Genomic DNA, 143,686 nt, shown 5'->3' on the forward strand with positions numbered 1-143,686 from the left:
AGAGGGTCAGAGAACTTGTTTTTATTCCAATTCTACTACCAGTGTGACTCCATTCTGGAGCAGTTGCCTGTAGGGATGGACACACAAGTACATGCAAGGGTCCTCTGCCATTTCATATAAGGAAGAGATGGTTGTCTCTTTAAAATAAAATCTACTTTCAAAAACACAAAATGGGTACCTCTTCAAAAAGGGAAGCCATGAATAATTGCACATTAACATCTGCTTATATTGGTGTACCGTGTTTCTCATATTATAAGACACGTCTTATATTTATTTTTTCCTCCTCCTCCTGCGGCCGGCATTGCTGCTGCGCCTATCACTATGTCTTATTTTCGGGGTATGCCTTATATGCCTTGAATGCTTAAAAATCCTGCTATGGCTTATTTTATGGGTATGTCTTAAAATATGAGAAACAGGGTATTTGCAAGTACAGTTGTACCTTGGTTCACAAATGCCTTGCAAGTCGAACGTTTTGGCTCCCGAATGCCACAAATTTGGAAGTGAGTGTTCCAGTTTGCGAATGTTATTTGGAACCCTAACGTCAGACACCGCTTCTAATTGGCTGCATGAGCTTCCTGCAGCCAAGCCATGCATTGGTTTCTGAATGTTTTGGAAGTCAAACAGACTTCCGGAACAGATTCCGTCTGACTTCTGAGGTACCACTGTAGTCTGCTGCTATATTAGCATGCACCCTCAATTAGAATTAGTCATAATTTACCCAGTCTTGGACTTTCTGGAATGACACTTTACTAAAATCAGTAACCTCAGTAAATGTATAGCTGTGCCCTGTGGTGGTAATCTTGTAATATCATTGTATAATATAAGAAAAGTTAGAACACTAAAAAACTTAACCAAATGAAGCAGTCCATGAAAAGTGCTGCAGTACTAAATGTAAAAATGGAGAGGAAATCCTGATCTGAGTATTTACACACAAAGAGAAAAGGGGGGCAGTACCAAACACAGGCAAAGCCTCAAAATGGTACTGAAAATATGATTTTTATAAAATATGTTCAACACATTTTGGTGATGTCAAGAGTACTTACTGAAAGAACCATATAAATAAAACCATAATACAAATTATATACATCACACTTAAAAAACAAGATTATGCCTTATTAGTACAAACCTCAAATACAAATCAACATCAGTCACATCTTGACATACTTTTCAGTATAAAACTTCCTAATGTCATAGACAATGCTTTTACAGTGGAACCTCGGTTTACGAACACCTGGGTTTACGAACACCGCGGACCCATCTGGAACGGATTAATTCACTTTCCATTACTTTCAATGGGAAAGTTCGCTTCAGTTTATGAACAGACTTCCGGAATGAATTGCACCCATGCTTCGGGTTAAGTACGCTTCAGGTTGAGTACTCCGCGGACCCGTCTGGAACGGATTAATCCACTTTCCATTACTTTCAATGGGAAAGTTCACTTCAGTTTATGAACGCTTCAGTTTAAGTACTCCGCGGACCGTCTGGAACAGATTAATCCACTTTCCATTACTTTCAATGGGAAAGTTCGCTTCAGTTTATGAACGCTTCAGTTTATGAACAGACTTCCAGAACCAATTGTGTTCGTAAACCGAGGTACCACTGTATATGCATAAAATCTCTAAAAATTGGAATTGCAAACAAATATAATCTATTGATTTTCTTGGTAAATATACAAAAGTGAGGAAATTTGAAAGTCGAAGGAATAGCTTTTTTTTAAATTGTAGTTTAATTTCAGTACCTTAAGTGTTACTGGTAGGTTGCTTTCAGGTTGCTGGCCTAAAACTAGTCTTAGTAACTATAAAATATTTTAGTTTTTGACTAGTTGTTTATATATACTAAAATGGCTAGTCTTAGTTGTAGTAAACTTTTTGTTCCTTCCTCTTCTTCAGCACCCCTTTTTATAAACCTAAAAGGTCAACAGATTATTAGAAGAGTGTGCAAGACAATAAATCAATAGCTAATACTTGGAGCTGGTACACCACCACCAGTGGGTGGGGAGCTTTGGTGTTGTGAGACAAAAGGCAAGGAGAAAGAAGCTCACTGTCTAGATCTCTGGTTTCTTGGGGTGGGGAGTGAGAAAGGAAGCAGCCGCTTGGTGACAGTCCCACAACATGAAAACTTGTGGGGTGGGAAGAAGAGATGAGAGTGCTGCAAATGGGTTAAGAAGAAAATGGTCAGGAATGGGAAGCACCAGTTGTCAGGGTGGAGCTGTCCCCCTTAATTCATGGGTTTGGAGATAAATTATGTTTTTAAAAATCCAGCATGTCTTAAGTGGAGGCCCAATACTAGAATGGCAAGTATGAGGAAAGCGGAGATTCCTAGCAGGAGGAAAAAGGAGTTGCCACAGATGCACAGAGAAGATGGGGTAAGCTACTGCAAAACAACCTCCAATTTATGCCCCCCTCCCATTCTGGCAGGGAGTGAGCAGTGGGGCACAGTCACCCTACTCAATTATACTTTTAAAGGGAGTTATTCATATGAACTATAAAATAGATTGACAATTTAACATGGATGGTCTTGTGACGAGTAAGTTGGAGTTTGGTAGTGAAAAGTGTTTAGATGTGATGTTGTGGTTTGTATGGTTATTAGCTTGAGTTGGATATTCAATATCTGCCTCTTTAGGAATATAGCCAATCTTGGCTTGTTCAGCTACCTTTCCTTTGTTACCTTTAAGCTTCTCAAAGGCGTATCAAATGAGGGGCTTTCAGTCACAGCTGAACAGCAGAACACTTTATTAACAGGTGCTGGTAATGCTTGCACCCACACCCTCAGCCCCCCTCAGCTCCCAGCTCCCTTTGGAAATATTATAGATCTGAAGAAGGAATTAAAAGAAGAGGGAAGTTTGTGGTCACTGTAGAATAACCTTAAAGGATGCATGAACATATAAATAACAGTTTGTAGCTGAACTGTGATATTAATCTGAGCACAGGTGCTCTTCAATAGTCTTCTAAAAGTGTCCTGAAACAGGTAAAAAAAAGCTGAAGGGTCACAAACAAAATACTACATCTTAAGGAGACTGTTGGTTCATTTATAACACAAATCTTCAAATAGGACCATTTTTGCAGAGGTTACTTTATGTGCTTTCTTCAGCAAAGTCACCATCAGCTCCTACCTGAGACTCGTCAGAAGCCTGCAAAGAGCCCTCGGATTGCCCTCCCATATATGTGGGTGTACTGTACTTCACAAGGATAGATTTCAACTGCACCAGGGGGGCATTAGTTCGAACACCCATCGGATCAAAGTGAGTCCGGCTTACTCGATAGCCAGCTTGAGAGAGATAATGCAAGAACTTATTTAACCTGGGGAGAAAAATGAATGCACAAAATCAATGCCTTTTTCCTCCTTTCAATCGGTTACATTTAAAACACAACAGGTTGCTTACTTTGGCATGTTCATTCCTTTAATGCTGTGCCTGTGAATATTGTAATAAAAGGCAGGATGCTCAGCACTGCTTTCTAATTTCTGGCGCTTTGTTCCATTTTGGGTGTTTTCATTATTTTTTCTTTTTCCTGGAATATAAGAGTAACTTAAGGATAAGAAACACACACAAAAGCCTCTAAAATCCAGCTAATCTGAACAGTGTGACTTAGCTTTATCTTACAGTGGAAAATCTTCACATTTCATAAATTTACATTTAAGAACTAGTTTGCTGCATGAATGACTATAGTAATAACTCCTGCCCACCTCTCTTTGGTTCCACATACTATGCTAGATTGACAGGGACCTACCATGTACAACGTAGTAATCTGCTGCGGTATCTGGTGTCTTAATAATCACACCACATTCTTCTAAAACGAAAAGAAATCAGATTTACACTGAAGTCATTAAAGGAAAAAAGTTGATTTGTGAGCAAATGGCTATCAAAGGGGAAATGAGTGGAATTTTACTGCTGTAGCAAAAAGGTTTATTTTATATTACTGATGGTTACCATGGCTTTGATGCCTTCATCTGAGTAGTATGGCACATGTTGAAATCTCAAGGTCATATCTGTTTTTTGATGGCTTTCACACTTTTCTGACACTGAGTTAGCAATCCCATTTTAAATTTACTTACTAAAAAAGTAAGTCACCACTACAATTCACAATTGCTGCCTGGAGTGCCCCTTTTACCTAGCAAGGTTTGTAAAACCTTTCATTGTCTTCTTACCTTGTTTGGTCTGGCTGGTAGGACCATGAATTGAAAACTGCTTGAGAATTGTGCACTCTGCTTCACATATTAGTGTTTTTAGAAGAGGCTGGATGTCTTCCAAACCATACTGAACTGCTTCAAACAACATTCTTCTGAGAAATCCAGTGTTGAAGAGGGATCCTGACCTGCAGGATAACAGAATTACAATATCTACCTAGATGAATTTATTTGAAAAGTAGAACTTCTGTTCCTTTAAATGTAGGAGAGCAACATCACAGTGGAAGAAAAACACAGCCCTGTTAGCTGATTTTGTTCCTGTTTTAAAATCTGTTCCATGTCTGCATAGCCACTAGCCCAGAGCCCCAGTAGGGCAGGATTCAGGCCGAAGATCAGCTGTACTTTTGGGACTTCTGGTGCCATTCCATTAATAATAAAATATTGAGAAAGCATTTAAATCAGTACAGAATTTACTTAAGTATGTGTGTCATGTGCACAAGTCTTTTCTCCAGGCTGCAAATGGGCCTGTGGGGCCCCAAGAGGCTGGCAACTCTTCAGCTCAAATAATAACTGGCAGTAACTTGCCCAATGCTTTTGGTGAAAACCTGCTTTCGGGCGCTGAAAGAATAACCACCTATAATTCAAACAATGTAATTCCTAATGCAAATTGAATGTAAGAGTTCTGTCTCATTAAAACTACTATGTCTATTTCATATACAGTGGTACCTTGGTACTTGAACAGCTTGGCTCCCGAGCAAATCGGCTTCCGAACGCTGCAAACCTGGGAGTGTGTGTTCCGGTTTGCGAACGTTTTTCGGAAGCTGAACATCCAACACGGCTTCCGCGGCTTCCAATTGAGTGCAGGAAGCTCCTGCAGCCAATCAGAAGCCGCACCTTGGTTTTCAAACCGTTTCGGGAGTCGAACGGACTCCCGGAACGGATTAAGTTCAAGAACCAAGGTACCATTGTAATTAGTTCTGAATGTTTTTATATTGTTTGAATAATAAAGTTGTCAAATTTCAGTGTCCTCAGAGAAGATTTCTGCAAATACATTGGGCAGTTAATTTTATTAAATGTTTCCTATTATACATCAGTACCACTGAGTTTCGCCTTTCTCCTTCTTTTGTATTTGGTGCTGCCATTCCCCCTCCCCTTAGCCTTTTCTAAAAGTGCTTTGGTGAATCACATCTAGATAGTGGCAAGCATGTGTTAGTCATAACATATTACATGGGCTCCCTCCCCTCAAGATTCCATCCCATACCTGCCTATTCAGAAGTAAGCCCTACTAAATTCAGTGAGATTTACTCCCAGATCGGTGGGAATAGGAATGCAAGCCAAGTTGCAATAAACACAGAAATTAGATGGTTTGTTCATTTCCTACCCTTCTCAATATTTGTCACAGTGAACTGTCCTAAAAGTGAAGAAAGAACAGTATGTCCCTGGTCTGTCATTAGGGGAGAGGTCCTGTAGCCACATCACTGCTATCACAGCCACCTGCTCTGCACTGATTTTTGAGAGTGTCTTCCCCCTGCCAAGACATGGGCGGCCAGAGAGTGTGTCATAGCTGTTGATGCTTCCGTAGGAATGCCACCACCCAAATGAGGATCTAGGAAAATACATACCACAAAGGACCAAGTTCCACTGCTGTCTTGCCAGTCATGCGGCTGTGGCAGTCACATGGGAGCTGCCGGTAAGGGTTCTCTGTATAAAACAATATTGGCATTTATTATCTAAACAAATGTTGGGAGACTTGTATGTATAGAAAACAATGAACACGGTGGAAACCTGGTAATAGGGTATGTCCATTAAAAAATAAAGCTTGAAAACTGTTTTTCACAGTGATTTAAATATAGCTCACATGGTAGCTATTATTAGGCCCAGGAGGAGTCAGGACACTGTGCAATGAAAATGCAATTTCAGAACTGTGTGGAGTGGCTCAGAATATGGGGTTAATTTTTTTGGGGAGGGGGATAATTATGTGTTACACCTCACAAAATTTAATAAGTTCAGGAAGTTGATTTCTAGGCAGAGTGTGAGTGTAATGTGGTGGATAGTTTTGGACTTGAACAGAGATTTTGGCTTGACTCCCAAAAAAGCTCAGTGGATTATTTAGGCTAGATGAGAATGATAAATCACACAGGCTATTTTGGAGGGTAAAATTGTCCCAAATGAGCCTCCCAGTGCATTAAGATCATTCACAGAAGCCCTCTGGCCAGTTTTGAATACACATTTAGTTGTTTGTTTTTACTCAGAGCAGCCCCACTGAAATTAATAGACACACCACACTTAGGATCATTGATTTCAGAAAGTCTACTCTCTACAAAACTCTTTATTGGTGGCCTTGGACTGTAGAAGCAAAGGCAGGGTAAAAATATTTGAAATAAATTAAGCTTATGCTGGACCAATTATCTTTTTTAAAAAAATTCACAGCAAAGAAATTAAGCAGAGAAAAGTTTAGCTTTTTAAAAAATAACCACTGGGTTGTGTAGGTTTTGTTTTCACCAGCTGAACAGCACCGGTACATGAAGTTACAGCATATATGATTACCTTCTATCATGTTGCCATCTTTCTTGAATACCCTTTCCTCACACCACTGACAGTGGAGCAGGTACCGGATTTTCTTCACAGTATCATCTGCAGGAGACGGCCCCCTCAATATTCTCACCTCCACTAGGACAAAGTGTTCGAGAGCCACAGCGAGCAAAACTTCAATGCCTTTGTTGCATCGAGCAGCAGCTCTGCAAAAAAAGACTCACCATAACTAACACAGTTCATGAAAGACTAAAGCAGTGTTCAGGCAGGTGCCCCAACATCCCTGGCCATGCAGGCTGCTCTTCAGACCCTTGTGGAATTAGTGTGAAGGTCTGAATAGAAGGGTTTTTAAGCGTGTTCGATTAGCCACACTTGGGGATCTCACTCACGAAAGGGTATCTATCTTACATCAAGTAAGTTTGTTATTGGTATGAGCTTTCGTGTGCATGCACACTTCTTCAGATACCTTTCAGATAGGTGTTACTGGAAGGATTTTTTAAATTTTGTTTAGACTACAGCAGACCAACACGGAACTATCTTATCAAGATTCCTGTCACACAGAGAGATTAAGTACATTCACTTGGGCACAATTAAAACCACCTTCAGATCTCTGGGGTTGGGAGGGTAGGGACTTCCATGTCCCCAACCCCATTTTACAACTCACATTCTCACACACTCACACTCACACACATATATGAATGATTGAATGTATCAAGTCTTCCTACTTAACACACAAGTTTGATATCACTGGAAGGTCTTCTAACTTCTGAGTACCTCCTGCACCCTGTGAAATTTTACAGTCCCAGCACAGTGGGATTTCCAGACATGGCTTCTACCCTTCAATGTCTTATTTCAATGCCAATAGACTTTGCTAACAAAATGCTATGGATATACACAAAACAAACACGCTAAAGTGTTCACGTTCCTTTTAAATCATGCAATGACCTTCATGGAATTGCACACATGACTAAAAATCTATCATAACGATGTAGTTCTAGGACCCGCTTCTGAAGAATTTAAGATTTCCAAATTAGTTCCAGTCAGAGGTGATTGCAGTTACTTGCTTCAGTTCCTGCTTAGCAGTGGAATAAATCCCCTAATGAGGTTTATTTTTACTAACACTTTTGAGTAAGACGTGTTCTGGAAGATGTGCACACAAATCATCCTAAGGAAGTCAAGTCAAAGGAGATATATTGTGCACAGTTGTACTCTAGGTCGACACAACTTGCAATTCACTGCTCAGGTCAAGAGCCATTTATGGTGGTTATGAGGAGTTCAATGTACCTCTTTTTCTTGCGCATTGGGGAGTGTAAAAACAAGGAGACCACAAAACATCTGGCAGACCACAATATAAGGCATTCAGCAGGGTGAGTTACAAGGCTTGCAATTCTGCTTTGGGCCGTTTATAATCTGCTTTACAGTATTCATCCTTCCACATATAATTTCTGAAGGCTGTCAGAAAGCAAGATGCAGAGAACCAATTTTCCCCAGCTGCTACTAAAAGTTTCAATTAGCAACTTTAGGTGGGAGAGAATACAGCCCCCTTATACTTAAATGTGAGATGACCACAATTCAGAAACTAATTGTACCTTGCCACAGCAGCAACTACCATCCTAGCAGCCAGTTCCTTGAAATACTCCGTCCTGACAATGTTGCAGCCATAGTGACGCTGGGCCACATGCTGTGCCTTTGAATAGAGAGAACTGATATCTGTTGATGTCACTGACACTATTCCAAGGTTTCTTACATTTCTGAAAGCTGCATCTAGATAGTTCACTGATGACCCAAATGGGTCCAGATGTCTGTAGAGTGGAGTAGGAGAGAGATAAAAACAAATTAAAGAGAGATTCCTAATCTTGTTTACTCAGAAAAAGGGTTTCACTGTGTTCAGTAGAACTAGTTTCCAAGTAAGCCTGCTTAGGGCTGCAACTTAGCTACTACACTTTAAATATTTCTGATTTTCAAAAGCCATATCCATGCTCAAGTCAGAAATAAAACAGAATATAGGTTATGCTTTGACCACGTTTTACATATGTAGTTTCAGTCAAGACTATAAATCTAAAGAAATACTAATACCTTAATAAGGTTTGTTAGTGAATAGCATATTTGCCCAGTGATGCACTTTATTATCATTATTTATTTGTAAGACTTAGGAACTAGCCATATCTTCTGGGAAAGGAGGAAAGGATAGAGGTCAAAGAGCACTGTTGAAAAGAGGAATAACAGTGTCTCTGGCTTCTTGCCTGCCTGCCTATCTCACCTTCCCTCTAGGACCAGGGATGGAGAATTTGTGGCCCTCCAGATGTTGCTGAACTCCAATTCGTATCAGCCACAGCCAGCATGACTAATATTCTGGAATGAGGGGAGTTGGAGTCCACGTTCCCCATCCATATCTAGACAAGGCTTTAACTAAAAGGTGCCAGAGTTGGAGTCTACCAGGCAGTTGTAGCACCAGCTTGGAATCCTTTCTCTTATGAGTGGCTGTTGATTGCAGTTATTCAGTAGTGAGGGAGGCACTCTGTGTGTGCTCAAGGTTGCTCTTTCTTCTCCCTATCTCCTGACCTCTTCAGCAGTCCAGATGCCTATTTTTAAGGTGCAAGTGGCTTCTGGGCACTGGAATTATTGCAACCGTGTTCATGCCTGATAAGCAAGGGAGATGGGAGTTTTATAGGAAAGTTGCAATAATGTATGTTACAAGACTGGCACGTGAACCTTGCTAAATATTCTACATAATAGTCTCCAGCACAAGGGTGTAGCTTTGGTGACTTAGAACACTCTGCTGAAGCATTGGTACGATTTTACTCACCACTTTGTGTTATCCAGTGATAACAGGATTGGAAAGGGTAGAGTTTCTTGAGAAAAACATATGAACATGGAGCTGAGCAAAAACCACTCTGCAAATGGCTCACAAATAGAAACTGAAAGGCTGAGGATGGTTCTGCAAGCCTAAAGTTGCAAGTAAACATTAATATATCTTAAGCAAAGGAATGACAGCTGCTCAGCACTGTGAACTAATATTTCCTAGCCAGTAGCTCTTGTAAGAATCCCCCCTTATTTTGACTAAAACCACAGGTGTGTATGGACAGGCAGAAGGTAGACTGGGATAAATAATAATGGTATAAATGAAACAAAACCCTAGTTGCACTAGAATTCTATTAGGGATTAGGCCCAGCTTTAATAGTTTGGACAACAAAGTTGCTTTCATTTTTAAATATTAAGAAGGCTCATAAAGTTTTGCTTAATTAATTTTACAATGCTTAAAATATATCTGAATACTCCATTACATGGAGCAACATGGTGTTGAAGCTGCTACAGCTGAGATTATTTCATTGGTCTGGAAGCAGCTGAGGCCACCACCTTATGGAAGCTAAGCAGGTCGGGGTCAGTGCTTTGACTTCCATGAGGAAAGAAAAGCGGAATGTAAATATTTGAAAATATATAATGGCATATACAAAGTTTCATCAGGGCTGAAGAGTAAAAAGGAGATGCCATGAAACATCAATTTAGGTTGATTTTATATTGAAAAGTCTTGTACTTTGCACAGCGTTATTGTTTTGATTGTGCCACACTTGATCTCGTCTCCACCTACCAAACCCTAGGTGTTAGGGGTGGGTTCTGATCCAACAGCAAATGCCACTTACATAAAATCAAATGCTCTCAAGTGCATGATGACATTGGCATCCATTTTTGTCACCTCAATGGCAGGCAAGTTTTCCTCCCCTTCTTCTATTGTTTCATCACAGTCTTCCTCCTCTTTGAAGTTCATCACCACTTTCATTTTATTTAAGTGACAGTTCTCCTGTATCATTCTTACAGAATTTTCATTGTAGTCATTAATTGTGACCTTCACGGAATTTCCAAGGTGCTTTGCCCACTGTAATCCCATTATACCTGGAAGCAAGAGATGTACAGGCAATGACTGATTTACATCTGTCTAATTGACTCACGACCATGACCATGCACATCATGGCAACCCAGAAGTGGCCAGAAAAGGGGGATAATGGGGGAGGGGGAGTAATGGGCTTATGCACGCTCTACTGTCATGCATGATGACCTGGAACACAACCCCTGTGTAGATGGGCGGTTGCCTGTGTACAGTTAGATGCATGCAATAAAGTAAGACTTTGCTCCTGTGGAGCATGCTGCATAGAAACATGCTAATGTTCTCAATACACACAATGCACATTAAATTATCATCCCTAACTGAAAAATATGTATATAATTGCCTTCACTAAGGCTATCAAATCAACAGGATTGTTTGCTAATTCTATTCCAAAAAAGTATTTATTTCTAAAATTGACAACCTCCCTTTTCTTTTCCTGGAATGCCAGAGCAACTAACAGAACAAATGGTGTAATCCTAAACATGTTTTTCGCATAGTATATCCCAGACCTCAGTAGGATTTACTCTCCAGCAATTTCCCTTTACAAGGAACACAAAGTGAACCAAAGCACAGAACAGCACCCTACCAGTGGCTCCAAATGCATCCAGACATTCCAAAGGTTTCCGTTCCTCTGCTAGAACAGCTAGAGCACAGACTACGAGTTGCCTAAAAGAATAAAAAGTCATCTTAATAAAAAAAAAGTAAACTCCAACTTGCATAATAATAATAATAATAATAATAATAATAATAATAAGTAGTAGTAATAATGTTTATACCCTGCCCATCTGGCGAGGTTTCTCCAGCCACTCTGGACGGCTTCCAGCAAAATTTTAAAAATTATAAAATGTCAGACATAAAAAACTTCCCTGATGTTTTAGAAAACTTCAGATGTTTTCTAAAGGTTGTGTAATACTTTATCTCCCCGACATCTGATGGGAGGGCATTCCGCGGGGAGGGTGCCACTGCTGAGAAGGACCTCTGCCTGGTTCCCTGTAACTTTACTTCTCACATTGAGGGAACTGTCAGAAGACCCCTGGAAGTGGACCTCAGTGTCCAGGCTGAATGATGGAGGTGGTGACGCTCCTCCAGGTATACTGGGCTGAGGCCAGAAACATACTGGGAGCCAGTGAAGATCCTTTAGGACTGGTGCTATATGGCAGGCACGTCCAACAGGTCCAGGTAGATTACTAGTAGATCATGGTCTCCCCCCCAAAGAAGCCCAACAACTTTGGCTCCCCTAAAAAAAGGTCAACATTTTTGCCCTGCACTCCCCAAAATTGGGGCTTTCCCCCTTCCTAAAAAAAAGCTCAACAGCTTAGACCTGAACCCCCAAAAACAGGTTTTAACTCTGACAGTAGATCACAGTCTCTTGGGAGTTGGCCACCCCTGCTATATGGTCTCAATAGCTGCTCCTAGTCACCAGTCTAGCTGCAGCAATTTGGATTAGTTGTAGTTTCCGAGTCACCTTCAAGGATAGCCCCATGTAGAGCACATTGCAGTAATCCAAGTAGGAGATATGCAGAGCATGTACTACTCCGGCGAGACAAGTCTGCAGGCAGGTAGAGTCTCAGCTGGTGTACCAGATGGAGCTGGTAGACAGCTGCTCTGGACACAGAAATTGACCTGTGCCTCCATGGACAGCTGCGAGTCCAAAATGACTCCCAGGCTCCACACCTGGTCCTTCAGGGGCACAGTTACCCCATTCAGGACCAGGGAGTCCCTCACACCCGCCTGCCCCCTGTCCCCCAAGAAAAGTACTTCTGTCTTGTCCGGATTCAACCTCAACCTGTTAGCCACCATCCATTCTCCAACCACCTCCAGACACTCACACAGGACATTCACTGCCTTCACTGGTTCCAATCTAGAGGAGAGGTAGAGCTGGGTATCATCCGCAATACTGGTGGACACCCAGCTCAAACAATAGGTAAGATCAAACTATTACCCACCCCCCTGAAATTTACATTCTTATTGACAAATTTGGAAACTGCACAATCATGATATTTTGGGTAGGACTTCTCAGTCCTACCCAAGTCCAATGAATCACACTCAATTTCTGTCTTTGTTCAAATCACATCACAGCCATGGGCTTCACTTACTTGGCTTGGCTAATCCAAATATTTCACCTGTACAACAGAAATATCCACCATGTACTTGTTTCTGTTAATATGAAAAAATATAAATGAAAATATTTTAAAATCCCTTCCATAATAACCCTCAAAATTCTTACCTGTTAAGTTTCATTTTAGGATTAAAATAAGAATCAGTTTTCTGTGGTGTGGAATAATTAGGAAGGACTTGCACATCTGTATCGGCTTCTTTTAGTATTTTATATGTAGATTTGGGAGCAGGGGCTAAAAATAATTTTCAGAATGAAAGAGAGTGTTAGAGAGACTATAGCTTAATTTAGACCATCACTCAAGGCTTCATAAACTATGGATCAGATGCTGGTTTATTAACTTGACATTAAGTAAGTTTTCCCATTTGGATGTAAAGGGGAGCTCTGACTTAATAACAAGCCAGAATCTAGGCTTTAAACCAGAACCCAAAGAGAGGAATGTTTTTCTCAGCTTCGTAAGGTTTGTGAAGCCTCAAACAATGTTTGAACTGCGCCTCTATATGTCTGCCTGGTCTGTAATGTTCAGGAAACACCAAAATTAGATCTACAGTACTGTTAACACAAAATATGATAGTTATTGAATAAAATACATCTTAACAATAATAATTAATTTTCAGAACACTTGGGAAGTCTAATTTATGCTGAGAAACTGCCTCAGTGCTGTTGTATTAAAGAGCTCACAAAGCATTTTGTGCAGTATAGTGGTACCTTGGTTCTCGAACAGAATGCGTTCCGGGAGTCCGTTTGACTCTCAGAACCGTTCGAAAACCAAGGCGCAGCTTCCAATTGGCTGCAGAAGCATTCAGGCAGCCAATCGGAAGCCGCGTCGGACATTTGGCTTTCGAAAATCATTCGAAAACTCACATCCGGGTTTTGATTGTACGGGAGCCAAGGCGTTTGAGATCCAAGGTCTGACTGTACTTCCCAAGAGCCTGGCAGCCAGTTGTTCCACTAATCTGTTAAAGTTGGCCAGCAGGGTATAAAGTCAGATAAGGATCTGCCTCTCTGGGCCAAAAGGTTCCCCACCACTAACCTAGGGACATAAGCTTTGTCGGCAGACAGGAAATTGGCTATGAACTATGTATAATATTTCTTTTGTCATGACTAATAAAGCCAAATATATGTTTTCTTGTTTTATATTTAGGGGTTTGTTTTGTTTTGTTTTTGCTCTGTTCTACTGTGCCTTACAAATTTTATTGAATACAAACTGTACTACAATAAAATACAATACAAAAGAAACAAAACAAGCAATTTGTGCACCATTTGGAAAAAAATACATGCACCCATGTCAAAGATTCAGGACAGTTTATCCAGTTTAGATTAATACAGGAAGTTCTGTAAAAAAAATAAATCCCTTTAAATGGTACTGGCAATAAATCTGGGTTCTTTAAAGTAGCTTTAATTCCTTGTGGGATAGAAAGGAACACAAATTCAAACAAATACACTGTCACCTATTCTAATTTCAGCATTTATTCCATCTATAATATCCAATGATAAAAATACAATATCTTCATGCAGCGAAAACAAAGATGTTTAAATACTTACCTGGCATAAATCTTGATTCAGTTTCTCCTTTATTCACATGACGTTTAATATGCCCTATCATATCTGTCCTTCGGGTAATAGTTGCCGAACAGATAATGCAGTGATAATGGGCTTCCATTTTTATCTATAACACACATTGCATGCATAGTTAAAGTAGATTAGAAAAACCATTTTAATATTAATTATTATACCATATCTTATAATACTTAAGACAACAATAGTAAAAACCCATATAAACAAATTATAGTTGATACCACGAAGGATGCAGTTTACAATTCAGCAACAAAGCTTAATGTTCAAATGCAGCCTTTATGTAACGTATTAAATTTTAGCTTCCTCTTATAAAATCATTTATGTATAATAAATAATAAATAAGCATGCTACCAGACCAAAAAGAAATACACTATAAATATTATATTTAAGATTGCGCAGATTCAGTGCATTCTTTCCCTACCCCATTTCCTAGCTAAGAATGGATGGGAAGATGGGTAAGAAAGGTCTGAAATGAGATATCACAACTGTTGGTTTACTACTAAGTTTAAAAATCAAAAAGAGTAAAATGCATCATATAGAAGACAAAAAGGATGATTGGTCTTACCTAAAGCGTAGTTTTGATAGGTCCAGAGGACACAAATGGGTTGGGTTATACATCCTTTCATTCAGCAGGTATTGGGGGAGAAGTATCTTCCTCCATCTATGCAAGGTGGATTGGGTCGGCATTTCTCGGATGCTTGATACCCTCAAAGGGGCCAAGCCAACAAAAATATTGGCTCACTCCATTATGTCACCATCGACAGCTGTTATTGTGCCTAATGCTCCTTTACCAAGTATATACACCAGGGACTACAGAATGGCCGTTGGCTTCACCTGATACTGACCTTGGATGCATAGTTCGTAAACAGGTATTTTAGTCTCAATAAATGCAGTTGGAACCCCCCAGGTTGGGAATGCTGTGCTATGTCCCAATTCGGGTCCTCAATAACCATATCAAATAGGACAATTGGTCTTACCTGAAGTGTAGATTTGATAGGTTCTGAGGACACGAATGGGGCTCATCCCTAGTACTGGGGTCTGCAGTTCCTTCTCTGCTTCAGTTCTATGATGAGTTATTATTGTTAATTCTTCCTTTGGGGTAGTTGCGTAGAGTTTTTATTTACAGATATGTTCAATGTCTGATGCTGCTTGGTGAATCCAAAAGAACTGAAGGGAACTGTGCCTGCCTCCCATAGTTCTTTGCTCTCCTGCATCCGTCATGTGACAAGGGTTATAACTCAACCCATTTGGATCCTCAGTAACCGTATCAGATATGGAACAATTGATAACTTTTTCTGCTTTTCAAAATAATAGCCATTTTATATAGCAATTACCTGGTCTGCAGGAACATTTAGTTTCACGGGGCGGCAAGGTAAGTGACAGATGCACATTCTGTAGCCTAGAATACAGAGAGGGCATTGGTAGTCTCACAATTTGATATATAAACCAAACAAGTAAGCCAAAGACAGCCAGTTCTACTGGTGCACCCTCATTGTAAACTATCCACAGCTACTTCTGCAAACAAGTATTTTTTGCAACATCAATCAGATTGATCCGTTAAGCTTGAACTTTAAATATGGCATAATTTATAATGAATTTCCCTGTGGCTGTAAGCTTTCTCGTAGAACTTGAAGTGCTGGGCAAGGCCTAAATGAAGAACTAAAAGACACTGAATTGTGTTGGCATCAACAATGGCATTTTAGCCATTTTTACCTTCAAATTCAACAGACACTTTCCAGTGGAGATTCTGTAGGTGGCGATGGAGCTTGTGACTATAACAAGCTTTGAACTTCTCTTCAGGGCACAGTGGACAGGACTTCTTGCCAGCTCCTAATTCAAATTAGAACAAAATAAATAGAGACACAATAACCCACCCATTGATTTAAAAACATGATAGCAAATAGACACCACTATTGACCATTCAAAGACACTGCCAAGTAACTGCCTGGAATAAAAGGATTTACTCTACCACACCGCTCAGCACTGTTGCAAACAATTTAAGACTACAAAGGAACTGAAATTAGTTGGGGACTCCTGCACTACTGTCACTTGCTTCCCTCCCACTTTCCTTTGTGAAGTTAGCTGGAGTGCATCTCTTGGCTTGGATAGCCAATAGCAAGGATAGAGCTACAGATGTAATCCCACCCCCAAGTTCATTGGTTGGTTGGCATCCCTCTCTCTTGGGAGACAATGCCCATTATCTTTAAGTCATGCAATGCCTAGTTCTGGAGTTAGTTTAAATACCTGCCACAGAGTGATCTGCATTCTGGGTAGCAGCTGAGATTAGACAACCTTCCTGCAGGTCAGCCAGTTTCTCTAAATCGGCAAGTGTTCTTTGAATTGAAATATGCTTCTCTGGAACAAAACAAGTACATGGATTTGTCAGCAAATATCCTTTGTTGTATAGAAATTTACAACCAAATGCCACCATAAAAGTTCTTTCTCAAAACTTTGTGTCCCACATCACTATAGCCAGCACTTTTTTTCTGGGGGACACACAGTGGTACGCATACCCCTAAACTTTTTGTGAATCTTTGTGCTTTTGTCCATTTACTGTATTTATTTTCCCTGATTTGAACTATAAAATGGTGATTTTTGAGAGTCAAAATGAGAGTACCCCCAAACATTTTTTAAAGAAAAAAAGCACTGACTACCTCCATCCTCTGCGTTGGGAGTGCGGGGCAGATTTTGGCATTGCATGGGGTGCCACAGAAATATGAAAGCCCAAAGTGTATTTCTTATAGAAAGAAAAACACTCAGAAACGCCAAAAACAAATAATTAGCCTCTTTTTGCACTGAACTATGCTGTCCTTTCTTAGGGAATCCGGAATCTTTGGTACTGAACACATCACTTCTACTGTGGAATCCTATACATGTTTAGTTGGGGGAAAGTCCCACAGTGTTCATAACCGAACCCCTCTTTGATGCTTTGGCTTTAAGTCTTGAAAGTGACGTAAAAAAAAACTTGCAAAAGAGAACGTGGCACTTTTGATTAGAAGTATAACATCTCTGACTATTCCCATCTGGAGGGTGTACCCAAAGAATCCAAGGAGAGAAGGAATAGCTATTTATTTTTATTTAGTTGCAGGGAGGTAGCTGTGTTCGTCTGACGTAGTCAAAACAAAATAAAAAAAATCCTTCCAGCAGCACCTTAGAGACCAACTAAGTTTGTCATTGATATGAGCTTTCGTGTGCATGCATGTATCTGAAGAAGTGTGCATTCACACGAAAGCTCATACCAATGACAAACTTAGTTGGTCTCTAAGGTGCTGCTGGAAGGAATTTATTTATTTATCTTTGAGGGAATTATTGGAAGGATGGAGCTGCAGACTGATTTTCTAGAGCATGTACACATCCCCTACATACCACAGTCATACCTTGGATCTCAAACGCTTTGGCTCCTCAACAAATCGGCTCCTGAACGATCGAAACCTGAGAGTGAGTGTTCCAGTTTTCGAACAATTTTCAGAAGCCGAACATCTGGCACGGCTTCCGATTGGCTGCAGGACGCTTCTGCAGCCAATCAGAAACTGCGCCTTGGTTTTCGAACAGTTCCGGGAGTCCATTTGACTCCCAGAACGCATTCTGTTCGAGAACCACAGTACGACTCTACAAGGATTCCAGTATTATGTTAGCAAACCTCTTGGAGAGTCAGATGATGCATCCAATAGGTTACTGTTGTTAGGGTCTTTTATAGACGCTTGCTCTGTTTCTTCCTTTTTGCCTTTTACTTCTTCCTCAGATATTTCCACATGTGCCCTGAGGCTTTCCATTTCAATGCTATCTAGAGAAAGGCGAAAAACTATAGTTACAATGCATTTTAATTAGCGGCATTAATAGCTGTTTCAAAGGCATTATTAAAGGTATATACAATGAAAAAACTAATCTTTGACAAAATAAAGTAGGATTTTCTACGCCAGGCCTATGGGAACTCAACAGATTTGTGCTGACATTACACTTTATGCTTCTAACCAAATTTAAGAAAGCAGGAAGAGGAAAATGTACTTCTACCTCCTACCCCAGCTTCTCCCTACTTGGATGCAAATGTCCCCCACTATTACATTAGCACTGACTAGTAGCAAAGTTACCATTAAGCAGGGTTCTATTTGCCATTGTAACTGCAGTGTGAAACTGGTTGCAAAACCTATTCTGTTTAGACCAGGCATGGCCAAATTTGGCCCTCCAAATGTTTGGGGACTACAATTCCCATCATCCCTGACCAGTGGTTCTGTTAGTTAGGGATGATGGGAGTTGTAGTCCCAAAACATCTGGAGGGCCCAGTTTGGCCATGCCTGGGTTAGACTAATGAAGTCATAAAAGAAGTTCTGTAAAAAATAATCCATTTTAAATGGGATTACAATACAATACAAAAGAAACAAAACAAGCAACCTGGGCACCATTTGGAAAAGAAGATTGTTTCCAACCCTGGAGGATGCCTTCTGCTCGGAAGTAAATCCCAACCAGGTTCAAATGGGCTTCCTCCCATGTAAAAAATTGCATGGATCAGGGACCTGAATGGCTAAAGTCATGTGTGTGTGATTATGGCAAGCGAACTTCTAGGCTATTGCTATAAAAGTTAGTATTTTTTATATTAAAAAGTGTCTCCCCCCCTCACTCAAGAACCAGGAAGGTGACCAGTTTTGCTCCCTCCTCCTCCTCCTCTCAGTTTTGCCCCCTCCCAAGTACTACACTTGGGCAAAAAAAATGAAAGGCACAAATACAGGATGGGTGACACCTGACTTGAGAGCAGTACATGTGAAAAGGATCTAGGAGTCTTGGTAGACCACAAACTTGACATGAGTCAGCAGTGTGATGCAGCAGCTAAAAAAGCCAATGCAATTCTGGGCTGCATCAATAGGAGTATAGCATCTAGATCAAGGGAAGTAATAGTACCACTGTATTCTGTTCTGGTCAGACCTCACCTGGAGTACTGTGTCCAGTTCTGGGCACCACAGTTCAAGAAGGATACTGACAAGCTGGAACGTGTCCAGAAGAGGGCAACCAAAATGGTCAAAGGCCTGGAAATGATGCCTTATGAGGAACGGCTTAGGGAGCTGGGTATGTTTAGCCTGGAGAAGAGAAGGTTAAGGGGTGATATGATAGCCATGTTCAAATATATGAAAGGATGTCATATGGAGGAGGGAGAAAGATTGTTTTCTGCTGCTCCAGAGAAGCGGACACGGAGCAATGGATTCAAACTACAAGAAAGAAGATTCCACCTAAACATTAGGAAGAACTTCCTGACAGTAAGAGCTGTTCGGCAGTGGAATTTGCTACCAAGGAGTGTGGTGGAGTCTCCTTCTTTGGAGGTCTTTAAGCAGAGGCTTGACAGGCATGTCAAGAATGCTTTGATGGTGTTTCCTGCTTGGCAGGGGTTTGGACTGGATGGCCCTTGTGGTCTCTTCCAACTCTACGATTCTATGATTCTATGACTCTGTCATGCATGGAAGGTCTCCTGCAAAGCGGAGATTTTCTCTCTCTCTTTTAAATGTGTTCCACTATTGTGTGTGTTAGCACACGTGGATATGCTGAAGGAGCATTTGGCGAGCGGCTGATGAATATTGGGAGTTTCTAACACCAGGCGTCACCTCAGGCGTGAGGGTGAAACGCCGACCAAAGCACGTAACGTCTGAACGCGCCCCTTTGAGATGAGAAGCTTCTCTCAAAACGGGCCGGAGGAGGGAGAACCCACCACAAGTACAATCCGCCTCCCGCAGGCCCAACTTCAAGACGACGACAACAACCACCACCACAACCCCTCGCACATCTGACAGTTACGAACCGTCCCCTTCCTTACTGAGCGCCTCTGGTTCTCCCTCCTTGGCGGGCGGCGGAGGCAACACCGCTCCCTCGGCCGCCATTTTCCACACAGCAGCGATGAGGGGGTGTGTGGAGAGCAAACCCACTTCACTCGGCGGCTCCCTCGGCGTTTTCCTCTGGCAAGCACGGGCCGCGCCTTAGTCACGGGACGTCTCCCCTCAGCTGACTCTTATTTTCGGGTCAGCATGCTGTGCACAAGCTCGTCTCCCCCAAGGGCCTTCAGGTACTAAGAACTACGTTACCCAAGAGGCCCCGCGGCTAATCCCGCGCCTCAGAGCTTCGTTACCCAAGATGCACAACGGGCAGCAATAGACCCGAAGTAAATACAGTACAGCATGTGTAAACCGATACGCGCTCTCTCTCTCTCTTTCTCTCTTTCTTTCTCTCTCTCTCTCTCTCTCTTCAGGTGCCTACCGTAAGAACTACGTTACCCAAGTTGCCCCGCGGCTAATCCTATGCCTCAAGCGCCTCAGAAATACGTTTACCTAAGAAGCACCGCGGCAACGCTATACCCGAAATAAATATGTAAATACTTGCGCGCCCTCTCTCGCGCGTACTCCTCAGATCATACGAACTACGTTACCCGAGATGCCCTGCGGCAGGACTTTACAGTACAGTACTGTACTTACATTTTTCTTGAGAAGGAAGGACTCCATAGGGGCGTGGACCGGATACCGCGGCTAAAAAGCTGGGTGGGGCTGACTGACGTCTGTGCTTACAAACTCCCTGTTAATACCGGCGTCGCGTTTCGAAAGGGAGGCCCTTTTGCTGTGGGATTCCGTTTCCAAGTAATCCCCCCTCGGGTTCAACGGGGTTTATTTGCTCCCAGGTAATCGGGAGGTGCCGCTTCGGAGCGAGGTCGGTGCAACCTAGGCAGGGAAAGATGACTTCCTCGTGTCTGAAAACACGCACAGACGTTTTAATTAGCTAAAGCAATAAGCTTTGCCCACCTGCAGGTCAAGACTTCCTGCCTGGCTATTATTTCTCTCTCTCCGGTTAGAGGGCCAAAGGAGACAATTGCCAACAGGGAAAGCCACGACTTCACCAAACTGTGAGTTGGCAAGGAGCGCGTTGTCGCCTTTCCCACCCCCCACCCCCCCAAAAAAGTCGAAGCAAAGAGGGGAATTTAGGCTCTAACTCAGCTTTTCTCAACGTTGGGGAACCTTAGAGGTTGCTGGACTACAACTCCCATCAACACTAGTGAGGAGGGCCGACAGTCAGGGATGATGGGAGCTGTAGTCCCAACAGTGTGGCGACCCAGTGACGACTAGCTGTATCGTGTGTAGGAAAGGTGGCAGTTCTCTCTCTAATTAATGCCTTCCTAATGGTCTCTGTTCTAGGAAAAGAGAAATACGGTAAGCCGACTGCTGTCATTGCAGATGCGAGGGAGGAGGTTGGGGTGTTCGGGTATATTCGGAGCATGCCAAGTCTTTTACAGCCTTTCTCAAATTTAAGTCCCCCGATATTAGTGGCTGGGGAAACCTAGCCAGATGAGCGGGGTATAAATAATCAGCATTAGTATTGAACTACAGCTCCCATCGTCCCTAACTACTGGTCTTGTAGCTAGGAATGATGGGAGTTGTAGTCCAACGACAACTGGGGGCCTAAGCTTAAGAGAGGCAGGACTACATCTCTATGGCGCAAGCGAAACGGGAAAACTACAGTACCCAACATGCTTCGCAGCAAATTGCCCCCTAGTTTTGTTTGGTTTTAAAAGCAAAAGCAACAAGAACGCCGCGCTGTTCATTGTGATGCTGTTCATTGTGATGCGACGAAAGGAACATCCCAAGAGGGGGTAGATCACTGCCAGTTTTTAACTCTGTGAGTAGATCGCAGTCTCTTGGAAGTTGGCTACCCCTGCTCTTGAGGAAGTGCCGTTTGGAGTTCACAGTTGGTCATTAAGCCCATAAAAGTACTGGCCGGCTGTGGATTTGGGTGTTTTCTTTACTTGTCTCACATTCATAGATCAGTAGTTCTCAAACGGTGTGGTGCGTGGGAAAGATTCAAGGGCAATCAAATTTTTAAACATTTCAGTGATGTATAGTGTATGCAGTGCTTTTTTTCTTTAAAAAATGTTTAGGGGTACTCTCATTTTGACTCAAGAAAATCACCATTTTATAGTTCAAATCGGGAAAAATAAATACATTAAATGGACAAAAGTACAAAGATTCACAAAATATTTAGGGGTATGCATACACCCTGCTGAGTGTATGTATGTGTGTGTGTGCATACACTATACATCAGTGAAATCATCACTGATATACTGTATATATGTTATTTGCAGAACAGGGATAGATAGCTTTTCAAAATGTGTTGATGAGATGAGAGTTTGCTTGCTTCAAATTAGTCCCAATATAAATGAGATTACACGCCAAAAGCCTCTCATAGAGTTTGTGTTCATACTTAAAGTACTGTATATACGGAAGAGGCTTGTTTATAATTAGGGAATGATTCATGTTCTTACGTGGCTGCATTGTTTTATACTTTCTGGATGCCCCATGATCATGCTATAAAGTAGTTGTGTTCTGTGTTATAAATCAAGCACTGCCAGGAATTACTTCTTTTTGTTTTCCAACGTATTTCTTATCAATAAAAAATCCAATGTGGCACAAGCAATTTTTTATTCTGAAAGTATGGCCCAGAGAAAACCCCAGACTCCAGAAACAAGGGGAAGTAAAACCCAGGCCTCATCTACTAGCCAAAGCAACAAGAGGGAGAACTATAAAATGCATTTGGAAATAAGATAATACTGCCTTTCTCTCTTTTTAGATTTTGAAACTTGAACATTTGAAACTTGAACATGTACATAAAACGCAAAAAGGAATCTAGCAAAAAGGAGGATATTTCAGATACCAAGGTAGGAAAATCTGTGGAGGCGCAAATGTGGAGTGGAAATAAGTTTGTATTCACATAATGGCCTTTTTTGCACAAAATGGTAAGCTAGAGCAGCGTTTCTCAACCGCTGTTCCGCGGCACACTAGTGTGCCGCGAGACGCTGGCTGGTGTGCTGCGACGTGCACACCACGTTGTTAAGGTTTGTATGGCTGGGTGTGAGAGACAGGAAAGGAAAGGAAGCACTGTATGTCCTAGCGGAACTTAAATTTTTTTATATATATAAAATAATTTTTATTAATTTTACATAATAAAGAAAGACATACAGAACATATTCTACCTTCTTCTCTCCCTCCCTCCATGAGCCCCCTTCTGCCACAAGAGAGACTCATGCACAGTGAACAGTCGAAGGCAGTCCATTTTGTAGTTGAGTTTCTCCCCACCTCACTCCTCCCCCCCAGAGCTCCCCCTGCCACCAGAGGCTCCAGGATGGTAAGGAAAGGTAAAGGCGGGTATCCACCCAGCTAGTTTTCCATAATTACATTAAAAACTAAAAAGAAAGAAAGAAAAAGAAGGAAAGAAAAAGAGAAAAAGAAAGAAAAAGAAAATAAAGAAAAAACCAAACATCTTATTTTATATCCCTTAACATTGTCTTAGTGACTTCCTCATATCTCCTCTTCCTGGTTTTCATAATTTCTATTTACTAATCATAGCAGATTTCTTCATTCCACTTTCAATTCTTATTCTTAGAGCACACATTCCAATATCTATATCTAATACCAAAACTTATCTCTTTCCTTTCTTAACATATTTCCCACTTTCCTCCTGTCCACTCCCCACAGGCCCCCTCCTGCCACGAGAGAGTCCCATGAGAGGTGGACAGCCAGAAGCGGTCCATTTTATAGTTGAGTTTCTCTCCACCCCACCCTCCCCCCCAGAGCCCCCCCTGCCACAGGAGGCTCCAGGATGACAAGGGGAGGCGGAGGTGGTTGTCCACCCAACCAGCTATCTAAACATACAATTTCTATTTTATTAACCTAAAAACAATTTTTTTTGCACTTCATAAATCTAATTCCACACAATAATCATATTTTGTATTCCCAAACCATTTCCCCCCCCCACCCCAACAAGAAATATCAAATACTTATTCAAATCTCTGAACTCAAATATCTTCACCTTATTTTTCTAAATACCTCCTCCTCTCCCCTGGATTCTTTCCCCCATTCGGTACAGCAATTCCATTATCCAGCCAAGATTTCAAAACCGTTTTTCAACCTACTTTTAATACATTTAACATTTTTCTCATCCCACCCCCATTCTTTCCCATTTTAAAAACCAAGCCTTTGTCCTCCCCTCCTTCTGCCTCTCCCACCCCTCCATCTCACTCCCTTGCCCAATTGCATTTTCCCAATCTTTCCAGCTTCCTTCTAGAGTCAGTTCCCTTTCTTGATGATCCATTTCCACAGTAATCAGTTTCCAAAATGTTTCTTGATAGTTCTTTTCTTCATGATGAGGTCTTTCTTCATGTTGAAATCTTTCTTCTTCTTTTTCTTTATTTTGTTGGACCTCATCTGAAGCTTGTTTTTCAGATTCATTTTCATTTGGAAAAGTGTCATTTGTTTCCTGTACTTGGTCCAAAGTGCTTGCAAACAGTCTATTGATCTGTTGCTGCCCCTTTAAAAGATCTTCCAGTAAATTCAACACCGTCTGTTGGAAAGCAGATGTTCCGGATGTTGACATTCTTTCCAAGTCAAGGGCCGAGTTGAGATTAGAGGACAAAGAACAATGGAGTTTCAATCCTCAAAAACAGTAGAATCCATCTTGGCTAAAACCATTCTATAGTCCTTAACCAATTCAGTTTTAGCGGAACTTAAATTTTTTGGCTCAGATTCTTCTCCACCCTACATGTTCCCAGGAGTTGGGTGGTGGAAAAACAAGACCTGTAGGATGATGTGCCCTCTTGATGCGCATAATTAATTCAGTATGTGTGTTTATGGGGTTTCTAAAAGAAGTGTCCTTTCAAAACCTCATTAATTCAGTGTATGTGTGATTTAGAAGAGATTTTAAAAAAATCAAAAAGAAAATGTTAAATCATAAATAGTTACATAAAACAACACAAATTTGTCACGGCATCTTTCTGTTTGTTCGCGTAGACAAGGTAGATTTCCAGGGGGCCTCAGTATTATTTTTTCCCTATTTCATTTCTTATTCCAAGGCTTCCAGTGAAAAGCGATCGCACCACCCATCTAGCTCATCTTCGCATAGAAGTGAAAAGGTGAGACGTGTGTTCAGTTCGTAAGAACAAACAGCAAGTAAAATAGCATATGGAGAAGAAAGCATTTATTAGAGTGGTGTACTAGAAGTTTGTCTGTTGCCTTTAGATTTGCTTAAATCAGGGGTCCCCAAACTACGGCCCCCGGGCCGGATGCGGCCCAATCGGCCTTCCAATCCGGCCCGCGACGACCCCCGCCGCCCGCTGCCGCCGCCCGCTCTCACGGCGCACGGCGCAGCGACGATCTAAAAAATCGGCAAAAAAAATCGCCGAAAATCCTTTGTGCGCATGCGTATGGGCCTCTCCCGACCCGGAAGAGTTCATTTCTGGTGCACTTCCGGGTCGGGGGAGGCCCATACGCATGCGCACAAGCGATTTTCGGTGATTTTTTTCCTGTGCGTGTGCGCATGCGCACGGGCGCGCACTCCCCCGCCCTCCGGCCCGCTGCGCGCGCACTCCCCTGCCCTCTGGCCCACCGTGCGGTCGGCGCGGCGGGCACCGGCCCGCCGCGCGGTAAGTCTGGGGACCCCTGGCTTAAATTATCCTTGGCTTAAGTATTTCAATTGCTTTATGACTATAGACTCTGTTCAGCTGTATTTATAATGTTAAATATAAGCTGGGTTGATGCATGCTTTAATTCAACCCTGATAGTTTAATAAATTTCTTTAATCAGAAAATGCTCATGCATTGTAGCTGCTCTGCTGCCTTGTGAAAGTCTGGGACACTACTCTGTATTTAATTGGAGGCTAATTACCAACCTGAGCTTCTCTTGGAGGAAGGGTGGGATATCAATTTAATGTATGAATAATAATGCAGATTTTTAAAAAAACTTTCAGAGTCACGAAAAGACAGAAATTAGGAGTCATCATGCAAAAGAGCAGCCAACGAGTAAAGGGTAAATTGTTACTTGGAATTAAAGGCACTCATTTAAAAATATTTATGCTTATTCTGACAAAATAATTGCCATTTCTTGTGGATTCATAGTGCAATCCTATAATGTACTCAGAAGAAAGCCCCATTAAGTTCAGTGGGACTTATTTCCAGATACGTTTGTATTGAACTGCAGATTCAGAAAGTAAAATAGTCTGTGTGGGTGGTGGGGAACAACACTCTGTGAAATCTGTTCATTTATTTGAGGTCTCAGTAAATTAAAAATGAAAGCGTATTGTCTGGCTTTTCACCAATTAAATTTATACCCTTATTGCTAAAGGTAGCTTTTAAAAAAGATAAAACATATGAACATCAAATTTAAAGATTATTTTAAAAGCTGCCACTCAGTCTAGAGAATGGAAAACATTGCTGTTCGTTTTGCTCAAGGTGGAGAAGGATCAGCTTCTCTATTTTAACCTGGTGTAAAAATAAGTTTATATTGTCTGCCACATTTTCTAGTACACAAGTAATAATCTAATTCTCTTTCAACATTTTTCCATTGAGTTTAACCCTAAGTTAGTTCTGTAAGAAACTGCACTGTTTCTGTACGAAACTTCCACTGTCAAATTTCTTTGTAATAGTTTTCTCTTGCTGATCCTTCTGTAGGTCAGATGATAGTGCTGGATACACGAAAAGAAAAAGGAGTCTGGATCTCAAAGATACTACTAAAATTATCCAAAAAGAGGCTTCCAAAGCTATCAATCTTGTCTGTGGTACTCTAAGGCCTATTGAAGAGCGTGAAAAGGTCACTATGCATTTTAAAAAGAAAGCTGAATGTGAAGGAAAGACAAACAGTCTGGATTCTGCAGCAGCCTTTCCTCGGAAGGAGGGCTCCAACAAAGGGATGTGCAGTGATCCTGATGTGAAAAGAGGGAAAAGGGAATTGCAGGATTTGAGGATTCTTAATAGCCAAAAGAAGAAGAAAAAGAAGGTTGAGGCGGAATGTGCCAAATTAAAACAAACTGTAAAACGTGTGCTGGAGTTGAAGGAAACTTCACAGAACACTTCAAAAAAGTCACATCCCATCTTTTCATCCTATAGCTTATCAGGTACTAAACTACCGTCTTGGCAATCCTCTGTGCGCCCTCCTGAAGGAGCTCAACATGCTTCATTAGAACTACCGCGCAAAACTGACAAAGGGATGAAATGTGCACCCTTGCACCACTTGCATGAACTATATCACCAGAGAGAGCATAAACAGAAAGAACAATTTCATCATGAATCTCGCAAGAATATTGGTAATGCAAGGACCCAAGGGGATAGATTTGAGCCCGCAGCATTTCAGATGAGTCAGGTAAAGCTGTTAAAAGTGTGCTATGAGAATTGAGGTGGTAGTTTTGCTTTGTGTAGCAACAATAGCAGTGGCTTTTATAACTTCCCCGTGCTTGTTATGCAGGAATGGTTGCAAATAGCTTATTTAGTTTAGACACTGGAATGATTCTGAGATAACTCTTAAAGACTTAAACCATATTTTAGCATTAGAAGAGTGAGCCACTTGAATTTGCACCTCTCTGCTTCAGAGCAGCCATAAATAAGGGTTCAGATGCTTTTGCTTAATCACAACTTGCTATGCCATCCAAACCTGCACATATGGCCAATCAAACCATAGCTTATGAAATGGCTTTTGCTTTCATGAACTATAATTAATATTATGCGCAGATTAGGGTTTGGACAGAACCCTAAACTCAGATTTAAATCACAACTGAAGCAAAAGCTTTGATTGGATCTGAAAACTGTCATTGCCATCAATGTATGTGGTGTGTTGCTTCACTTCATAAACAGAAAAGGCAGCTCTTGATATAAAGACACTGAAGGATCTTAAATCTTACAGTGTTAAAAACAATAGTGTTAAAGGATGATTGTGGAAATTGCATGTACTTGTGCATTGTTGTAGTCTGGTGATGAGAATTAAATAGTTAACCCAAAGACCTCTCAGAAAAGGTGGACTTTGAGGATATAGACTGTGGGCTACTCCAGATACCAAGAAGTAAGCAGTGTGCAGAACGTGCAATCAAAGTGATGCAGGAACCTTACGATGCTTGCAGCAGAAACAAAGGCAAACTGCAACTTCAATTTATTTTAAGCAATAAGAAGTGATGTACAATGTACAAAACATGATACAGGTATTAGAAAATTTGCAAGCTATTTTCCTGTGTTGTGATACACGCTATGCCTATTACATAATACATTATACAGTTACATATACAAAAATTGGATTTATTGATTTTTGGGGGGACCTTTTTCAAAAGATTTGGAAATGACAGTTCATTCTTTTGCTTTTAGGCAAAAGTTCATCTAAGTAAGCTTCAGGAACATGAGGCTGTAAAATAGTTATAACCCTTGATCTTTACTAGACCATTCCATGAAGATCATTTTGAATTCCAAGGGCCGCCTCATGGCATTTGTTTGCTGGGTTTGCTCTCACCTTACAACCATGCCAACTCCAGCCTCCCTGGAGCCTCTGTGACAAGGACATTGTGCCAGTTCTCATGTGTCAGTGCAGTTTTATGCCCCCATCAAGGGGTCCCAAATTTATAATCTTATGACTGTGGCATCTGTTACCTAACCTTTTGGGGATATGCGCTCTCCCACCTCCTGGTTTGCTGGCTTGTTACTCTCCCGTGTGCGTGACTGTACCATGAAGAAGAGCTGATCGCTCACGTGCAGCCATAGTCCTTCGAGTGGGACATCTGTGCAGCCACAAAACTTGCCCTTCCTCACTGCAGACTAGCTCATAGTTTGCACTTGCAGTGTCTCTAACTGAGGCGAGGGTCTTTGCCTTGACCCTGAGCAAGGGGCAGGGGCCACAGGTTCAGCTAAACCCAAGAAGTTTTCGAAATAGTGTTCTGCATAGGCAAATTCAGTATATGTTGCTGCTCAGATAACCACTCAAAGAACTATGGTTACAAGGAAGTCACCTGCTCATGTCTAAGCCTCATGAAATTTTCCTTAGCCTTTTTTGTGTTCTCTAGAAAGAGTGTGTGTGTGTGTGTGCGCACACATCCGTTGTGGTGAATGGCCGTCTTGCACTCTCCCTCGCTTCTCCTTCCCTCTTGAAATTGCTTCCATCTCCCAATGAACTTCCAACCCTGCAAATAATAGTTACTCAGGCTTTCTCTTTAGCGCAAAGCTTTTGATACAGTACAGATACTTGAAGTGATTAATTTTTGTTACAGAGCTCTGAAGCCTCGTGCCACTCTTCTTCCTGTGAAGCTATTGAAAGTACCGACACAGACCAAGAGGTTAGTGGTTATGTAACCTAGCAGGTGGACTTTAGCATTCCCTAGCTGCAATTCTTGCACCACACACATTGCCTTTCGCTTTACTATTGGCTCCATAGCTTGTCAAGAAGCATAAGCAGGTCTGTGTTATACACTAATCGCAAAACTCAGTTGGTAGAGCATGAGACTCTTAATCCCAGGGTTGTGGGTTTCATGCCCCATGTTGGGCAAAAAGATTCCCGCATTGCAGGGGGTTGGACTACATAACCCTCGTGGTCCCTTCCAACGTTACAGTTCTGTGATTCACTCTCTAAGCACGAATCCTCATGCAGCCAAAATGGCCCCATCCAAAAATGCAGGATCATCAGACTTGGGGAAACCCCATGTTAAAAGAAAGCCCCAGGAACAACAAGAACCAAGAGAAGGAACCCAAACATAGCCCTCAAGGACTGAGCATGCTCAGTGGCCAAGGAATATGCAAGAGGGTATCATTCTGGGAGTGGGGTGTGAGCCTTAGTTGGTGCCCAGTGATGTGAACTCCCAGTGCCAGCCTTGATTTCAAGTTTACATGGCTATTTTCCATAGATGCAGATTGTTGAAGAACTGCATGCTGCTCGCATTGATAAAACAATGGCTTTGCCTGTGGTTCAGACTTGTGGAGAGCTGACCAACATGGAGATAGATCTTCCAGATGATGAATCAAATATGTCTGCTAGTAAGTTTATATGCATCAAGTATTTTTGATTTCTCTTCCGTAACAAGGGAATAAATCAATACAGAATCCAAATAACAGAATTTCTCTCTGTGTGTGTTTCTTCTTTTGTAACAGGAACTCTTTCTGGCCTGAATAGTTTGATTGTGATTGATACTAATATAATGATCAGCCATCTAGAATTCATCAAGTCTTTGAAGAACACAGATATCCCAGGTGTGTGTGGATTTATTAATTCCGTTTTCATTTCCATTTATAAACTGCTTACTATCTGAAGATCTTGACGTGGTTTAGAATACATAAATGTATATAAACATAATAAGTACATGCCAAATGATTCCCACAAAAATGAAACATGCATAAACAAAATCAACATATGAAGCACAATATCCTCATAAAGGCAGAGTGCATTACGAGGCACTATAGTGCAAACTTTCAGCCAAAGTAACACACGTTGTGCCACTCACCCAGACTCACTAACCATCCTTTCTGTATGACCATGACAGTAATCAATTGCCTCAAACATCTCTGTCAACCAACCACTTGCATAAATCACATAAAATTATACACAACAATATTACAGCCCACATGAGGATCACAGCCAAACATACACATGTAAGATACTATTGCCATCTCTGAAGCACTAATGGTATCATGCCCCACACCCACTAGACCACGAGTGGCCAACTTCCAGGAGACTGCGATCTACTCGCAAAGTTATAAACTGGAGGTGATCTACCCCCGTTTTATTGGGGTTCAAGTCAAAGTTGTTGAGCTTTTTTAGAGAGGGGTGCAGGGTAAAAACTTCAGTTGGGGGGGCTGGCTAACTTTCAGGGGCAAGGGGATTACTCGCTCACCAAAATATTGCTGCAAAAACTCCGTTCTTTGTTCCACAGAACAGGATAAAATGCAGGGAGGGGAGAGGGGCCAGGGCCGGGTGCTCTTAGACAAAAACAAAGTAAAAGGAGCCCACGGTCAACAGTGATTGCCTGCAGCCTCCCGGGGATCGACCAGTCGATCCCGATCGACCTGTTGGACATCCCTGCACTAGTCTATCAAATACTCATCTCTCTCACCTGAGAAGGATCTGCTTTTAAATCTGAATAGGCTCTCACCTTGGTGGAGTAGAAAACTTACTTTCGTCCACTCAGTCACAACCACATAAATGTAGCATGCACAGTATTGCACAACCTCAGCTCCTGATAAATGACCAGTTAGCATTGGTGGCAGATACAAACATCAACCACACACTCAAGGTATCTCTGAAGGTCTTCACAGACTCAGGTGCTCTCCTTTTCTACCAGAACATTGGCCCACTCCGTCACACAACAAATTGACACAATATTGGCCAACATCTTGTGCTCTGGCTGTTCATCTTTGACTGAGAGTTACAGGATGAACCTTTTGGCTCATGCCTTTGCCAGGCACAAGATTTATGTACAATACCAGAGGAGGTGGGAAAGAGAAAAAGCAATCTCATCAGGAGCCCCAGCTGTGGAAAATACAGATCACATTTTACCTTGCCCAAAGGCTACATTTTCCCTATCAGATGCTTACGTCCTGATTCTGCTAAATGTGGTCAGTGCTATGCAGATCCAGTGGCAGAATATCCAATAGTGAGCTGAATTAGTTTTTTAATCACAGTGAAAAGATGTACAGCGTTTTGAAGAACTACCATAAATTAATAACACGTAAGCTATGTTTTTCCTGTTTAGGAGTTGGCAGATTTGTGCTTGTCATTCCTTGGGTCGTTTTGCAAGAACTGGATAACTTAAAAAGAGGGAAAATATTGGCAAAGGTTGGGCAAAAAGCAATCCCTGCAGTTCACTTCATCTACACTTGCCTGAAGAACCAAGATCCAAGGTTGTGGGGTCAATCTATGCAACTTGCTTCTCAGCAAACACGTAAGTTGTGACAGAGCTGGTGGATTGTAGTAGAATTTGCCTTGTAGCCTGGTTAAGAAGGCAGTTGACATCTTTTGTGGATGGAAGAACCTTTTAACAAAAAAAAAATTCAGGCCTTTGAAAATACTGTGGTGATACTGTTTGGAACTACTATTTATATGTTGCCTATTTTTTAATCACTTGGTTTTATTTTCTCCTTGAAATCTTTGGGCTGCAAGTTGCTTAATGTGATTGGATGACATAACGGTTTGTGTCCAATGCTCCATGCAAGTAGTTTCACTGGTGCAACGGGACTGTTATTTCCTCCTCTCACAGACCCAATAATCTTCTGTGGAGGGAATTGTGTAGCATTTGAACATAGCCTGCATTTCCAGAGCAAGTTAAATATATTGCCTGTGCTTCAAAAGCAAGTAAGTGAGAGCTGCCAGGTGTCATTTTTGCCTGCTTTAACAATGATGTGTAAACGCTATTCATTCAAGTTCAAGTTATTTGAAAGCATGATATGCTGCTAACTCGCTTTTGCCAAATTTACAGGTAGTTTCTGTGTTGAGAACAATGATGATCGCGTGTTGCAATGCTGCCTGCAATATCAGAACCTCTTTCCTCAAGCTGAAATTGTACTAATGACGTAAGTTCTGTCCAACTAGAGAGCTAAATTTGATAAGAACCATTATGCTGTAGTTTTAAAAACAAAAATGGCAGGAAAGATATTCCCAGCTACATACCATTGTTTTAAAAAAAGTGTTTGTGATTATGTAAATCAGAGCCCTTTAGGTTCTCCCTAAGGCCTCATTTCTTCCTTCTGTCCTATTTAATTTTGTATTCCCTGCTTAACTGAAAATGATGCTTCTTTTCATAACACGAATCCAAGAAGTTTCCATCCTGTTTTTAGAAAGGATTGGTGAGGACATTAGTAATATCAAATGAGGGAAGAAGCAGTCAAGTCATACAAATGAAAGGTATTCAGAACAGAGCCTGGCTATAGCTGAGATCTGCTCATGTATGAATTCTGTGGAATCAGTACAAAAATAGGTGGCCTCTGTCTAGAAAGCCAAGTCTCTCCACTAGAGTGTAAAAAAAATGCCTATCTTTGAAAACAAGATTTTTGCTCTGCTAGTTTTGTAGCAGTTATATTTTAAAATAGCTCTAAACAGACATAGATAAACGAATTGGACCAGATGTTGGCTCTTTTGCCATGGAAGAAGGCATAATAACCCTGTTCTACTTACCACTCAAGTAATGCAAAATGAAAATAATTTTATTTTCACAGGGATGATAAAAACCTGTGCAGCAAAGCCCTTGTCAGTGAAGTTAAGGCACTTAGCAAAGCAGACTTTGTTACTGCGCTCCAGAAGCTGACTATAGACACCATAATGCTGACTCAAGATGCTTCTAGTGGCCAGTCCCAATCGGAAAGAGGTTTGTTTTCCTTAATGCATTAGGATTACCATAGTGGCCACACAAGTTAAATAATGCTGCAACCCTATACATATCTTCTCAGAAACAAGACCCACTGAATTGAACAGAGCTTACTCTCAGAAAACTGGGGTGGTAGTCAACTAGGTTTTACTCACAGTAGACCTGTTGAAATAATTGACCTAACTTGGTTGTGTTCATTTTTTTTCAGTGGGTCTATCCTGAGTAAAACTTAGTTGAATGCCACCCAGCCTAAAGCTGACAAATAGTAGTTTGCAAACATTTTTATTCTCTTTGAGAACCTGACTGACAATGATAAACATTTCCAGTAACTTCCAATATTTCACGTAGTTCTAATAATCTTCTAACAGTTGATATATGAAGGACTGAAATACTGAACTTCATTGGCATAAGATCCTTCCCAGTAGTGGCTCCTACCCTGTGGAATGCCCTCTCATCAGATGTCAAGAAAATAAACATCTATCTGACTTTTGTAAGATATCTGAAGGCAGCCTTGTTTTTAATATTTGAGGGGTTTTTGTGTTTTAATATTTTGTTGGAAGCGGCGCAGAGTGGGTGGGCTGACCCAGACAGATGAGTGGCATATAAATAATAAAATAATAATAATAATTACTGTTATTACTGTGCCACATAGAAACTTTTATAAGATTAAAGGAGAGGATATGTTGGTAGTTCTCAACTATAGAACTACATAGAAAGGAGCCAACAGTTTTTTATCGGGCCAGTTAAAATGAGCAGGTAGATACTGGATGAAATAAGATTCTGATTAAACTCTTCAGGGAACTTGGGGAATTTCCTTTTGAGGTGACTGCCAATAGTCGATTGGGTGAGCATCAGAGATTGCTTAAGTGTAGTGAATTCTAACACTTTCCCAACCTTGAGGCCCCAGGTGTTAGATTATAACTCCCATCATCCCTACCTAGCAGGACCAGTGGGGGATTATGGGAGTTGTAGACCCAATGTTAAGAAAGGCTGCTATAGAGGCTGGACCATGTGACCCTCTCTAGGTGCTCTCCGCGTTGTGGCAGTGCTTCATTTGTAGTAGTAGAAGCCATTTTAATTCCACTAGTGCACTTGAAATACAGCCCCAAGAGAACCGAAAATGAGCCATTTCTCTCAGTGGCAGAGGTTGCCCTGAGATGGGTGATTCCTCCTCCTCCTTGCCTCATGGTCAGGGCCATGATCATCAGTGCAGACTGTTTAGCTTTGGTTGGGGGAGATTCCACCCAGATATGATCCTCCCTTCTTCATAGTAGCAAGACTTGCCCAACACATTAGAAACTGTATGCACCTGCAATTCAAAATACCTGTGCTTAATATGCTATACAGGCGTCGGTGGCACTGTGGTCTAATCCACTGAGCCTAGGGCTTGCCAATCGGAAGGTCGGCGGTTCGAATCCCCGCGACGGGGTGAGCTCCCGTTGCTCGGTCCAGGCTTCTGCCAATCTAGCAGTTCAAAAGCACTCCGGCAGGAAGCTAAATAGCATTTCCGTGCACTGCTCTGGTTTCACCAGAAGCGGCTTAGTCATGCTGACCACATGACCCGGAAAAACTGTCTGAGGACAAACGTCGGCTCCCTCGGCCAGTAAAGCGAGATGAGCGCCACAACCCCAGAGTCTTCTGCAACTAGACTTAATTGTCAGGGGTCCCTTTACCTTTACCTTTAATATGCTATATGTTGAGTGGGATAGAGTTTCATGCATTTGATGAAATGGACCATAGTCCATGAAAACATATGCCATTTTTTTATTAAAAAGTTAGTTTTTAAGATGCCACAATACTCTTCATTGTTTTATTCCTGCAAGAGACTGACATAGCTACCCCTCTGGAAATGGATACAGTTTCTAAAATAGGAAAGGGGGGACTATTAATGGGACTTAATTGTTAATGTTTTGATCTTTTATAGCCTCAAGTGAACAAGGAATTTAAGATCCATTGTGCTTGCTTAACAGATACGATAACCAAGAAGGCTGGGGATAAATTTGCTGATCCTGTTCCAAGGATTATTGTTGACATTAAAGAAAGCTTGCAAGAAGTTTTATCTTGTATACTGGAAACTGAAATGAAGAATGCTTTTGGAGACCTTTGGGAAGAGGTGATTACCTTCAAGTATTCTTTCATGCTTTTAAAGCAGGGATGCGGAGCCTCTAGTCTGTGGGCCAGATTAGGCCTGTCAAATATCTGCTTAAGAAGAAACTTTGCAAATTTGAGCAAGTTTCGGAATACACTCTTCATAAATGTTTGTAGAATGTCTGAGCCCACTTTGAAGTCCGTTGGTTCAGAGTTTGCACAGTCACAGTGAATGTGCTGTTGCTTAAACCTATCCACTTGTCTTATGCTGTAATCTCATTGCTTACTACCATGCCAGTGGCTGCCTCACACAATGAATTTCTTACATAGATTCTACAGTTGTGTCAGAAATTGTACATATTTTATTATTTTTATTATTATTATTAATAATAATAATTTATTATTTATTATTTATACCCCGCCCATCTGGCTGGGCTTCCCCAGCCACTCTGGGTGGCTTCCAACCAAATATTAAAAACGGTACAGCATCAAACATTAAAAACTTCCCTAAACAGGGCTGCCTTCAGTTGTCTTCTAAAAGTAAAATAATTGCTTATTGTCTTGACATTATGTATTTTGACAATTTATTTGCTGCTTAATTAAAATCGTGTCTAAGTGGTGCACAAGTAACTTGGTACAAGAAAGATAAAAATCAGTTAAAACTATAAAACCAGAATTCATTAAAAATGCCCGCAGTAATAAAATAGTATTCCGCCGGTGCTGGACTTCAACCAGAAGGGAGTTCCGTAAAATTGAGACCACAGTACGTACTGAATATTTGGCTCTCTGGAGGACCACTAACGGTGGCTTCCCAGAAGATCTGATTGATCAGGCAGGGATGCAATAAACCAGGCAGTCCTCAAGGTTTGTCGGACGCAAGTTGTTAAAGGCCTTGTAAATTAGTACAAGAACCTTGAACTTGGCCCAGTAGTGCATGGGCAGTCAGTGCCAGTTTTTGATCACTGAAGTTATGTGCTGGTGATAGTCTGCCCCTATCAGCAGTCTAGCCCTAGTATTTGTCGCCAACCAGAGCCTCTGCGTCAGGCCCGAGGATAGTCCCATATAGAGTGCATTGCAGTAATCCAGTCTTGAGGTCACCAGTGCACTGTGGACACACTTTCTAGCCACTGAGGTTACCTGAGCCTCCAGTGACAAAGGTGTACCCAGGAGCACCTACAAACTCCGAACCTGTTATTTCAGAGGGAGTGCAGCCTCATTCAGAACAGGCAACTGGCCAGTCTCCCAGACACAGGAACCACCTACCCACAGCGCCTCTGTTTTCTGATGGTTTAAGCTCAGTTTATTGGCCCTCAGCCAACCTACCACTGCATCCAGACAGCATTCCAGACCATACTCTGCTTTCCCTGACTCTGACGTTATGGAAAAGTAGAGCTGCGTATCATCAGTGAACCGATAACACTTCACCCCCAAAACTAATGAACACTCGCAGTGGTTTCGTATACTGTAGATGTTAAACAGCATTGGTGAGAGGATCATGCCCTGCGACACACTAAACTACAAGGATCGTGGGGCTGAGACCTCATCCCTTAGTTCTTTTTTTCTGGACACAGCCCTATAGGTAGGAGTAGAATCACTGTAAAACAGTGCCCCTAGTACCCATCCCAGAGATCCAGTCCAGCAAGACACATTGATAGTTTCAAAAGCCACCAAGTGATTGAGAAGGAGAAAATACAGGAGACCACATTAATGGGTCATTGTCGGTGAAGCTGAGCAGAAATCAAATATGTATCATCTTGATGCACCAGTTCTCCCATCCTTGCAGAAACTCTGATCAGCAATAAGGTCTGACATAATTCGTACTTCAAGAAATGGAAACCTGACCACTAAATTATCTCAAAAGAGATTAAAATTTAAACTCCCCCCCCCCTTTTTAGATGGTGTATCATCACCCCCCCTGGACATTAGCAAAGGTGTTGGAGTGCTACAAAAGACACTGGATGGCTGTTTTTGGAATGGTTATATCAAGAAACTTTCTTTCAACCATTGAATATCTACATGAACATCTCTGTAAAGGTAAGAAAATGTTAACCCTTGAAACTATTTGAAATCCCAAAACCTACGCCAGAGGGCATATCAGTACTGAAAACCTCAAATGTGTTTATCATGGCTTCCTCCAAGGAAACTTCAGAGCTAGGATACAGGTTTCTAGCAATCCCAAGCTCTCCCAAATTTCTAAAATATAATAGGATTCATTTGTATAAGCTATAGAACAGGAGTATAATCTTAAACATGTTTATTCAAAACTCAAGTCTCTTGAGTTCAGTGTATACAAGAGTTTTTGTGCACCTGTATGATGCCAAAAGTATTTTGAGGTTCCCGAAAGCACCCTGTAGTTGGTCCATTAAAAATATGTACGTATTGACCACCAGCATATTCCCTTCTGTGGTTCTGTGATGCTAGAAGGTTTTTGTGACCTCCCAAGTCATGCAGAATGGTAGTGAGTCTCTGCTACATCCAAGATCTTCAGGAGATGTGGGTCAGTGGTAGATGGTAGCAAGATGATAGCACCTTTTGAATGCACTGCTTATCAGTTGTTTGCCCTGAATAGTTCAAATTGCAAATATACTGGGTTGTATTCGAGGATTACTTATGGTATGGTTGTATTTTGTTTCCTGTTCACTTCTCTTTCAACTTTTTCCTCCTTAACAACTCTCTCTCTCTTTCTCTCTCTCTCTCTCTCTCAGATTCTGTGCTTAAACCCTCAACAGTGAATGAGGTGCTTCAGGTATCTAAAACACTGTTGGAGGAGTTCAGCTCAAGATCAGAATATGATGGTATCCTTCCCAAGGCTTTAGCTCAGGTGAATAAACTGCTCAAGACGCTTGAGAAGGTAAGAGCTGCTTAGTTTTGACAGAAGTCCTTCCTTTTACATGCACATGCATGTATCCCATTGCAATAGCAATTTTGCTGGTGCTCATTTATCATCATCATCATAATCCGGGGTTAAAAGCTACTTGTGTTAGAAAACGTATTTTTAATGGCAACTTGAAATACACTTTCAATGTCATCTGTGGAACAGATGGTCAAAATAAATCCCAGGTGTAACTTTTGAACAAAATGCGTTTGGTTTTATCCTTTTCTTGCAGGGAAATGGATGAGGGTGGGCGAGTTTGCCAGACTCTTGGGTCAGCCCCTGCCTGGGAGGAGTTGAAAGCCAGGAGTGAGGATAGGAGAAAATGCTGCTTGCTTTTTTATTAAGCTTATTATTAACTGCATTGTTATAAACTACTTGAGTTTTTTTACAGGGAAAAGCGAGATTAAAAAGTTTAGATACCGTATTTTCCCATGTATAAGACTAGGTTCCCCCCCACTAATAATGTCAAAAATTAGGGGGCATCTTATACTCTGGGCCATCAACCCCCATTTTCTTAAATCTGAGTCCCTAAAAATAGGGGGCATCTTATACATGGGGGTGTCTTACAGACAGAAAAATACGGTAAATAAAACAACACCCTTGGGTCTTGGTTAGGATTAGGTCTTCCAACACTTTATCTAAAGGAGTAAGGAAAGAGGAACTTTTAGCTATGGGTTCTTTCTGGGCTTCAGCTCCTATCTCCAAGGAGCTCTGATCTGCTCTTCTTTGCATTAGTTAAAGGTGGCATAGAGCCAAACAGCCCCCCCCCCCTGCACTGATGTTCTTGTGAAATATTTTGGGTCAAAGTAGGAAGGGTGGTATATAAATGTCTTTAAGTCAGTAAAATGATTTGAAGTAAATCTCATTTTTACTGTGGTTATATCAATCTTAGTGTGTCATTCCTTTAAAAAACCAGGTAGCTTGCAGCTTTAGCAAATCAGATAGAGTATATTTACTGTTTGCTTGCTATATTTTCATAATATTCAGCCTGGTGCTAGACCAAATCCTCCAGATACCGTCAAATCTACTTCAGGAACTATTGCTTGTGAACAAATGGAAGATGTAGCCTTGACCCAGCGCACTCAGGATGTAGATACGTCCTTGTCGCCTAAGCCTTTAGCCCAAGGAAACAGGCATGTGGAAATCTGGTCTGTCCTTGAAAGCGTCTGGAGCACAATAAACCTATTCAGGTAATAAAAGCTGAAAGAGAATGTTCTTCTTGAAATCAATGTTGTCTTATTTTTAGGCGAAATGTAAAGCATCCTAGGCTTAGTGCAGATGTGCTTGTATGCTGCTTGATGACTGGCAGCCAATTTTCTGAATTTGATCCACTGAATTTGATCCATTATGTTCAGAGAAGAGAAGGGATTATTTGGAAGTTCTGCCTGTACTGGTTCATCAGTGATGGCTCCTTCATATATGCATGTCATCACCTGATGATACAGTCACTGCAAATACATATGTGAACAAGCCCTTAATGAAAACTGTAAAAACATAATTTGTGAAGTGGGCTTCAGTCTACCACAAGGTTTGAGGGCAAAAAGTTTTTTTTTAAAAAAAGTCAGTGCAAACTGGAAGATGGCAATGCATACATTTAAAGGAGAATTTTAAACAGCTCAGTAGTTGTTTAAAAAACTTCTGCAATGGAAACCTAATGCAAAAGGTAATGTTTCTTTAGTCCTATTATCACTGCAGCTATACCCCTTTTCACTATGAATTTATGAATCGGATTAAACAGAATGCCTTTGCTTCAGTGAGTTCCTTTGGATATATACGGATATATACAGTACATGAAATAGGATTTCTTGCCTATGATTCTCCCTTCCTCCCTTCCTCCCTCTCTCTCTCTCTCTCTCTCTCTCCATCCTTGCCTCCCCACCCCATTCCTGTCTAGGACAATAGGTAGTTCATTGCCTGTTTTAAAATTCATTCTTTTATTTTTCTTAGTCTAGAACTTTTCCAGAAGTTGGACCTCAATACGGCTACCACCACTCAGAATATGCACTCATTCAAAGACGCTTTTGTAGGTCTGCAGAAGTTAATGGCGGCAGTGAGCGAAATCCTAGCAGGAATTCGGCAGTAAGTTTATGTGAGCAGAATGGGGTACAGGTGACTCCCACTTACGTGGGGGTTACGTTCCCAGATAACCGTGAAATTGTGTATAGTGGGGAACACCATCTAAAAACCTGTGAACACCCTCTAAACCAGTGTTTCCCAACCTTTGGTCTTCAGCTGTCTTCAGACTACAATTCCCACCATCCATGACCACTGGGCCTCGCTAGCTAGGGATGATGGGAGTTGTAGTCCAAAAACAGCCAGAGACCCAGGGTTGGGAAACACTGCTCTAAACCTTTGCAAACCCTTGAAAAACTTTTAAAAACCAGGAGCACTTACAAGCCATGTCCCCTCCACCCCACTCTTTTTGTATCATTTTTACAGTTTTTGTGCTCTTTTTCAGGTTGTTTTTGCCCTTTGCGCACCTTTTCGCGGTTTAAATCGGAATATTTATTTATTTATTTCCCGGCACTGCAGGTATACACAGTTGCACACGAGTCAAAAGTGCCTAAGTGGGAAATTGCCTGTATGTTACTCTGATGTGTAATCTCATGTCTTCACAGCTGTTTGTAGGAGCCACTGTGTTGAAATAAGTTTCTTGGTACTTTTAGCTTGTGATTATGTATTGATCCCAGGCATCTGAAATAGTACCCATTGGCCTTCATAGTTGCCTGTTAGCAACTACCTGTTAGCTAGTTCCAAAAACTGAACCTCCACTTTCATATATTGGTACTAGTATTTCACAAGGCAATGTGCCTGTATTTCAATTGTTTTATCATGCTCATGGTTTTTATGATTTTAGTGATGTGAACTTTATTGTATTTGAAGTATTTTGTTATGTGTTGTGGCTTTTATGATTTTTTTAAAGCCACATTGAGTTTGTTTTGTAAAGGAAAGCCAAGTATAAAGAAGTTCTAAAGTTAGGTTTATTTTTTTTATTCTAATTTAATACACACACACACACACACACAAGATCTTAGCAGATGACCTGCTAAGAGGTGGGACCAACCAAGGATGGTACGGAAGCACTTCTATTAAAAAACTTTAACTTTATTTTTTTTATTGCATACAAATAGATATAGGATCTCAGTCCTTCCCATTAACTGCTTTGGAAGGTTGGCAATCTAACTCCAATCTTTGGTGTGTGATTTTCCCCCTCAACTTTTTATAAAAAACTAGCTGTACCCAGCCACCCGTTGCTGTGGCTCATCCCTGTGATTCCCCCCATCCCGTCCTGACCCATGACCCGTCCCGAACCCGTCCTGACCCCACCCCCAACCTAGGTGAGTTCCCACCTCCATTCAGCCCAGGCTGCTGTTTCGTTCTTCCCTGCAAATCCGAGCTGAGCTGTTTTGGAGAGGGAAGCCTTTCTAGCTGCAGTAGCAGTGGAGTCGCCACTAGAGGGTAGTGTTTTGCAACCTCTTGTGTTCCTGTTTTTCAAAAAAAAACCATGTTTTTACCTGTCAGAGGTGTGACATGTGTGCAGTCTAAGGTTATGTTGACACTCGCGTATTGGTACTGAACGCTGTGGCCAAATTTGAACACAATCGGTCAAATGGTTTCAGAGAAAAGTGGAAGCCTACAAACATGGACCCTTCACATTTTTATATACAGTCATACCTTGACAACCAAACGCTTCGACTTCCGAATGTTTCGACTTCCAAAGTCGACAACCGGGCATGCGCGTTCTGTGCCTGTGCAGAGCGGCGTGGGTGGTCGGCGCATGCGCCGAAGCAGCGCTTCGACATCCAAAAACCTCGACTTACGAAGACGGCCGCGGAACAGATCGTCTTCATAAGTCGAGGTACCACTGTATATAAATAAACACTAGAAAACTTGGGTCTGCTCCTACGAATTTATGGACATGTATATTTAGGTGCCACAAAACATTCCTCCTCAAAAATGCTACCATTGTCCAACTGGCAGTGACATATATGAAATTCAGTAAATAAGTAAAACTTCGGTAAACAAATCACTATGCATAATATGTTGTTCTTGGGTCAGTACTTAGCACTGTGGTCAGTCTGCTGTGTGGGCCTACTTTTTGCTTCCACAGGGCTTGATGCCATGTATTCCGGTCAGTACTAGGGCTGTGCATTGGTTCTGTGTGCAGTTTGAATTACAAAATGAATATGGGTAATCTGAATGAGGCTTTCACATTCTGGAGTCAGATTGCACCATTGACAAGGCGTTTGTAATAGCTAAAGTCCTGAATCACACACACATTTTGCATTTTAGTGCAGGTGTTCTCAAACATCTCTACTCTCGGAGCCCACTGGAGATGGTTGAAAATTACTGATGCCAATCACCTACCAGAAAAAGTTGATGTAGGGGCAGAATCACAAAATGTAGCAGTTCGAAAGCTCTTCAAGTGCAAGTAGATAAATAGGTACCGCTCCGGTGGGAAGGTAAACGGCGTTTCCATGCGCTGCTCTGGTTCGCCAGAAGCGGCTTTGCTATGCTGGCCGCATGGCCTGGAAGCTGTCTGTGGACAAACGTTGGCTCCCTCGGCCAGTAAAGCGAGATGAGCGCCGCAACCCCAGAGTCGTTCGTGACTGGACTTAACTGTCAGGGGTCCCTTTACCTTTAAGTATGGATGAGACCACAGGGCCCACCTGAAAGTAGCCTGAGGGTTGAACTGATAGAAACTGCTCTAGACTACAGTCGCACTGCAGCTATAAAACCTTCCACGCCTCGAGGCCAGACTGGGCCCAACAGCTGCAACTGCCAACGGAACCGAGCCCCAAGAGGCAGCCCACCCCGGAGGCCAAGTCGGCTTACGGCCCAAAAAATGCGCCGCTGGACCAGCCCACGAACGACTGGGGTTGCGGCACTCATCTCGCTTTACAGGCCGAGGGAGACGGCGTTTGTGTGCAGACAGCTTCCGAGTCATGTGGCCAGCATGACTAAGCCGCTTCTGGCGAACCAGAGCAGTGCACGGAAACGCCGTTTACCTTCCCGCTGGAGCAGTACCTATTTATCTACTTGCACTTGACGAGCTTTCGAACTGCTACATTTTGTGATTCATTCATGATAATCAGTATAAGCAGTGATGTGAACTTCTTGTGTCATTGGGTCATCTATGTTTAAAATCCTTTAATGAGTTTTCCACTGTTCTTATCTTTTTCAGGGTTTTAGTGCCAAACAGTAGCTTTCAAGATGTCTGGGCTCTCTATAGCTTTTTAACTAATAATAAGGTAGGTTTGATTGTATTTTGTAGGTGTTAGAGTACTTTATAAACCCTGAATTTTTGTGTGCAGATAGTCCAAGGGAGACTGATTACTAGGCCAGTCTAATATGGTAATTTCCTCCTCGAAAGGGGAAACATGAAGTGTCCCCCAAATGCTTAAGGTATAGTCACACGATTTGGGAAGCAAAATCCTTGTAAGTTTACCTTGTGACCATAGCTCACATCACATCAACCCGTAGAGCTGTCTAAATCAAGTCAGCTCCTATGGGGATGGCAGGTTAAACTGGCAGCCAAGAAAAATATCCCTCCACATTCTTCAGACAACTTTCACGTCACCTGACAATGACTGCTGCTTATCCAAAGAGGTCCATGTGGGATGGCATGTTGAGCCTGCCGCTGCTTCACATACATTGGTCAGCCGGCCTGGAAGTGGGGTAGATTTGCTCCCTGCAAGTCTAGAAACATGTTTCTGGCTGCCTCTGCATTTCCACATTCTAGTATATATTGTTAGTCCGTAATAACTAAGTCAAGCAACTCATTCTTATTTCTGGATACTCGCAGAGCTTTCTAAAACCAATAATAAACCTGAGAGTTGTTGCTAACCAGGAATGAGAATGCTGCACTGTGGCTCTTTTCTTTGCCACTCTATAATGTTGGAAGATCAAGGTCACATGGGACTTCTTCTTATGTGACCTCATACATCCAGTGTTTACTGAGCAGCATAGGAAGAAACCACCATAGAATCATTGGGCCAGCTCACACAGCCCGCAGTGGCCCAGCACATTCCCAGAAACCATCACTTGCAGCTGCTGGCTGTTTGAACCAGCCTACTATTTTAGCAGCCAATGAACCTAAGATGGAATGTCCTTGGCAGAACAAGCTCAGATTGAGAGCAAAGCGCTCTGTTAGTAGAACGTAATGCCACCTGGATACTATGGCAGCCCGTGAGCTGGTTTGCTAAGGGGAACCAGCAAGTGCCATGGGGACGTGATGAAGGAGACGGGGTATGCTTTCTCACCCTTACCTTTTGCTGTGTGAAGGTGGATGTGGCAACAATTGGCGTCATGCGCAGTTGCTGAGTGTGGGCGATTGTCCTGGCAAAGGTATTGGCTGCTGATGTTGTCGTGGGTGACCCTCCACTCAGCAGCTGGGCTTTTGCTTGGCATCCAATGCTATGCTTACCTCTGCTTTTTATGGTAAGGAGAAATAAGAGTGGAAAGGTTCCTCCATGGCCACTCATGGTTTTGCTTAGCAGACTCTCTCACTGGCATGAACAACCAACGCAACAGATTGCATTTATGTTGCCCGTAACATAGCTTTGTTTTAGAAGTTGTTTCCTTTTTGAGGACTCGTGTAGTTCCATGATTTCAGTGATTCAGTTCACCAAGACAGAAGCACATTTTCATTTGAGTCAAACAAGGGAGACTTCCATTTCCAGGGTGGTTGATATTTCACTGCCTGATTAATCATTGCATGCTGTTCCCCGGAGATCGAACCAGAACTGTAACCATAGAAAAGTGGCTTAGAGCCTCTTAGGAATATGTGAGAACACCACTTCTTTCCTCTTGGCTGGGTTTTCTCTAAACTATCTTCACAGCTTCATTCTAGAGTGAATCTGACACCACCACATTACTGAATACGCAGCTCCATTTGCTGCCTGAGTCCACAGTTATTAAGCCACAGGAATACACCATATATTTTCTTTCTTGTCTCATATTGGTTGATTGGTTAGAGCTAGGATAAAGAGATGTAATTCAGGGCAGCTTCTTATGAGTAAGGTGATCAAAATATTTGCAGGAGAAAACAAATGCAGACTGCCAAGTTATTAGTCGGCCACCAAATTTCAGCTTTGTGGTATTGGATGCAGATAATGCAATTGGGCAAATAACCTCACGAACAGACTTTACTAGCCTTTAAATTATGGGAATATAGACTCTACAGAGACCAATAGAAGTTTGCTTTGGAAGAGTTGCCTTGTGTGTATTGAATTAATGGCTGGCTGTTCTGGTCTGCATCAATAAGTATCTTTCAACTGCCATTTCTTTCACCCATGAGCTTGTTACCCTTTCTCTAGTCAATCATAAATGGTACCATACTGCTCAGTAAGTGCTCTGGAGTGATGGGTTAGTATCTCATACCCTGTAAAGTAGACTGCCAGCAAATTATTTTGCCAAAGATGCCACTTTTTCACACTTGTTTTGCATACCAGGCTGGCAAAGTGCAGGGACTGTGGCTTGACTTGGCAAAGAGGCTAGGTGACAGTTGGCTACATAGACTGATATATATATATATATATATATATATATATATATATATATATATATATGTAGAATCTGTGGTTTTCCCTGTTAACCTGCTCCTTGGAGGACTGCTACCAAAAACTTGGCTACCCCCGCCGTTACCCTTTGGTCAACATCAGATAGGCAGAATCCCACACTTTCACCTTGCTGGGGTTCCAGACCACCCAAAAGAGGGGACAGCACATGTTGACGGAGCGTATTATACAATGGACAATGAAAGAGAATATGCTCTACAGTGTCCGGGACATTCATAGAACATCTGCAGAATCTCTTGTTTCTAGGAATGTTTTGATATCTTCCCCTGACAAATGCCAAGGAAAAAACATTTAGACGGACCAACATAAAAGCCCTACGTTGAGCTGGGATTATTACCTTAGTGATGTAATTGGCTCTGCTATCTAGGATATTTAAATGATAGAATATAGGGGATATATAGGGAATATACAGCTGCCACAATATTTTGTCTCTCGACATCCTTTAGTCTAGTTAGGATATTATGGAAAATGTATTGCTCGCTAGAATTGTACAAGGGCTCCAACTCGATGCCTATAGATTCATTCTTTTTTTCCAAGGTACTGATACCACCTTGATTTATAGGAGTCCTTGAGCAAATCAGCGAGCAGACTTGATGGGGAATAGCGAAAATGGCAGCGTAACCAGTATTTTATTGAGGTGGTCCAAGCCCAATATTCCATTGTGTGTATGCCTATTTCTGCACACATTGTTTCATATTTGATAACAGTTGGGAATCCAGGAATATGTCTCAGAAAGCTGGAGTGAATCTTTTTTAAGTCACTGTTATATGCTTGGACCCATAGCGGGATTCCATAGTTCTTTTACAGCGATGAATAATTTCCAACAGGTAATATCCACATTTCATGATTGGCGAGTCTTCCTAGACATTTCAGTGTGGTTTTTTTCCTCCTTCATAGATGCACAATAATACGAAATTTACTGCTGAGGAACTTTATGACTGCATTTCCCAAGAGGTGTACAGGTAAGCTACTTTTTATATCTGTAATTACTATCCTCAATCCTTTTTCGCTTGTTTTTTCGTTATGTTGAAAGCATATTCTATGTGGCATCGTCCCCTCTTCCTTTCAGAACAGAGTAATTTTAGTTTGCAAAATAGTGATATTGGGATCTCTTGACAGCAGAAGTCTGAATCCTATCTTCAGTATACCCGTGTACTTAATAGAGTAAATGTACAAAATATTGTCTGAAACAGATGTATTATTTTAAGATCTTTCAGTGAAACATACCTTGTGTTGAACCTTGCTTTTTATCCTGTAATCAAGCAGATATTTGAAAGAGGGCATAATTAAGGCATTAAATGCCCATGCCCTAATATGCTGCCTTTATGTTCCCTGAGGTTTTTCAAAGAGACAGTCTTGTTAAGTTTTGTTATCAAACAGTCTTGATTGCTTTCCAAGATCATAATTTACATTAGCATCAAACAAAGAACAGTTTTTTCTTTTCAGCACAGCTGCTGTGGAGTAGAATGTTTCCATGCTAATAAATGCAAAACTGGGGAAAACAATACAATTGTAACCTGAGCAAAACATTGACATTAGGGAGAATGCTTATGTAAACCAAAATGCTTCTGTGTCTCTTCAATTAAATTATTGTATAGAAATAAAATCATGCAGCTTATTAACATGAGCTTGATTGGCAGAATTGCCCTGTTTCATCTAATTCAGGACAATAAAATTTCGTCCTTGTGGGGGTGGGCATGTGTTATTAGTTGCCAGTACTTTCTCCATTACAATTAAAAGAAAACAAAACCCAAGGGATAAAAAGTAGGAACTGAAGTGTAATAAACTGAGTAGCACATTGAAAAGAGAGCACCAAAGCTTGATTAAAATAAAGCCAGTAAGTAAAAGTATCTCCCTTAGAGCCTGGGTGCAGCCACCAGAAAGGCTCTCTCCTTCCTCCTCACCAGCTGTACTGCGGAAATTGAGAATGCAGAGGAGAGACTGACCTGATTTCAATATATGGGGCAGACTTGGGTAGGAGAAGACAGTCTTTATAGTAGTCTGGTCTTCAGCAGTTTTGGGTTTGCAAAGGCATAACCAGCACTCTTATGAATTGGACCCAGAAATGAGCTGGAAGCCAATACTGCTGTTGTAACAAAGCAGTTGAAAGTTTGTTAAAAGGTAATAAATGATCGCATTGGGACAGGTTTTAGTAATTAAATTTATGCATTTTCTTCTCTCATCCCTCATTCCCCTCCCTTCTCCCAGGGACCGTTTATCGGTTGGATGCTGCCAACTAGCTCAACTGGACAACAATATTAAACAGTGCTATGAATCTGTCTGTCTGGAGATAAAGAACAGGGGTTGGCTCTAATTGTGCAATCAGCTGCAGCTTTTGAATTGAACAGTTGGAAGGGACCCTGTGGGTCATCTAGCCCAACCCTCTGCAGTGAAGGAACACGTCAGTTTGATGGCCCAGCCAAAGATGGACCATAGAGCAGTGTTACTAAATGGCATTATTTGTGCTCTCGGCAGCTATGCTTAAGGCCCCAAACTATACATTACATCAATTGCGTAGTTTGGTGCTGTTCTTCCCCACCCACCCCTTATATATATAGCAGCTGCTGAGGGGCAGGGGGTGAGGGTTAGGACTGGGACCCACAGCAGGGGGTGGGGGATTTTTTTAAATCTCCCCAAAGCTCGTATTTGTATTAGGCATGTGTTGCCGTGGTGCCAGCAGAGTGAGGGAGACCGTTTTAGTCAGGATAACTCAGCACGAGACTTTTAAACTCGGGACTGTAGTGTGGGGGTAAAGAGCAAACCCCCTTTCCCCCCCAATCCTGATTTTTCTGTACATTAAAAAATAATAATAACTTGCAAGGCCCAGACGGTTGTTAAGGTAAAACGCAATTTGTCTAAAGAAGTAGTAGTAGAAAAAAAAGAGTCCACATTTCAGTGATGATAGCTTAGCTCAGCGGAGTCCCTGCCAACACAGCGGTCTTCATCAGTCACAACCTTTCTTACAATGAGGCCCCCACATCACTTAGGTATGTAAGGTACCAGTCAGCAACTGTGGAAATCACTTAAAACCCCTCTGAGCTCCCTCTCAAACACAAAGCATAGCCCCATCCCCACAGATGAGTGGGATCCCTCGCCTGTGAATCCCGATTGGTGCTCACAGCAAGCCCCGCTTTGGGCATGGATTGACTGCGCCAGCGAGGCTCACTTGTAAGCACCGATCAGCTGCCATGCGCCGACAACGAGCCTTGCTTACCAAGGAGTAATTGGGAGCGCACACGAAGGCTCCCAGTTGTGCCTTTGCAACCATGTCATTCCTCCGCGGATGCAGCATTTGACATCGGGTGAAGCGTAGGGGGTTGTGGTTAGGGGAAAACAGACTGGTGGGTCAGAGGTCCTAAGCACAGTAGGTGGTTAGGCCAGAAGCCTGCTAGGCCCGCAGGCAGAATTTCAAATCCTCCGGCATCCTGAGCAAGGGCAATAGCACTGCAGCATTTTTGCTAGTGCAAAAGCAAAGGTAGCTCATCGGTGGGGTGGCAGAGGCAGGATCAGGCCCTGGTGGCAGACTCCTAGAAGGCTTGGCAGAAACCACCAAAGACCTCCAGGAAGCACCCATGTGATCAACTTTGGAAAATTTGGCTGGGCCTGATTGGCACTGTAGTCCAAAACATCTAGTGGGCACTAGGTTGGTGAAGAATGCTGTATATCTTCATCCCATTATTGAATTTATGGCATTTTATCCTTTCTAGACTCTCTTAATTAAAACAATATTTTCCCCACTTTATTATTTCCCCCCCTATTGTTTACCTCTTGTCTTCTTCACTCCCTTCTTCCTCGCCCCCTTTCCTGCTCAGCCATGGGTTCTGGCAGGAGAAGCCATTACCTGGGAGACAAAAGTAGAAGCAAGGCTAAAATCCCACTATCTTGTGTGAGGTGTGTATCAATGCCTTGAGCACAGCTGCCGCACCTTGATGACTACAGTGGGTCCGAAAGGAAGCTTGCCCCAGAAGCACTATGCAATGGAATTTGGAGATCCAGCCAACTGTTCCTGCCCCCCCACCCCCACCCCTTGGAGTGGATGCTCCTAGAGGCGCAATTGGTGATGAGAAATGTAGCTTGGGATTTGCTCAAGTAGTACGATAGGCAAACGTATTGCCAAGGTGGAAGGGGGCTCATCGGGGCTTTTTGCCGCCTAAGGCAGGGACCATTTTGCACTGGTTGGATTATTTTCTGACCACTTGCCACTGGACTGTGCTCCACACCTCTGCCTTGAGCTTCTGAAGCAAAATTGAGTGCCTTTATTTAATTTGTATACGCCTCTATACTTTATTCCCGCCCCCCCCAAATATTTACTGATTTTCAAACATTTCAACACAAAAACAAAAAAGCAAAAATAATAAAAAAGAAAGAAAGAAACATATCAATTCTTACATTAACTTGCCATTGTGGACTTCCTCGATTCCCCCCACACTGGGTCCATTTATTAAATCTAAATTAAGCAATTTTCCTTTATCATCTTAAATCATTCTAACACAATTTTTCCATTATTTCACAACCAATTCTGATCTACACAAAGAAAAAAAAAACATTGACTATCAACCTATAATTCATTAATTAATCCAAATCTAAATTTATTTTCCCATCCATCTCTAATTCTTCCTTTAGCCTCACAATTTATACCCCAAAAATTTTCCTTGCATTCAAATATTATTTCTTCTATCATAATAACATTTAACCTTCTTCTATCATAATAACCTTTAACCACATTTATCTAATTCTACCCCCTTCCCCTGGACTCCGGATCTCCCAGATGTATCAACCAGCTCCATAAATCGTTCCAGTTTCAGACCATCTTAATCAGAAAATAACCCATTGTTACTCCTCACCCCACTCCCACTCTTTCGCCACCTATCCACCACTTGCCCTTCTTTCTCCCCTGCTCCCCCCCCCCAATTTTCTAACTGTAGCACAGTACCATCCAGCTATGTTTCCACTTTTCAGCTCTATCTCAATTGCCCCCCCCCCCAGTTAAGCTCAGGCCTCAGCATGGATCCTGCCCTCCCTCTCTCACTGGGAGGACATTATTCCATGCTGGTTCTTCTTTGAGGACTCCTTGAATCGAACATAAGTCATGTTCCCCCTCTCCCACTGGGGGGACAATATTCCATACTTCCTCCTCCTCTTTTTTAAGTTCAGTTATATTGTCCAGGACTGATGAATCTTCCTCTTCTTTAAAGTCATTTACAATGTCCCCGACTGATGCTTGTTTATCTTGCTTCGCTTCATTGTCTACTGAGACCAATCATCGAAAATCAGTTCCAGGCGTTTTTGATAATCCACAAAGTCTAAAGAGCCAGATGATGTTGTGTCTACTAACATCCTGTTTGTCTCAAATTCCATGGGAGCTGCACAGATTACAATGCAGGAAGTGGCACTGTTTGTATTTCCAAACCTCAGAAACAAAGTTTACGTCCAATCTGGTTATCAACTCTCATTTTTAATTCTTGTTCATGTTTTAAAAATCTTATGTCCATTTCTGAAAAGAGCATTATCAAACTTATGTACACAGCCTTATATTTGCTCTCTCTTCAAAGTTAACAGTTCTCAGCCTCAAAGAGGAAAACAAATTCCTTCCTATTGTGATGTCATAATGGCAGCTGGCTGATCCCTCCAGGTACCCGACTCCACTTCCCGGGGGGCTTTCCCCAGTCCAACTTAAATAATTTTGCAGGGATTTTAATGTAGTCAATCCTCCCCTTTATCCTGCCTCAGGGGGAAGGTTTTAAGTCCAATCCTTGGAGGTTATTAAAGTCCTGTCAAACTCTCCGGCTGCAGGCAAGTTAACTGCATCACCATTCTCTCAATGGAGGAGATTGACTTCCTGTTTAAATCTCCCATGGCCAATTCTTTTCAATTGATTTTTTTTTTAAATTCTTTCTGTTACGGTGTCCAATATCTTCAAATCCTTTTTTAAAAAAATCCACCGCTCCTCCGCTGCCAGCACCGAGCTTTGCTCTGTGAGGGTAGCGGTATACTCGAAAATGGCACCCTTGACTCACACCCCGCTCGCTCCAGACCTCTTAAAAAGAGCTTGCCGGGGAGCAGAGGAGTCACTTTGGGGTGCAGCCGAATTCTCACGCCCCCAGAAAGCTCAATCTGGGGTTCTTCTGGGCGGCCGCGTTGCTCTCGCGGCTCCCCCCTCCCTCACAGAGCCAGGAACCTCGGAGCTCGAGGATTCCTCGCCAATCAGCGCTGGTGGTAGACTGGAAGTCACCCCCCTATACTTTATGCCATAGCTTACTCCTGCCCCCTCCAGCCCAGATTCTGCCTGTGGACGCATTCCCCCTAGTTAAGCCAAAGTAGCCAGAAACAAGGACAAAAAAAGGCTAGTCATTCTAAAACCACTGAGCAAGTTTGTGAAAGCAATGTGGACCTCCCACCCCTCTCCTGAAACAGGCACCTTTGACACACTGCGTGCTGCTAACTCCTCCGAGGAATGACTTCCCATCCCCCCAGGACTTTGACAGAAGTTCCAGATAGGATGTCTTTCCTTCTCTCAAAGAAAGAAGATGAGAAGTGGAGAGACGCCATTTGCAGTAAGTAATGAATGTTCCCATTTTTCTGCTTGCTTTTGGCCTAGTCACACAAGACTTGTGAACTGTTAGTGTATTGTGAGTTCCCCATGGTGGCACAATATGGAACTACCTTGGCAAACTTGACTTTCACCCAGTCAATATAACTCAAGGCTATGATTGCAATCCTATGCATATTTGTTTGGGAGTAAGTCAAAGTAAATGGATGATTTACTTTTGAGTGAAGGAACCTGGGATTCATTTGTTTAGAAGGATTCTACAGAAGCATTTTTGCGTCACTGCCTGTTTTGGAAGGCTTGCTTTGGGAAAAATCATGAGGAATTTGCTCAAATAATTTCTGCAAGCAGCTCTTTTGACAAACAAAAGGTGGCACAAGGTGTGTCCAGTCTTTCTCCATACTGGCACATGGAGGAGGACCACAACCCCCAACATGCTCGTGCAAATGCAACTTTGTCATTGCAGCGATGGGCGAAAGATTCCTGAAGTGGGTTCGGCTAGATGACCCTCGTGGGCCCTTCCATCTCTACAAGTCTCTGATTCCAAGTCGATTATGGCTAGATGCAAACAGTAAAAGGCTAATTTTAGGGCCGGTATCTGTGACTTTGCCAGAAGCGGCTGTCATGCTGGCCACATGATCCAGAAACTGTACGCCAGCTCCCTCGGCCAATAAAGTGAGACGAGCACCGCAACCCCAGAGTCGTCCCTGACTGGGTCAGGGGTCCCTTACCTTTTTATCTGTGTCTTTGAGGGGCCGGGAGCAGCAAACCAGAGACTTAGAGAAGTTTCACTAAACTGAAAGGGACGTCACTATATAGATACTGACTGTGGCTATGCACATTTTGGGGTTCAGAAGAATATAGTGTTATCTTGAATGACACATGGAACCACTGCTTTTGTTTTGCTTCTAGCTGATTATGGATAAGCAATGTCTCAGCTGCAGTCAAGAGGAGGGTTGTTGTTTTTTAATTTATTGTCAATAAATACTGTATTTTGTCTTAACTACCTGTGCTGGTCACATGGTTAGTTTCTGCTGAATGTTGGCAAAAAAAGAGGGACTTTGGGGGGGAGGGAATGGAATTGGTGAGAGCCAAAATTAATTGTTTTATATTGATGTCCAAAGCTCATAAATTGGCAATATTCTCCCATACCTAAACCTTATTTTTTCAGCCCAGTTTATAGCTGTTACCTAAACAGCGGCCAACTTTTCATTGTATTAACATGTATTGAAAGACATTTTGATATTATTTTTATAAATAAGACATAAAGACATTTTGATATTATATTTATGTTATTATTTTAAAAATTGTTAAGATCTTAATAATTTGAGCTATTCTTTTATTAAATAGCAGTTCTCTGCTGAATTGTCTTCTCTTTGTTACGTGTACATTTGTCAGTCAACTAAACCTTACCACTGAGCTACACAGCCCTTCTCAAATAAGACTGATGTTTGTAGCTGACACAGAAAGAATTAGCCCAAACACTACTAGCCAACCATTAGGAGAAAACACGATGCAAGGATATTAAACAGCCATTGTTAAACAAATGAAGCACAGTTTTTAATTATAGCATGTTTTTTAGGTTGCAGTAGAAAGATACAAACTTATACAATAATCTTCAGATAGGTAACTTTGCTAACACACCACACAATTTTAGCATTTTGCAGCTTTGCATGTTTATTACCACTGCTTAACCTAACAACCATACAGAAAAGCACCCTCTCTAAATCAGTTGAATTTCAGAGCCAGATTCCCGCCCCCCTTCCCCTTCCTTACACTATGGCCACGTTCAGAAACTCCACTCAAAGGCAATGAAAATCAATATTGCATACTTGGATTTCATACAATGTAGCAGGAAAAACAAAAATGAAAGGCTCTCACACATGAAGAAACGACGTTTCACTTCAGTTTATGAACTTTTTGAGACTTTACTCACTGTTTTTTGTTTCAACACATTATCTCATGTCACTTCAGAATATAGCAACTGGCTATGACTATATTTATATATAAAAAGTTATAAAAGGCAGTCAAATTGGCAGGTGTGTCAGCTTTCTTTTATATAAAGCCAAAATCTATTTAAATAAGGCTTATTAGATTTTTCCAGTTAAGATAAAACAAAAAAAACGAACAAGGCCTAAAAAGCATTGCTCACATTGAAGACTCATTATATTTTCTGCCTGTACCAAAAACAAATTCTAAGGTTAAAGTATCTGTGTGTGCAAATTGGCAAAACAAACATTGGGGGAAGCTCTTGAAATGATATGCCATCAGCTTTCATTCTAATTCTCTCAGAATTATCAACTTCCAGCCTAAAGTAACAAATCCTAAAACACAGAACACCCTGCATGTTTTCTAAAATAAAAATATGTACAGCATATTAATAGTATGCAATATGCAAAAAGCTTTTGTGTTGCTGATGGCAACTTAACTCCCCCCGCCCCCTATTCACATGTGTACCTCTACTGACAATTACATCACTAAGCCTGTTAGTTTTAAAGACACTCCTGTCCGTCAGAATTTGTAGATCTTTGTGTACGGGCTCCACTCATTTGACTCTGGGTTGTAGACTTCGACTGTGTTCAGAAATTCATTGCCATCAAAGCCGCCCACTGCATAGATGGTGTTGGCCACGGTTGCAAAGCCAGCATTGCTTCTTGGAATGGTCATGCTGCCCATCATCTTCCACTCGTTCTTCGCAGGGTCATACATCTCCACGCAGCTGACGGCACGCGAACCATCGAAGCCGCCACCTACGAAGAGTTTCCCTGTGGAGTGAATAGCAGTCATATTCAGTAAAAAAAACAACCACGTTCCGGGTACAAAAGCTATACCGCAACTGAAAGGTTAACTGGGTACAGAGCAGGGTTAAATATACTGCTTGAGCTTTCTTTCAAAAAAATTAATGAATTGAGACGGCAATAACATTCTATCTACTTCAACACTTTACAGCTCTTCTGAATACAGTGGTACACCTCCAGTTACGAAAACTTCAGGATGCGTAACCGGCAAACCCGGAAGTATTTTTCTGGGCGTTTGCCATGCGTATGTGCGCAGAAGCACTCTACTGCTGCGTGCGCTTAAGTGGTCTCTCCGGTTGTGAAAACCTTGGGATCTGGCCAGACCTCTGGAACAGATCCCGTCCGCAATTGGCGGTACCACTGTACCTCCATTCTAGAACTCTCAGACAGGTTTTTTTGTACATACTGGACTTGGTAGTCAACCGAAAAGTTACGTTTTTATTATATTATGTTGATTTTGACCAGGGGTCAGCAAACTTTTTCAGCAGGGGGCCGGTCCACTGTCCCCCAGACCTTGTGGGGGGCCAGACTATATTTTGAAAAAAATGTGAATGAATTCCTATGCCCCACAAATAACCCAGAGATGCATTTTAAATAAAAGGACACATTCTACTCATGTAAAAACATGCTTATTCCTGGACCGTTGGCGGGCCGGATTGAGAAGGCGCTTGGGCCGCATTTGGCCCCCGGGCCTTAGTTTGGGGACCCCTGATTTTGACATTATGAGTAGTATCTAATTTTTGAGAAGTAGTTCTAGTAAATAACTTTGTGATTGTTACCATACGGCCTATTACGTTTACGTGTGTCTTCAATTGGATTTGCGTAATATAGGCATTCTGGTGGTTTACGGTTCACAATCTTTATCTTCAGCCAGTGTGAACTGGGTCTGCAAACATCGAGAGAGCCATTTCCCCAATTGCTCTGTCATGTATTCTGATTTGCTGTGCCCCATTTCTAGGCCACAAGGTCTATATCCTCCCCACCACCACCCCAAAAAGGCATCACTCTGAATTGCAGAGCTCCACTCACACAAACTTACCATCAAGTACGGCAACCCCTGCACCACGCCTAGCCACGTTCATGGGTGCAATCAGGGTCCAGGTATTGTTTTCTGGGTTGTATCGCTCCACGCTGTTAAGGCAGTTCCAAGATTCGGCTCCTCCGATGATGTACAAATGTCCACCGAGCTCACATACAGCAGACTGGTGTCTTCCTATAAATGAAAAGCCAACAGAAGCTTGCAAATTGGGGGGAGTGTTTTAAGCTGCTCTCTAAAAGCAGCAGCATCACAAAAACTGCAGGGGACATTTTTCACGCCAGCCAGGAGTCAACTGCCAATAAGTCAGTCTAAAAGGTCTCAGAAAGCGATTCCACTTGTTGCCACTCTCACTAATGCAGTCTGTGGGGAAAAAACCAACCCTCAATACTAAATACTGCTCCAGCAAAGGATGCAGCTTCTATCTGAGAATCATAGAATTGTAGAGATGGAAGGGACCACAAGGGCCATCTAGGCCAACCCCTTGCAATGCAGGAATCTTTTGCCCAACATGGGACTCAAACCCACAACTCTGAGATTAACGAGTCTCATGCTCTACCAACTATCAGGGAGTTGGTTCTCGCCAAATTTCATTTAAAAACTAGCAGTAGCAGACCTCTAAAAGTGGCACACTGCAGCTGAAGCTGCTCTAAGACATTTCCGTCTCCTAAAGAGCTTGAATTCTTAAAGCCATCCCAACTTGAAAACGGTAAAGGCAAAGGACCCCTGGACGGTTAAGTCCAGTCAAAGGCAACTGGGGTTGTGGCACTCATCTCGCTTTCAGGCCGAGGAGGCCGGCATTCGTCCACAGACAGCTTTCCGGGTCATGTGGCCAGCAGGACTAAACTGCTTCGGGCGCAATGGGATACAGTGACAGAAACCAGAGCGCACAGAAACGCCGTTTATCTTCCCACCGAAGCAGTACTTATTTATCTACTTGCACTGGTGTGCTTTCGAACTTGCTAGGTTGGCAGGAGCTGGGACGGAGCAACGAGAGCTTTCCCCGCCTTGCAGATTTGAACTGCCAACCTGTGGTTTAGACCGCAGCGCCACCCGCGTCCCTTCCAACTTGAAAAATGAAAGCGCAGACTTACGGATGTTAAGTGAAGCACAGCTTGTCCAGGATTTTGCTATGGGATCGAAGACATCACAGTTTTTCAATCCTTTCTGACCGTAAGGATCTGAGCCGCCAACAATATACAACTTTCCATTCAGGGCACAAACACCTGTTAATCCATGGTGTGGAGAGAAGGGAACAAAACAACTTATTGCCTGAATGCTTAGAAAGAAATAATAACCTTCATAGGGCATTGTAAAGTCTTACCTGCATTGCAACGGTTGGTTCTCAGCTCCGGAACGGGAGTCCAATCATCAATCTCCGGATCATACATTTCTCCGCAGCTCAAGTCATCCGAATGGCCGTTAGATCCACCGACAACATACAGCTGCCCCTAAGTTGAAGAAGCAATAAATATTTCAACAAAGATCCATTGCATTGTTTTGGTTAAACATGCACGCCTGGGCCTGGTGTGTTAGTAGTGAACAGTTTCTAAATCAGACAAGGAAAGCCGCCTAGAAAAGGAATTGTCCTGTCACTACAGGCAACTATGAACCTAGGTGTGTCCTTTCAGAAAGTGCAGAGGAACACATGACCATACCTTTGTGCTGAACTGCTACAAATTTAAGTCAGGGAATCAGATTCTTGGGTTGCTCTGTACGATGACAGGAAGTGTGTGGGGCCCTGTTGATTCTCCTTGATCTGTCAGCAGCTTTTGATACCCTCTACCATAGTATCCCACACAGCAGCTGTCCAATCAGGGATTGGGTGTCTCTGCTTTGCAATGGTTCTGATCCTCCTTGGGAGGGCTGTCGTCAAGAGAGTGGCGCTTTGGGGGTGCTGTTTGGCCTTGCAGAACCTTCAAGGTGGAGTTCCACACGGGTCAATTTTTTCTCTTGTGTGCCTCACTTGTGCTCTGCAGGGAAACTCACTGGAATCGTCACGGCCCATGTTATCAGGTGCCAGAAATACATTTTTATTTATCCTTGCTTTTGGCACTTAAGTTTTTGAGATCATACTGTAGCATTACAGTGGAGGCTAACATCAGACTAATCTATTAGTGTTTGTGTGTGTAGGATTTGTTCTTTTTATTATATTGTTGGGTGAGCACTTCGGCAAATGTTGAACTTTGTGCACTTCTTTTAAAAATCTGGTTTTAAACTTAATTTACTTGGATTTAGCACGTAATTCAAGTGCTTCTGGTGCCGGAGGGCAAAGCTATTCACCCCACACATACCATTAAAACTGCCATCTGGAACCGAGCTCTTGGGGTCCTCATCGGTGCAATGAAAGTCCAGCAATCCTTTCGGGGGTCGTAACATTCTACGGTGCGTAAACATTCTTCTCTGTTATAGCCACCTAGCGGGAAGGCAAAGCGTGCAACGGGTATTTAAGGCAACAGAATCTCCTCGTGAAAACCAATTTTAGCAAGCAATTACTCTGCAAAATACTTCACGTGGCAGTTTGCCCAAGCATGAGAAAACGCAGAGACACCCCGCGTAGCTTGAAGCGCCAGTAGCTTTTCCTTACCTGCGGCTATGAGCTTGTTGCCAAGCTCTGCTGTTCCCAATCCAGATCGAGCATACTGCATCGGAGACATGGACTTTTCAATGAGGTCACCTGCCTGGATCTCAAAACTCAAGCTTTTCATCAGCCGTGGAGTGCTGGTTGGAGAACTCTGGGGACTGTTCCGTCCATGGAGGAAAATCACACAAAACACGCCATCCAGAACAGCGAGACACAGGTAGGTATTATCTGGGGGGGGGGGAAGCAAGGGGAGGGAAAGAGTACATTTAATTCCAAAGTATGAACGTTTTCTTCCACTAAAGCAGGCTTCTTCTACCTCGGCCCTCCAGATGTTTTGAGACTACAATTCCCATCATCCCTGACCAATGGTCCTGCTAGCTAGGGATCATGGGAGTTGTAGGCCAAAATATCTGGAGGCCGAAGGTTGAGGAAGCCTGCACTAAAGCTATACCAATACCCTCTAGGTAGGCTGGAATTTCAGCTTTCCCCCAATATTTGAAGGAGAGAAAAGAACACTGCATTTATTAACGTAATTACAAAAAATGGCACTGCCTCCCGCAACTTCAATATTGGTATTTATGGGTACACAGTGGTTTAAAAGTAATACCCCCAGAAACAAAGTTCTGCTTACTTGAGGTCTTCTCTGAAGCAACAATTTTCCACTCGTGTTTAGGACTCTGCACTGCTGCGTTTGGAGAAAGACTTCCAGAGGAACTGCTACTTATCTGCTTGAGATCATTCTCACGGGGTGTCTTTTTCTGCAAAATCAAAAGGCAGCTACAGAAACCCGGCCACAGAGCGTACTGTGATCTGCCTTTGTTTCAGAACTAATTTTTTCTTCTATTTTTACCTCTGTGCAGCCTCATTTATAAGAACATCTGCACAGGGAACTTGACGAATCAAAATCTCAGCAACGTGACGGAGCACGTAATGCAGCCCTTACTCGCAAAAACCGCTTCATCCCAATACTCGACTCACAGTCCTTGGCTTCTGAATCAAATGAATGACTTAGCTTCACGTAAGCTATGCTTTCTAATGGGACGATCTTCACTTTGTTTGCAAGTACCTGCGACAACTATTATTACTACACAAGTTTCAAGGGTGCATGCATAGCCTACACAGCAAAATTCTGAAGACTTATTGTATAAATCCAATATATTACATAAGGTTTTCTACCAAACTGCATATATTTTGTCTACTACTTTCAGCACCACACCATCGTCTTTCATTTGCAAGTGCCTTATAGTCTAAGGAGTGGGGTGGATTTAATTCAAGCTTGCTGGAGCTATTTGGGTTTTTTTTTTACTAGAACCCCAAAAACTACTGACCAAAGCTAGATGCCCAGGACATACAGCTAGTTGTTTAAATGTTGCTCAGGACACCCTGAGCCTAGTAAACAAAGCCATATCCTTTCACACAAAAATCCACTTCCGTTTAAGCTTTCTTCATTTGAACTTCCTTATTCCTTATTCAAGGGGAATGAAGGGTTTTGTTGTTGCTATTGTTAAAACAATTGGGAGACAGAAAGCTTTGCCAATCTCCTGCAGATCACCCAGAGATCTACGAGAAGATCCCCATCTACCTTCTGCCCACCTCGGCTCTATGAAACCCATCTCAGCTCTTTCAGAATTATTACACCGGGTTCCTCTATTGGAGCCACTTCCCCTTTTGTCCCGAATACTTCATTTCCACTCTCTCCCCCTTCCAAATGGGCTTTAGACACCTCCCTTGGTGCCCCTGCTCCTCTGAATGTTTTAATTCATTTGTTTTTAACCTTTGGGAGACAAGCCTTTGCCATCTTTTCTTCTTCTTCTTCCCAGAATGTCTCTGGATCCCACATGGTCCCAGAGGCATTCTCGGAGAAGGAAAGTGTGACTACTTTGCAGCTGGCATTTTGCTTTCCAGTGAACCCAGTCAAACGGCCTGCTTCTTTTTTAAACAAAAATGGGGAGAGAAAAGAAGACTGATTGCTGCCCGATAAGCTTGTGGGGTTTGGGGGGAAGGTAGTGAGTTACATATGAGAAAGGATCCCCATTCCCCCCCCCCCAGGATGTGATTTTGTAATTTTTTAAGTAGGGTGTGAGTTCTGTCTGCAACACAGGTTTGGAGGTGTCTGGAAAATGGGTATTTTCCTACTTGTCTATTTCAACTAGCCAGACCCCCCCATGGCTGCCTTTGAACACTTTGGTTTTAAAGGGACCAGTCATTTAATGGAAGTCTGAGAATTCTTGCTCACCCCTGAAAGACTGAATGTGCCTGTAGGTTTTACCGACACCTGTACAGATTTTTTTAAAACAAGTATTAGGTGATTTAAACTTCTTCAAATCTCAACTCCTGCTAACACACCTATTAAATTAGCAGCTGAGAGAAGGCTAATATTATCACCTCTCTGGTTCTTGTAACTCCAGATACCACCACCTAATTACATTTAAGTTGCAAAATGAACTGAACTCTGCTTCATCACAGATTCGTTTCTAGTTCAAATCAATTCTCTCGACTCATTTAGGCTGCTGAAACTCAAAGCTCCCAATTGAAAATGTACTTTGAAATTGAGTTATGGCAACAGTGGGAATTATTACAACCAGAAAGTGAATAAGATTTTCACAAAGTTACCAATGCGCAGTGCGCTACAGTTCTCAAAATGTTCCCACTGTTTGCATGAATGGCAGGCTACCTGAAGTATGCCATTATTCTTGCAATGACAAATTGGTTCTACTCAGTTCAACCTGTGCCCCCTCTATGGCAGGTTTCCCAAAGGAAATCTCCAGAGCTACTTCATGACGTGCTGCTCCTAGTCACGTGCTGGATAAACTGCTGCAACTGAAAGTCTGCACTTCTAGCTACGAAGCTCTGCTTCCAGAAACTTATTCAGCGCTTCTTGTTTGCCTCGGATCGCTTAAACTCTATCTGCAATCTCCTGCAATCTTTAGCACTGCACTCCCTTCTCAACATTCCAGAAGCTTAAGATGAAACTCCACTAACTGCTCTTGTTCATTAAGTCGTGCTTTCGGTACTAAGGCATATTTACAGTCGTACTGTGGAAGTTGAATGGAATCCGTTCGACTTCCAAAACGTTCAGAGTAACCAAAGTGTGGCTTCCGATTGGCTGCAGGAGCGTTCGGTTTCCTAAAATCGTCCGGAAACCGGAACGCTCACTTCCAGGTTTCGATCGTTTGGGAGCCGATTTGTTCGGGAGCCAAGGTACGACTGTATTACGTTACAGCTTGAAGGAACTAAATCGGGGGTGGCTGACCTGTGACCCTACAGATGTTGCTGCGCTATAACTCCCACCGCCCCTGCCCACTGCCCATGCCAGCATGGGCTGAGGGCAGCTGCATCTGGCAACATCTGGAAGCCCACATTTGCCACCCCTGAACTAGGCCGCACGAGCCGTCTAAGGCAGCTATGTTGTTTCTTCCTTTTACTACTCTAACCAGTTTTACCTGAGGTTACCTCAGACCATGTGCAATTTGTACCTGCACAAACTGAATGTGGTCATCATCACTGCCATACACCTCAGCCTGTCCTTCTAGCAGGTTTCCATCAAGCAGCTTGTGATCGGCTGAGTAGTACAACGTTTGAACCTGAAAAACAACAGAACAGCCATGTGGCTACAGTCTCCATTGCCTATTTTAACTATTGGTACATAGAACACAAGACTCCATAGGGGCTCCAGTGTCATTCAGGTTCTCTTCTTTCCATCTAGCAGAATGGCAAAAAAATAAAAAAAAAAATTAAGTTGCTCTCATGATGACAGATCTTCCAGTTATGGCATGACGGATCCTCGCTTTCGCAGCTCAAAAGAAATCTTCAGTTGCCTTGACTTCCCTGCGCCGTAACATCAATATGTGTGACAATGTACATTATCTTGCAGAATAAACTTACAGGTTGACAATCTCAAACACACACACAAAATACTGTTGCCGGAACCCACAATTTTCTTATTTGCAAAATACAACATTTTCTCCTTTTCCAGTATGTGAATAAAGCATGTAAACCAAGCACAATTGGATTATAAAAGGCGTCACGCTAAATATGAGTTGTATCCAGCTAAGTCGTACTTTTTGAGTAGCCCTGCTCACGTCACTTAGCTGTGTACAACCCAGTGGGGCTGATTTTTCCATTTAGGAAAGTCTACTGCCCATTACTAGACACGATATGAAACTCATCGGAACTGCAAGGAGAATCTGACTACAGTGGAACCTCGGTTTATGAACACCTCGGTTTATGAATTTTCGGTTTATGAATGCCGCGGACCCATCTGGAACGGATTAATCCACTTTCCATTACTTTCAATGGGAAAGTTCGCTTCAGTTTATGAACGCTTCAGTTTATGAACAGACTTCCGGAACCAATTGTGTTCATAAACCGAGGTACCACTGTATTTGACTAGGCTTCTGAGAAAGGGCAGAATATAGCAAACATAACCATTCTCAAAGGCTGCTAGTTTGATGGCAAGCTAGGTTACGTCTTTGCAAACAATTCAAAATTTATATTATCTCCACTGCGATTCTCAAGACGCTGGCATTTCTGATTGAGACTACACTGACTGTTGGGTATGAGAGAGAGGCTATTTAATTACATAAGTTTTGTCAAAAGTTAAGATATCCTGTAAAGAAGTAAACACCATATTAATCATCATCATCGTTTTTTGCCCACAGCGGATTTTCTTAGGAGAACTGGGGCAGGGCTGCTGCTTCTTTACACTCGAAGTCTCTTCTATGGTTCTTCATCGCTGAGTATCCTAGTTTTGTTAATAAACCTATGGGGAGATAAATCAATGGGGAGGAACAACCATTAGAACCTTTTACCTACTGTCTCTCTTTAAGCAAAAACCCTGCAAAAAGGAACACATTAAGGACACACAGTGAGCCTTAAAAACCACCTCCCCGTTTTCAGAGTGAAGTTGTTAAAAGAGTAAAAAACAGAAACGGAAAAACCAGACTGAACAGTTTATGCAGCTCACCTGGGAAACCCCCCTAAGTTTCTCAGCTTAGGGATACCTACAGTAAGATTTAAATTTTTCACATAGGTTGTTTTTTTTAAAGAAAAAAAGAAAAAGGATCATCCTTAATTTCAGAAAAAGCTTAATTGTTAAAGGCTGCCGAAGCTCATTTTTAAAAGACTAACCTCTTCCATCAGATCTCCTAGACTGTCTCCATTCTCCCAGATGCTGCGCTGCACCCAGTTGATTACCTTTGTGTACAATTTGCCATTGCTGGGCAAGCTAACATTGTCTTCAAGCATGACCTCCAGCTGGAATTAAAAAACAAAACAAAAAGGGTTTGGTGGCTAAGAGAGAGAAAAGACCTAACAGGCTTGCCTACACAAGATTAAATAAAATCTCAAACATCATTATACCAACATAGAACTTTCTAGAGGTATAATGAATGCAAACTGCATTGACAGTTTTTGCTTTATGAGTAACATTATTTAAAATAATAATAATAATAAGTAGTAGTAGTAGTAGTAGTAGTAGTAGTAGTAGTAAATCCAGAACGGAGAATGTAAAATACCAAGGTTTGCTCACATTCTGGTGTAACAAAGAAACAGAATCTCCTGCTTAGGGCTGTGCAAATAGGAGCAGGCTTGATTGTCAGTGGTTCCCATTAAGTTCTATGGCAGTATTTCTCAAACAGTGGGTTTCAAGGTTCACTTCAAGGTGCATCTCAGTGCCACAAGCTGCCCAGTATCTCCTCCTCACCTGCCTGCCTCACCCTCTAGCTCAGGCATAGGCAAACTCCGGCCCTCCAGATGTTTGGGACTTCAATTCCCATCATGCCTAACTAGCAGGACCAGTGGTCAGGGATGATGGGAATTGTAGTCTCAAAACATCTGGCAGGCTGGAATTTGCCTATGCCTGCTCTAGCTGCCCATGGCATTTTGGCTGGACCCATGCCAGCACCAGCAACTCCATTCGTGTTAAGTTAAAGTGGCCAGGAGACAGAGGTCTTTGGGGGGGGGGGGAGCGCAGGATAGGTCAAAGCGCCAAGGGTGGTATTGAAGGAAACTAGAAAGTGAAATGAAAGGTTCGTGATAATTCATTGGGAATAGAAAGGAAGAGAGAGGAAAGCTGTTATAGGAGGGGAAAGTGGGTAAAACTAAGGTGGAGGGATGGGGGGAGTGGAGTGTAAATTTAGGGGCAGGGGGTGGGAATTAATCATGGTGAGTTTTTTTCCAAACGTGCTTTCCTCTTAGCTCGTTTCTCCTTTTTGCCCTGAGTTCGTGCTTCTTTAAAGTCCACAACACCTTTTGTAAAGGCCGTCTCCAATTGGAGCACTCACAGGCCAGTATTTCCCTGTTATCAGTGCTTATACTACATTTTTTAAAGATTAGCCTTGAGAGCGTCTTTAAACCTCTTTTGTTGACCACCAGCATTTCACTTTCCATTCTTAAGATGGGAATAGAGAAGTTGCTTTGGAAGACGATCATCGGGCATCCGAACATCATGACCAGTCCAATGAAGTTGATGTTGAAGAATCATTGCTTCGACCCGGATCTTTGCTTCTTCCAGTACACTGGCATTAGTTCGCCTGACCTCCCAAATGATGTGTACAATTTTTCAGAGACACTATTGATGGCGTTTATAAGTGGCCCATGTTTTGCAAGCATACGGTAAAGTTGGTAGTATAATAGTTTTGTAAACAAGGATTTTGGTTTCCCTGTGACTCTCCCAGTCCTCAAACACTTCAAGTGATGCTGGATTTTCAGAAGACAGTCCACAGGGCAGTGCAATTTACAGTGTCAAAGACCTCAGGTCAATAAATGCCATATAGAGGTTGGTTTTGCTCTCTGCATTTTTCTTAAAGCTGTCGAGCAGTGAAAATCATATCCACTGTCCCCCAGAAAGTCGAAAAACCTTTTGGGATTCAGGAAGGATAGCCTCCGATATAATTAGGAGAAGGTTTGCTAAGATCCTTGCAAGAATTTTGCCGGCTACAGATAATAAAGAGATGCCTCGATAATTTCTGCAGTCCGTTCTATCACCTTAAAAAAAAATTTTCCCATGATTTTGGCATCCCTGAAGTCTGCTGGGATCTCCTCTCTCTCCCAGATTTTTTAAAGAGCTTGTGACGTCGTTGTGTATGTTCAATTCTGCCCACTTTGAAGACTTCAGCTGGTATCCCATCAGGTCCGCTGGCTTCCTTGGTTTTTTATTTGGTCACAAGGATCACAGGAATGTGCAAGCCCACTCACCACGACAAGGGGATGATCCAGCAAATGAGGGTAGAGAATATGGTACAAGCTAAGTGTGGAAGAATGGGAGGTGGGAAGGGGAAAATGTAACAGAAAAAGCCTTCTCCACTTTTAAGAGCTGCCAGGTCAACTAATTCTGTCACAGGACCTTCAGAGCAAACATCTACACCAGGGGTAGGCAACCTAAGGCCCGGGGGCCAGATGCGGCTCAATCACCTTCTAAATCCGGCCCGCGGACAATCCAGGAATCAGTGTGTTTTTACATGAGTAGAATGTGCCCTTTTATTTAAAATGCATCTCTGGGTTATTTGTGGGGCCTTACTAGTGTTTTTACATGAGCAGAATGTGTGCTTTTGTTCCCCCCCCAAATACAGTCCAGTCCACCACATGGTCTGAGGGACGGTGGACCAGCCCGTGGCTGGAAAAAGGTTACTGAGCCCTGGTCTACACTTTGCTTTGGGAAAGCTGAGCTAAGGAACTCCTTGCCATAAGGAAAACGCTGTGGTAAAAGAACGCAGCAATTCCCCAAGATTGATTGGGTATCTCTAGATGCCAGTGTTTGCCAGCTGATTGGAACAAACACTGCCTCCACCCCCTGACATTTTTTGACTGGTGGGCTTTGATCATTTCCAGCCATCTCAAGTGGGTGCTGGGAGTAGAAAACTTGAGAACCCCTCTTCTATGGAACAAAGTAAAAGGGCTGCAATTCTGGACACAACTGAGAGGGAGCTTGGAATGGGTGTGTGTGTGTTAAATACTGCACATTTGAGATAGCTGTAGTGACAAGACAACTCTTCATGCTGGATTGGCCCTCTTGTGAGGTCCAATATGTGCACGTAAAATCACTCAGCTATTGTGAAAAAGGTGATGGAAGGAGTGACGATTCCAAACCGAGCAACTCAAAATCTGCGAGACAGTTTGCCCTAATGTTTTAAGAAACGCAGTTTCGTTTAATTATTTCCTGGTGGCATCAAAACGTGAAAAGGACTAACTTCCATTTTTTTTACTGTGAAATTAGAAAGCAGCATGAGATTGCTCACCTTTAAACGTGGCAGTTTGAGAAATTCCTCCTGGTCAGAGATCTGTAACAAGTGCTCCTGAAGGTAACTATCAATCTTGCTCAGTAAACGTGAATCGCCCATGGTGCTTGCAAAGTTCCGATAGGAGATGCAGCTTTCAACGCTCATTCTGGAGAGCAAATAATCTCCACAAACCTTTTAGAAAGGCATACAATTATGTTATTTTTTTAAAAAAAAACAGAGGTTTGGGACACTTTTGGGGCACTTTCTATTTCTCACTTCTTATAGCCCACCAACCTACTATGGCACCCATTTCAGCAAATCAATTTTACATCTTCTCTTGGCTGCTCTTAATTTAAATTTTACATCTTAATTTAAATTTTACATCTTCTCTTGGCTGCTCTTAATTTAAAACCAACGGCATTACTGTTAATCAAACTTTTCTGAGACATCGCTCTCAAATGCCTTTGCTGGTACTATTTAGCAGTGATAAAGCTAAATTAAGCTGCAGGAATGGGCGTGGCGCTGCCTGTTTTTCTTCTAGGAAAACGGGACCAAATATAATCAACCTTTTGTTTTATATTTTGCTGCAAACATTTTTAAATAAGCCAGGATATCTGCATTATCTGCAAGCATCACCGCTTTGCTGCCGCTTCTGCAAAAGCAGCACACGGCTCATGTGTATACAGTCACTATCTGCTACAATTAAAGGAACTGGTGCCGTCTATATTTGATTGCCCGGTTCATACATTAATCTGTGCAAGTGCACTCCCAGAACTGCTGACATCAGCAACAAATGTATTTTACGAAACTGTCCCCAAACTGTTCTGAAATCCATAGAGCAGACTAACAATTACTGTAATCAAATGAAATCCTTAGGCTATATTTCATCATCATCGCTGATCCTAATCTATAAATGAAATGCTCTTTTTCGTGGTAAAATTGCAGGCGGATTAATCAATATGCCTATTCACATGCTTGAGTTGCTCATTAAGATTAGTTTTTCCTTCAACTAGGGTCACAGAAACTTTGGTTCCTTAAGTGTCCAAAATTTATACCTGCTTGACTCTCTCCATCTTCAGTTTCTTTGCTGCAGAGTACACATCTTTGACCAGTTCTTTATCAGCTTTCAATCTATTAAAGTTATATGGTTATTTTAGAATTTGTTCTTAATAGATAGCATAAGATAAAGTGCCTATCGTATGTAAATAACAAAAAAAAAAAAAACCCCAAGTCACTTACTGAGCAGTATAGGCATAGTTTAACAGGACTTCAACAGCTTCTGGATGAAGATCGTCAAACTTTACATGGGAAACTCCGTGAGAGTCGCTGTCATTATTGAAGATTTCAAACAGATAAGGACTGCAGCATGCTAGGACTGCTCTGTGTGCCAGCATCTCATATCCACAGACCTGTATTAAAATAAGAGAAAGACTTGTGTTAAACCTAAATAGTTCAGCCTAACAGATGACATGCAATGTTATGTCTTGCAGAATAGAAAACTACTGAAAATCAATGGATTTATTGCAGTGGTTCCCAATTAGCTAAGTACTTCACACCCCTTTTTTAAAAAAAAACAACAACAAGCCATGGACCACCTATTTTTGAATTTTTTTTATGTGAATGGTGCCACAAACCCCTTAAGGTCTGCAGACTATCAATTGGGAACCAATGACTGAATGGATTTCAGAGCTGTAAGATTAACTAAGGGACCCAGGTGGCGCTGTGGGTTAAATCACAGAGTCTAGGGCTTGCTGATCAGAAGGTCGGCGGTTCGAATCCCTGCAACGGGGTGAGCTCCCGTTGCTTGGTCTCAGGCTCCTGCCCACCTAGCAGTTCGAAAGCACATCAAAGTGCAAGTAGATAAACAGGGGCCGCTCCGGCGGGAAGGTAAACGGTGTTTCCATGCGCTGCCCTGGTTCGCCAGAAGGAGCTTTGTCATGCTGGCCACATGACCCGGAAGCTGTCTGCGGACAAACGCCGGCTCCCTCGGCCTATAGAGCGAGATGAGCACCACAACCCCAGAGTCGGACACGACACGACTGGACCTGATGGTCAGGGACCCCTTTACCCTTTACCTAAGATTAACTACAGGTGATCTCGTTTTACCAACCGCTTTCGTTCACGATCCAGTTTCTAATCTCGTTGATTTAAATAAGGTAAGCACATTTCTACCACTGATTTCAGTTAGAATACTTAATAGTTTTGGCTGGATCAGGCTCATAATTTTAAAAGGAAAGGAGACTTCAAAAGAATTCCATCTAATGGTGTATAGAGTTTTCAGAACACGTGGGGCCGAGAACTTAATTGAAAAATTAATTGACACGAAATTCCAAACTCAAAACGTAACACCCAGTTGTCACTCTGTTAAGTTACCTGGAGTCTAACATCACAGAATTGGCCGCTTTTTCGCAAAGCATTTAGCTTGGCAACAGACGACTCAATGAAGTTTTCATCTTCGAACATCAAATAGCCATTAGGAATCATTTTTGCTGTTTCTGTGGCTGAAGAGGAGAATTTGCAGTTGTAAATAGAGCCAAGTGTAATGTTACTTGATGCAAAGCCTTTTTGAGGTTGTAATCCTAGACAAACTACAATCCCATACTATCTGCGAGTAAGCATCTGTAAAAGCAGACAAACATGCACAAGACTGCCAATAAACTGGAGGAATTCAATGTGTTATTATGATCATCCAGTCAGTTCAGTAAGTCTCCCTTCCAGACAGAACCATCTCCCCTCTCCTCCCCACTTGCAGCAATGGGGGTGTTCTCTGGAGACACACACACACACTGGGCCAATCTGCAGGGGACGTGGGGTTTAACTGTTAACAATTACGGTGGACCCTCCGGATATGAATTAAATTCGTTCCAGGGGTCCGTACTTAACCTGAAAAGTCTGTAACTGGTATACACTTCCGGGTTTGCCGCATTCGCAACCCAAAAGTTACGTATCCAGAGCGGTATGTAATTCGAGGGTCCACTGTATTAATTTCACTTGCTACTGAAATGGAAAAGTTTAATGCCCAAGGCATGGTGCCCTCTCCACCATGAGCAGTGCTGGCATAAAGACTACCAGAGTTATCAGTCACTGTCACACTGCAGGTCTGTAATAATAATAATAATAATAATAATAATAATAATAATTTATTTATACCCCACCCTTCCCAGTTTAAAAACCGGGCTCAGGGCGGCTAACAGAAAATATAAAACATTGATTAAAATGCAACTTAAAAACAGCCTAAAACATAACATAAAATGCAGCATCAATATCAATAAAATACAAAAATTCAGGGGTCGTTTTGGGGAAAAGAAAAAAAGAAAAGAAAAAGGCAAGAGGGGAGTCACCAGTTTGTTTGAAGGCAATTTTAAATCAGTTTTCCAATTAAGCAGCTTATATCAAAAAGTGATTATGTAATTGCTATCGGGTGCCTGCCAGTTTGCACGACTCTCCGTTTTTTATTTTGTGCCCTGGGTTTACAGTATCAGAATCAGATCAAAGTCAACTGTACTGTACAACTGACTAATCAATACACTCCACGTCACAAGAAATGACATTATATATGCGTTGACTTGAGTAAAAATGGATCAAATAAATTTACGTTGTGGAAACTAGGAGACCTTGAATAATCCGAAGTCTTCTTGTGTGTTAATATGAGAGCACGTCAATTTATATTCCTCCTAAGATAAACAGCAGCGTGGAAAAATGCAGGCAGTTGCGTCTTCTAAACGGATGACTCCAAAACTACCAGGCTTTAAAACGATGTAATCAAGTCCTTAAAAGCTATAGATACGAATTTCTTCTGTGGTAGTTGTGCATCATACTCTGCAACAGAAAACAAAAAAATAAACGGATTAATTTGGGATTTCTGCATGTTTAGAATCCGTTTAGGACTTCTTTCTATGCCAACTGTGAACTGCCTGAAAAGGCTATTAAAACACAAGACCAACATTTTCAAAAATTAAAAGGTGTTAATGGAAGCCTGTCGCTATTTAGTTTTTAACTTAAGGAAATCAGGACAATTTTGCATGAAATATTATTTACCCCCAAAATCAGTAAACGGTACATAAAAAGAGTGCATCTTCTTTAGATCTGTTTCAATCACTCAGCTATATCCTTACAGTAATTCAGTTACAGCACATCTGTATTACTGTAGTTGACCCAGCAAACAGAGATTAGTCTGGGCAAAGTCTACATATGGCAGCTCTTATTGGATAGACCTACATCTAAAAGCAATTCTTCTTTAAAAAGTCTCAGAGCCCTTAAGCAACCTCTAACACCCACACTGTAATATAACAACCGGGGGGGGGGGGTGTTAACTCCACTATGATTCAGGATCTATTTTATTCTCAGAACCTTATCTCTTAGAACTGTTTGCAAATATTCCTCACTGATGGCCTTGAAGGTTTTTACTATTTTGGACTTACTGTATTTTTCCATCTATAGGATGCCCCCATGTATAAGACACCGCCTAATTTTTGACGCTGTGGGTTAAACCACAGAGCCCAGGGCTTGCCGATCAGGTCAGCGGTTCGAATCCCCGCAAAAAGGGTGAGCTCCCGTTGCTCGGTCCCTGCTCCTGCCAACCTAGCAGTTTGAAAGCACGTCAAAGTGCAAGTAGATAAATAGGTACCGCTCTGGTGGGAAGGTAAACGCCGTTTCCGTGCGCTGCTCTGGTTCGCCAGAAGCGGCTTAGTCATGCTGGCCACATGACCTGGAAGCTGTCTGCGGACAAACGCCGGCTCCCTCAGCCAGTAAAGCGAGATGAGCACCGCAACCCCAGAGTCGGTCACGACTGGACCTAATGGTACCTTTACCTTTAATTTTTGACATTATTTTTTAGGGGGGGGGACACACACCGAGTCTTATACATGAAAAAATACGGGAATTACTTTTTATATAATATGTAAATATGCAACCAGGTTTTAACCCTTGGGTGGTACCACATTTTTAAAACAATCTGGGAAACTACTTATTTTCTACTCACTCGTAAACAGCAGTATTTCCCCCACCCGGTATTCCTAATATAAGTGAGCACGATCACAAAAGTTTCGTGTGAATGTGTCTCATGCTGTAACTACACACCTAGCAAACCAAGCAGAGCAAATTGATGGAAGGTGGGAAATGACGGAATCTTTTGACTATAAAATTTAATGTAAGCAAACGCTAGGGAATATGTATCTGTACATGTGTAATATGGCCAAAGGGTTGGGATTAACAAAAATGGAGAGACGTGAATGGGGCTGGAAGCTGGACAGGTGAGACATGGAAGGCATGGAAGCAGGAAGAAGTATTTGCTAGATAGATCAACTAAATCCTTCCACAAATGCTGTTTCCAAACCGGTTTTGGAACTAAATCTGTCTTAGTTTTACGATCCTGCTCAGTAGCCAAACTGGAAACGACACTAAATTGTGCCAGTATTATTTAAAAGGAGAAGTTTTGATTTCAACTTTACTAATTGCTTTGATTTTTTTTTGAGGGGGGGGTGTAATAATTTATTTAGGTGGCCACTGTAAGCAGATGAAAACATTAGCGGGGTTTTAATAACACTTGTAATGCAGAAAATAATATTGATAATATGGAGAGATTCATAAAATGGATTATGAAATAATACGCAGTTGAAAAGGTTGACAAGAGGACCCATGGAGGGGGTGGCGGGAAGTCTTGAGATTCAGAAAAATCTCTAAATTTGGGTATCTATTTTGTATTGCTACATTTGTATTGCTACGCTTACATTTGTTAAATAGAGTAAAAATTATTTCCAAATAACAATAATTGTTCTGATTTTTCTGTGTGGAAAAGCTTAATTTGCATCTCTCTCCCCCACTAGAAGACCATTTACACAGTTCTGCCTCCATAGGAGGTTTGAATATACTTTAAGGTGTCCTGCTGTCCATAAAGTACATTGCTTGTTTTAACTCTAGCTTTTCAAGGGTTACACAACACAAAAAGTAAAAGTCACGTCCTGTTGCTCAAGAAAAGTCAGGGAGGCTGAGAGGGGCATCTTGTGTCTGGGCAGCCCAGGACCACCACACACATTGCCCTTGCTTGTTCCCCTGGGAGGTCACTTCAGTGCTGCTACTGCAAAGTGGCTTGACTTCAACCCCAGAGAGGCGCATACTCCATTTTCTCTCAAGACAGATGGATAGCAACAGGAAGGATGTGGCCCAGAAAGTTGCTCCCAAGGCAAGGCAGGCTTTAGGCAGAAAAGATTCTAGACCAGGCATCGGCAACCTCCGGCCCACGGGCCACCCACCCATGAACTGAGCCGCCCGCTCGGCAAGCCCCCCCGCGTGCTGCGGCAAACCGGTGCAGAGCGGCGTGGGGACTCGTTGAGCGATGCCAGAAATCGGGTCTACGCAGCCGCAGAAGCGTTGTCTGGCGCTGCAGACATTTTGGAAATGGGTGGCCAGCACCAGAAATGGCTTCTGCGCAGCCGCGGACATGCGCAGAAGCCATTTCTGGTGTTCTGCGGCACCGGAAATCGCTTAGGCGCCTGTCCGGCCCACGGACGATAGTCCGTGGAAATCCCCCGGCCCACAGGCAGAAAACATTGCCGAATCTAAATTCTATTCAATCTCTTGGCTGAGGACCATCCACCTCCATCTAATTTCAGAGTGGCTAGATTTCACATTTTGGATAACTTTCTTTTCTCCTCACCTTTCTAAAGAAGCTCAGCTGAAACTTCACCAAAAACCACCCCAACAGGATTCAATACAGTTGGTTCAGGATTAAATAGTTGGTTTAAGAACAGCTTAGTTTATGAATAACTTGGATTAAGAACGCTGCAAACCCGGAAGTAGGTGTTTTGGTTTGTGAACTTTGCCTTGTTTCGCTTCCTGTTGAGTGTGTTCCATTTGTAAACTGACTCCCCTACTGCTATGGGAAAGCACGCTTTGGTTTAAGAACGCTTTGGTGTAAGAACGGACTTCTGGAACAGATTAAGTTCGTAAACCAAGCTACCACTGTACTGTGAAATTAAGCAGATTTCTCTCCACAAAAATTCTTGGTAAAACTTCTGAAGGCTGGGCCACATGAGACTGAAATTAAAAGTTCCATAGTACATGCATAACTTCCTTTAAAAATTATGTTTTATTGGTTTCATATGAACACACTTACTAGCACTACAATACGAACACTGTTTGCAGAGATAACTGGGCACATCATTAATTAAAATATTCTGCCTATCATCATTTGGATTTCTTCCTAAATCTATTTCCACTATTTCTGACTCAGCTGAATGCTCTGCTCCTACTTCAACAGGTTCTGAAGATTAGCTTTGTCATCATAGGGAGTTTTGTCACTGTTAACAAACATGATAAAAATCAAACTACAGTAAGTACTCTGAATAAATCCGTCCTTTATAATTCCCCCCACCTCTCCTCTGTTGGTATGTTTCTCCACTAGTGCAACACTCCAATTTTGGAGGAGTTTTAGTGTAGCATCATCTATATGTCGCCTTTAATATATAGGTGGTGCTCAACGTCTGTGGGGGTTACATTCCAGGGATAGCATATAAAGCCAAAACATTTTGGGTTCAATGGGGGGGTTTGCCAAAGTCTTTTCACCCCAAACACCTGCCCCTGCCTTTCCAATTAAAAAAAGAAAGGAAAGCCAAGTGCATAAAGCTTGAATAAGTGCAAGGTAAATGTGCAATAAGTTGCTAGTTACCTGTGGTTTCTTTAAACTGTGTGGAAACTTATTTAAGGCCAGCCATTCCCACCGCGAGTTGCAGACGGCCTCTTCTATTTCTCTGCCTCAATCCATTTCCCATTCTTTCCTGGGACTCTCTTGTACCCCTATCTAGATCCATCAACACACCATCCGTGAGACCAAACTCATTTCACTAAATTCACAGCTGTGCAACGAACAGCCAGGAAGCAGTTAAGGGACATAGGGGGATGGCTCTTTCATCTTTTGTCTGAAAAGATTGAATATGGAGTTTTTGCATCCAGGACATGTTAGTTCTCCACATTCCTTCTCCGTTAAAGAGCAAATGCACTGTTGCAAAAGGCATTTAAGCTTAGGGTATTCCTTTCTCCATAATGCCCCCAAATTGCAATGCCTGGCGTCTCACCCGCGATTCCACTGGTCTCCCTCCAGTGAGTTCAAGTTTTCTTTCCTGCTTTTCAAAATTTTCAGCACAGATATAAACTGACTGACAAGCAGAGATCTACATTAGTTGATTTGTTTTATATAGGACACTCCCATACCCAAGACCTGCTTTATTTGAGTAAGGTTCCAGAGTGAGTCATTGTTTCTTCAGCGCAAGTACAAGTCAAGTCTTAATTGCTTGGCCTCCTATAACTTTAACTTTTTTTTTAAAAAAATGCTTACGATGATGCATACCTTTCAAAGAGTGTCAGGCTAGACGTAGATTTAAAAAGCTGGAAAACCAGAAAGCTGTTGCCCCAAACCATACTGATGTTCAAAGTGCTTGTTCTACTACAGCTTAAACACAAATTCATCCTTAGTGACAGGCACATAAGAAACAGCAATACCACCACCATGTCCATCAAGAAGAGGGGCAAAGAAAAACAGCGTGCAAAGTCCACAGCACAAACTAAACTCAATTACATCCAGACACAGGTTAACTACAGCAATTCTCTTGCACCCTTCCTGGAACGCAGCTCATCTACCTTGCCCCATACATGAATAAAAGTTTAGCCATCATGACCTCATGAGGCATCAGACCCAAAACAATACATGACGCATGAGAGAGATTGCTCTACAATCTTTGAAGCAGATTTTGATCAAAAGCAACACTACGGGAGGGCTGCTTACCCCTCCTTTCCAACCTTGCACAATGTTTTCCGGTACCGTACCTTTTTTAAAAAAAATAACCGTACAGGTACTGTACCTGCATTTCCCCCTTCCAAGGTGAACAGCAGAGTTGTCCGCAGACTCACATGAGATTTAAGATGGGAAACATTGTGGGTGAAGCTTATCTCCAAATAATCAAGAGTCCCTCACAGCTGCTAGCTGCTTTAAAATAAGAATAAAAAAGTGTATATAGACCTCAGACCTCCCACGTCACATCCTAGTTTGAGTCTCAGGAAAATGTTCTGCATGTTTGTACTACTAACTAAACATGATACTGCTAAGTGTGTCGGGTTTTTTGGGAGGGGGGGGGACTGCATAGTGCATGCTAATCGGTGCTACAAACTTTCAAACTTTCACGAGAGACTGCAATTTTAAGTAAAACTGGCTGGGTCTTTTGTCTTTCCCCACTGGCTACTTTCTCACTTAAGATTCCCACAAACACAGTTCCAGTAATTTACTTTTACGGACAATGCATCAGGAATCTCAAAGGGTGGGGGAAAGCAGCTGGCAGCGGCCTGGAGGATTCTGAGCACAAAAAAGGCTGGTGGATTAGAAGTTAAGCTTGTTTCTCTCACTCCTACCCCTCAACATAGCCTAAAGGGGCTTCCAAGCACACATTTGCATGCAATGTGTAATTTGCCCCCCCCCAGTATGATTCTGCTACTGTTTTAACTTGAGCAGGCCCATTTGGAGTAGATGTTGTAGAGGCTAGGCTAAACCCTTCATCACCACCCCATGCAACCAAACGCTGACATCACAGCACAAACAATTCTAAGTTTTCCCAATATTATTTTTATATACAGTATAGCTATAAATGATCGTCTAAATGAAGGGCTGGACTAAGATAAATGCACCGTTGTCTAGAAGACATTATTGTCCTTGACATATGGCTGACTACCTTTGTAGGCAGGCAAAGAGCAAAATCCCAGACATTTATTTTAATATTTGATGCAAAATATGGGTTTCTTCCACTGAAGCAAATGGAAAAAACAGAAACATAATCTATAGAGAACTGCTCAGGCCTTGCCTAATTATAACACAGAGAAACCATATCTGCCTGTGGATTGGCCAGCGTGTCTTTTCCTTCCCACCCAATCACGCCTTCAACTGCAGATAGCATTTCGGAGCAGATGCTTTTCAGTTCCATGTGCTTGGCAACAGGATGGGGCAACGTGGGGGAAAGAACAAAGGCAAAGGAGGGGAAAGAAAAACCTCTCCTCAAATAACAAAAACCATTCAAGACTCGCGGTGATCTCCTAGCTGCTTCTTAGTGACTGTAGCAATGTAATAAATAGGCAAAATGCTTCCTCGCCCCAGACAAAAGCAAAAGAGGAACAGGCACTGGCTTCCCGTCAGCTCACCCTTTTCAGAAACAGTCAAAATGGGGGTGGGAGGAAATGTACCTTTGAAGCTGCTGAGATTAGTTAGAACTCTCCAACCTCTCTTTCAAGGCTGCCCCGCCTGGCAGACCATCCATAAGGAGAATCTAGCTTATTTTCTTTTACACGTGTTCTCACCTTTTAAATCCCTGCATTGCAGGGGGTTGGACTAGATGAGCCTCAGACACCTTTCCCAACTCTATTAGCGGCTCCATCACACAATACACCACACCAAAATGAAGGGGGTGCAACCCATAACCAACATGAAGCATACATCTACTTCCCGGTGTCGTTTATCCATGACGCCACGAAACATCGTCACCCACTACTGCGAATAGGGTCACGCCCACCACTGCAATAACCCACCTAAAAAAAATCGCGGGCAGCATGGCACCGCTACAGCTCCCTTTCTCTCTGGGGGGGAAAAGTACGCAAGCCTGCGCACACCTCAAAATAAAACAAGGGATAACCTCGTTTCTAACGCACCTGGATGGTGGGGGAGAATCACCAGTCTGCGGAAATGAGAGCAGAAATTAACAATAACGAGAGAGAGAGAGAGCGCGCAAACCTTCCTTCCCCAGACATCCTTATTCTCCCTTCCGCCATTTGCGGGGAAAAACGGGTTGCTTCTAAAAGCACATTTGCACACACTACAATGGGTCTATGGACCGCTCCTCCCACCCCAAAGTATTCCTCCATTAAGTGACACCACCCAACATTTCAAGTCAGCACCCCACGCGATCCGAGCTACCCGAAAGAAGCCCTTGAAAGGAAAAGAGGTCTCGCTCCTCTTTTGGTTCCCCCCGCCTTAAATCGCCTCGCCGCGCGGCAAGATCCTCCCGCCCCCGGTAAGCTCCATCGCGAGCAAGGAATGGGACCGGCGCTTTCGGAAGGCAGGCGGGGAAGCGGGGCAAAAAAATCCCGCGCGCGCCGTGCGCCTTTACGCACAAGGAAACCCGATTCGAGTTCGACTGCGCCACGCGGTCCCTCGCTTGAAAGAGATGCTCCGGTGGGCCTCGCAGCCCCTGCTTACCTGGTGTCTCTCGACGCAGGCGATGCCGCTCATATTGAGAACGTCCAGGCCGCTCAGGGGGAGAAGAAGAAGCTTTGCGCCCCGGCTGTGCGCGCAGCGCGTCGAAGGCGGGGACGGTTGGGGAGGCGGCGGCCACCAAGGGCGCGACGACGCCAGCCGCGGCGAAGGGAAGGGCGCTTTTCTGGGGAAGCTCGGCTGGCTCCGAGCCTGGGTGGAGAGAAGGGAAAAAAAGAAAAGGAACCGCTTGGCGCGCAGGAAACAATAGCCAGGAAGGGCGCCGAGTGGCACGGATAAGACAGACGCAGAGACCTCCACGCCCTCCTACTCCAGCGACGACTACCCGCCTTCTGCGGCTACTGCAGCTCGGGCTGGAAGGAGGCGGGTGGGGAAGGACGTTACTGCCGCCGCCACTCCTCCCTCCCTCCCTCCCCCTCGAGGGGACTCTTCGAGAACCAGTAGCCTTTCGCGTCTCCAAAACTAAGCGCGTTTGGAGAGAGGGGGAGCTGCGAGAGGAGAACGCGGATTGCGCCGCGGGGGAGGGAGGGCGGAAAAGGAGTCCCGCCGCGGGACAGGCCGTGTGCGAAGCTGCAGAAGCTCCTCTTGCGCCTCCCCCTCTTTTTTCTTCTTTCTTGCATCTCCTCCCGGTTGCTGCAAAGTGGGTCAGGAGAAGAAGGTGATGATGGGGAGAAGGGAGTTGCTGTTCCTTGCTGCTAAGGATTATTGTTATATTTCTTGGCGTCCTATTTTCAGGGGGGTGGGGAAGAGAGGGCGTCGCTGCCAACCTGTTGTGCGTTTTCTTGCGCAGCAACCGGAGGAATTCGTCGTTTGCAATAGTCGAGTATTTTTTGCTCCCCTTCGGTAAAGAGGAGGAAAAGAAACCGATATAACCATTTATTTATTTATTTATTTATTATTAATAATAATCTTACTCGATTTTTCTGCAATTGCTAAATCTGCCCTGCTGCGTGCTTGTTCGGTTGCAGAGTGTGGGCTGTTTACATTATGTCCAAGTTGAGTGGCGAGTCTGTACGCAGCTTACTCGGGAGTAACAACCCCCGGTGCAAGCGGCGCATAAACACCCGTGCATTGGGGCAGTGCGCAAAAGTGCACTTCATTTTGCAGGGACGCAAGGTGTTTTGCAGCGCTTATAAGCACGCTTAACCTTCGAAACAACCTTGTCAGGCTGGCGTGACAGGCGTCCTTTGTGACTTTAGCAGTAGTTTCGCGGCGATTCAAAAACAAAAACCTCTATCTCCAGCACCACAGTACTGTACAGTAAATAAACCTCCGTCCTTTTCTAGACTCTAGGCACGCCATGGCCGCCCTACGCACATTTGGGAGCGCCAGGCCAATTGGACTTGCTTGGGAATAAACAAAATGAACGTTTAAAGAGTAACGCATTTATTATGGCATGTGCTTTCCGTCTTCTCCTTGTTATTGACCATGCCTGGTAGCCATCGTTGAACAAAGGAGCTTAAAAGGAAGACTGAAAGGTGAAACTGCTGAAGAAGTCCAGTATTGATTGGTTTACCAATGCTGGGATGTGTTATGAAAAATGTACCCCAAAATGCGTTGCCTTTTAAGAAGGACAGACGCGGGTCGGAAGCTCCAAAATTTGCACTAAGTTCAGCTCCGCCGGGAAAATGACAGAGACCACACGATGCTGTCAGGAAAAACAAACTGATCCCTTTATTGCAGAATGCAAAGCTACAGCTGTAGGGTCCCTGCCTCTGGAAAGAAGGAAGGAACCCCGGGAAATGGTGAAGTCCCCCTATATACCCTCCTGTTCATGCATGGAAATCTCTGGACTAGGAGGGAGGGGGAGACAAGGGCGACGGGTGGGAGATCGGATTAGCTGGGTGCGGAGATGACTTCTCCTTTCAGATGGAGAGATGTCAATCTCTCTTCTCCTGTCGTTGATGGTGCTCCCTGTTGTTTGGCAGGAAGGGCAATCAGTCGAGATGGGTGCAGAGGTGGGGCAGTTCCTGGCGATTTCCATGGGGTGGAAGTCCGCCCGGCAGTGTTTTCCTCCAGGCCATGGAAGGGTGGGCTACGTTGAGGATGGCAATTTATTTGAATAAAGTTGTTCCAGCTAATCCCTCTATTGTCCGTGTGTCCTTGAATGGGTATAGGGTGGTAGTAGGGCAAGGTTCAGGTGGGTTGGGATCATACAGGGTTCATACAGAAAATATACCTGGAAAACATACCTAATGCAGGGATTTCTAATTAAAAGGTAGCAGTCCTGACATATACAGTTCTAAGATATAAAACAGCAATTCTAATACAGAGGCAGCGGATAGAGATTTCATGGTAAGAGAACATATAATAGGCTGTATTATTAACTTGAGTAGAAAAGTTTAACTTTGGATTTGGGCGGTTTCCCCCCCCCCTTCTTCTGGAAACATTGTTTTGTTCTGGGCGGAGGGGAGGTGGAGAGGGGAAATGTGTGAGTTTATGCTAACTGTTGTGCATATGCAGATCCTTAAGCCTTCCTTCAGGCAGGGTCGAGTCCTAGCTGGAGGGGTGGGGAGACAGGGAAGATGGCATTGAACAGGATTCTGGGTATTGCAGCTGTCAAATTCTGTCACCCCTCTCTGTTCATTAATAATGGTGTCCTGCAAACCCCCCCCCAATATGATTTTATAACAATTTTATAACAGCCCCCTCTCTGAGGCAATATTGTTGTTTAACAACCAATCATTGCCTCACATAATCGACAGTGACGTATTCTCCATTTCACTGTATGCAGCAGTATTCTAGCACTTATGGGAAAAACAAGTGGTCTATGCTTTACATTTACCAGAAGATCCACCAATATTGACTGGAAAGTGTAGTTTGTTTGTTTGTTTTTACCTTTTTGTGTGTTGTCAGGTGTCAAAGCTAGCTCTCCTCTGGTCTCACACCTCCATCATGGCACAGCAGCAACAATCCCTGGTGAATCCCCTTAGGGCTTTCATATCGACCATGTCACCTGGCACTCACCATAGCTGCCACAGGTTTGGACATGTCATGAGAGAGATGCCTTTGCCTTGGGCTTTCTATGGGATTTTTTATTATAGGCTCTGGTCTTGCACTGTAGTAGGGAGTTGCTCAGTTACTCTTAAAGGGAGAAAGCTACTTGCACCTTGGATTCACTTGCCCAATTAGAACTGACCCAATTATAATTTATACAGCCCCATAAAAACCATTCTGAAAAGGGCACATGTCCAAATTGGTCAATTTAATTCTATAAGGAATCATTCCAGGTAAATCAAGGCATATACACCTTCTTGTATCTGCTGGTTTCATGAATCCTGAAACTGCTTCTTGGTAAAAAGAAGGCTGGCACACTACAAAGTGCCAGGTGAGATAAGGAAATGTGGTCATAAATTGATCTAAATCTCAACAATGGACTATGCAATAGCCTGATCTTTTAGAAAACATGAGTCCTCCATTGGGCGAGTCCTCCATTGGGCGTATAAGGAATAATACCACCATTGGGTGCATAAGGAATGTTACACTATACAATAACTTACTATACATAAAACATGAAAGCAATTACACACAAAAATGCCCCCCCCCTTTGTGGAAATAACATATACTTGTCAGACATAGGTCAAGGTTTCTGCAGAATATCACGTAACATAAAACATAATTATATATCAGTTGCACAGTCTTGAGGGCACAGTCTAAAATAAAAAAAGAAATATCCTTGTAACTCATTCCCCCCCCTTGTCCGTCCCATTTGACACATTTCAGCATTCCTACATAATAACACATAATGCATAAAACCTTCATATTGTTAAGTCTACACCATTTGTATATCTTGAGGCAATTGGGTGAACTTGAGATAATTCTTGCTGCTTTTGCATGTATTTCCAACCTTGGGCACAAGGGCTTTTCTTGTCTGCCTTTGAGTCACTGGGAGGAAGTTAACAGCACTTCTAAACCTTGCTGAAACATTATAGCTAAGAGATAAAATGCCCTTCATAATTCAATTACTTAGTTTCTCAAGTCTTTTATGGGAATAAATTGTTGTGGCCACTGTGATGCATTGGCAGGTTGGTAAGGTGGTGAGGGGATGGTATTAGCATTTGATTTCCTGTAAAACATCCTTTTGAAAATAGGCCTGTAGGGGGTTGGGGCCTGAAGATATAATTAGTTAAATAATAATAATAATAAAGGGGAAAATATTCTATAAAGTTCTTCTTGGGAAGCTGCAAATAATATGTGATCATAGTTAAGCATTTTATTCATTTAAATATTATTATTATCATTCATATTTAATTACTGCTGTTATTGTCTACTCAGTCTGTTTAATTTACTTCACCTAGTTTGGCTGTGGAGGACAACAATTTTGTTAATTAGGACACAATTGATAAGTTATTAACATTTTCCATGTGTGGTTCTGAATTCTCTTTGAGGTTCGCGTATCCTGTTTGAAAGGGATTATTATTACTATTATTATTTACAGGAAAGAATGACTTAGATGCTACATTCGTATGTACAGGAAGAAAAAGTAGAAATAGAAAAAACGCATAAATAAAAACAAAATGATATTTAGATTACCACTCAAACAACAATTTTTTTTTTTTAAGAAGGACTTGACACAAAAATCTCAGATTAAAAAAGAGAATTATTATCAAATAATATGAAGACATTATAAAGACCATACAGGTTAATATTGGACTGTAACCTAAAGATTTGAAGGTGAATGGTAAAATAATGGGGAAAAAACCTTAAAAGTCATCATGTGCTATCTGAGAAAAGAGAACTCTATGGGGAAAAACACAGATGGTACCTGAATAAACATCAGTCTAATAATGAGCATCTCAAATGAAAATAAAGAGTAGCAATCTAAAGTTGTACAAGTATGGTTAGATTAATTTCATAGACATAATGGAAAAACTGATTTAATAAATGAAAGCAGATTATTTGTAAGCTAAAGAGAAGCGTCAAAGCCAAAGAGAAATAATAAAAGAGGAAAAAGGAAATTACTGTTTGTATCTCTTCACTCCCCCCCCCCTTTTTTTTTTTTGCTGTGGGAGAAAGGAAAAAATAAACACTTGTTACTGGAGTTTAGTCTTCTTAAAGGTTCACATATCCTTTAGAAATGTTCTTCCTGGGAAAGCTGTGAGAATAATTTTTGCATGTTAGGTTGGAACTTTGCAAGGGGGGAGGTTATGCAGGAGTTAATGCTTGGGGTGAAATGCAAATGCGAGATAAGTATCTGAAGGTGCTTCCTGAATACCCATTGGAAAGGGGGAGCAGACCCTTGGTTTGCATAGTCTGGAGTTTTTTCTAAGCCCTTGACTAAAATCACAATCAGTATCCTGTTGAAAGGGGAAACAAACAACAACAAAAAGTACTCAAGCGATGAAAGTACTCAAGCGATGAACTCAAAGTGGGAGTGCTGAGATATTTACCTCTGGAAAGAATTTTGCATATTAGATTTGGAATGATGGTCCAACACTTGACCCTTTTGTTTTCTCAAGTGACCCCCTGGAGTCAAAGACACATAAGGAAATTTAAACAAATTTTCCCCTGCATGGCACAGGCCCTTCAGCATTTGGTTGCTGTTTTTGTTTTGTTTTGTTTTTAACCTCCTTTTTCTCTCTATTTTTTCTCTTCAAGCTGGCATAGCCTCTGTGCATGTACAAAGTTCATGATTCAGAAATCCATTGTACCATTTGAAAGTGTTGCTGGTGTTGGCTAAATTACCATTTGAATAGAGGAAGGGAAGGGTGAATAGGTTAGATTTTACACAGAAACCCAACAATTTACACTTCCACCAAACCAGCAACAAAAAGTGGTCAAATTAAATTATTTTTGGTCAGTTTAAATCCATTTCTATAGCTTTTGTGTCCTGAGATATTTCTGACACCTCTTACTTCCTGTTCCTTGCTGCTTAGGAAGCAGGCTTATAAATCTTAAACTTTAAATATATAAAACTTCAACATCCAGACAACCCAATATTTTCACAGACAACCCAACCCAATATTTTCACAAGAAAGCTGCAAGAAAAGTTTGGTCAAATTAAACTCCTTAATGAAGTCATGGCACTAATTAGCCATGTTTACTGTACTATATAAACATCTCATACCCCAGGCAAAAGAAATCTAGATTTGCCCCCTTTATCTACAGGGTTTTTGGGGATACCCCAGGCAAAAGAAATCTAGATTTGCCCCCTTTATCTACAGGGTTTTTGGGGTGCAGACTTTTATTCAAAATATTTCACAAATGTGGATTATTATTTTAGTGTGCTTTCCCTCTAGTCATTAGCGGAACAATGACCCGCCCCCTTATGTACGGGTAAATGACCAGTCAGAATTCATAAATTGCAAATGTTTGGTTTTTTTTTAAATAACTTCAGCCATGGGCAGACTAAAATTCCCTGCCCCCTCATATATGGGAAAATGGCTACAGGGTCACAATTCATAAGATATTTTCTGCCATTTATTTACAAGGGAAAATGGTCAAGACTTTCATATGTGCTTAAACTTTAAACCTTAATAGACAAAATGGTAAAAACTTATATAATCACTCCTTAAAAACCAACGACACTCTTGTTCTAACTCTGAAAACCAATAATCTTTCCTTGCCAGAAAGCAGAGCTGGGCTGAATTTCAACCCATCACCACATCAGACACATTGCCTTTCACATAGCTCTAAAATGGAAGTTAGAAGGGACCCTGAGGTCATTTAGTCTAACCCTCTAAGATGCAGGATTCAGAAGATTTGACTGAGAATACCAACCCTATACAGAACCCTTTAGCAGATGAGTTTTTTCCTTAAGAGACTGATATCAGGAGCCCAACAAGAACCCTTCTGTCCAACACAATCAAAGTTAAAACTAGACTCAGATAGACAATTCCTGGCTATGGAAGCTCTACTTTTGACAAACAAATCGCCTTTATAGGAATAGCTGTTCAATTTTCCTTTAGTCAATATTCCTCTAGTCACTTGGAGAAAGACTCCCCTTTTTAGCCTCTCTCAATAACAACATTTGCACACCTCATTCTCATATTTATCATGTTTAAGATTGATTGGTTCAACATTGTTTCTTTATACTAGAAATTTAAAACAAGTTGGCAGTTTTAACTATGCACACTTAAGAAGGCAGTCTATGGATGTTGTGGCCAATTTAAACACAACCCCACAACATTTCTAAACATTGAGTACATCTCTTATCCACTTATAGCTGGAGTTTATGAAGTGAATATTTTCAAGTTTCGAAATTTTTTCAAAGCATTGAGCAAGCATTTTCAAAGTTACAACTCTTTATTTTCCTTCATCCTGCCCCTCTTTTCTGTTGAAAAATGGGTAGGTACACACACACACACCTCTTTATACTTTTGGAGAGAGGAAAAAAAAAACCTTCTACAGCCTCTTTAAAACAAACCTTTACACACTACTTCCACTCTTTTTAATATTTGCCATGTTTTTGGGTTGATCAAGCCCTTACATAAAAATTATTTAAGCAAGCTTGCATTTTGTTTTGGTTTTTTTTCTTGTTTTAGACCCTGAAACATTTCTTAAATACAATTGGAGGCGTTTATCAGAGTTCAGACGGGAAGTAAGCTCTCCTTGGGCTTATTTCTCCCCTGAAGCCTGCAGAGTTGTCTCTTTGGACAGGGGTGCACCCATTTTTTTTTTTTTTTGCCCTGGTCAGTCTCCGAAGGGGCACTTGCGCAAGTTCTAGCCCTGGGCGGTCTCCGACGGGGCCTTGGGGTCTCTCGGGGTTCACGGGACTCCTGGGGAACCTGGGGCACGTCTAAGGAAAGTGGACTGACTCCGATAGGAAAGTGGACCGACTCCGATAGGAAAGTGGGTTTGGGAAGGTTTGCTAAAGGGCTCTCTAAGGGAAAATGGGGTTTGGAAAGTCTCCTTAGGAAAACGTTCTAGGAAAGTGGACACCCTCCGAGGAGGACTCCTTATTCCCACCCACAATTTAATAGTGCCACAGCAATCTCCCTGCCTCTTGCTCTCTAGACTCAGGTCCTACTGAACGCTTGCCTACGCAATGCCAGATCGGACCTGAGGAAATGCAAAGTAGGAAGAGGGAACGGGCGCACTTGCAATCTCTGGTCATGGGTCATACCTAACAAAAGGTCGCCATGGCAGAGGGGCGTCTTCACCCGGGATAGCTAAGCGAGAGAAGGGAGAGTTGCCAAGGCTCGCTATCTGGGCAAAACTCCGACGGACAACAAGCCTTGGGGAGGAAAAGGGCAGCCGCAAAACCTCCAGCCTGGGCAGACTCCGACGGGCTTTGGGCTTTTTGGCTATGAAAAATAGGAAAGAGTTTGATTGCTGTGACAATTCCCACCCCGAAAAGCCAATTTCCCTATTGATACTCACGTCGCAGCGCGCTGCCTTCTTTTCCTGAAGCTTGATCACCTCGCGACAACAGGAGAAGAAAATCTTGGAAAACAACCCCCACGGCCGTCTGGATCCTGTTTGTTTTCCCTGTGTGGTCCCGCTAAGGATCCCAGTTAGGCCAGAACTCCAGGGACAGTCGGGGAAGGGGATCCCCCCTGCAAATGGCTGGGTGCGCTTGGGCTCCCCAACCACGGCGCCCCAAGAGTACGGCTAAACGGAGTCTCCTGCCTGGCTCGCCATATTGTTATGAAAAATGTACCCCAAAATGCGTTGCCTTTTAAGAAGGACAGACGCGGGTCGGAAGCTCCAAAATTTGCACTAAGTTCAGCTCCGCCGGGAAAATGACAGAGACCACACGATGCTGTCAGGAAAAACAAACTGATCCCTTTATTGCAGAATGCAAAGCTACAGCTGTAGGGTCCCTGCCTCTGGAAAGAAGGAAGGAACCCCGGGAAATGGTGAAGTCCCCCTATATACCCTCCTGTTCATGCATGGAAATCTCTGGACTAGGAGGGAGGGGGAGACAAGGGCGACGGGTGGGAGATCGGATTAGCTGGGTGCGGAGATGACTTCTCCTTTCAGATGGAGAGATGTCAATCTCTCTTCTCCTGTCGTTGATGGTGCTCCCTGTTGTTTGGCAGGAAGGGCAATCAGTCGAGATGGGTGCAGAGGTGGGGCAGTTCCTGGCGATTTCCATGGGGTGGAAGTCCGCCCGGCAGTGTTTTCCTCCAGGCCATGGAAGGGTGGGCTACGTTGAGGATGGCAATTTATTTGAATAAAGTTGTTCCAGCTAATCCCTCTATTGTCCGTGTGTCCTTGAATGGGTATAGGGTGGTAGTAGGGCAAGGTTCAGGTGGGTTGGGATCATACAGGGTTCATACAGAAAATATACCTGGAAAACATACCTAATGCAGGGATTTCTAATTAAAAGGTAGCAGTCCTGACATATACAGTTCTAAGATATAAAACAGCAATTCTAATACAGAGGCAGCGGATAGAGATTTCATGGTAAGAGAACATATAATAGGCTGTATTATTAACTTGAGTAGAAAAGTTTAACTTTGGATTTGGGCGGTTTCCCCCCCCCCCTTCTTCTGGAAACATTGTTTTGTTCTGGGCGGAGGGGAGGTGGAGAGGGGAAATGTGTGAGTTTATGCTAACTGTTGTGCATATGCAGATCCTTAAGCCTTCCTTCAGGCAGGGTCGAGTCCTAGCTGGAGGGGTGGGGAGACAGGGAAGATGGCATTGAACAGGATTCTGGGTATTGCAGCTGTCAAATTCTGTCACCCCTCTCTGTTCATTAATAATGGTGTCCTGCAAACCCCCCCCCCAATATGATTTTATAACAATTTTATAACAGATGTCTCTGTTTATCAGCTCAACACTAGTTTTTATTTCTTGTGAATGGCCACTGCTAAATACATAATTCTCACCCCTGGTGCTTTTCTGTATTTTCTTTCCTCCTCTGCATTTTCTATATGCAACTCTGGGTGTATCTGATGAAGCAGACTGTAATCCTTGAAAGCTTATGCCATAAATTTATGCCATAATAAATTAGTTAGTCTTTTGGATGCCACAAGACTCTTTGTTGTTTTTACTACAAGAGACTAACAGAGTTACGCCTCTGAAAGAGATTAGCAGTGTATACAAATTAAAATCCTGTGATTTTCTGTCTTTTCTTCCCTCCTTCCCTCCCTGCCTCCAGGCAGTAGGTACCTAGTAAGTCGAATGTCAGATAGGAGCCACTAAATTGCCAGACCTCGTGATACCAGTTTTTTTAATTCCAGTGAAATCTGGGCTGTTTTATCTACTGGATCAGGAACAATTCCCTTTGACAGAATTTGTTTTAGACTTATTTGCACTCTCATCTTGCAACAGCTTCTTGCTGATAGACATGGAAATATGCCCATAACATTTTTTCTTTCTTTGGAAATGTCAGCCTTTAATGATTAGAAACTAAAGCTATAGGTACCGCTCAGCATAACAAGCACTATAATCCAGTTGACCAGCCAGTGTCCTTTGTCCCTAGAGCAAAAAGGTAATGATAGATGCAAGAGAATTGAATGTGTAACCAGACAATCTATTTATTTCTGTTTGGCCATTAGCAGAAATGGCTGACAAAGAATCTCTGAACATTTTATAACCTGCAAAAATTAGGAGGTCGCTTAAACTATGCGATAGTTTTCGCTTTAGAGATAAAAAATATTTGCTTTGCTACTAACTGGGTGCTTTGCACACAAACACATGCACGGTCATGATTAGGGATAAGAAGAGAAGAATTCACAAAACATAGTTGGGACTCCAGCTTTCCTCACAGGTTAGAGCACAGATCAGAGTAGGCGAACTGTAGGATTTCAAAGAAGTTGCTTTTAAAATAACCACATGAATATGCCCACAACAAAGCTAGCTCCCCCTCAAGACGCTCATACACCTTCCACCCTCCTTCCCAATGTTTAGATGATGCCGCCACGCCTTAGTTTGTGCAATTTGTCTCCCTTTCTCCCGCTCTGATGTTCTTCTTTTGAAGTTTCAAAAGAAATGAAATAAGAAGAGACTGGGAATATCAAGATAGCGGGGAGGGGGGATGCTGAGTGCTAGGCGTTGGTTAGCAATTTCAAGGTGGTAGTTGCATGACACTTTCCCAGTGCCAAATTTACGTATAAGCTAAACAAGCTATAGCTAAGGGCCCCACTCTCTTGGGGGCCCCCAATTTTTTTTTATAAAAAATATAGATGTACATTTCCAAAAATATAAGAGAAAAGACAAAACCTACATACAGCAACAGTGTTTTGTGTTGTGTAGGCTCCTGTGATGTAAGTAATTGGCCCCGCCTGCTAGCCTGCTCCCCAAAATATCACTAGTTTGCTCATTTCTATATATAGGGTGCCTCCATTCTGCATGGACTGGTTGCATGGCTTTAGATACCTATTAGGTCCATAAATTACTATGTAGCATATATTCAACACAAAAAGCAGCAACAATTTGTTGACAAAGGACAGCTGGACATATAAAGGACCTCATTGCCTTCAGTAGGTTAGGGCCTCATCAAACCGAAATCTGGCCCTGCACTTTCCTCTGTTTCAGCATAGTACCTAATACTAAGGTACTATGTTAGTTCTTGGTTGTCAGGCCAGATTCATACTTCATGGTAATCCACTCTTAAGGAGCAGGCGTGGGGGCCTGTCACACATTTTTCCTCTCTAAGGGGGCATCCAGTAAAACCAGTTCCTGAGGTCTTCTCCTTTTTCTTTTTCTTTTAAATAGTTTTTATTTGGTTTTACAAGTACAGTGGTACCTTGGTTTACAACCATATTCTGTTCCGCAGGTCCGGTTGCAAACCGTTGTAACTCAAGGTGCGCTTTCGCCAATGGAGCCTAAAAAAGGGGTGGGGTTATAATAATAATAATAAATGGGTTGTAATCCCAAATAAGGGACCCATACTTCCGGGTTTCATGTAGTTGTAATCCAAAACGGTTGTAATCCAAAACGGTTGCAAACCAAGGTACCACTGTATAGAGTTTTCCCAATACAGTGGTACCTCTGTTATTTACTTAATTCGCTCCGGAGGTCCGTTCTTCACCTGAAACCGTTCTTAACCTGAGGTACCACTTTAGCTAATGGGGCCTCCCGCTGCCACTGCGCGATTTCTGTTCTCATCCTGAGGTAAAGTTCTTAACCCAAGGTACTCCTTCTGGGTTAGCGGAGTGTGTAACCCAAAGTGCAGGGGTTGGCAAACTACGGGGCCGGATCCGGCCCAGTTGCTATCAGGATCCGCCCCACAAACGGTCCATGGATCGGCGCAGGTCCCCCCCCCGGGCTGCCATTTTTTTCTGTGCTGCCATTTCCCCCCCTTCCACCAGGGCGGCGCCTCCTCCCTCCTGCGAGTAAAGGCAGTCACGGCCAATCACCTGCAAAGCTGTTTGAGGCCCTGGCCAATGGGCAGGCGGCGGATGCGCATGATCCAGCGGCTGCCCAGTCATCTGGCCTCCGCTGCTGGCGGGAGGGCCCCCATCCCACCCCCAAAGCGCGGAAGAGGTGCTGGAAGCAGGAGGCCCAGCAGGCCGCAATGCAGCACCAAACCCAGGCAAGGACCCCACCCCCACCCAAACAGTGACTATCATCAGTGCAGGTAAGAAAAAAAAAGATTTTTATTTTTATCATCTACAAGACACTGTGGCCTGAATGGAATGTGTATTTTTTTAAATGCATCTGTGGGTTATTTGCGGGACCTGCCGAGTGTGCATAGGAATTTGTTCATTTTTTAAATTTTATTTTTAAATATAGTCGGCCCCCCACAAGGTCTGAGGGGCAGTGGACCTGCCCCCGGCTGAAAAAATTTGCTGACCCCTGCCGAAGTGTTTGTAACCCAAGGTACCACTATACAAAGTACATATCCATATTTAGAGATGTCTCCGAATTTCTGGACTTCCCACCTTCCCCTCCATGAGTCCTATTGTCCTATTGCATATTATTCCATAGTTCATATTTTATGTCATCCATTTTGTCCATAGTGTGTGTTACATTACAGGTGTTATTGCAGTCCTGCTAATGTTTTCATCTGCTTTCAGTGGTCTCCCAAGTAAGATATAATTTCCCCCCATTCTTTATTAAAGTTTTGGACTTCTTGGTTCCTGAGCTTTCCGGTCAGTTTTGCCATTTCGGCATAATCCAACAGTTTAATTTGCCATTCCTCTCTGGTCGAGACTCTTCCTTCTTCCCGTCTCTGGGCTAGTAACATCCATGTGGCTGTTGTCACATACGTAAAAAGTCTTTTCTGCTCCTTTGGAATATCAGTACCTAAAATTCCCAATAAAAAAGCTTCTGGGTTGTTTTTTTGAATAAAAATTAAACCTTTATTCAGTTTATTATATATCATTTCCCAGAATGCTTTTATTATTTTGCATATCCACCACATGTGATAAATGGTACCTTCTTTTTCTTTACATTTTGAGCAGGTATTTGTACTTATCCTATACATTTTTGCTAACTTACTACCTTAGGAGTCAACTGCCACCAGTACATCATTTTCATATAATTTTCTTTCTGCGTACGACATGCTGAAAATTTCAAATTCCATAACCTTGCCCAGTCTGAAAATTGGATATTATGTCCCAAATTACCCTGAGGTCTACTCCTATACCATTACTTGCCTGTCATTGTTAGATTGCTGTGTGTGTTAAAACCTTCGCCGGTCCTTTTCACCGAACCACTTTGGGGCTTTCCAAGGTCCAGGTATATAGATTTTCTCTTGGCACTACTTTTTCATCAGAAGAAAAAAACCCAGATTGGCTCAATATGCTGCTTGACTGCAGACTTAAGCATTCAGATTGTCAGTGGGAAAATGCCGCCAGTGAGCCAGGTCTTTCAATACCCAGTAGGGAAAGCTATTTTTTAATGAAAGTTATCTCACAATTCAGTAGTGTTTACCTGCTACATCCGCTGATGCAAAACTCATATATGGGGGAAATCACTGGTGAGGGGTGGATGTGGCAGTTCATGTTTCCAAATTTAACAGACTGTAGGCATTGCTATGCAAGAGGTGCTGGCATGTTTGCCCAGCTGGCAGGGAGAGGAACAGCTCACATATATCCCGTTTTCTCTTTACCTGCATTCTAGGTGGGGATACCTTGAGGTCAGGATCAGTCTGGGGTGGCTGTAATAGGACACTGCCCCACAGGCTTTTTCCCATGCCTCCTTGCACTATTTCCACAATGGTGACACAATCAGGGTTTGGCTCTCCAAGCCAGCTTCACCCTACTTAGAACCGTAGAATTGTAGAGTTTGGAAGGGACCCTGAGGGTCATCCAATCCAACCCCCTGCAGTGCAGGAATCTCAACTAAAGCATCCATGACAGATGGCCATCCAAGCTCTGTTTACAAACCTCCAAGGAAGGAGAGTCCACTGTTTCCCTAGGGGGAACAGTGTCCTATTGTCAAACAGCTCTCTCGACATCAGAAAGTTCTTCCTGGTGTTTAGTTGGAATCTCCTTTCTTGTAACTTGGGTTCGAGTCCTACCCTACTTGATCACACACGGAGCACGGAGCCTAGGAGCCCCTCTCTCTGGCACTGAGAACTTTCCTGACCTTAATGCACCGTTTGGAAAAGTGGACCTTGAAGTGCCACCAGCCTCCTGGCCTGGCTTATCCCATGCAATAGCATGCTTTTTTATTCTTGCCAGTTTGCTGCCACATTGGTCTGCTGTAGGATGCAAAGTGGACCAAGGAATGTATTTTAGGGAGTTGCCACATTTAGATAGGGGCCGGACTTTCATGGATGCTTAAAAGGGAGACGTTTTGACAGGTGCAATGTTGCTTGTCGTGATGCAGCCACAGTCAAAGAAGATACAAGCCCCTGGAGTTCTTGTTTCAATTATTATTTTAAAGCATTAGAAAACGGGTGTATAAGCATGATATTGTAACACACCTCGACGCTTGTGCAGCAAATAATAACAAATATCCGTCATCCATCTAATGGAACTCTGGTTTTGAGTGATGTATCGCAATGCTATTTTCAATTTTTTTCATCCTATACTTACTGTAATTTGCATAAGACAGTGTGTTTGTGAACTTTCTTTCCATTTAAAAGCATAGGGAACTCACAGTACCTTCCAACATTTGGCACGGCAAGAAATCATGATATTATCTCGCAATATTGAGTTGATGCGTAACAACTCATTTGTTAACATTAATTACTATGATTAATGTTGGTGTCCTATCCTCCCCTCCCCCCATTAACCACATTACTGTCTTTGTTTTCTTTTGAGTCCGGTCTGATGATACAACAAGAAAATACATCTTTCTTACCATATATTGTTCAATTCTAATAATGGGACTGTTAGGTATAGATGGAGATACACTTGCAGGAATTAGATCAGGGGTGGGCAAGGTTTACCTTGCCTGGGCCGGTTCACTCCAGCGTAGATCCCTCCATGGATTGCAAGGTGCGCGTGAGTGTGTGCAGACACGATTTTCGGCGTCTGAGCATGTGCAGACGCAATTTCTGGCACCGCGGAAACAAGTCCCCGCACCGCGCTGCACCAGTTTAGCGTAGCGCACGGGGACTCGCCAATTGGGCGGCTCAGTTCATGGGCGGGCCTTAGGTTTCCTACCCCTGAATTAGATACAGACTTATACCCCACACCATTCTCCTCTCCAGTTGAAAGGGAAAGATGTTTCAGAAGTACTGTATAGAGAAAGGCTGTTGAACAAGCTGCTTTTTATTGTTTTGACCATTTGCACAACCGATTCCTCTCTGAAATTAAATGCAAAATGCTGTACAGGAGAATAGCATGAATAAATGCACCCTGTCACGGTCACGGGCTTAAAAAGCAACAACAACTCTGTAGCAATGAAGGAATAAGCAAGAACAGGAGGCATATTTTGGTCATAGCTTGTTACCTGCTTCCCCACCTGTCTATGGTCATATTATAAATGTTTCTCAACGTGCTTCAGGAGGCACCGCTCAAGTTTTAATCTTAATGACTGCAAACCTAAGCATATACTTGGAGTCAGGCCACGTTGAACTTATTGACACTAACTTCCAAGTAAAAACACGAGGAGGATTAGCCTCTAAGGTATACTTTCATTATTTTTTTTAAGGTCATATGAGATTACTTAACAGAGCCGGTTCCCAGAATTAGCAGGCCGCAGCCTACAGATAACAGAGGCCTTGTTAACCTTAGATACTGGCAAGTATTTCAGTGGTAAGGAGTAGAAGAGGCCCGGTGGCCAACTGCCAATGAAACAAGTAAATCACAATGCTAGAGAAATGTTTACAATATTCTGTAATTCAGGGCTGTTCATCTGTGTAACTTAAAGCAGCCTCTTGGTCTGTCTAACTTCTTTGCAATCTAACAAACAATTCAGACGGTTGCGGGAGCAGGCAAAATTGCGGTGCAAATAGTTTGGCCGTTTTGCAAATAGGCTGCAATGCTCAGGGGGCAGACTTGATATCGCTTGTGGTTCTGCCTGTAGGGCTGACTCAATTCCATGACGTGTTCCGATTACCACTCGGCACAATGCACTGAAATAACCCTGTTCGCCAACACTTCCAATGGCCACATCTGTGTGTTGGGCTGGTATGTGAAAGAAATCTATAGTGGTACCTTGCTTCTCAAACAATCCATTCCGGAAGTCTGTTCCAAAACCAAAGCATTCCAAAACCAAGGCGCACTTTCCCATAGAACGTAATGCAAAACGGATTAATCCGTTCCAGACTTTTGAAAGCAACCCCTAAAACAGCATTTTAACATGAATTTTACCATCTAACGAGACCATTGATCCATAAAATGAAAGCAATAAACAATGTACTGCAGTCACACAGTCAGTCAGTCAGTCAGTAGCTGAACTGGGTTCCACACAGTCACAAAAACAAAAAACCCCTGCAAAAACGCAAAATAAATAGCAAAAACAGACAGACCTCAGCATAACACTCAAAACAGAAGTGTGGCACTGCAAACAGAAGCGTTTAACACTCAAAACTCAGCACGTTCAGCTTCCGAAAAATATTCGCAAACCAGAACACTTCCGAGTTTGCAGGGTTTAGGTTCCAAGTTGTTTAAGTACGAAAGTGTTTGAGAACCAAGGTACCACTATACACACAAACCAATGAACCAGCACGCAACTTCTCAGCATGAGGACCACATTTGTACACAGAACGCATTCACATGCATTCATTCCCTTCCTTGCATTATTCAGCAGAACTGCATGCTTAGCTACAGCTTGAGTTTCCTGTTTTGTATTTGAGTTAGGAAATGCCACTCCAGGTGTTCGTGGGTAACATCATAAAACCAATACCTTTACCCCACCGTTTTCCTGAGGTAATGCAATCTACAAAGCTTACAGTGATGTAGACTTGTAGACAGATGGTCTGGATAATGTGCATCAAAAGTTTGGTTAGGAAACCTGTCTTGAGATCCTGTCCCCACAAACCGGACTTCGCCTCGCAGAAACAAAACAGGTGCTTTCAACTTTGCAGTCTTTTAAAAAAACCATTTCCTGCCCTCACAGAATATTTATCCTGCGACATTTGTTTCTCAAAAAAAAACACAAAAAAACACCAGAAAATAGACTACACTTTCCAATTGGAAGTCAGAGATTGTTTTTGGCAGCTGTTTTCTGTTTCGCTGAATATTTTTAGCTACCTTGTTTACCGTATCTTGAAGGTCTGAAAACAACTTGCCACCCTCTTCGTCAAAGATAACGTGCATTTTATTTACTATGGTACTGCACTGTTTTTCCCTACGAGCTGAGTGCACCACATAAAAAACAAGACTTAATAGCAAATTATAAAACCAAGCTGGAACAGGGAGAACTGATAGTTCAAAGTGCTTCGTGCAGATGCTCATTAGCACGTAGCACAAGGCTGATAGGTTGGTGCTTTTTATTGCCATTTTGCAGACGTGCCAGGCCAAGCCTGCACTATGCCTTCCCTGTTTCAAGGCCACCAAGCTCTCTTATGGTGGACACAATATTTGAAGCAGAGCTTTCCTGGGCCTCTCATACACTACACTACTGTTTGCACTGCATCTTCCCTTGCTTGTAGATTTTATGTTTATTTCAGTGTGGGTTTATATTTGCTCTCTGTCCTTTCTTGGGCTCTGCAACAGACTGACATTCTGTCTACAGCACGTTAGAAATATCTGGGCATAATCTAAATATGAGAAACATAGGAGCTAACTCCTAGGGGCATTTTCATTCAAATGCTGCCCATGCACTGTGTCATGCGATTGATTATGCGGTGCAGGACTTACCTGCCCGCCCGCCTCCCCCCAAAAATATTTTATTCAATATCAATTAGAAATATCTGGGCATGATTTGAATGTTGTCATCCTCCCAGGTCCTTTCCTTCTTTTTGTTCCTATTTCTCATGAGTAGAAGCAATGTGGTTTGCATGTATAAGGTCCCAGGTTCAGTCTCCACCATTTCCACATCACATGCTCCCATGAAAATAAAGCTAAAGGGACCCCTGACCATTAGGTCCAGTTGTGACAGACTCTGGGGTTGTGGTGCTCATCTCGCCTGCTAGGTTGGCAGGAGCAGGGACCGAGCAACGGGAGCTCACCTGTCGCAGGGATTCGAACCGCTGACCTTCTGATCGGCAAGCCCTAGGCTCAGTGGTTTAACCACAGTGCCACCCGTGTCCCTCCCATGAAAGTAAAGGTAAAGGGACCCCTGACCATTAGGTCCAGTCGTGACTGACTCTGGGGTTGTCCGCTCATCTCGCATTATTGGCCGAGGGAGCCGGCGTATAGCTTCCAGGTCATGTGGCCAGCATGACAAAGCCGCTTCTGGCAAACTAGAGCAGCACATGGAAACGCCGTTTACCTTCCCGCTGTAGCGGTTCCTATTTATCTACTTGCACTTTGACGTGCTTTCAAACTGCTAGGTTGGCAGGAGCTGGGACCAAGCAACGGGAGCTCACCCCGTCACAGGGATTCGAACCGCCGACCTTCTGATCGGCAAGCCCTAGGCTCAGTGGTTTAACCACAGCGCCACCTGGGTCCTATTCCATAATAATATAAATTTTATTATTATTTATACCCTGCCCATCTGACTGGGTTGCCCCAACCACTCTGAGCAGCTTCCAACATATATAAAAACATAATAAAACATTAAACTTTTTTTTTTAAAAAAAAATCCCTATACAGGGCTGCCTTCAGATGTCTTCTTCACCCCAGCTGTTCCTTCACATGCCCAGGTTCAGCATTTCCCATAATGTCTCAACCAGGAAGTTGTGGTTAAGGACTCCCCTCAAACTAGGATATGACCTAATATGAAAGCAGGATCTGATATTAAAATAGCTTCACTGAAGCTGAGTACACAAGGAGAGGAACACGACCCACCGTTTCTTCCTGTGCCAGTAAACCATGTTTTGTTGCAGGAATGGGGAGCCAGTGGCCCTCCATCTATTGCTAAGCTCCAGCTCAAGCCCTGGAGAGCTAAAAGTTCCCTAGACCAGTCCTACAATATATAGAATGCTATAGATTCCCAGTTCCTGGCTCATGGGATAAAGATTATCAAGTCTGAACTGCAGGGCCGGCCCAAGACATTTTGGTACCTGAGGCAAACCACAAAATGGCGCCCCCAACCCAGCCAGGGAAGAAGGGCTGAGCCAGGCATAGGCAAACTCCAGATGTTTGGGACTACAATTCCCATCATCCCTGACCACTGGTCCTGTTAGCTAGGGATGATGGGAATTGTAGTCCCAAACATCTGGAGGGCTGGAGTTTGCCGCCTATGCCTGGGCTGAGTGAATAACTACTGTACATTGGGAGCAAGGGTGGGAGGAGACCAGCAGCAGCTCCTGTTTGTCGAAAAGTTGCTGTAGAGGCAGTCTTGGGGTAGGGAGTTGTTGAGGAGACCCCAGATCCAGCCTCCAAGGAGCACTCTGCAGCAGGCGCAGCAGGCGCAGCAGCCGGCAATACATTCCTTGGAGGGCAGATCTGCCACTGTGGATCTTGCTGCCTGAGGCGGCCACCTCACCTTGCCTTATGGTTGGGCCAGGCCTGCTGAACTAGACCCTAGACTTGGACCAGAAACACCTGAGACTGAATTCCAACTCAGCCGTGAAGTTCACTATGCTAGATGAAACCTGGGCAAGTCTGTCTCTTGGTGTTACCTACCATTATTCGGATAATAATAGTATTTAGGAGTTCAGGGATTTTTTATTTTATTTTATTTTTTGGAAAAAAAATAGTTTTATAATTTGTGTGTCCTTGTTTCTCAACTTGATCCTTTTACATTTTTTTATGTTTTCTGTGTATTTTATGCATTGTGATTTGCTGTTATTTTTATTGATTATAGATTGGTAATTCTTTATTGTGGTTGATAAGTGTAAATTGTTTAGTTATTATTTGCTGATGTTTAATTTTACTGTTTACTATTAGATTCTGATGGATTGTTGAATGTTGCTTTGTTTGATATAAGTTCTTTATTGTAAAGTTATTGTGACTTTTTCTGTTAGATCAGATTGTTAGTACATATTAATGTTTGGTCTTTTATTATGTTTTTATATGTGTTGGAAGCTGCCCAGAGTGGTTGGGGCCACCTAGACAAAATGTAACTTGAAAAAAGAGACATTGTACATACTTTTGTAAACCAAAAAACTATAATAAAAATATGTTGTTGTTTTTTAAAAAATTACTGTTATTAGGATAAAAGTGGATAACCTTATGTGTTCTGCCCAAATCTCCTAAGAAGGAAGGACAGAACAGAAACGTGATAAATTAAAAAACCCTAGTCTTTTATAATACAATAGTCATACTTTCTCCTTCTTGGGGCCTCTGTTTTGCAAGAGCCTCAGATGGGCACGCTATCAGTATTGACCAGGTTGGCCTAAAAACCACCCAAACGGAGTGTTTTCTCCACCCACTCCCATTTGTTCTGCAAGTGTCATCTCTTGATAAATCTTTGCCTAGTTCATAACATTTAAGCGAAGCTGACAAAATGCTGGTGTTTTTATTTACTCTTCCCCTTGCATTGCGCAAGGTGTTTAAGCTGAGATTGTTCAGCAGGCTAAAGTGGCATTTAGCAAAGAGTGAGAAAGGAAGAAAGGAATTTGAAATCCCCATTTCGATCAGCTACTATTCCTGGTGTGTGTGTTTTCTAGTCATGAGATAAAACACCAGGGAAAACTGGTTTGAGGGAGTGGAGGGGCTGGAGCCTGAAGCACATCTCTCCGCCTGATTCCAATTCCTTAACTGTGCACCAGATCTCTCTCTGCATGAGCCCCTTCCTGTGATAAGGAAAATGTACATGCCTGCTTTGGAGGGCTGTTGGGATGATAACAATAGTTAATGTGAAGGGGTTTGAGAACTTGAAATGTGATATAAGTGCTTGGTATTTTATCTTCACTACAGACAGAAGCTGCCTTCCCAGCACCATCACTACCAGCAACAGTGCTGTTGTCTCAGTTTGCGCAACATCTAAACGACAAAACTCTCTCTCTCTCACACACACACACATATAAATCTTCTGTTTTACAATTTAGAATATTAATTTAAACAACCTTGAGATATCAATGACTTCCCTTCTCCTCCTTCCATGGTTCATTTTTGCATAACATAAGTCCCTGCATATTTTATATAAACCAAACCATTCATTATTCCATTATTACATCCATCAAAACTTATTTACACTGCTGAATTTATCTGAATGCTGCCAACCCTTTCAAGTGTACACAACCCCCCCCCTATATTCAATAAACATTTTCCAATCTTCTCCAAACCTATGTTCTTCTTGTTTTCTTATTCTATATGTTAGGTCCACAAGCTGTGCATATTCCATCAGTTCAAGCTGCCATTCTTCTTTAGTTGGGAACCCGCTCGTTTTCCATTTGGGGGCTAACAAAACACGGGCTGCGCAGTAGTGGCATGTATAAATAACCTTTTTTGACACCTGGGAATTTCAGTCTGAATTATACCCAACAAAAAAAGGACTCTGGTTTCTTTGGAAAAGTGCTTTTAAGCATTCCCCCCCCCCCAATTCATTATAAATTATTTCCCAATACTCTTTTACCCTTTTACAGGTCCAGCACATATGAAAGAACGTGCCCTCGACCACATTGCATCTCCAGCACTTATCTGATCCAGTCCTACGCTGAGTTAGGTACCATCTGTAAAGCATTTTCAGGTAGCCGAGCTACAACTTTCGATGCCTGATTCTTCTCTGTAGCTTTATATCCCTCAAATCTAAGCTGCTGCCTGGGGACTTCCATCTGCCTCCATCTGCCTGGACAAGCAGTTGCTGAGAGCAGTGCCAGGGACTGAGGACCCTTGGCAGGCAGGCAGGCAGGCAGGATTGGAAACACCTGCTCCCCAGCTAGGTATGCACTAGCTAATGGGGCAGCTCTATCAAGCGTGCCTGCCTTGGGGGTGAGACTGCCCCTGGCGGGATGACACCCCTTGGGGGTAGAACAAGGGCTTGGGCCACCCCCACCCCCACCCAGTGGTAAGAAGTATGCATGCACATGAAAACTTATACCCAGAATAAACTTAGTTGGTCTCTAAGGTGCTACTGGAAACAATTTTTATTTATTTATTTCAACTGCATCAGACCAACACAGCTACCTACCTGAATCTAGACTCTCAGATGACCTGCTAAACTTAAGACCTGAGCAGAGATTTAAATGCATGTCCTCCTAGTTCGAGCCCAAAGCTCTATCTGCCGTATCAAATGGCTCTTTCGGGTAACTTTTGTAACAGTTCACATGAATACATTAATATGCCTTTTCGGTGAGCAGTCTTGCAGCTTAGCAACAAGCATTCCCACAGCCCCAAAATTGTCCCTATGGCACTGGCAGGCAGGCATATGCCACACTGAGATCCTTTGTTAACAAGTTGCTGGAAAGACTCAAAGGTCAGTGCCAACTAACTCCCTACCCTTAAACTGGACTCTCTTACACATCATATCCATGCATATTAGCCCGCATAATCCAATTGATGGTGAGCTACAAGCAGAGAATGGATGTGAGTCTCTTTCCAGCCTCCAATGAGGCTGGGCATTCTCTCAGCTGGTTAAAAAGAAAAAATTTCCATGGGAGCAGGCCACAGGAAATAAATACTGACTCACAGAAAATCCTAAACCACCATGGAAAAAAACAATAATAAAAGCAACGTCTCCGGAATATATGAAAATGAATCCATTCAAGCACCACCTAGCATTTTGAAACCCTTTTCTTTACAGAAAGTAGCCCTAGTGCTGAGCGCGGACGGATGTTTTTAAAGACTTTTTAATAATTTGGATCATGCCACGAACTGGGATGCTGAAACGATAATGAAGTTTTAGGTTTATTTAAGATGAAAACAGCATGACGCAGCACTGAAAAGCATATTGGAACATAAGCCCTGCATGGTTTATTTGTTTGTTTGTTAGGTGGTGTGCTTTTCTGTTTTGTTTTTTACATCTGTCCATCAGCTTACAGAGGCAACATGCAACAAATAGGTTTCAAGCAAAAGAGAAACATAATAACATGGGGCAAAAGGCTCCTGCATTCCAAGAGGATAGACTACAGGACCCTCGTGGTCCCTTCCAACTTTATAATTCTATAATTCTATGTAATGTATTGATTGGAAATGCTATTTTAGAAGACATCTGTTTAGGGAAGTTTTTAATGTTTGATATCTTATCATGTTTATAATATTCTTTTGGGAGCCGCCCAGATGGGTGGGGTATAAATAATTATTATTATTATTATTATTATTATTATTATTATTATTATTATTGTTACAGGCAGCAAGTGGGGGATCAAATGTTTGAAAGCTCCCCCAAGGTAGATGAGTTATTGCTTTATCAGAACAAAGACACTGTGGCTAACATTATGCCTGTAGGCCAGTGATTCCCCAAATTCCACCAACACCATTTGAAATTTCCTGATGGTCTTGGTGGAGAACTGTGCTAGAAGCTATTGGATTTTTTAAATTGCATTTTTAATCACTTGTTTTATTTCTTATATTGCATTTTATTGCATTACAGCAGGCATCCCCAAACTGTGGCCCTCCAGATGTTTTGGCCTACAACTCCCATGATCCCTAGCTAACAGGACCAGTGGTCGGGGAAGATGGGAATTGTAGTCCAAAACATCTGGAGGGCTGAAGTTTGGGGATGCCTGCATTACAGTTTGCATTCCGTACATCATTTACGTCATCCCAACAAGGGAGGCAAATATTTTCATCCTTGTGTTGCAAATGGCAGCTGAGGCTGAAAGAATAGTGTCTAGGTTTGGAGGGATGTGGGTGGCGCTGTGGTCTAAACCACTGGACCTCTTGGGCTTGAAAAGGTTCGGAAGGTCGGCGGTTCGTATCCCCGCAACAGAGTGAGCTCCCGTTGCTCTGTCCCAGCTCCTGCCACCCTAGCAGTTTGATAGCACACCAGGGCAAGTAGATAAATAGGTATCACTGCCACAGGAAGGTAAACAGTGTTTCTGCACTCTGGTTTCTGTCACGGTGTTCTGTTGAGCCAGAAGCGGTTTAGTCCTGCTGGCCACATGACCTGGAAAGCTGTCTGTGGACAAACGGCGACTCCCTTGTCCTGAAAGCAAGATGAGCGCTGCAACCCCATAGCCGCCTTTGATTGGACTTAACCTTTTTTTTTCTTTTTTCTTTACCTTTTTAGTGTCTGGGTTTAGATCACCCAGTGAGGTCACGACTAAAGCAATGAACTATGGATGTCCCAGCTATTAAATTCCTCCAGCTTTCACCAGCAACATTGTTCCTCACTCTTTCCTCAAGCCTTGCAGTCTCCCCAGAAAGCATCCTTTTACCCCGCCCCAATTTAGAGGACCTTCCTTCAGATATAACCTTGCTAAGGAGCCTTACCCCTTGAGAAACCAACATTAGCATAAACTGACATGCCATTTCATTTTCCTTGCATTTATTTTTAGTGAAGGATTATTAAACTGCACAGGCTTAACGGTTTGGCATCAGCAGCTGTCTTTTGCATAAGCTGATGTTGCCATGTTTGCGAAGCCTTGGGAAAACTCTGGGAGAAGAAATGGCCCCATGGAAAAAAGTAGGGTTGGAGCCTCCGTTTTTAAATGTGGGCAATGCATAGGCTGTCAGCGCAGTGTCTAGGGAAAAAATAATTGCACTACCTCCAAGTGCATTTGCAAGTTTCTGAGGAAATTTAGGCTTGAATGTTGGTGCTTAGGAGAAGAAAGCTTTCAAGCTAAGGGTGTAGACTTATCTACCATCATCTTCAGTACTCTTTATAGTCAGAGCCGTCTTTCCCATAGTGAAAGTGCATCGTGCCAAGGCGCCGGCCTCTCAGGGGCGCCCCAGCAAGTGGGGGAGTTGTGCGGCTTTGCCAGCGGCCTCCCCTTTCCCTGCACACCTGCCAGCTGCGCCCCACCAACCATAAGGCTGGTGGGCATGCAGCTTCCCTCCCAGGCCTCTGTGGGGATCACTCTCCTCCTGAGGAGGCTTGGGAGGGAAGTTGCGCAGCTACGGCCACCCCAACACTATCCATGGTAATTTGGGGGCACTGGGCGGATGTTTGCACCCCGGCGCAGCATCTGCTAAAGACGGCCCTGTTTATAGTGCTGCCAGTGTGCATGATGCAGAAAAGCATTAACTGAAACGGAAAAGCTTAAACAAAAAGACAGACCCCTGCCCCAAGGATCTTACAATCTAAACAAAATGTTGACAGTGGAAAGGCAATAGAGGAGAGAGAAGCAAGGGTAACAAGGCATCACAGTTCACATTAATCCCTTGTTACTCCTCTTTTTTCCCCCATGTGCAGATTTGTTCCAGCCACCAAATCCCTATAAAAGTGGGAGGATGGGGCGCTATTTCAAGCCCGTCATGAGTTTGAGAGCAGAGCCTAATCTTTGGTGCGCCTCCCAGAACCAGCATTCCAGCTGTTTTCATTCCTCTGGGAGAAAAGGTGGATTGAGGTGGAAAAGCACAAGGGCTGGAACGCTTCCGTTCGTACCTGCCCATCCTGCACTTTAAACGAATCCCACCCCATTTTATGAGGAATCTGTGAAGCAGGATCAGGGTTGGGTCATGCATGCCGTGTCACATCCAGATTTATGGCCTGATGTGTTGTTTCAGTTGGGAATAGATTTAAGGTAGTGGTTTTCAACCAGTGTGCCGTGGCACCCTGGGGTGCCTTGAAGGATGGTCGGGGTGCTGGCGGGCAGCACTGGCCTCTGTCCCTCTTTCCTTCCTTCCCTCCCTCCTCTGATGCCCTCTCGCGTCTCTGCCTCCCAAAGGCTTGCACAGCTATTTGCATAGCTGCCAAGTCTCCTGTTTCACGGGAACCCCCCCCCCCGGATTTAAATCCGTTTCCTGCTGTTATCCCGAATAGAAAAAAAATCCTGGAAATCCCCCTGATTTCCTACCTGTCAGGGAGGCTCCATTTCGGGTGCCGCTCTGCCCATGTCTGGACACCGGAAATCGGGCAGTGCTGGCACTGGAAGTCGCTTCTACGCTTGTCCGGACATGCGTAGAAGCGACTTCCGGTGCCGCACCACTGCTGATCCCGCATTTTTCAGCGGGAGACTTGGCAGCTATGGCTGTTTGTTGCAGCAGCCCTGGCTACAAGCTCCTCAGGCGAATGGAGCCTCTGGGAGGCACCTCTCTTTGGGGCGGTGGGGGGTAGCTCAGAGACCAGGGATTGCAGCAGCTGCTTCCCAGAGGACTCCCAAGGAGAGAGGAGAGGAAAGGAGGCTGAGGGAACACTTCACAAGGGAGGGTGTTGGAAAAAGGGCGAGAGGCTGCCAGCTCTGCAGGCAAGGGGGGCCATAACTGGGCTCCTGAGCCCCACAGGGGTGCTGCAGAAAGAATATAGTTGGTCAAGGGAGCCGTGGACTCAAAAAGGTTGAAACCCAATGGTTTAAGGAGTTAAGTCAGTGAAGTGCGCTTTGAAAGGAGAGGTGATAGGATGTGGATGTTCTGAAAGGAAGGAGCTTCTGGCAAAGGAGAAAGGGCAGAGTCTTTTAAGGGAGCAGGAGAACTTTGAACCACTGGGGATGATAAGTGCAATTGCATATGTTGTCTGTGGGATTAAAAATGCTATAGGAAGTTAGACAGTTTGCATAATAAGAGACTGAGAGCTCAGAAGGCAGGTTTCGCTGACATAACATTTCCTTATTTGGGGCATAGTATGAATACATAATCAACGGGGTTGTTTTTCAGACTTAAAATGTCCTTGATTCTCCCGCTCGAGACATACTGATGTCATGTTGTGTATTGATTCCCTATCCTTACATATTCAAGTATAGGAATGCAGCTTTGCATGACTAAAGCACTGTGCCTTGTAATGGACTGGGACAACAAAGCAAGTCCTGTCCCCCATTGTTGTAGCAATGCCAGTATATAGCACTAAGCAACTGTGGGCTTTTGCAAATGTGCAGAGAAGTCCAGAACAAGCAGGGCAACGCAATGTTGTGCTCATATGCAGAAGACAGTGCATTAAGAAGCACAACAATTACATACTGTACTTCAAGACAGTGCAGTCACATATGAGCAGGACCTTTTGATTCCAACAAGAAATGGGGGGCAGTTTGCAGGAATCACTCAGGTGAATCTTTTTTCCTGGGCTGCACTATTTTTTGGCTAGAGGAAAAATGGAGAAGAAGAATCATTTTGTGCAGTGTAGCATCAGTGGCGAGCATGAATTTGCTACCCTATGTAATAGATAATCGATTACCCACCTCCCCACAGTATTTGCTGATGGGCTGCTCCTTTGACATTCCTCAATAGGCCAATGTGGACCATCATGTATTTAAAAACTGGATTTTGGCAGTTCTGTGTAAGCAGCCTGCTGCAAGCCAAATATGCTGTAGAAGCCCTGTTGATGTTTTGTAACTTTAACACTTCATCTACGTGCATGAAAGGTTTCTCTGCCCCGCTCCCAACAATTTAACATTAGGCTGCTACTTGCATGGAATTCAGTGACTCGATACAACAATGCATTAAAATTGGGATTAAGAATTTAGTACTTTCAGTTCGTGAAAGAACATATTCCCAGCATGGACCACTGCATTTTGCCACTGGGAAAATGCAATTAACACATTTATTCCTACTACAGGTATTGCTTTGAATATGGTTGAATTTATGTATTAGTACTGCCCAGCAAATCTGGGACGCGGGTGGCGCTGTGGGTTAAACCACAGAGCCTAGGGCTTGCGGATCAGAAGGTTGGCGGGTCGAATCCCCATGACGGGGTGAGCTCCCGTTGTTCGGTCCCTGCTCCTGCCAACCTAGCAGTTCGAAAGCATGTCAAAGTGCAAGTAGATAAATAGGTACCGCTCCAGCGGGAAGGTAAACAGCGTTTCCGTGCACTGCTCTGGTTCGCCAGAAGCGGCTTAGTCATGCTGGCCACATGACCCAGAAGCTGTACGCCGGCCCCCTCGGCCAGTAAAGTGAGATGAGCGCCACAACCCCAGAGTCGTCTGCGACTGGACCTAATGGTCAGGGGTCCCTTTACCTTTATTGCCCAGCAAACGAGACTACAGTTCTCAGCAAAACTGCACCCCAAGTGAGGATGGCGTATGGGCCTAGATCAGGGGTCAGCAAACTTTTTCAGCAGGGGGCTGGTCCACTGTCCCTCAGACCTTGTGCGGGGCTGGACTATATATTTTTGGGGGAGGGGGAAATGAATGAATTCCTATGCCCCACAAATAACCTAGATGCATTTTAAATAAAAGCACACATTCTACTCATGTAAAAACACGCAGATTCCTGGACCGTCCGCAGGCCAGATTTAGAAGGTGATTGGGTCGGATCTGGCCCCGGGCCTTAGTTTGCCTATCCATGCCCTAGATTCTCCAGATTTTAGGAACTCTGCACCTAAACTTAAGAACAGAATGGTCCATCTGGAGGCACATTCAGTCAGAAACCATGTCCAAATTGTGGCGTTTGTTCACGGGAGACTGCAGCAGGGATGGAAGGCAAAGAATGGCAGGCAAAGAAAGATAGCCGTGTTGGTCTGGGTCGAAGTAAAATAAAAAAATTCCTTCAGTAGCACCTTAAAGACCAACTAAGTTTTTATTTTGGTATGAGCTTTCGTGTACACGCACACTTCTTCAGATACCCCCCTCCCCCTCCCCTCCCCACCCCTTCTCTACATAAGCGCCTGGGGACTCCTATTTCAGTGTATCTGAAGAAGTGTGCGTGCACACGAAAGCTCATACCAAAATAAAAACTTAGTTGGTCTTTAAGGTGCTACTGAAGGAATTTTTTTATTTTAAGGCAAAGAAAGAGACCGGGGAGCCGCATAGATAAATCCACAATCTGCCTGTTGCATAAGCAAGGATCCTAGGCTGACCTGGAAACACTTACAACTTGTCCTCGTCAGGGAGATGCAACAGGCTGTTTGGAGGTGGAGTCACGCTGATGTCTAGGAAGGTTAATTCATTCTTTCTATTGTGCAGCCTTGAATGACTCATTAGAGTGAACTGGAGGGCAGAAACTGAAGGTACGTAGTTCAAGTTGTAGCAAATCCTGACATAATATTGTAATATCAATGGGCCTATGAACCATTTCTACTGACATACACACTAACTCCTTTCATTGTGTCTATTTCCCCACCATGCTTGCAGCCTTTTAACATACATGTACTTAAAAAAATAATAATAGCTTTGCTGCATGAACATATATGTGCTTCATCTTTTCTCCCCCCTCCCATGACATTTAAACTTGACCACCTTCCAAAACAATGCGGTGTCATCTCACTAATTAAGCTTTATTTCCTATTCTCCTTTGCTCCCTTGTCTTCTTACCCAGACTGCACAACATGGACGCCAGACTATATTGTTTTGATATAGTCTAGGGTGGCTATTATCCCACTCATACTACAGCGTCCGAAGCCAGACAACTTCAATTATGTAGCGATGTCTGTAAATCTAGACAGAGCGGAAAACTTTAGAGACCAAGGGAGAAAGTTTTATGCCACAATCTTGTGGTACACATAATGACTGCAACCGACAAGTGTTGACATGACTGAAGGGAGAACATTATGTAAGTGGGATAATTAAATATTCCATCAAAACAAACTAGGATAGTCTGAAAGTCATTCGAATTTGACTCCCAAGTAAAGAGACAAGACAGTGCAACTCTATGCGCTTTTATCCAGAATTTTTACAGGAATGCAACCTTACTTATTTAAAAAAACCATAAAAAGGTAAAGGACCCCTGGACGGTTAAGTCAAAGGCGACTATGGGGTTGCAGCGCTCATCTCGCTTTCAGGCCAAGGAAGCCAGCATTTGTCCACAGACAGCTTTCCGGGTCATGTGGCCAGTAGGACTAAACCGCTTCTGGCACAACGAGACACTGTGACGGAAACCAGAGCGCATGGAAACACCGTTTACCTTCCTGCCACAGCGGTACCTATTTATCTACTTGCACTGGTGTGCTTTCGAACTGCTAGGTTGGCAGGAGCTGGGACAGAACAATGGGAGCTCACCCCGTTGCGGGGAGTCGAACCACTGACCTTCTGATCGGCAAGCCCAAGAGGCTCAGTGGTTTAGACTACAGCACCACACACATCCCATATCTTAAACACCTATGGCAAAGGAACCAACACAATAAGGAGAAATGCATAAAAGCAGCCATTTTTATGCCACTTAGAGTAAGGCTGTGCATACAGCCAAAACTGTGTGCACATTAAAATTTACTCTGGTTATAGTATAATGGTGTTTGAAGATGAGTACGCATGACGTTAGCCACAATCCACATGCATCCTTTAGTTTCGTGATACTGCTTCCGGATGCATTTTCCCTCAAACTAGTTCCATTTTATTTGAAAATGTAAGTAGTGGTTGAGCCGAGGTGTGTACAGTATATTCCACACATCTGTTGCATATGCACAGGTGATGGCTTAATTGAATAGGACTTGGGGAGGCTGCAGGTACAGGCAAACAGATCAGGTAATGCGCAGGAAAGTAAATCAGGGTAATGGTGTGTAAAGCAACATAAAATGTCACTTGCAATGCAGTGGGGCAAAAGGACCTCGCTGCATTTTCAGCTGCGTACATGCCTCATGGCCTTTCTTTTTCTCAATTCAGGTTGAAGCTGGTGTGGGGGGGAGGTACATCAAAATGTGTTATTGCATAAGAAAAAAAATAGGATATACATGGATTGTGGCTCGTGCTGTGGGAACACTTCTTCCCAAACTAGTGGTGGGATCACGGCGCATGCAGAGTAAAGAAGAGTGTGTACACAGCCAGACGTTCAGTGGGAAATTCCTTGCGCATCATTTTACCAAGTTTTCTACTCTAATAAAACTAAAACAGACATAAAATCAAAAGAACAACTGAGGAATAATAGCTATGCTAATACCAGCAGGAAATACATACGGCATTGGTTTTCAGCTCTCGTTTGTTAATAGCAGCTCATGCCCCCCAAATTCCAAAAAAAGGAAGTTAACATTCCATTTCTGTCTCCGATTCGCTCAGCCATGCTCAACCTTTGGAAATAACTTTATTCCTCTTACAAGTTAAAACTACAGATCAACATCTCTGATTGCAATTTGATTAGCTAGTTGGTGTGTCAGATGCCAGCTGGCTGCCCCTGATGCCGAATTATCCTTTTCAAGAGATGCATGAAAGAAACCTAAAGGCCCAGTGTTTGCTGGAGGGGGCACCAGCCATACTTCAAGGCTCATAACTGTTCGTCATCCGCATCCTCCCACTTACTCACCCAAACAAGGCTCACAAAATATTTATCCAGCAACACTATTAAATATATTCCCGTAACATGCTGTCAAAGCCTTTTGCCGGATAAAAAAAGAAACAGAGATCAGGCAGAAACTCAGCCGCTTAGTAGGTTTGAAAACACCCACAATCTTGTATGCACAACCCACACAGTGCAGCCTCAAAACAAAATAAAAATGCAGCGTACGGATGAATGCCACCCTCCATTCTTTATCCTACAAACATCTTTTCAAAGGAGGGTACATCTTGCACTTTTATGGATGGCCGAAGTTCAGTCCGAGACAGGTTTTGAACTGTCTCAAAACAATCATTTACCAAGGGCAGCTTGAAAATTAACCACCAATACAAATGTATGGAATTAATTTTGTGTTGCTTTCGGAAGGGATAGCTCAAGCCCAAACTAATTTCATAGTTTGAGAGTTTAATAATAATTGATACTAGTCTGGCCTGCAGCAAAATGTGGCTGTATTCCACCCTCCTAACAGCAGGCTTAGGATTCCAGCCAACCGTGTTTCCCAAGTACAGCATTCTGCACACTTTGTTTTCTTTTCCAACTGATACTCAATATGCCATAGCTCCATAAGCAAGTCACATCCCCTCTCCTTCTTGGAGTTTCTTAGAGTATATTGTTTTATTCAAGTTGTTGGTGGGGAGCTACAGGTTTGAATACTCGTGAAAATGAAATTTAAAAAAAGATTCATATCTGGGGAAAAACTTAGAAGAACTCTACCCCCATGAAATGTTTTTTTTTTTTTTTACATACAGATGAATCTTTTTTTCCACAGAAGTGGAAGCTTTTCCACAGAGGAATCTCCAAACATCCAATTCTCCATGTTCAGCCTGAACAAAATGAAACAAGCAACCAGTTTGCTTGTGAAATGTCTTTCAGATCCTGCTTGAAAGCATTTAAACTAGTGATGTCGTATTTGCCTTTCCCATATGCATAACCATCTCTCTCTCTCTCTCTCTCTCTCTCTCTCTCTCTCTCTCTCTCTCTCTCTCTCTCTCTCTCTCTCTCTCTCTCGTTTCCTGTACAATAAAGTCAGCTTACATACTGGTAACCAATGCATGATAAATATCTTAACACAAAACTGACTTTTTCTTCAAGCTAAACACTTCTGAAACATGTTTGAATCAGTCCATTTCAGCAGAGGGGAAAAGTGATGGCCAGGATAGCAATTAATAATGGAATCAGAACATACGCCTCAGGATAGTGTTTGGTCCATCCAGTGTCTCTGGCACATGTTCTTCTAGCTAACTCCAAGACTGGTTACATTCCTAAACGTGCCTCTCCCTCACATCTTGCTGAACTGGTTAAATTCAAGCATAGGTGCCCTGGATAGCTCAGTTGGTTAGACTCTGAGCATGGTGCTGATAACACCAAGGTTGCGGGTTCAGTCCCCATCTGGGACATCTGCCTATCCCTGCATTGCAGGGGGTTGGACTTAGATGATCCTCAAGGTCCCTTTCAACTCTATGAGTCTATGTCCAAGTGTTTAAAACCATGTATAACCATTAGCATGTAAGTAGACATTAGTTTACAGCAAATGTTTAAAAACAGAGAATTATGCATCAAGAAAAGTCAAGTACTGCAACATCACAGCAAGAGGAATTGTGGTTCGATTATGTTATCAGAAGCCTTTTTTTGCTCAAAGCCAATGGAATTAGCTTCTGCAGACTGTTCAGAAGTACCTTGCCTTAAACTTGTCTTGTCTGTTCTTGTCTTGCTGGGCCTCTCCTTTTGTTCTTTGGCCTTGCCAATTCTGTTTCCTCCTCTGCCCTGCCCTGCCCGCTCAGCTTGCTTTCTTGGAACTTACCTTGGCTTGGCTTCCTGATTATACCTCCATCTCTCAACCCTGACTTAGATGCCTCAGTTTGGTGCCTTCTTTTGGAAAGATTCACACAGCCAGTGCCGCCTACCCTACAACCTCATTTCATGAGCCCCTATTTATATATTTGCTTCATCAGATTTCCTTCCACATATTTAGAAATCCTCTTTCTAGAACAAAATTTCCCTTCAGATACACATTACATAAGATTATTTGGAAGTACCTTTTTATTTTTATTTTTAAGAAACTTTGCTTTCTTTTTTCCTTTTCTCCTTTATGTTCATTCCTCACCCTTAGCAGAAAATCCCAAGCCAGAAATCTATGCCTTCTCGATAGTGGCGCCCGCCCTGTGGAACGCCCTCCCATCTGATGTCAAAGAGAACAACAACTACCAGACTTTTAGAAGACACCTGAAGGCAGCCCTGTTTAGGGAGGTGCGACGAAAATGTCCTCCCTCTGTATTACTAAAAATGCGACACAGGAGACCAGGGGTGAAACCACCCTCCCTCCTCTCCTGCCGCCTTAAAATAAACCCCTTTTACTTGTGGGTTTCTTAGTAAAGAGAGTCTTCCAGCTTACGTGGCCTGGTATCTTGAGAAACTCTAGGCTGTTTGACGGAATAACCTCTTGCCTACAGTAAAGGGTCTCACTCAGTTTGATTCCCCACTGCAAAAGTTTGCCCTTTCCACTCTGGCAACTTTGTGGCACCCCAGGTTATCCTCCTAAGCCTCCTCAGTGTAACTCTAAGACACAAACTGTCGCCTCTATTCCCGAGGTAAGTTTTGTCCTCTATTGAGCCACCACTTCTGTGAGTTTTGATACCCAGCTGGAATAACTAGGAACATCCACTCTTAATATAACATTTAAGAAAGCTTTATTTAAACTAGACGACTTTTAAATGCGTAATGGTTTCATGTGTACAGGCTCTTAGATAATATTCTTAGTTTCATTTAACAATGGCTAGATAATATAATTCAATTAAACTCCTCAGAACACTTTAAGATCTCCTACTCCTACACGCTCCCTCGCTCCCTCTTCACTCCCACAACCCTCTCACAAACCCCTCAAATTAACTGCCTCCCGTTCCTTTTAAACTCCTGGCAGTCCCGTCCCTCCGGAATCGAATGCGTCATTTATCCAGGAGGTTGGTGTTTAACTCTTCGCACCCTGGAGTTCTTTTGCCCACCAGGCCAATCCGTCACAGGAGGCCTTTAATGTTTAATAGATTACTGTATTTTATTTTTCTGTTCTAAGCTGCCCAGAGTGGCTGGGGAAACCCAGCCAGATGGGTGGGGTATAAATAAATAAATAAATTATTATTATTATTATTATTATTATTATTATTATTAATGCCATCTTGCTCAAGGGAAAATGAAATACACTGTGGCTGTAAGTCATAAAAGTAAAAAAAAGAAAAAGGTAAAGGACCCCTGGACGGTTAAGTTCAGTCAAAGGCGACTATGGGGTTGCGGTGCTCCTCTCGCTTTTCAGGCCAAGGGACCTGCCGTTTGTCCAAAGACAGCCAACATGACTAAACCGCTTCTGGTGCAACAGGACACCGCAACGAGTGCCATAGCACACGGAAACACCGTTTACCTTCCCGCCGGAGTGGTACCTATTTAGCTACTTGCACTGGCGTGCTTTTGAACTGCTAGGTTGGCAGGAGCTGGGACAGAGCAACAGGAGCTCACCCCATCATGGGGATTTGAACCACTGACCTTCCGATCGGCAAACCGAAGAGGCTCAGTGGTTTAGACCATAGCACCACCCGCGTCCCATATGTCATGAAAATTATGCGGCTATGCAACATTATATGGCACTAGAAAAATGACCATCTAAAGTTATGAAACAGTTGTGCTAATCTCTCTCTATGTGCACATACAGCCTATATTGACCCTTTGTTTCCAGATCTGTTAAGCATAGCAGTCTTAGCTCCTTACTGTAGCACGAGGTGTGCTGTTGCTAAGCAGCTAACCAATTCTGAAATAAGTGTAAATGGGACTGGAGTAATTGCTGCTGGGGTCCTGATGTTTTCCCGAGGGGGGAAGCATTGCTGTTTCCAGAAACTCATAGGGGGACATATCAGGGTGGGGGGGGGTCTGCCTCTCATCTCAAGCTCCCAGAGTGCAGTCCCTTTTTCTCTCAACTTTCAGAGGGCATCTTTCGCACCCACACAGGTTCAGGGGGACAGACAGGCCACACAGCATATCATTAAATCACATTATTTCCCCCCCCCCCAAATAATAATCCTGGGAACTGTAGCTTTGTGGGGTGGGAAGTCATGAGCTTTAAATGTATGGTGTGTAATAATAATAATAATAATAATAATAATAATAATAATAATAATAATAATAATAATAATAATTTATTATTTATACCCCGCCCATCTGGCCGGGTTCCCCCAGCCACTCTGGGCGGCTTCCAACAAAACAGTAAAATACAGAAATCCATCAAACACTAAAAGCTTCCCTAAACAGGGCTGCCTTGAGATGCCTTCTAAAGGTCTGGTAATTGTTGTTCTCTTTGACCTATAGTGGGAGGGCATTCCACAGGGTGGGTGCCACTACTGAGAAGGCCCTCTGCCCCAGACTCACTGTCGTCATGATGCAAGAATCCATTTTTCAACATAGTACTGGATATGAGGGAAATATAGGGAAGGCAGCAATAGAGCAAGCCACAGCCTACTGAAAGGGTAAATAAAGGCTTTCATTTGTTAATACTGTATCTTCTTCCGGGAGTTTTGCCTAAAGCAAGTTGGCACTTTGCCCTCATACCCTCCACCAGTTAACTGGCCCTTGTAGTCAGTGCCACTTGCCAAAGTTTCTAAGTAAAGAAGAACTTGCTTGCAGGTCAAAGAAGGTTGTGCCTATATTCACTTCATATACCACGGCTGAATGATTCATCAGCTTATTCAAATAAATACCGGTGAGAACTGGAATACCGTGTGTGTTGCATAACCGGACAAGTACTGTAAATCAAAAGGACATACAAGGCAACCATATGTCGTCATGCTACCTAGCAATCGCAGCAGTAATAATGTGTCACCGCACCTAGGTGGTTTTCTTAGTACAGGCACGGCATATTACCACACAAATTATGCCAGTCCTATGGGGTGTGCACACACTGGAAGTACATTAACAGAAGGAGAAGAAGGGTTATTTGCCTATTATTTGCCTATCAAATGAAATTTTCCCAGCCACTCTGGGAGGCTCCCAACAGAATATTAATATTATTAACAATAAAAGCGATAAAACTTTTAAACCTTAAAAAACTTCCCTAAACAGGGCTGCCTTCAGATGTCTTCTAAAAGTCAGGTAGATGTTTATTTCCTTGACATCTGATGGGAGGGCGTTCCACAGGGCAGGCACCATTACCGAGAAGGCCGTCTGCCTGGTTCCCTGTAACTTTGCTTCTTGCAGTGAGGGAACCACCAGAAGGCCCTCGGAGCTGGACCTCAGCGTCTGGGCTGAACGATGGGGGTGGAGACGCTCCTTCAGGTATACTAGATAGGATAGGATGAAGAACTCAAGTCCTGAGCAATTTTAGGCACCCTGGCCCTGAACCAATTCTTGTCCCAGTCAAGAAGCCATAAGAACATCTAATTCCACATACACACCCTGAGTCCCAGGATGGGTCTGGTGTTTTCGTAAGAAGAGATCTGGCCCTTTACTGCAAAGCTGTCCACGTGAGTAATGTGCGAAAGGCTTCGCTCTCGCTCTACTAGCAGTCTGCTGCTCTTCCTAGCGTTTCCCGTACAAATACACATTCTCTATTCTAGAGAGTCTAAGCTCGTACCTCATTGTTCAGAATATTGCTTGTTTTGATCAATCACTGCTTCTTACTGGTCCCAGGAAATCTCATAGGAACTCATGAACAGAACCTGTGAACCTCAGAACTTCAGCCTTCAATTTTCCTCATGGAAAAGGATTTGGAGCCCCGACTAGGCAGCCATGTTTCTCCATGTACAGTAAAGGTAAAAAGGCAAAGGACCCCTGGACGGTTAAGTCCAGTCAAAGGGGACTATGGAGTTGCGGCGCTCATCTCGCTTTCAGGCCAAGGGAGCTGGCGTTTGTCCACAGACAGCTTTCCGGGTCATGTGGCCAGCAGGACTAAAGTGCTTCTGGCACAACGAGACACTGTGACGGAAACCAGAGCGCACGGAAATGCCATTTACCTTCCTGCCACAGCGGTACCTGTTTATCTACTTGCACTGGTGTGCTTTCGAACTGCTAGGTTGGCAGGAGCTGTGACAGAGCAACGGGAGCTCACTCCGTCGTGAGGATTCGCCTGCTTCCTGTAAGCCCAGAGATGCCTCCAAGGGATAGTAGCAAAGGGTAACAGCCATTCTCTCCCCATCCCATATTCCCCCCCCTTTTTTGAAATCATTTTTATTGATTTTACAAATAGAAAGTACAAATAAACAAAGTATGGAAAAATATATACATCTATATAAAGAGATTATCCAAATCATGGAACTTCCCCCCATCCCCTTCATGGAGTCTTGTTTTAAACATCTACTACTGCATATTCATCATACTCCAATTTTTATATCAAACCATATTATCCATGGTAATTTTTACACTACCAGTGAAATCAAAATCCTGCTTTTGTTTCCTACTGCTTACAGTGGTCTCCCAAGTAACTTATAAATTTTTCCCATTCTTTTATCGTTTTTATCCTCTTGGTTTCTGAGTTTTCCAGTCAGTTTTGCCATCTCAGCATAGTCCATCAGCTTGGTTTGCCATTCTTCTCTGGTAGGGACTCTCCATCCCATATTTTTCACTAACCCATGTTCCCCATGATTTTTAAGTCACAAGTGTATTCAGGTTCTGTGTAGCTACCTTCAGGCACCAGGCCTGTCGGCAAGCCAACTCTCTTAGAAAGATGTCTGCAACTGCAAGCGTCACACGAAGGCTGGAAACATCAACCCAACCATGTGGGAATTCCTTGCAGATGATGCTTGTTCCTGGAGAAAATCAGATTGTGCATCCATAGCAGTGACCAGAGAAGGAATGACCACTGGGAGGAGTGCAAAGATGGATAGATGACTTCATCTGCCCCGGCTGCAACAAAACATGTATTTCCTGTATCGATCTCAACAGCCACACCAGCCACTGCAACCTTCCAACAGTTTGAGTTTTGACTTCACCCCCAAAGGCACACTCTCCCATCGTCTCCCGAGACAGATGGATTCCAACAACAGTTTGCATGGGTTACATTTTGTACTTGTGTGATCCTGGGTTAGTTGTACTTTACTGGCTCAATAAGCAATTTCATCAGTTTTAAATTTTGCGATAAGCAATTTCATTCGATAACTGACGAGCCAAAGGGTGAGGAACAGACAGGTTATCTATATTTTGTTAATTTTATTTAGTCAATTTGTTTCTCAAGTCTGTTGATTTTGTCGGTATAGTCTTAGGTATTTTATAGCACTTTATGCAAGCTGCTTTGAGGGTGTGTGTGTGTGTATGTTTACTAAGCAGTCTACACATTTTTATAAACAGAACATACTTATGCTATTGGTTAATTCCAAAAGGTGGTTTTTAGAATTGGAATTTGACACTTTTGAGGACGAGGCCAGCAACAGCTCCGAGCCCAAGAGGAAAGCAAAGCCATTTGAGGATGACAGCAGTACAGGAACAAAAAACAAAGGATGTGTATTGCAACATGTTTGTTGGATAAATACATTTGTTTCCCCTTTATATTCTTGCTTCAGAGCTGTACAGCATTCCCATTAGAACTGCTCAAATCTGGCTTATACTTACACATTTATTTTGTGTAGAACCACACATCTGAAAAAAACCAAACAAAAGCAAAAACAGGCTTGAGTTAGGGAGCATTTATGGGCTTAACTGAGGAACTTCATCCTTGTTTCAGTGCCTTATTTACCGGGTAGAACTTCCTCTCTTTCCAGACGTTTTGTGGATTTTAATGGGTTACATGCTAAGTTTGTAAGGTGCTGCCGTAGAGCCCCTACCTGCAGACAGGTGTTTTATTGCGGACATACTCTGCCATATTTTCTTAATGCAGTAATAGCGCAACAGTGGTGGATTTATTCTGCAATCCTTCCCCAGTGAGACTGGCTGCAGTGCAAGAAGAGGACACAAATAAACCCGAGCGTTTGTGTTGTAAAAAGTTATGGGGTTACAGGAAGAAGTAACAGTAACAGCACTGGTTGGAAGTGAAGCAGTGTGACCGCTCCCAAACCTTTGCAGGCACAAACAGTTCTGAAAGCAGGATCATGCATGACTGACCCAAGTACCTCAATAATGAAAATGCAATAAAAAAATATGCCTGGAGGGGCCATGCAGACTATTTTTGTATTAGGCAATGTCTAAAACAAATCATTGCTATTAAAAATAACAACAAAATCTAAGATGTGAAGCAATATAGAAGACAAAACCTACCTACCTACCTACCTACCATCTATCTATCTATTTATCTATCTATCTGTAGCAGGGGTGGCCAACTCCCAAGAGACTGCGATCTACTCACAGAGTAGAGGTTGTTGAGCTTTTTTTAGGGAGGAAAGCCCGTTTTTAGGGGTTCAGGTCAAAGTTGTTGAGCTTTTTTTAGGGGAGTCAAAGTTGTTGAGCTTCTTTGAGGGGAGCCAGTGATCTACCATAGACGTCCAGTGATCTACTGGTAGATCACGATCTACCTGTTGGACGTGCCTGATCTATAGCATCTATCTATCTATCTATCTATCTATCTATCTATCTATCTATCTATCATCTATCATCTAAATATCTATATCATCTCTCTCTCTCTCTCTCTCTCTCTCTCTCTCTCTCTCTACCTATCATCTAGTTATCTATTTATCTATATCATCTATCCATCGCATATATCTATCACTTAGGCAGGATCATTAATATTCAGCCAATTTTTATATCTACTCCCATTTTTAGAACACAGTTTTTAAATACAGTATATACAGTCTGGTTTATTTATTTATAAACATTTTAAGTAAGCCTTCTTTTACAATCATAGCATTAGCTAGATTTATGGCAAGCCGTGTCTGACACAGCCTTTTACACTAGCCCTCCTGCCTCATTCATTCAACCTCCTCACCATTTCCAGCTCAGGAAGTGACCTTCCCAATTCCTCACAAGGTATCCATTGCAACCAACACTTCCGATCTACCACTCACATGCATCCTTACCTACATAAGGGACACGTAGCAGTGGCCCATGGCGCAATATTGCAGGAGAGTGACACGGACTCATTTATAGATGCTCTGGAAAATCAAAATGTTTTGTGAAATTGTGTCTTACAGCTCAGTGTTTTGTAGTGTGCCCAGACACCCTATAAGCACAATAATAGGAATAGCAATGTTTCAGGGGGGGGGGGCGGGGAGAAGAAGGAAGGAAGGAAGGAAGGAAGGAAGGAAGGAAGGAAGGAAGGAAGGAAGGAAGGAAGGAAGGAAGGGAGGGAGGGAGGAAGGGAGGGAGGGGCAGGAGATAAGGGGCTCACCTTAAAAGAGGTGAGCCTCAGGGTCCTTAGTCAACCCTGTAATGGGTGCTATTTTTCTAGAAAAAGCGATGCCGGAGCTCACCAGGAATGCCTCCCTCGTTTTCTTACAATGGCGATGGTGCCCATTTGAGAGGACCTGGAACCAAGTTCCAGATGGAAAAAGAAGAAGCTTATGCCAGTAACAACCCCTCTACAGTTAGTGGCTCTGCTCCCTTTCAGCCCAGTTAAGCCCTTCGAAAGCAGCAATCCTCGCAAATTCCCACCCCTGCATTAGTGCCATGATATCATTCCAACCTAGGCTAGTATGACCTAGTTTCACCTCGCAGATTATTAAAATTAAGCTGATGAGAGCAGCAAAGTGATCGGCGACTGAAGCCAGATTATTATTATTTTTTTACAGTCAGGCCGAACCCTCGTCAGCAGGTCATCATTTTGCTCCCTCACCCGACGGCCGCCACAGAAGCTCCTTGCTCTGAGGAGATGGGAGATGTAGTGGTTGTAGCATGGTGAACCATGCCACTTTCTGGCTCCCAGTGGCGGCCAACCGTCCTCCTCCATCTTCAGCATAAACAGCTGCTAGTCTTTTTTTCTGATGAGCTGCATGCTTTTCAATGGCGCTTAACATTTTAACTTTGTGAGGTCACGTTAAAAAAGCAGTATGGAAAGAAGATAAAAAGGCCTAACCAGAGAAGAATGTCAGATCAAGTGGATGGATTGTGCCGAAATGGCTAAAATGACCGGAAGAATCAGAAATCAGGAAGATCAAAATTGTAAGAAGGAAAGGGGGAAATTTATAACTTATCTTGAAGACCATTGTAAACAGTTAAAATCGTTAGTAGGATTGGAATATCACTTGTGGTTCAATAGTGAATTTTGGAGAATTGTAAATAATGGAGAGAGGAAAGATTTGGATTATTATAAAAAGTTGCAGGAGGAAATGATTAACAATAGGACCCACAAAGGGAAGGAGGGAGGTCTAAGAGATTCCTTGGAATCTTGTTTTTATGTTGTACGTTGGACATGTGACTAAAATTTAATCTGAAAAGCCAATAAATAAATAAATAAATAAATAAAAATAATAAGCAGGATATGAAAGTGTTCAAAAAATTGAAAGTATCAGCTTTTCAAAGGCACTGTGGGAGTGAAATTTGGTGGGCATCCCAGTCGTATGGATATGACTTGGAAGTAATCTGTCTTGCTATATTAAATGGACCTTATGCATATACAAATGTGTGACTGTGAGACTGCAGCTTTTGATCTTCCTAGTAATAGAACAATGTTTGAAAGTCAAAACTTAAGCTTCCCACATCTTCAGTCAATCCTATCTCTCAGCGTCACTGACAGCTGTCAGAACTTCATTATTTTAGGCTGCAATCGTATATACACCCATCTGAAAGTAACTCCCATTGAGTTCAGTGGCATTTACTGTTGCATAGGATTGCACTTTAGGCTCCCTATAGGATAGGATAATATACCCTCAACCATGTCTTATCCTTCTCTGCAACCTTTTTAAAATATCCTAAACCACAGCAATAACAACTCACTGGTTAGCCATAAAAAGGTAAAGGGGCCCCTGACCATCAGGTCCAGTCGTGTCCGACTCTGGGGTTGCGGCGCTCATCTCGCTCTATAGGCCAAGGGAGCTGGCGTTTGTCCGCAGACAGCTTCCGGGTCATGTGGCCAGCATGACAAAGCTGCTTCTGGCGAACCAGAGTAGCACACGGAAACGCCGATACTACAACCTAAACCTCTCCTCCCACATGCCCCCAAGATGACTCCATGCTGGTTTAAACTGTCCTGTCTTCTCGATAATATCGCAAGGCAAAAAATTAGTTGTGGTTGGAATTTATGCACCAAATGAGAACAAAGCAGAATTTTACAAGAGTCTGGAGGAAAGATTGTTAGAATTTATGGATCAAAATATGGTATTAATGGGAGATTTCATTGGAATGGTGATACCTGAATTGGACAGAATGACGAAGACGAAGAATGAAGGTAAATTACCGAAGACGTTCTTTGATTTAGTGGAAAACCTGGATCTAGTGGACATTTGGGGATTAAAACATCCAACGACAAAACAGTTCACATTCTTCCCGGAACCAAGTCAGAGTTCGGGAAGAATAGATTATATGTGGATCTCCAAAGAGCTGGTACCTAGGGTAATAAGAAATGAAATTACACCACGAACATTATCAGATCATAATTCGATATCCATGGAATTGAGATGAAAATAACAAAATTCCTTCAGATGGAGGATGAATGACGACCTGTTTGATGACAAGACAATAGTGGAAAAAATGAAGGAGGTATTAAAGGACTATTTTTACTGGAATCTACATAAAGAAACCGGACTTGACATGGGCGTAAATAGGATGAGTAGGAGAGAAAGTTGCACAGAATTCCAGTCCATAATAGTAAGGAAAGAACTATGCTGCAAAATATTTATTATACAAGGTCGTTTCTACTGTGTACAGGACACATAGTCATTTGAATGTCTGCCTCATCCTTTGGTACAGAAAGCTCTCTCATCTATCTATTTTTATCCTCGGAGAGCATTCAGGGCTCATGACTGGTTTAGCACACAGGTCAGTCAGCTGAGAGCTGAAACATCTTTAATGGATATCCTGGTATCTAACTACTTGAAGTCTACACAATGAGGTCACTACCAAATGTCACTCCAGGAAGCAAGAGGAAGAGGAAGACAGGCCCTGCAAGTGGAAGCACAGTATGGTTTGAGGATCATTAGCGCTCTGATTTAAATAGTGAAGTTCTAGAAGCTTCCGGAAAGCTCCTGGAGAGTTCTATAGGAACCCATATCAGTTCAAGTCAAATCATAATGCTCTGAGGAGAGGCAAATGATTTAGCTAGGATGCAAATTATGACAGGTGTCCCTGGTTAATTTTGGAAAACCTTTCGAAAAATTATTGGATTTAGGCCTAGTCTGCATGCGCAGCAGAATGTAGAGGTGGCAGCATAAACTGTACCACTTTGGACTACAGGGGGTGATGCAAATTTTAGTAGGCGGTATTCAATTAAATAGTTGTGCTAGTGCACAGATTAGCGCTAGCACAACAGAACTTGCCACCGCACCGCACCCTCAGCAAATCCTGTGCTAACCCCCAAATCTGCTCTGGAGGGTGGAGGGAACCACCAGAACAGATTTAGGGGCCAGGAGAGAAGACGACAGGGGGAGAATGTTCCACTGTGCAAAGACAGAACTCCTTGTGCTGATGAGACATTGGGTTAAACACAAACAAAGCCTGAAAAGTAGCTTTATCTGCAAAATGTAATGTTTAAATTCTACAGGTGGGACCTGCAACAAAAATGTCGCACTACAAAGTGCAACTATTCAAGTTTCCCACTCCCCTGCCAACCAGCATTCACCGGCGACTAAGAACGCTCAGCCCTTATTTTGGGATTCCCCATTAGAAAAATGACTGTAATAATAATAATAATAATAATAATAATAATAATAATAATAATACCCCGCCCATCTGGCTGGGTTTCTCCAGCCACTCTGGGCGGCTTCCAACAGAATATTAAAATACAATAGTCTTACTAAACATTAAAAGCTTCCCTAAACAGGGCTGCCTTCAGATGTCTTCTAAAAGTCTGGTAGTTGTTTTTCTCTTTGACATCTGGTGGGAGGGCGTTCCACAAGGCGGGTGCCACTACCGAGAAGGCCCTCTGCCTGGTTCCCTGTAACCTCACTTCTCGCAGCGAGGGAACTGCCAGAAGGCCCTCGGCGCTGAACCTCAGAGTCCGGGCAGAACAATGGGGGTGGAGACGCTCCTTCAGGTATACTGGACAGAGGCCATTTAGGGCTTTAAAGTTCACCACCAACACTTTGAATTGTGCTTGGAAACGTACTGGGAGTCAATGTAGGTCTTTCAAGACCGGTGTTATGTGGTCTCGGCGGCCGCTCCCAGTCACCAGTCTAGCTGCCGCATTAGTTGTAGTTTCCTTGTCACCTTCAAAGGTAGCCCCACATAGAGAGCATTGCAGTAGTCCAAGCAAGAGATAACTAGAGCATGCACCACTCTGGAGAGACAGTCAGTGGGCAGGTAGGGACTCAGCCTGCGTACCAGATGGAGCTGATAAACAGCTGCCCTGGACACAGAATTGACCTGTGCCTCCATGGACAGCTGTGAGTCCCAAAATGACTCCCAGGCTGCGCACCTGGTCCTTCAGGGGCATAGTTACCACATTCAGGACCAGGGGGTCCTCCACACCTGCCCGCCTTCTGTCCCCCCAAAACAGTACTTCTGTCTTGTCAGGATTCAACCTGACAAGGATTCAATGCCATCCATCCTCTGTACTTCTCCAAATCTTGCGGTTCCTTCAAGTTGCTGATACGTAAGTTACATTTGCTGTTGTTTATATGGTGGGTCAGATTGGCATTGCCTAGGTGGCCAATTTTCAACAACGAAAACTGCAGTGGGTGGCATACCTGCCAAGTTCCTGTGGGTGAAATAAGGGACAGACCGGAAGTAGCAGACCGGAAGTAGCGCTGCCGCCATTTTGGAACTGGGCGGAGCATTCTCAGAAGTGGCTTTTGATGCTGCTTTGCCCAGTTCCAAAATGGCCACCACGCCAGAAGTCGCACTGCAGCCATTTTGGAACTGGGCAGAGGTGCATCAAAAGTCGCTTCTGAGCATGCTCCGCCCAGTTCCAAAATGGCCGTCGCGCCAGAATAAACCGGGGAAAAACAAAAAAACCCGTTTTTTCAGCTGGGAACAGCTAGAAAAATGGGGGTTTCCCGGGGAATACGGGAGACTTGGCAGCTATGGTGGGTGGATTGTGTGGTTTCGAGGTTGCCAGCATAGAGGCCGTCATTGGTGCCCATGAGCCTGGGGGCTAGAGACTCTGAGCACTAAAGAAATGCATTAATGCAAATATGGGAACAGGAAGAGAGCAGGCGGCAAAATGCAAACACACCCTGTGCCAAAAGGTCAGCAGAGTCCAGCAATGTAACCCTGGGGAGAGGAGGTTGCCTTTCATTTGCAGATTTGCCCCACCCTCCAGGTAGGCTGAGGATCATGGTGCAGTTCTCTATCAGATTACACATGCAAAGGACACCCAGAGCAGAAACAAACCTACAGGGGAGACATGAATCGTGGAGAATTTGAGCAATGTCGGGCTGCTAATGCTTAGCCAATGACAATTGTAGGGATTTGAGTCAAATCTGTTTAAGCCTTCCTTAGTTAGACTATAAGCCATCTGGTGGGGGTGGGGTGGGGGTGGAGAAGTGGGATATATCTCACTAAGCAGAAATACTATCTAAAGTAGGAAAGTGGCCAAAATAAACCTCTTTCCTCCAATTTGAAGGAATTCTAACTAGATATAATAGGTACCATTACAGTAGAATGGTGGGTTTGTGCATGCAACCAAGGGAAAATATATATATATATATTTGTTGCATTTTTATACCACCTTTTTCCTCCCTTGTGCGCCAGAGCCAAGCTCCAATGAGGGAGCTTGGGGGGGGGACGCCTGGTCATGCTGCCTCTCAAAAATGCACCTGGTTCCATGCCCCCCCCTCCATACCGCTGGCTGCTGCTGTTTGGGGTTTCCCCCCTCTAAGCTTCCTGTTCTCCATTCTGTCCCATTTTCGAATAATCTTTTGGCAGACCCGGGCTCAGTTCTCCCATTGCATCCATCAACTGCAACATCGAGTGCTGAGAGTAGTGCGCATGAGCCCTCGCATGCACGGCGGATACCGTCTACCACCGAAAACAGCAGCTCCATGCCCGTATCTGGCTGTGCAAAATGTGTGATGTGATTTCAGCACAGGCTCTGAGTTTCCTCACCCCCACAAGCACCGTCAACTGTTGCAAAGTAGGTTTGTAGAAAGTTGTGAGGTGGTGATATCAGCCTGTGTGTTTTGGTGGCATTAGACTGATCTTTTCTGCGGCAGCCGCGTGCCTCGCTTGTATTGCCAGGCTCCTTAGTCACTCCCGGTGTTTCTGAGTGTTTCATGTTCTGTGTTGCTCCCAGCACAAAATAGTGGTCCATGTTTTTGCAAGGATATCTGGAACCTATTGCTCCCTTCTCTGCCCTCCCCACTTAGAAGAGAAGGGACTGTGAATTTGCCATTCTGAGGACACTTCTTGTCTAGCGAATTATCCCTGAGAGAACAGCTGGTGTCTAGCTGACAGGATGAGTAATACCGATGACTCATGAGGTTGAGACTGTAGGTCTGCAGCAATTGTGTTTTTTTTAAGCATTTGGAAAATGAAAGAATGAAGGAATAGGAGGGAAAGAAACAAGTGATGATATTGCACTTCACCCATTCACAAAGCTTCATCAGTGCTGTAGTGAACTGTGAGGAAGCAGGGGATTAGGAGTAAAGTTATCGTATGTCAGCAGATATCTTCTGCTGCTAAAAAGGTTTATTCTGTAACTTAAAATGCTTATTTCACCGTAGGCAAACCAAGCAGAGAGTGTCTGTTGTTCAGCAGGAGACAACCAGGGCTGGCCCTGCTTGAGGCAAAAAGGCAGACTGCAGGCATAGGCAAATCCGGCCCTCCAGATGTTTGGGACTACAACTCCCATCATCCCTAGCTAACAGGACCAGTGGTCAGGGATGATGGGAATTGTAGTCCCAAAACATCTGGAGGGCTGGAGTTGGCCTATGCCCGGGCCAGAGGCTGTCTGCCAAAGCCAGACTTCCCATTAGCCATCCTTGCCTCAGGCAGTGTTAGAAACTGACAAATGAAAGCTAGGAGCTAAATGGCACTTTAAACCTTGGTTACGGGCGCAACAACGGAATGTCTAGGCGCTTTCTTTTTTATAACAAGAATAGAAAGCTGAAAATGAATGATGAAAATGCAGCTAAAATATTATGTTTATTTTTCACATGGTCTAGTCCTTTCCCTGCCCAGCCCCCTAATATTATTAAGAGGGTCTCTTCTCCAGTCTTCAGAGAGTAGCTGGAAGTGGGGAGGCAGAAAAAGGTCCTCTTTTCCTTCTAGCAGTGGCAGTTTTAATCAGAAATTTTCGGCGCAGTACTGCGCCCAGAGCTCAGATACGGCTCGTGCTAATGAAATTCCCTGTCGCAAAATGTGCTTAGAACAATGGGAGCTTCCAGCGCCGTCTTAAGCGCCCCTGTCGCCATGGTGCGCCGGATCTCTCCGGCGCCCTTCCGCCCCGTTTCCCAGCGCGGTGGGCGCGGCGCTGCTGCGTGGCGGGCAGGCGGGCACAGCGCGATCTCTCCGGCGCCCTCCCGCCCCGTTTCCCAGCGCGGTGGGCAGGTGGCCGCCGCGCACAGCTGCGCAGCGGACCGGCGGACCGGCCGGCCAGCGGGCGGGCGCAGCTCGCGGCGCCCTCCTGGCGGGCCGGCGCCATGGTGCCCTGCGCCACCGGGGGTCTACGACGAGCCGGCCCTGGGAGCTTCGAATACTGGCCTCAGGTGGTCAAATGGGGGGGGCAGAATGGGGCTCCAAAGGCTGTTCCCCATTGTCTCCAGACTCCCACAGAGACCCCAACCACTGTTCTGCTCATTCCCCCTCTATCTATCTGCACACTGCTATTTTTCTAGAAAAATAGGTGCTGGAGCTCACCATGAACGCCACCCTTGTTCTCTTAGAATGGCAATGGCGCCCACCTGAGAGTTGCCGGAACTAAGTTCCGGTGACTTCCGGCCAGTGTCCCCCCCCCTGGGGGACACATGCAGCAGTACGCAAATGCCTAAACATTTTGTGAATCTAAGTTTGGCCTCATTGAGGGGCAGTATTTCATTATGAATAGGAAAATGAGAGTACCCCTAAATATTTTTTTGGGGGGGGGGGGAAGCACTGGTTCCGGCTGAAAAAAAGCCCTGTATACGTGACCCGCCATATTCTTCTGTCTAATTTCCTTTAAGCTGTTTTTAATCTTGTATTTTTAAACTGCTGTAACCCTCCACCGGACCTTATGGTGAAAGGTGGGTAAGAAATTGAAATAATAACCATAATAAATAATGGCTTCTCATAAAGGGGGGTGACAGGGGATCTATGTGTTGAGAGGACAAATGTTACTTCCAGCTGTTATACCGTAGAAAATTATAAGGGGGGGGGGGAGAATCAGGACACCATTATTAATGAACAGAGAGGGGTGACCGAATTTGACAACTGCAATACCCAGAATCCTGTTCAACGCCATCTTCCCCGTCTCCGCTCCGCTTCAAAGACCCTCACCCCTCCCGCTTGGACTCAACCCTGCCTTAAGGAAGGCTTAAGGATCAGCATATGCACACATTTCCACATGACTAGCAACTTGGGAGCCATAATTCCTCATCAATGGTATCTCATTCACAATGGAAGACTCCTCTGAACAAAAGACAGTGATCAACCCTTACGAAAATGTTAATTTCTCTTTGTGTTTAGGAATTCACACCTGGGAGGGATGATAGGAGGACTAGGAGAGGTGTCAAAAGTGCTCAAATTTCTACCTTGAACCCTCCTTTTTTGTGAGGTATTGATTACATAGCTGTGATGTAGGAATGATGTATTGGGAGCGTTTCTTGGTGATGGGAAAACTGATAAAAGTGGAGGTTCTCTTTTGTTCTGGGTTCCTTCCTTGTTCTCCTGCGTGAGGGGAAGGACCCTGTTGCAACAGCAAATAAAGGCTTTGCTTCTCAAACTTCTCTGGTTGGCCTCTGTTATATATTCTCCGACTGATGGAGAACCCAATAAGGCTCTTGTGTACCCCATGAGGGAATAAGAGCAGATTTTTGCTTAGAGCACAGCCAACCTGCTTTTTAAGCGTTCATGAGGTGTTGGCGCAGAGTTTATGGGCATGACGCTGTCTGTTTACTGAGCAATCGGCCACACACACTTTGCAGTGCATTGCACCACCACTTTCTTTCATTGCAAAAAGTCTGTTTTGGGGGGGCAAGTGGGTTAGTTGTGCAAGAGAGCCGATTCAGTTTTCATTGTGCAACCTGAATTTGCGGGTGGTGATTCAACCCCAGAGGAAAATAGCAATAGTCTGAATGCCCCATTGACCTCACTGCAGCCCTACACAGTGATAGAGTGATTGGGCAACCTTTTGTTAAGGAGAACTGGTTTTTTATTGCCCAGGATGGCCAGAGGAATGTTGAGAGCTCATTTGTTTGAAAATGGCTTTGATACAGAGCTTCCATTGGGATGTTTGGAATTTCGGCAGCCCTGTTTAGGGAGGCTTTTAATGTTTAATAGATTATTTTATTTCATTTTTCTGCTGGAAGCCGCCCAGAGTGGCTGGGGAAACCCAGCCAGATGGGCGGGGTATAAATAATTATTATTATTATTATTATTATTATTATTATTATTATTAGGTTCTGATGAAGATGTGTGCATATGTACAGTATGTGAAGAAAGTGGCCATTTTTGAGATAGAGGCAGAAGGTTAGCAAAAAAAAAAAAAGGTTTGGAACATCTTTGGTGCATAATGTCTCTCTGGGGATATGTGAGAGATAGCAGGCCTCTGCTTGGTTGAAGTGCGTGTTTTGCTGGCCTTCATCGTCACCTGTGTTGTACTAAACCAAATACAGTCGTACCTTGGAAGTCGAACGGAATCTGTTCCGGAAGTCTGTTCGACTTCCAAAACGTTAAAAAACCAAAGTGTGGCTTCTGATTGGCTGCAAGAAGCTGAAGTATGCCCTGGGCAGGATTCCTGAGAACCATGTGGTTTCTATGTCTATTATCCCAACCATTGATTGGACCCCCCAATTCTGGGTGGGGTTTACTTAGGCGCCTAGGATAAGACTAGACACCAATAATGTTTATGCTCAGAGAGACCTGGGTTACTCACCTCACCCAGAGTGGCTAGCCCAGTCAGATGGGTGGGGTACAAATAATAAAATTATTGTTGTTATTACTCCTAAAGAGTGCCACCCACTGCTTTGTTCTCGAGTGATGTTTGCTGTACTTAACAAAGGGGGTAATCTTATTTGCCTTCTTTGCTGAAATTACATAACCACCCTTGCCCAGGAACAAGTCTCTTTGAGAGATTTTTTTTATGATACCTTAATCCTAGAAGGCATAATGTCCTAACCATAATCAGTACCTTTCTCTGCTCTTCTCAGTCCACCAAATGTAATAATGCTCACAAATAATTATGTCACCACATGACTTCTGTCCTCCTCGTTATTTATATAATATTTTTGTATTCTATAATACAATTGTATTATTACATAATACAATCTTCTGTTGCAGATGCTACTTTCACCTGAATTCCGTGCTTCACAAGTCAGTATCAGATTGGATTGCAGAAAGCTTTGCCTTCAGCTACTTCTACCCATTTGCAATGAAGACTAGCCTGAGAGACCAATGAAGGAAACACTCACCCCTCAATTAGCAAGATTATATAGGAATTTGGGACTCTTCTGTAGGTTAGAAATCTTGAAGCACTGCCACATTAAAGTGCTACTGGTAAGTTGGCAGGGTTCTTCAGCCTAACTCAGCTCTTTCAGTATTTGGGCTTATCCATATTTCCTCTTGTACCACTGCTTTCCCCCAGGGAAAAACCGCTCTTTAGCGCTCATTTGGAGCAAACAGCAATTCAGGTTTCCCACAGATTGCTGTTTGCACCGATTCAGAGGCAAAGGCAATGTTTCCCCTGGGAAAGAAGGAGAGCAAGGGGAAGACACTGAGATATGGGAATGATATTTGATAACGTGTGCTTAGGACGCGATTTTGCATTTCAGCTTCAACCACCAGCTCAGCCTCCACATCTGGTTTCAGAGTGGCAGGGGACAGTGGAAAAAAATGCACAATCTCTCGTCTGAGACGGTGCATGTTCAGAATAATGCTCTGCCAATAACTGCCACCTGCGATGCTCCGTTCCTAATGGCTGCACTTCACATGAACAACTGGCTGATTAAACTAATTGTATGGAAATTATTGTGTTCCAGCCAGTAGGGGCACCATGATATGGCGCTGCTGAAGCTGACTTGTGGTGAGTTGCAACGTTTTGCCTCATTAGGGTACGTGTCCTGCCTCTGCTGAGTTTTATTGCAGCGTTTGCTCCCTGAACCACAACGGTGACTTCTCTTTGATTGCTTGGCTAAGTATTAAACCCATCGGGCAGCATAAACACAGGTTCCATATCTGCGCATTACTGCTTTGCCATTAGATTTCCATTACCCTTGAGATGCAAGGATATCTTGACGAGTGGCAATCATGTTTGAAATACGTATTTGCTAATGCTTTGGTGCAGCCCCATTACAGATAAACTGATGTGATCAAATTTCAGGGTGGTTCCCCCCCCCCCCGGTCCTATGTAATACTTTAAAAAGGAAAGAAAGAAGCGGGCTTAGAAAGCCAGGTGGATCCGAATTCTAAAATATAGGCAAAAACTGAAGGATGCCTCTGATTGTCAAGACGTGGTAGGGCATGGAATGCCCAGAGTGAGGAATTAAGTCTTTCCTTTCCTTTCCTTTCCTTTCCTTTCCTTTCCTTTCCTTTCCTTTCCTTTCCTTTCCTTTTGAAATCAATTTTATTTGATTTTACAAATATAAAATTATAACAACCCCAATGCGTATCCATCCATATATAGAGCTTATAAGTTCCTGCATATTTTACAAAAACTATACCATTCAGTATTCCATTACTGCATCCATCAAAACTTGTTTACACTGTTGAATTTATCTTAATGCTGACAGCGTTTTCAGCTGTATACAAATATTTCCCATCTATTCAATCTTCTTTAAATGTATGTTCTTCTTGTTCTCTTATTCTATATGTTAAGTCTGCAAGCTACACATATTCTGTCAACTTAAGTTGCCATTCTTCTTTGGTTGGGACCTCGCTCATTTTCCATTTGGGGGCTAACAAAACCCCGGCCGCAGTAGTGGCATACGTAAATAACCATTTTTTTACACTTGGGAATTTCAGTCTGAATTATCCCCTACAGAAAGGACTCTGTTTTTTTGTGGGGGGGGGATACTTTTAAACATCCCCCCCAATTCATTAAGGATAATTTCCCAATACTCTTTTACAAGTCCACCACATATGAAAGAGACTGGGTTTCCTATCCCTCGTGTAAGCAATGTAACAGCAAAAACACCTTTTGAAAGGGGACGGAAAGGGAAAAGGAGATTGGAATCTGGCCCAAAAGCCTGGTGACAAGGACCTGGGGCTCAGGCCTGCTGTCCCATCCTCTAACAACACTCCCTGTACTTCTACAGTCAGGTGCCCTGGCTCAGGGTCAACAGAGCATGTTATGTGAAGTACATTGTGTTAAGGGGAATGGAAGAGAGGCTGCTATTTGCTGTTGGATCGTCTCTCCTCTCTAGCAGCAGCTGCTTTCTGCACCTGATAAGAGTGGCAGTGTAAAGAGCAGCTTCTAAAAGGCGTAATTTAGCACGCAATTCAAGTCCCATTCCTATCCTAAGTAATCTTGTTCCACCGCTGTTAGGGCAAAATTCTGGGTGCGAGAATGCTCAGCCACCCAGCTCATCCGGCAAGGGCCTGTGGTCGTTGCGGAGTATAAAAGAAAGGAGTCCAGCCACGATCCGGAGCAAACAGCAAGGTTTATTACTGCGCAGCAGGTTCAATGCCAGACTGAACACCGTGAACAGGGCTGCAATAACTTTTAAAAGTTCCCACCACCATCCCATAATGCACATCGAAAGCATCATACATACCATCACTTGTGACAGGGTAAAACGTCAGAAAAGGGGAAGGTGCAAGGGGCATTAGCATACAGGTAAACAGGAGGTAAACAGGATTAACATAAGGTAACAATGCGCGATGTCCCAGGACATTGATAAGCAAGTACCAGTAAGTATCTGGGAGGGGGTCCTTGAGTACCTGGCGAGGAAAAACAATGGGTCCAGGTGTGTGTATTGCCTCTGGCTTCGGAGGGTCGGGAATGGCAGGAGATGGTACCTGAATGCATTATGGACATGCAGAGGAGCACCACCCTGGCTACCTGACCTCTTGCTTAAAGGATTATGGCTGTTCCCTGCATCCCTGAGAGCCTTTGGCCAGAGTAGCAAAAGGGGTTTTCATTTAGAAATAAAGATACACGGTACTCATTCATAAAGAAATATGGTTACATAGAGTCTCAGGCAACATAGAAAGGGTAGGAAAGGGAGCCTTTATTACACAGGGCTTGATCTTGAGGGGTTCGTGTTGGTGCGAGACTAGAGTGGTGTTGTAGGATCAGACAGGGTCCCCTTGAGGGCATTTGTGCCAATCTTGATTCCCAAATGAAGCCTTGTTTGGGTGCCCCCCCCCTATAAAATTCCCTAACAACCGCTGAGCAGCCGATGGCCCTTTTCCTGGGATAGCTGCTTTGTTTGGTGCACTGCCTTGCTCACTAGCCTGGGCTCAATGTTGTGCCACAGGGTGGGAGGGAAAAGCCACAGGAAGGACTACCCAGGCATAGGTTGCTGCTAGTTTTATTAGAAGCCATGCTTATGGACACATTGCAGCAATTCTTGTGCGACTTCCTGAAAGTCATTCTGCATTCAGATAACTGCTGTGGTTAATCCGTGTTTCTGCTCTCCCCCCCCCCCCCCGGTCGAAATATTTTGTATGCCTGCAGAGCAAGAAGAATTCTAGCACATTTTCCGCCACCCCCAGCCCCACCTCCTGGTTACTTCTGGTTATTTTCCATAGAAGAAACTTGTGTACTGAGGGACTTAGCAGCAAGGATGACTTAAAACTTCCTTTCTGAGTCAAGAATGCATTCATAAAATGTTCCACCTCCGGAATGTTTCTTCTTCTTTCGGTGGTTGAATTTTGTGACTTTGTAGAGGAAAGCAAAGCAAAAAATAAACAGCCTGGCCTTGGTTCACGCGATTTGTTAAGAGTATCGAAAACAACGGAGAAACAAATGTACTTAGGTGAGATTTGCTCTCTGAGATTTGCTTTATACTTCCTGAGTGAGGTAGGTGAGTGTTAAGGATGGTGGCTTGCTGTTAATTCACTTTAGTAAACTGTAGCACACTTTCCATTTTCTCTGACTGCTCCTTTTCCTAAAGCGAAGCTAATAGTTTTATTCCCGATTCCTGTTCTGCTTGTTGGCTGTTGCTGCTGGAATGTGGTGGCTCTTGCCTAAGGCCATGTAGTGAGTTATTGGGATAGGTGACATTTGAACTGCAGGGATAGCTCATGCTCTCAGTCACAACACCACACCAGTGTGCCCTGTAAGAAACCTCTCAATGGTGGTGCGTTCCTCCAAGGATTGGAGAGTACCAGTGCTATTTTTCTAGAAAAAAAGAGGTGCCAGAATTCACCATGAATGCCTCCCTTGTTTTCTTATAATGGCAGTGGTGCCCACCTGAGAGTTGCTGGAACTGAGTTCCAGTGATTTATTCTATTTATTTATTTATTGAATTTATATACTGCCCTATACCCAGAGGTCTCAGGGCAGTTCACAGAACAAAATAAAAATACAAAGCCACAATATATATAATCAAAATACGAACAGCAACCCAATACCCCCCCCAAAGAACCACATTTTAAAAGCTCCAGGGGGAGAACATCAATTTAGTTCACTTTTATTTTTATTTTTAATGTTTTATTTATAATTTTCATTTTACAATAAACAAACATAACATTTCCTACAATATCTTATTTTGACCTCCTTCCCCCTCGTTCTGCGGTTGCTTATGTTTATAATACTTTAACTGCATTTCCAAGTTAAACCTATTTATTATTTATCTCCTTTAATTCAATATTTATTATGTTCCTGCACGTCTTTACATCAGTCCTGCTAATTATTTAATCTGTATAATACAATAATTCTGAAAATATACAACAAATGATTTCCACTCTGTATTAAAGACTTTATCGTCTTAATTATTTAGTTCACATTTAAAAGCCATTTGGTTTGCACTTTCCCAAACAGTATGCTAACTGAAACAAGGCCATTCTTCAAAATTTGTCCTTCCCCCGAGTTTTGCAATTCAGCAGCATGCACACAAAAAATGCACATACAAAGTGAAAATTAGTGAAAACAACATAGAAAAAACGCATGAGGGAAAATTGATTTGCAGTGTGCATATTAGGCAACATTACACACACAGTAGAAAATTGCACTAAAATGCAGATATTCACAAGGACTTTTTTAAAAAGTAGAATCACAATCTTATGTGGAGAACTGAGCTTCAGATTGGAAAAATGAGAGCAACCAAAATGGACAGATTGATCCACCCTGAATTCCTGTCTCCCTTGTCTTTTGCTGCAGGAGTACATAGCCTTGTTTCTGGACATATAATGTGAGTTTTGCTGTCTGATTACAGTGAGTGGATTGGAGCCAGGAACTTGGCAAAGGTACTGTTCCTTTTATGGCTGTGGAAGTATCCCGCATGGGTAATTCCACCAGCTGGGGGCAAGTATTGGTAACTAGTGCTCTGCAGGAGGTGAGGAAAACAGTAATTATTTGTTAGGTTGAGTGGAGAGTTTCTGGCTGGAGTTAGATGGAACTGGGGGACCTGCGTAAGGCTGCTTTGGAATCCATTGTAAAGGCCGTGGGATCTGCTGCCGGCAAGAGGGCCTGTTTACGTGTGCTTCTGCTTGTGCTATTTGTAAAGCAAACATGGTAAAGAACACCCTTAAACTCCAGTGCTCTCTCATCTAAAGACAGGGGTCAGCAACCTTTTTCAGCTGTGGGCCGGTCCACCGTCTCTCAGACCATGTGGTGGGCTGGACTATATTTTGAAAGAAAAAAGAAAAAAAGAACAAATTCCTATGCCCCACAAATAGGGTTGCCAGACTCAATAGAGGACAGGACTTCTGTGCCTTTAATTGCTCTGCTCTCTTTTGAGTCTGGAAACCTTAAAGAGAAACCAGCAGACCCTTTACTTGGAAATTAAACAAAGGGTCTGCTGGTTTCTCTTTAAGGTTTCCAGACTCAAAAGAGAGCAGGGCAATTAAAGGCACAGATTGAGTCTGGCAACCCTACCCACAAATAACCCAGAGATGCATTTTAAATAAAAAGCACACATTCTACTCATGTAAAAACATGCTGATTCCTGAACTGTTTGCGGGCCAGATTGAGAAGGCGATTGGGCCGCATCCGGCCCACGGGCCTTAGGTTGCCTACCCCTGTCTAAAGGGAACTAAACCTGAGCTGTGGCTCAGTTGTCAGAGCAGCCGTCTTAACAGTTTCGCCGCAGCAGAAAAGTTTCATGGACTAGAGTCTACTTTATCGGATGCAACATAATTTGTTGTGTGGCAGGGCTGAGGTTCGGTGGCTGGCCCCACATCTGGGATGGGATGTCAGATGCTTGCAATCCACGGAAAAAAATCAGAGACAGTTCCAGCAGAACAGGAAGAAAGCTTTTCTGTCTGAAATGTACTCGGAGTCGAGAGTGAATTTCATGCTCTTTATTCAGCTCATAGTCATCAAGGAGAAGAGGAGAAGAAGAATGGCTCTTTTCCCCAAACCATCTGCTTATATACATTATTTACACAATGGGCCTTGTGTGATTGGCTACTTCAGGGCTACACCTGTGGGCCAATTATATTGTGGATTGACTTCTGCCTGCAGCCTGATTGGCTGCTCCTACAGGCCAATCAGGTAGCAGATTCGCTTCTGCCAGCCGCCTGATTGGCTGCTCCAGCAGGCCAATCAGGTTGCGGATTCACTTCCACCTGGAGTTGGATTGGGTAGCTCCCGCTGATTCTGAATCCTATTGTTCTAGGATTCAGCTCAGTACATAACACCCCTCCCCTCTAAGTTCCAGTCCTGCCCGGGAAGTTGCATTCGTAGTCCCCAAGGTCTGCTGGCCGCCTCCGTGTGCGTTGTGGCCTGGGGTGTTCCTTGGTCAGGGGTTCTGGTTCTGGCTCGTGTTCCGAGGCTGCTGGCTGTGCCGGGGCTGTCTGGTCTGGCGCCACTGAACCACTAGGTTGTGGCTCTGGTTCCGGTGTCCTTCCAGCCTCGGGGCGCCCCTCTGTGCCTACTGCTTCTGCTTCCCCTGCCCACCCCTCTCGCTCTACAGGCCTCACTGCCCTGCTGTCCCCTTGGGACCCCTCTGTCCCGCTCTCCTCCCGGGTTCCTCCTGGGAATCGTCGCCGTAGCTGGTCGCAGTGGCGGCGCCAACATTGCCCCCCTTCCGTTAGTACCTCGTACGACACGGGACCGGTCACCTTGGTGACTGTGGCGGGTACCCATGCTGGGCCTGCCCCAAAATTCTTTGCGTACACTGCGTCCTGGGCCACAAATGTCCGGGGGTTCCTGCCTTTCCCCACCACTACCTCATCCTGAGCTCTGTCGGGGTGAAGTCGGTCCAGTCTAGTTGCAAGGCGCCGGCCCATTAGTAGTTCAGCTGGGCTCCGGCCCGTCGTTGTGCTTGGGGTGCTGTGCTGTGCTAGAAGAAATGCGGCAAGGCGGTATTCCCAGTCCCCTTGTGTCATGCGGCGGAGGCTGTCCTTGGTGGTCCGCACCATGCGCTCCGCTTGGCCATTGGTGGCAGGGTGGAATGGTGCTGAGCGGATGTGGCGGATGGCGTTCTGCGCTGTGAAGGTCTGGAACTCCTCTGACGTGAATGCGGTTCCATTGTCCGAGACGAGGGTGTCAGGGAGCCCGTGGGTTGCAAAAAGCTTACGTAGTACCCGGATGGCTGCCGCCGTAGAAGTGGACGGTACCAGTGCGACCTCCAGCCATTTGGTGTAGGAATCCCCCACTATGAAGAATGTTTTTCCCTGGAAGGGGCCAGCGAAGTCCACGTGCAAGCATGACCATGGATGTCGGGCGGACTCCCAGGGCTGGACTGGGGCCCTTGGGGGATCTGGGCGGGATTCTTGGCAGGTCTTGCAGTGTTGGACCCAGGCCTCTATCTCTCTGTCAATCCCCGGCCACCACACATAACTCCTGGCAAGGGCCTTCATCCTCACTACCCCTGGGTGTGTCTCGTGTAGGGCTGTAAGGACCCTTTTGCGGAGGGGCTGGGGAACAACAACCCTGCTTCCCCATAACAGGCACCCCTTGTGGGCCGACAGTTCATGTTTGCGGTTTGTGTAGCCGGCGAATTCTGGCCCGGGGCTGCTGCTGGGCCATCCTCGCCACACCCAGTCCAGGACCCGGGAGATGACCCTATCTTTTGTGGAATGGTGCGCAACTTCTTGTGCCTGAATGGGTCGGTCGGGAAGCAGCTCCAGGGTCATAACCTCTTGCGCAGGCGCTGGGTCGGGGCCTGTTTCTGGTAGTGGTAGCCTGCTGAGGGCGTCTGCGTGGCCCATCGCCTTCCCAGGGCGGTGGATTAGTGCATACTGGTAGCCGGCAAGGAAAATTGACCACCTGAGGACACGTGGAGACAACACTTGGGGGGTCTGCTTCTCGGGGGCAAACAGGCCAAGCAACGGCTTGTGGTCAGTCACTATGGTAAAGGGCCGCCTGTACAAGAAATCATGGAATTTTTTTACGCCCTTCACGATTGCCAGACAGTCCTTGTCAATCTGTGAGTAGTTTCGTTCGGCTGCAGCAAGAGTCTGGGAGAAGTATGCCACCGGCACCTCTCTTCCATCCGGGAGTTGGTGTCCCAGGACAGCGCCGATGCCATAGGGAGAGGCGTCGCATGCCAGCACCACTGGCAGCCTCTCGTCGAAGTGTGCCAAGACCGAGTTCGAGACGAGCAAGTCCTTGACTGCCTGGAATGCGGCCCTTTGTCGCTGGCCCCACACCCAAGGGGCCCTTTTATCTAGGAGTCTGTGTAGGGGCTCCGCTACCGCTGCCTTATGGGGAAGGAAGGCATGGTAAAAGTTCAATAGTCCCAAGAATGACTGAAGTTCGGGCTTGCTCTTGGGTGCTGGGGCCTCACAAATGGCCCGTACCTTGTCACCGGTTGGATGGACCCCTTCTGCGTCCACCTTAAATCCCAGAAAGTCCACCTGCGGCACTCCCAGTAAACACTTTTCCCGCTTCACCTTGAGGCCCGCCGTCTGGAAACGGTGCAGGACGGAGCGGAGGCGGTCCTCAAATTCCTCTGGTGTGGGCCCGGCGATCAGTACATCATCGAAGAAAGGGGTGACGCCAGGAATCCCTTTAAGGAGAGAGTCCATTAAATTCTGGAATATGCCTGGTGCCACGCTAACGCCAAATTGCAGCCGCTTTACTCTGAATGCCCCTCTGTGCGTCACAATCGTCTGAGCCTCTGCTGTGGCTTCGTCCACAGGCAACTGTTGATACGCTTGGGCCAAGTCCAGTTTGCCAAAGATTTTTGACCCAGCCAGGGTGGCGAGGACATGGCTGACCACTGGCACTGGGTATGCATGGGCCGTGAGAGCCTTGTTTATGGTGCATTTGTAGTCTGCACAGATGCGGACCGAACCGTTAGGCTTGACGGGTGTGACAATTGGAGTTTCCCAGGGGGCGTTGGGCACCGGCTCCAGCACTCCTTGCTCCACGAGCCGGTCCAATTCCTCGTCTATGCGGGGTTTCAGGGCGAACGGGACCCGGCGGGCCTTGTGCCTGATGGGTCGTACAGCGGGGTCTAGCTGTAGGGCAATGGGGGGTCCTGTATATCGTCCCAATGCCCCATCAAAAACCCCTGGAAACTCTTTGCATATGGCGTCCACGTCCACTTGTAAGCTAGTGCGGTTCACCCCGGTAACGGCTAGCCCCAGAGGTCCAAACCATGCCAGTCCCAGTAAGCTAACGTAGGGGCCCTTAACTACCAGCAAGTCCAATTGTTGCTTTCGCCCTCGATATTGCACCCTGAAGGTCCCCACCCCCATTGTAGGGACCTTACGTTTCTGGAAGTCCCGGAGGGTGAATGGGGCCGGCCTTAGTTTGGGACCCCCATTAGGGCACAGTTCCCTTAATGTTCGGGCCGAGATTATGGATAGAGTTGAACCCGTGTCCAGCTCCATGCGGCATGGGGCTCCCTCTATCTGTACCTCTATATAAATTTTCTCTGTGCTGGGATGGGGCAACTGGAATACATGGTAGTCCGTGATCTCCGTCGAGTTGCCTTGGTGCATGGTGCCGTGTGACCTGGGGCTCCTGGGTCGGTCATCTGATGCTTGTCGACGGGTGAGTCGAGCCCGACACACCCGGGCGATGTGTCCCAATTTTCTGCACTGCCTGCACTCTGCGTTGCGGAAACGACAGGTCCTCCTCTCGTGGTTCTCCCCGCAGCTTGCACAGTTCCCTCCTTCTCGTCGAGGCTGCTGTGGTGTGTGTGCTGCTTGAGTGCGCCGCTGTACTCGGTGTACTTCCTCCCTGTCAGATTCGGATTCGTCGGTGAGGTCTTCGTGGTAGACCCTCGGTTGGGATGGCGGGGCCGGTCGTGCCTCTTGCGTTGACCTCTCGGCGGCTTCGGTTGCCAGGGCTTCCTCCAGAGCAATCTGGAACGTGAGGTCTTTTTTGGCGTAGAGGCGTCGTTGCAACATCTCGTCCCTCAGGCCACCGACGAGGCGGTCACGAAGCATGTTCTCCAACTCTGAGAAGTTGCATAGCCGGGCGGCTTGGCGGAGGGAGGTCACAAACCCAGTTATGGTTTCCCCCGGGGCTTGCCGCTTTGCGTAGAAGGCATTTCGGCAAGCTACCACCGAGGGCTGTGGTGAGAAGTGCTCCTTCAGCCGTTCCATTATTGTTTTGTAAGAGACGGTAGCGACATCTCTAGGTGCAAGGAGAGCCCGGGCGATTTCAAACGTCTCCTCTCCACAGACGCTGAAGAATGTCGCCCTCTTCATGGCATCGTTGGTGACTTCTTTCGCTTGCAGGAGGAAGTTGAAACGGGCGGCGTACCCTTCCCAGTCTCCTGATGCTGGTTTGAATGGCGAGAAGCTGCTGTCGGTTGCCATTCTGGGTTCCTTGGGTCCTGGAGCTGAAGCCTGGATGCACAGTGCGATGCAGCGGTGCAGCAGGTGGCGGTGCTGCGGTGCAGTGCGTGGTGGCGGTCAGCTCAGCAGGATCCCATCTTCGTCGCCAGTGAAATGTACTCGGAGTCGAGAGTGAATTTCATGCTCTTTATTCAGCTCATAGTCATCAAGGAGAAGAGGAGAAGAAGAATGGCTCTTTTCCCAAAACCATCTGCTTATATACATTATTTACACAATGGGCCTTGTGTGATTGGCTACTTCAGGACTACACCTGTGGGCCAATTATATTGTGGATTGACTTCTGCCTGCAGCCTGATTGGCTGCTCCTACAGGCCAATCAGGTAGCAGATTCGCTTCTGCCAGCCGCCTGATTGGCTGCTCCAGCAGGCCAATCAGGTTGCGGATTCACTTCCACCTGGAGTTGGATTGGGTAGCTCCCGCTGATTCTGAATCCTATTGTTCTAGGATTCAGCTCAGTACATAACACTGTCCATCGATAGAAGGCCAGTTTCTTTGAAAATGCATAAAACTCCCATCGCCTATATATAGCCAGTCTCATTTGTGCCCCTTGATTCTAGCAACGTAGCAAATGGAGTGGTTTCAATGGAGCCACGTGGGAAGGAACGGATAGGGATTATTTATATGCGTTCTTTTGTTGGGCTGCCCAAGTTGGCATTGAGTGAAAGCGATCTCTGCTGACAGCAGGAGGGTGGAAGACCTCAGCCAAAGCCACTGTTCACTTGGGGTTGTAGAAACATTCGTTTCCACAAGAAAGGGCTAACTTGTTTTCACATGTGGGCGACCTGATGGCTAGCTTTGGTATGAATTAAAGCCAGAGCTAAGTGTTCTTCTTCTTTTTTTAAAAAAGAACAAATCAACATTCTTGCAAAGACTAACTGAAATTCTATGATCTCTATAAATTATACACATTTGCATATTTTGTATATATTTTTTCTGCAATTAACTCTAGTTCTGAGCTATGAAAAGCTGTTGGGGCACCACAGGCAACAACACTGGAAGTGGCTGGAAAAGGAAGTGGAACAGGGTGGAACACGGGTCAGAAACACAACATGCACTCTAAATGGTCATTGCTCCATGCCACCCCTATCTCCACGAGCGATGCAAGATTCCAGGGGTTGCAGGTGAACTTACCAGGGTCTTTGTTCCTTTGGGGAAGAATGAGGCACAGTGGAGACTGTGGTGTCTTTATGATATATGGTTCATTTACACACATATATAACCTGAACCTAGATGAAGGAGTTGCAGAGCATTCACACTCCAAGCAGGCCTAGCTACCTCCATAAACACAGCATTGGATTCAAAGGACAGCAAAAATCCATGTTCTATGTCTCTCTTTGTTACATCTGTTCCCAGTGACGTAGCGTGGGAGGGATGGGACACAGGGGACGGCCGCCCAAAGTGCAAAATTGTTAGGGGCGCAAAATTTCAACATCCAGTTCCATACTACCTCCATACAGCTGTGTGCTTCCATTGCTGGGCTCTACGCGAACCAGGAATTGACCTCTCTAAAAAACGCAATGGCTCTTCTTATCACTGCAGCTGTGATCTCCTGGGTGACACAGACACCATTAGACAGTTGAATGTGCATGCGCATTCTATTCATTCCCCCCCCCCCATTCCAGCCATCCATGCAGCCCCGGGCACTGGCAACCTGCACTATGCCACTGGCTGTTCCCAGCCAGCCCACATCATGGTCTGCCCCCTATTATCTGCTTGCCAAACTGACACCTTTTTCCTGTTCGCTTATGTCAACCCCCCCCCCTGAAATCCTACACCCCTTTGGTCTCTGTCCACGAATGCACAATTAATCAAACCTTTATTATTTGTAACTGTTACTAATTCTAAGAATTGTGGGTGACTTGCACCCACAAACCACAGCACCCATTGATCTCTCTCTCTCTCTCTCTCTCTCTCTCTCTCTCTCTCTCTCTCTCTCTCTCACACACACACACACACACACACACACACACACACACCCCACACACCAAAACCAGGACTGGGACACCTCATTAGTAATTCTGTGAACTGGTCTTATCCATCCACTAGATACAAAACAAATGGGGAGGGGATGCTTGTATGCTTCAACTGGCTTTGAAGAGAATATCCAGAGTGCAGATTGCCAGCCAACATCTGAAGCAATGTGCTCTGACAGTCAGGAAGTGAAAAGGAATGGAAAGAAAGGAATAGAAGCATTGTAAGAATTGTTCCCACCTTATTTGTGAGCAGCTGGGAATGCTTTGCATGTGCGATGAGATGTTTAAAAAGCCGCAATTAAGTCGGGTGGACTCAGTTGGACCTTACAGCAAGCTGAACAAAGGCCTAATTACCACAAGCTTGTTTTGTACCCAAGGGAGAAATATTACAGTCTGGAGGAGTTGCTATGGGAGCAGAAGCAGTTGTGTTTTAAGTGCCACAGTGAGTGTGAGGCCGTTCTGTCTCCCCCCTTCTCCAAGGAAATCGTTCTCTGTGTTTTTCCATTTGCAGAGGGGGAAAGGTATTTAGAATTGCTTTAGCAGGCCATGTTAACTGAAGTTTGTAAATTGCCTCTTACCACGGGAGTATAGAGTATTATTCTGATCTAAAGTAGATAATTTTAAACAGTCCACAAATTATTCTGGTTCCTCAATGTCAGTAAGTTTTGGGGTCAAACAAGGGGCAGACATCACAATTTGCAAAGCCCCCATCCCAAGTTGCACTCCCTCATAGATCAGTTTGAGAAGCTCATTCATAGGAGAGCAAAGTAATTTCCCCTTCTGTGGCTGCTCAGTGACCACCCACACTTGGCTAAACCCACCTTGCTGACTGACAGGAACATGAGGGCTAGTCTTCTAGTGTCAGGACCATCTTACCTATAGAGGCTAGTGGTGCGGGGCGCCAGGGCGGCAAGTTCTGGAGGGCGCCAGGCGAGAGGCTGGGGAACACCAAACGAGTGCACTGAGTGAGTGAGGGTGCATGTGCTGCTCCCGCCGAGCGTCGGCTTGGTTTTTTTCCCTTTTAGCCTTCAGGTGCCAAATTCTGTGGGGCGCCAGAAGGCTAAAAGGGGGAAAACTGAGCTGATGCTCGGTGGGAGCGGCGAACACGCCCTCGCTCACTCGGCACAGGCCCGCTTGCTCGGTGTGCTGCCTGCCGTGGCCACCGTGGCATGAGGCGTCCAGCTGAGCCGGGAGGTGCTGCGTCCAGCCTCCGCCTCTTCCCCGCCAGAGGAGCCGCCCTCCAGCCGCTGCCCGCCTCCTCCAGCCCTAAAAAAAAGGCCGGCAACTCTGGGAAAGGGGGGGCGCCGGAGGGATCTTTGCACCACGGCGCCAGATATGCTTAAGACGGCCCTGTCTATTGTCCTGGAAATACTCAACAGAAGTATCCAACAGCAAAAAAAAAAAAAAATCCTCCAATGGTCTTTCTTTGGCAGGGAGCAACCTTGTTTTTTGTTATCTTAATCTAGGAAGCCACTGTCACTGTTTGGACTCTGTTTTGCTTGTTAGGCAGATAAAGTTAGGGTCTTTTGTGGGGAAATGTGTCACCAAAAAAGAGAGAGAGGAATTGGCATAAAAATGTGCATATGTATACAATACAGTGGTACCTTTACTTACGAATAACTCTACTTACAAATGTTTCTACTTACGAATGGAGCTCCGTCCGCCATCTTGGATGCGGTTTAGATAGGATTTTTTCTACTTACGAATTTTTAGATAGGGTTGCTTCGACTTACGAATTTTTTCTCCCAATGTATTCCTATGGGATTCGACTTACAATTTTTTTCGACTTACGAACGTGCGTTCGGAACACATTAAATTCATAAGTAGAGGTA

General features: G+C 43.7%; 3 protein-coding genes and 1 long non-coding RNA gene across 21 annotated transcripts; 2 read left to right on the forward strand and 2 right to left on the reverse strand.

The window, feature by feature from the left end:
* Positions 1-977: 977 nt before the first annotated feature.
* TRMT1L (tRNA methyltransferase 1L) lies at positions 978-20,541 on the reverse strand. 8 transcript variants are annotated; one of them, XM_060276651.2, is made up of 17 exons: positions 20,032-20,228; positions 19,157-19,303; positions 17,875-18,014; positions 16,479-16,589; positions 15,948-16,064; positions 15,569-15,633; positions 14,202-14,325; positions 12,768-12,891; positions 11,127-11,206; positions 10,299-10,548; positions 8,247-8,459; positions 6,673-6,863; positions 5,748-5,826; positions 4,147-4,313; positions 3,729-3,788; positions 3,383-3,509; positions 978-3,299 (listed from the first exon to the last, which is right to left on the reverse strand). In XM_060276651.2, exons 3-17 carry the CDS (start codon positions 18,005-18,007, stop codon positions 3,074-3,076), a joined length of 2,067 nt encoding a protein of 688 aa, XP_060132634.1. In that variant the 5' UTR covers positions 18,008-18,014; positions 19,157-19,303; positions 20,032-20,228; the 3' UTR covers positions 978-3,073. The 8 variants fall into 8 exon arrangements, with proteins under 8 accessions (XP_060132634.1, XP_034977231.1, XP_088531003.1 ...); XM_035121340.3 differs by having other exon boundaries at positions 17,875-18,018; positions 20,032-20,128; XM_088674877.1 differs by lacking the exons at positions 19,157-19,303; positions 20,032-20,228 and adding an exon at positions 20,469-20,541.
* Positions 20,542-20,606: 65 nt separating this feature from the next.
* Positions 20,607-50,220, forward strand: SWT1 (SWT1 RNA endoribonuclease homolog). 6 transcript variants are annotated; one of them, XR_015951228.1, is made up of 20 exons: positions 20,607-21,105; positions 22,824-22,911; positions 25,102-25,161; positions 25,995-26,053; positions 26,695-27,382; positions 29,265-29,330; positions 29,895-30,024; positions 30,139-30,237; positions 31,737-31,925; positions 32,460-32,553; positions 33,196-33,344; positions 35,315-35,457; positions 37,328-37,466; positions 38,138-38,283; positions 39,295-39,497; positions 40,255-40,386; positions 43,493-43,559; positions 46,785-46,849; positions 48,096-49,530; positions 49,700-50,220. XR_015951228.1 is itself a non-coding variant. In XM_088674870.1 (19 exons), exons 2-19 carry the CDS (start codon positions 22,855-22,857, stop codon positions 48,199-48,201), a joined length of 2,592 nt encoding a protein of 863 aa, XP_088530996.1. In that variant the 5' UTR covers positions 20,607-21,105; positions 22,824-22,854; the 3' UTR covers positions 48,202-49,624. The 6 variants fall into 6 exon arrangements, 4 of the variants coding, with proteins under 4 accessions (XP_088530996.1, XP_088530998.1, XP_088530997.1 ...); XR_015951229.1 differs by lacking the exon at positions 49,700-50,220 and having other exon boundaries at positions 40,260-40,386; positions 48,096-49,624; XM_088674870.1 differs by lacking the exon at positions 49,700-50,220 and having other exon boundaries at positions 48,096-49,624.
* Positions 50,221-51,384: 1,164 nt separating this feature from the next.
* LOC148684975 (uncharacterized) lies at positions 51,385-53,804 on the forward strand. Its single transcript, XR_015951230.1, has 3 exons — positions 51,385-51,519; positions 52,302-52,441; positions 52,901-53,804. It is a non-coding gene; the product is annotated as an uncharacterized LOC148684975 (long non-coding RNA).
* Positions 53,805-53,969: 165 nt separating this feature from the next.
* Positions 53,970-78,652, reverse strand: IVNS1ABP (influenza virus NS1A binding protein). 6 transcript variants are annotated; one of them, XM_035122293.3, is made up of 15 exons: positions 78,302-78,652; positions 70,686-70,890; positions 69,445-69,572; positions 68,311-68,480; positions 68,127-68,202; positions 67,090-67,263; positions 63,983-64,108; positions 62,329-62,436; positions 59,484-59,610; positions 58,856-59,080; positions 58,563-58,684; positions 57,593-57,719; positions 57,363-57,494; positions 56,272-56,445; positions 53,970-55,199 (listed from the first exon to the last, which is right to left on the reverse strand). In XM_035122293.3, exons 3-15 carry the CDS (start codon positions 69,553-69,555, stop codon positions 54,946-54,948), a joined length of 1,926 nt encoding a protein of 641 aa, XP_034978184.2. In that variant the 5' UTR covers positions 69,556-69,572; positions 70,686-70,890; positions 78,302-78,652; the 3' UTR covers positions 53,970-54,945. The 6 variants fall into 6 exon arrangements, with proteins under 6 accessions (XP_034978184.2, XP_034978185.2, XP_088531005.1 ...); XM_035122294.3 differs by having other exon boundaries at positions 70,667-70,890; XM_088674879.1 differs by lacking the exon at positions 78,302-78,652 and adding an exon at positions 77,293-77,501.
* Positions 78,653-143,686: the final 65,034 nt, after the last annotated feature.

The sequence above is a fragment of the Zootoca vivipara genome, chromosome 7 (assembly GCF_965207765.1).
Source record: "Zootoca vivipara chromosome 7, rZooViv2.hap1.1, whole genome shotgun sequence".
NCBI classification, from domain to species: Eukaryota; Metazoa; Chordata; class Lepidosauria; order Squamata; family Lacertidae; genus Zootoca; species Zootoca vivipara.

Excerpts from the sequence above, each read along its gene's own strand:
- TRMT1L (XM_088674874.1), bottom strand. The coding sequence starts at position 20,095 with ATGGCGGCCGAGGGAGCGGTGTTGCCTCCGCCGCCCGCCAAGGAGGGA. Across the intron at positions 15,634-15,947 it reads AGTGTCTGTTGAATTTGAAG|GCTACAGAATGTGCATCTGT; the intron begins GTAAAAATGGCT and ends TCTGTATTCTAG. Across the intron at positions 8,460-10,298 it reads TTGAGAGCATTTGATTTTAT|ACATCTGGACCCATTTGGGT; the intron begins GTAAGTGGCATT and ends TCCACTCTACAG.
- SWT1 (XM_088674870.1), top strand. The coding sequence starts at position 22,855 with ATGTACATAAAACGCAAAAAGGAATCTAGCAAAAAGGAGGATATTTCA. Across the intron at positions 29,331-29,894 it reads GTACCGACACAGACCAAGAG|ATGCAGATTGTTGAAGAACT; the intron begins GTTAGTGGTTAT and ends TATTTTCCATAG. Across the intron at positions 33,345-35,314 it reads CCAGTCCCAATCGGAAAGAG|ATACGATAACCAAGAAGGCT; the intron begins GTTTGTTTTCCT and ends CTTGCTTAACAG.
- IVNS1ABP (XM_035122293.3), bottom strand. The coding sequence starts at position 69,555 with ATGATTCCTAATGGCTATTTGATGTTCGAAGATGAAAACTTCATTGAG. Across the intron at positions 67,264-68,126 it reads AGATGGAGAGAGTCAAGCAG|GTTTGTGGAGATTATTTGCT; the intron begins GTATAAATTTTG and ends CCTTTCTAAAAG. Across the intron at positions 64,109-67,089 it reads TCAAACTGCCACGTTTAAAG|CTGGAGGTCATGCTTGAAGA; the intron begins GTGAGCAATCTC and ends TTTTAATTCCAG.